Source organism: Lissotriton helveticus, chromosome 12 (genome assembly GCF_964261635.1).
Source record: "Lissotriton helveticus chromosome 12, aLisHel1.1, whole genome shotgun sequence".
Taxonomy (NCBI): domain Eukaryota; kingdom Metazoa; phylum Chordata; class Amphibia; order Caudata; family Salamandridae; genus Lissotriton; species Lissotriton helveticus.
In genome coordinates, this window is record NC_136073.1 from 204,182,285 (window position 1) to 204,326,463 (window position 144,179).

The following is a 144,179-nucleotide window of genomic DNA, read 5'->3' on the forward strand; positions in this document are numbered from 1 at the left end:
CCCTCTGCCAAAAAGTGAAAGTAACCAGATGATTACTCCTTGAGAAACTCACAATCTCATTCTGAAGGGCTGCTCCACGTAAGATTAGGAAGTGACTCTGGCATCAACAGAATGAGCTGAGCCTTGCAGAGGGGCGTGGCCTGGCCGCTGTTCCAACAGCCCGACCACACATTTTGCCATTGGCCAACCCCTTTCTGTTTGTGTGTCCACCACAGCGCATGTACCTAGGAAAAGGCAACAGCTGACGTTCCATCAACTGTCCTTTCAGAGCTGTCACAAATGTGGATAAGAAGTCATCCCAGCGCTGAAGTCTGGATGAAATCAAAACAGCAGCGGACCAAGCATGTTTTCTGACCTTAGTCGAGTTTGAAGCTGAAGCAAAAAGTATTTTTCCCATAAGCTCAGCCAGACACCCCAGATTAGAACTTGTCGTAACTGAAATACATGATGAGAGCCAGATCCATTTATTTTAGAGGAGTGATAGACAAATTTAATTCTCTAAGGGAACATTACTCTGATGAGATATATCTCAGACACCTCGGGTATTAAATGCATTCTATCCCCACGGATGTTGTTTGTGTGTAAATTGAGGTTATTCTCACAGGAAGAGGCATGGACAGGACCAAGCCCCAAAACGGATTGACAACAGTAGAGAATTTTGACTAATCCAACCTTGACAAATGAAGTACAATGCAAATATAGGCGTTCCTAATGTAATGAAAATTAAACAACATAAGTTTTGTGTTGGGGAAATTGGAACTTGTTGGACCCTCCTTTCAGTTAAATCCTAAGAAAGCTACCTAGAGTTCCTCCAAGGTTCAACAATTCAATATTCCAGATAGGCATTAGTAAGGCCACCTGTATGCTGCAGTGAGTTCATACATTCCTCTGTATCTTGGATGACCTGAACACAGTGAACCTTTTAGAATTTTACTTATCCCACATCACAAAAGAATTCCCATACTTCTCCAACCCTTGCGGCAAGGCTTTGGCAGCTGTACTCCGGTTTCCCCATGCAAAAGCTCGACCAACTCCACAGTGTCCGACATGTAGCTGAAAACACTCAACTTAGCTCATGATAAGAATTAGTGTTTTCTTTCTTACAAAGTCTACCCGAGCATTTTTTAAGGTCAGGATCATGTATATACTATTGGGTACAATAATCAGAAGATTGAAAGAAAACTGTGCTTGGTTCACGCAGCCAAATTGTAAGCTCAATCCACCAGAGATAGTCAGTTTTAAAGTTTTACGGCCTCTAAACCCCCAGCACCCTGCTGAGACTGGGTTTTCCAGTAAGGTGGTAGTCGAAGTAAGGATATGTGTTAAGAGTTGAGGATGCAACATGGAAAGTGATGGTGAATATGCTTGATTATTGATAAAAGGTTGGATTTCTGGTAGCCCTAGGAACTCATTTAGAGGCTTCATCAAACACCTAACTTTGTTGACACTCATTTGTGTACATATCCATTGCCAGAATATAGATAAAGTTGCTTGCAATGTGAGGCATATTAATATCATATGCTGTAGGTGTATCATACAGAAGGTATTGTCATTAGCAATTGGGGATCCATAATGCAGCATTGGGATCCTGAGGCTTGGGTAATGTGGTACAGGAGAAAGCGTTTCGGAGTAGTTTATCTGCACAATCCTCAGCAGTCTGAACCTTGTCATGTCAGAGAGTAGGCCATGACATGAGCTCTTGTCAAAATCAAGACTGATTGTGACAAAGACAACAATAATGGGAAAACTATGTGGCAGGGCTTCATAGGTGAAGATTCTATGCAAGTATTTTAAGTTATGTCCTGTCAAGCTTTGCATTGTCATATGATGTGATGCTATTCTAGTTGTTTGTAAAGTGCTTTGTTCGGCTGCAGGTCACCTTAATGAGTGGAGTGCTGGTGTCAGAATAGGGGGGAAATGAAGGACCAGGCAAAAGAAAGGCAGGTACAGTGAAGATGGAATGTGGGCACATTATGAATCTAATGATCTTCCCAAAAATGACCGTACCACAATAATTGATGGAGCGATGCTTCCTTATGTGTAGCCACCCTAATGTGTCTGATCAGCTGAACAAGAAATAGTGAACAGAAGAGGCAAGGCTGTGGAGGGAGGGGAAGAGAGGGAAGCAGAAAGCAAAGAAGGAGAAGAAGGGAAAGGACATAGAAATGAGAGTGTGTTGAGAGTAATGAGGACCAGAGAAAGAATAACAAATAGGTGAAGCTTGTACACCAAATAGAGAAATAATCTGGCTATTTCTTTAAATGCATGTATATGTGTATGAGTGGATGTTTGTGTGTTTTTCTTTTGTGAGATTCAATCAAATTAACCCTAACCTCCCCTCAAAGGGGATCTTGACTCAGAAATAAACTATTAAAATAAACAATGTTTAATTAAATTAAATGTATTTCAATTATATAAGGGATCTAAATATAACCTTAATGCTAATTCCAATCATAATCCTTCCTTACATAAAAAAAGTAACCTAAAGGCAGTGAAACTGACCCCGCCTTACACTGACTCTAACGTTAACGAACCATATATTAAGGGACTTTACAGTTAATTATATTCAACTAAACAAGTATCGGAATCAGAAAAACTTTATTTAATTTTTAAATAAAATCATAAAAGTATACTAGTCAGCCATTTTTATGCACAATAAAAATGCAACATACATTATAATGAAACCTGATACAGTGAATCAATCGATAAAAAAATTACAGGTAAATCAGATCGAATAAAAACGTAGCAGGAATACAGGATACGTACTACAAAGAACTGTTTCAGATAGTACAAATACATGTGCATAAAATAATGCCTCAAACTATCAAGGCCTTATTTGCTTGAGCTCAAGACTCCTGTTAAAAACCGTATCACATTGAAACCCATATTGGTTGATGGTTAAATCTGCAAATATAAAAATGCACGTCTGACCCGTCTAAAATTCATAGCAAGTACAAAGCGGCCTGAAAAATTTGTGATGGAGAGAATGAAATCTCGGACAAATGAGAACAATGTGCATAGTATCAAAACTGAGGAATTGTCACACACACATACTAGTAAATCTGAGCTTTTATACCATACTCCATGAGCAAAGATCAGCTGATGAAAAATGCCTAACCTAAAATAGGTCAGCAATCGATGATGGTGATTGGACATCCCCATTTGAAGATGAGGTTCAATACCAGATACCGACTGAACTATAATATACTGTGGCACTGACTGCTTGGTTAAGGCAGAGGCCTCACGCTCCGCTGCCACTCTGTGACCAGGGTCAGAAAACAGCCCAGGTCTCCCTAGGACCTTAAAATTAGACTTAATATAGGGCAACCATGGAATATAGAGCATTTTATCTAGATCCAAACAATCCCGCATGATGAGCTTGTTTAACTTTAGCTCCTCTTTCAACCAGACTGAGAGTCAAAGTATGATTGGACGGAGACGTAGGAAATCTGAAAGATAACCTATGCCCGTCTCTTTGTGTGTAATCTCTGAGGCGGTACTCTGCACAGCACTTAAAAGGCCTTTTATAAAGGTGTTTTCAGCAGTTTGAAATGGGGAAATTGCAGCATATCCCGAGATTTCGCATATAGCAATGGGAATGCACTTTGCTTTGAATAAATCTGAGAGAATCTTTATAGGCTTTTCTCTAAAGCGCCGTGAAAAATCCTATAGGTAAATATAGCGCTCTTAAAACTGACCTTATTTGTCTTTATCAGAGAGTGCCAGTTCAGGCCTGAATCTAGTAAGTTGCCCAAATAAGAAAAGTTGTCCACCTTAATTAAGCTATGACCACTGCCTGTAAATCCATATGATTAGGTATTCTTGAGGCTCACAACTGTAATATGGGACTTTTTAAAATAGGTTGCCAAATTCAAGCTGTCCATAAAATCAATAAAAAAAATCTAAAGGGCACTGGAGACTCTTAGCTGTGCATGCTATTAGGGGAGCGGTCTTGTTTCCCACCCTCGGGACATCACACACTGGATCACATAAAACCCATTGCATATGGTTAATTTACAAAATAAAAAAAAAGGGAGCCAGGATGCAACCATGGTGCATGCCTCTCTCAAATTCAAGTGCTCTGTGCATTCACTGGAGGTGTCATACCTTACCGATGACACCTCCAGTGAGAGACCGGTGTGAAGATCCCTCGAGGAACAAGGAGAGCTGGATCGACCCCCATGGATCCCAGTTCATCCCAAAGCTCGGATCTATTCACCTTAACAAAGGCCAAACTGAGATCCATGAAATCAAGATACAACATGCACCCCCGGCTCTTGTTTATTAGTAGATGTAAATTCAGATTCTGTACCAACGTCCCTCCGCCCGGCCTGAACCCATACTGCGTGTCAGATAAAATATCATGCTCATTAGCCTAGCAGTAAGTCTCTCCAGGATCACCCACCCTAAGATATCGAACTCCACGCCAACTAGGGAAATTGGCCTATAAATGGCAGGGTCAGCTGTATCCTCCTTCTTAAACACTGGCACTTCAATGAATGGAACCAGCCCACCAGCAGGGAGCCGCGCATAGCAGGATTTAGATGTTGGGTAAGGCTAGGTGACCACAGATAGAATAAGGATTTAAATAGGTCCCTGGGAAAACAATATGGGCTAGTTGCCTTGACCACTGGAAAGGATAGCATTCCTAACTTCTTCCCAGTGAATCTATGGCCTTTCGACCCCCTGAATGCTCGAAATTGGTCGCTACTCATGATCGCAATCATGTAGAGATGAAAAAGAATCAAACCAGGCCTGAGGTGAAACTGTGTGGGCCTGACCTGAAATCTGCTCTGAGCTAAAAAGAAGGGGTCCACCACCCTACAGAAGGTAGTGCTATCCTGCTGGATGCCAGCAAATTCCCCCACATCTTTTCGTTAGGTCACTCTTTAAAATATCCTTAAGAGCCTTCCAATATAACGCCATGATTATTTTTTTTTACCTCGTTTCTATTCCAGGTTTCTTCTTAAGGGTTACTAACAACTCTTTTCGTGCTCTTGAGCAATTCCTATTGAATCTTCTATAAAGAGAAGGCAGTGAAACTGACCCCGCCTTACACTGACAATCGATCATAGGTTGTCAAGATGCAGTCATTTGAGGTGTCCTCATCCAGACAGGTCTGGACATCCAACTGACAAATGGACAGCAATTCAGAGTTGAAGACCTGTGGTATAATCTTGGCCAACTTTAGTCTACGCCCCTGATATTTCTCCAAATAAAAGAGACATGAGTTTACTGTCTGCAGATCCCATCCGAAGGTAGCCAAGCTGGAGTTATGGTCAATGAGGATGTTCCAATCCACAATAAAATTTAACAGAGAGGGACAAAAGGCAGCGGACAAAAAGATATAATCAATAATGGAGAGAGCCTCTGAACTGTTTAAGGTGGGAACACCCTCTTCAGCATTAGCATATTGCTGTTAAATAGCCTGACTAGATTAAAGTCTAAGACTAAATTGTTTAGCAGGTGTCCCTGCACAGTATGCTTTAGATGTACTTGCCACTAAAAGCACCCTCATTATCAGGTGAGTCATACAAATAACAATCCAAGCAGGGGTCTAAGTTGAAATTTCCCATCACTATCAGAGTTAAATGTAGAGAGGGGCAGTCCAAGACGTAATAGTGTATACATGTACTGAGATCCCTAATCACCTCATCTGGCTCTTTTGCAGATGTTGCATTGTAGATGTTGATAAGCAAAATCAAAACTTATTTTTAGAGGACAACATGACACAGTGTAGGAAAGGTAAATTGTTTGCAATCATCTCCATATCACTCTTCATGTCCAGTTTCACTAGAATTGCAAGACCACCTCTTGCTCTACCCCTAGTATAGGGGATAGCCTTAGAACTGAAGGTGATAAACCCATCCAAATGTAAGATCGCATCAGTGTCCCATGCCTCCTGAAGACTAATAATATTATCAAAAACAACTTAGACAGACCCAAGCTAGATAGCTGTATAATGCTGTAGTGCCAGGCACCATTAAGGTTTGTAAAAAGAACCCTCCGACACCAACCTAGTTGGTGTCATGCTTCATGATCGGGTTAACTGTGCTATGACTAAGTATGGGCGAAATCAGCGAAATCGCGGTCCGTGAAATTGTGCGAAAGCGAATTCGCGATCCGCATAATTCGCGAATTCGTGCGAAATTGCGAATTTTTGTTTTTTAGCGTGTTCACGGGCATTTTTGCGTGTTCGCGGGGCTTTTTGCATGTTCGCCGGCCGCTTGCATGGTGAAGTTACCTATGCGGTTGTGTATGTGGGCACAGCACCCTCTGGTTTACACTGCCACCCTCTGGTTCACCACTGACACCCTCTGGTTCACCACTGCCACCCTCTGGTTCATCACTGCCACCCTCTGGTTCACCCCTGCCACCCTCAGGTTCAGCACTCACTACTGCCACCCTCTGGTTCATCACAGCACTCTCTGGTTCACCCCTGCTGCCACCCTCTGGTTCAGCACTCACCACTGCCACCCTCTGGTTCATCACAGCACCCTCTGGTTCAGCACTCACCACTGCCACCCTCTGGTTCATCACAGCACCCTCTGGTTCACCAGTGCCAACCTCTGGTTCATCCCTGCAACCCTCTGGTTCATCCCTGCCACCCTCTGGTTCATCACTACCACCCTCTGGTTCAGCACTGCCACCCTCTGGTTCATCACAGCACCCTCTGGTTCATCACAGCACCCTCTGGTTCATCACAGCACCTCTGGTTCACCCCTGCCACCCCCTGGTACAGCACTGTCACCCTCTGCTTCATCCCTGCCACCCTCTGGCTCATCCCTGCCACCCTCTGGTTCATCACTGCCACCCTCTGGTTCAGCACTGCCACCCTCTGGTTCATCACAGCACCCTCTGGTTCACCAGTGCCACCCTCTGGTTCATCCCTGCCACCCTCTGGTTCATCCCTGCCACCCTCTGGTTCATCACTACCACCCTCTGGTTAAGCACTGCCACCCTCTGGTTCATCCCTGCCACCCTCTGGTCCATCCCTGCCACCCTCTGGTTCATCACTACCACCCTCTGGTTCAGCACTGCCACCCTCTGGTTCATCACAGCACCCTCTGGTTCATCACAGCACCTCTGGTTCACCCCTGCCACCCTCTGGTACAGCACTGTCACCCTCTGCTTCATCCCTGCCACCCTCTGGTTCATCCCTGCCACCCTCTGGTTCATCACTGCCACCCTCTGGTTCAGCACTGCCACCCTCGGGTTGATCCCGGCCACCCTCTGGTTCATCCCTGCCACCCTCTGGTTCATCACTACCACCCTCTGGTTCAGCACTGCCACCCTCTGGTTCATCACTACCACACTCTGGTTCATCACAGCACCTCTGGTTCACCCCTGCCACCCTCTGGTACAGCACTGTCACCCTCTGCTTCATCCCTGTCACCCTCTGGTTCATCCCTGCCACCCTCTGGTTCATCCCTGCCACCCTCTGGTTCATCACTACCACCCTCTGGTTCAGCACTGCCGCCCTCTGGCTCATCACAGCACCCTCTGGTTCATCACAGCCCCTCTGGTTCACCCCTGCTACCCTCTGGTACAGCACTGTCGCCCTCTGCTTCATCCCTTCCACCCTCTGGTTCACCCCTACCACCCTCTGGTACAGCACTGTCACCCTCTGCTTCATCCCTGCCACCCTCTGGTTCATCCCTGCCACCCTCTGGTTCATCACTGCCACCCTCTGGTTCATCCCTGCCACCCTCTGGTACAGCACTGTCACCCTCTGCTTCATCCCTGCCACCCTCTGGTTCATCCCTGCCACCCTCTGGTTCATCCCTGCCACCCTCTGGTTCATCACTGCCACCCTCTGGTTCATCCCTGCCACCCTCTGGTTCATCACTGCCACCCTCTGGTTCATCACTACCACCCTCTGGTTTAGCGCTGCCACCCTCTGGTTCATCACAGGACCCTCTGGTTCATCACAGCACCTCTGGTTCACCCCTGCCACCCTCTGGTACAGCACAGTCACCCTCTGCTACATCCCTCCCTGCCACCCTCTGGTTCATCCCTGCCACCCTCTGGTTCACCCCTGCCACCCTCTGGTACAGCACTGTCACCCTCTGCTTCATCCCTGCCATCCTCTGGTTCATCCCTGCCACCCTCTGGTTCATCACTGCCACCCTCTGGTTCATCCCTGCCACCCTCTGGTACAGCACTGTCACCTTCTGCTTCATCCCTGCCACCATCTGGTTCATCCCTGCCACCCTCTGGTTCATCACTGCCATCCTCTGATTCAGCACTGCCACCCTCTGGTTCATCACAGCACCCTCTGGTTCACCAGTGCCACCCTCTGCTTCATCCCTGCCACCCTCTGGTACAGCACTGCCACCCTCTGCTACATCCCTGCCACCCTCTGGTTCATCCCTGCCACCCTCTGGTTCACCCCTGCCACCCTCTGGTACAGCACTGTCACCCTCTGCTTCATCCCTGCTATCCTCTGGTTCATCCCTGCCACCCTCTGGTTCATCACTGCCACCCTCTGGTTCATCCCTGCCACCCTCTGGTACAGCACCGTCACCCTCTGCTACATCCCTGCCACCCTCTGGTTCATCCCTGCCACCCTCTGGTTCACCCCTGCCACCCTCTGGTACAGCACTGTCACCCTCTGCTTCATCCCTGCCATCCTCTGGTTCATCCCTGCCACCCTCTGGTTCATCACTGCCACCCTCTGGTTCATCCCTGCCACCCTCTGGTACAGCACTGTCACCTTCTGCTTCATCCCTGCCACCCTCTGGTTCATCCCTGCCACCCTCTGGTTCATCCCTGCCACTCTCTGGTTCATCACTGCCATCCTCTGATTCAGCACTGCCACCCTCTGGTTCATCACAGCACCCTCTGGTTCACCAGTGCCACCCTCTGGTTCGTCCCTGCCACCCTCTGGTTCATCCCTGCCACCCTCTGGTTCATCACTACCACCATCTGGTTCAGCACTGCCACCCTCTGGTTCACCACAGCACCCTCTAGTTCATCACAGCACCTCTGGTTCAGCCCTGCCACCCTCTGGTACAGCACTGTCACCCTCTGCTTCATCCCTGCCACCCTCTGGTTCATCCCTGCCACCTGCTTCCTTAGCTGTAAGTGCTTCCTGTTGCAGTTATTTTTTTACAGGAGCATTGTGCATACTTGTAACTATTCTCTGACCCTGCTTTGAGGGTCAGAGCAGGGTCAGAGAATAGTTGCAAGCAGGCAACTGAACTCTGGAGGGGCCCCTCAGGAAGCACTACAGGGAATGGTTACAAATTAGCTTGAACTTTTGCACCTGCTAAGTGCTTTCAGTTTTCCAAAAGTCGTTTTTCTGCCATTTCGCACGATTCGCGGGGCGTGTATTCGTGCGAAATCGAACTTGCAATCCGCAAATTCGTGCGAATTTGCTGATTTCTTTCTTTTTGCGTGTTCGCGCGGTTTTCTGCTTATTCGCGGACCGCTTGCAGCGCACCGACCCCGAGGTTGCCCATGCGGCCGTGTATGGGCGCGGCCATCTTGTTTGCGTGACGTGTTTCCGTTTCCGGGCGCTTGTTGCATGCTCGCGACGTATGCGGCGCGCGATTAAGTGTTCATGGGCGTTTTTGCGTGCTCGCGGGGAAAATATCGCGCAAACTTACCCACGCGGTCCTCTACGGGCAGCACGGCCATCTTGTTTTTCATTCACTGCTATGGTTTTGGGCATGCTACCTTTCTATCCATCTCACATCTTCGTAATCCTATGTTTTTCTGAGCTTTTTTTGTCTTTTTTTGCTTATTATCTCTCTCTTCAATTTCCTACATCTATATTTTGTTTTTTTAAAACTTTTTGTTACTTTATTTCTTTTGCTCTCACTCTTATTTTTTTTCACACCTATTCTTCTTTCCTTCTTCTTGTGCCCAGGACCATGGCTAAGGGAGGCGACAAGGGTTAGGAGAAGGGCCCAGCACCCCGTACCCGGCTCCCTTGCGGGCGTTTGAGAGGCGAGGAAGTCCAGGCCAGGGAGATCTTCTCCGCGGTGGAGGTGGCCGCCTTGATAGTGTTTGTGCAAGTCCACCTCCCTAAAACCGTGGCAGCAGGTGGGCGGATTGCTTCCGGTTACGGCCTCCGGGAGCGTCGCCAGCTGTGGGAGAAGGTGTCCCGGCGCATATACAAGGAGTCTGGGGTCCGGCGCACCTACCAGCAAGTGACGCACCGGTGGAGTGACATCTTGGACCGGGAGCATGACATGGTCGACCTGCTCGTTGTGGAGATCCCTGGACTTGGTAAGTAGCTATTTAATAACTACTTTTTTTCCTTCTGCTCTGTTATATTGCTAATCTATTTTTTTCCTGAAGAGTACGAATGCTGCTGATTCGATTACATTGCAGGTAAATTAATGTTTAAATAGCTTCTGTCATTGCAGGTGCTCGCCTGGTTATTGGCGATGCTACTATGCTTACTTGTTTGCAACTTTTTAGTCATTTGAGAGCATTACTGCGTAATGCTAGAGGCAGTAGACTCAAGTCTAGTCCTTCTTTGTACTCCTGCTGCTGCCACTTTGATGAGATAGTGGTGGATTGATACGTTGAGTTTATTATTTTTTACTTGTTATAGGACATTTGTTAGTGGTCTGCAATCATGATGACGGACTGTGTCTGTCACGCGACGTCTCGTGCTGCTGAGTGATGGCAGTCGTAGTAAAACCTTTTTGTTGTTGATGTAGTTAGTGAATCACATAAGATGGTCTGCAAATCCTGCAATACTGTACTACTATCCTCCTAGTTGACCAGATCAGATGCAATTGATGTTAATTTGTTTCCCCGACATAATTTTAGATTGAGTCCAAAGAAATCAAATATTTCTCAAAAAACAATCATCCATGTTGTGTTTCATTATTTCATGATCACCAGGACCTCCCAGGGGCAAGGCGGTGGCGGCGACAGAGACTCCGGTGGCAGAAGGTGGAGAGGCTCAGTCCCTTGCAGGCTTTTCTGCTGGCCCCAGTAAGTTGTTCTATTGTTATATTAATACTTATACTTCCCTAACTTTTACAGCTCCTATTCATTACAAACTGGTTCCTAATAATTCTACGTTTTACAAAATAGTCTTTGATCTTCTTCTAATGTAGACTACTTTCTACATTCTTATCCTGCCTCTACCATCACTCTCTGTGCTACTACTATTTACAATTATGAGTCGGTCTGTGTAGGTAGCTAAGCTTGCCCATTCGGCAAACGGTGTGAAGCAAAACTCTGATACAGCAATAGCTCTAGGCACTGAGTGCAGTCCTCTGGGTTGCCCTTGCTGTCTATTCCAGTCTTCTTAATGTAAGTGCTTTGACAATTTCCAACAACAAAATGTCATTGTTTACACCAAGTAAAAGGTAGCAGTTGCCTTTTTGATTTGAGAGGAGCACATCCCATACCGCTAGTGTTTCAGGGACTATTCTGCACACAAAGAAGTATGGACAAGATAAATAGGACATTGTTGATGATAGGTGCAGTTCGACTTTCGACATACCTCAGTCCGACCAGAAGTTGAACCCCCATTCCCCTGACCGACTATCTAGAATGTCTGACCAATGATTTTACGACCCAGAAGAACAGAAGAAGACTACCTCCGAGTCCCGGCCTATCTGAGTCACTGAAACTGACTGCCAAGTGCAGTTGTTCAAACCTTTCCGCTCACTCACTCGTGAACAAAAACCACACAGTGTTTGTTAGTTTTAAAGTTTTATTTTCAATTGAGAAATGAAAACATTATTTCTTTATTTTTAATAGCGTAGTATTCTTATGAATGAAGATGACGTTAAAGTTTAAACAACATTCCCATGAATGAAATTAGTATGACTCAAACTTAATAATAGTAAACCCTAACAGACACAGGAAATTAGTAGAATAACTGTGCGTGAGCCCCCACCTTCTTTAAAGTACTTAAAGTACTGCTGGTGGTGACTCAGTAGTAGTTGGTGAATCATCTGGCAGAAGGGCAATGGAATCTTCTTTCTGTAATGAGAAAAATGGTGCACGTTAAGCAAGCATTCATCAGTTGTCATAAGAAGAAGTGTAGCATTTAATGGAATAAGCATCTAAAAGGTTAACACCCTCCCCAAAACCGTTACTTTTTTCAATCCCAGTAATAAAAAATGTGTTATGTAACATTTCCTTCCATTACGAGACAAAATAGGGGGTTGTGTATGGCATCTGAAAATATGACATGTTTTTCCTAGACGTCACAACATCTGATGCGGCACAGATGACCACCAGTGCCGGGGCCAGCAGTGCGGAGGGGTCCACTCTGGATGCGGCGGCGCCAACAGGAGGAACTGGGGGGAAGACTCAGCGGCGGCGGATGGTGGTAAGTTATTATACTCCTTACATATTGAATTTTTTTTGAGTAGGCTCGTAAAGGAGTGTATGATGTACTGTACAGTAGTACACAGTACACTAGTATAAGTACACTGTACTGTCAAGAACATTTACTAATTTATAACTACTTTTTGGGCTATCACGGAGAAGACAGTCAACCTTGACTTGTAATAGCATTAGCGGCGGTACTTCTCTGGTAACCAATGGCCCCCTCTATTTCACTTGAACTCAGCTGGCAAATTTTTATTGTGAAGCAAAGTCATATCAGATCAGATGTAGTTTAGGGATGTGGAGAACGAAAAGTTAAAGAAGGGTGGAACGAAGGAAGAGCGAGTCTTAATATTTATTTATGACTGTAAAGAATGGTTTTGTTGAATGCAATTCAACATAAGAAAGAAGACGGCGGTTTCCAAAATATAATGAAAAGGGTGTTAGTTGGTTGTTGACAAAAATAAATTTTGGTACATTTGAGACATTAAGAAGAATCATAGACGTACTTTGGAAGCCTGGATGTTATCTTCTTTATCCTCCTCGTCGATAGCAGAGGTGTATGATGTAGTAGAACAGACGCTGAGTGGATGAAGTATGGCCAGTGTCAGTGCCACCCCTATAGAAAAGTAAGACATTCCTATTCCCATCTGCATGATATGTTATGTTATGTTATTTTTATTTATACAGCGCACAGCTGCCCCAGCGAAGGGGCGTCCTGGCGCTTACTGTACTGTATGTAATGTACTGCTTAAAGTACTGTGAGTCTGCATCATCATGGCCTGTGTCTGTATTTCTTGGGTTAAAGCTGAGTGAGCTGCCATTATGGCGGCTACCACAAGTTCACGTACCAGTAATTTCTTTTGCAAAACAAGAGAAAAAAAGTAAAAAAAGGCATTTTTTAGTACTATCTGACTATGTATGTACTAGTAGTGAGTTCACCTATAGTGCTGCTAGTGGAATTCCTGAAACTCACAGTGTCACAGGCTTACAAAGACGGCAGAAAGATACAGGCCAAACTGTTATACTGTGTTTGCTACTTGCTGGTGTTACTGAGTGTCAACCTTCCGTTGAATTATTTTGACTGTATGTTAAGGACTATTGGCTACAGTATTTTTCTTTCTTTCTTCATAGATGCTACTCCCAAAAAGCTCACCCGTAAGGAGATGGCTGTCCAGGCCAGGGCCCGTAAGCTGGAGGCTATTTGTGTCGAGTATCGGCGGTTGTGGGCTCGGGAGCATGAGGAGACAACATCAACATCTACATCCTCCTAGACTGCCCCCGGGTCCACCAGCCAGAAGCCTCCAGCCAAACGGAGCCGTGGCCCGACAGCCTCCCGGCGCCGCCGCACAGCAGCAACAACATCAGCGGCCCCCCCCCAGATCCTGGATTGTTCGTGTGCGCCGACTACGCAAAAGAGTGGACTACCTGGAGCGGTTGGCCGAGAAACATCAGCGCCAGCTCCGGGACCTCCGCAAAGAGCAGCGGGACATGAAGCAACAGCTTGCAAAACTACGCCACCGGAGGAAGTGACTGTCCCTTGCCCCTTTTTAGGTCGAGGTAATATCCGGTCTGCCGAAGGCAGAATCGGAAGTACAGAGATTGAATGTTTCTTAGTGTGGACTATTTGTCCCGCCTCTGTTTTTGCCTCTCTCCCATTGGCTGGCTTCCTAAACGGAGGCCAGCCATTGGAGGAGCGAGCCGTCCCTTGGAATAGGCTCCGTCTTTTTCGGATTTGGGGGCGTAAGTTTTGCTGTTCTTTAGCTCGTGACGTCGTCCGTCACTCAGGACAGCAAAACACGCCCCGAATCCGAAAAATTTCTGAAGCTTGAGGCTGCCATTTTGTTTCCTTCGCAGTGAAGGTGAGCCGTTCCTCGCTGTATTCTTGCCTTTGATTTGTTGTATTACGCACATTTATTTCCATATATATGGGTGCGCACCACTCGCAGCTTTGTTTTTTCCTAAACACGATCGCTTTCTGTTTTGTGATCAGGCTTTTTCCACCCAGCGGGTACGGAGGCATACGAGTTAACCCGATCCCCAACACAGCCTGCCTGCAAGCACTGTGCATTAGGTTTGAAGCGCGAGGCGAGGCAGCTGTGTGTGCTTCCAGGGCACGGATGTGTGCGGACGGCACGAGCCAGGCAGGATCAGCCGGTAACGGGACCCCGAGCAGCGTCGGACACTGCGAGAAAGCAGTGTCCCGCAGGTGCCGCCGCTGGCTGCATCCTCTCCCGCTGCCACTTAAAAGGCAACAAAGTTCTGGTAATTCCTGCCCCAAGGCGATGCGAACTAAAAGACGAGCTCTTCAAAAAGTCAAGTAAGAGTTCACGCTGGGTATGAGGGCACACGCCCCTGCAGCACAAAGGCATGAAGTGACATCCGAGCAAGAGATGTAGCTTTAATAACATGGTCTCTTGTATCTTACAAAGCCGTATTTATTACTTTCCTTGAAACAGACAACAGCTCCCCCAACCCCCACACATTTAATGCAACCCAGCACATTTTGTCCCGACACCTCCTTCCTGCGAAAAGTGATTTTTATTTGCTTAGCGCAAGCCACATACTTTCCGCGCCCGGGCCTGATGGATGCAAATGTAAATCTGCACTTATTTAATTGGATCATGTCCCGAGATAAAAGAGATAAACGGCTTTCAGTTTGCCAACTTATTTCCAGAGGCGAGCGGAGTTGTGTGGAGGGAAAGTTAATGAACGAGAGAAGACACGGCAGTACTTTAAATACCTCCGGTCTGGAGTGCTGGAGAGGAGGCCGAGACTTCTCTCGCACTGGCCTGTCGTCATTTCCCTGCTCATTAGGACGATGGCATTTAAATCCAGGCGTTTCATTCTCTAATACTGAGAGAAAACGAGAACATTAAGAATTGTCCTTTGCTTTCAAGCTGGTAGCGTACTTCTTTTTGTTAGTTTACTTCCATGTTTACTTTCAGTGGCTTAGCAAGGGTGCCATCGGTCCAAACGCAAACAATGGAAAGCGCCCTCACCACCACCAACAAGAACAGCGGTTGGCTATTAAAATACAGCCTTATTTGGGATGTACAAAGCCCCATGCTCACCTGGGTCCTGGTGCCACTGCGCCTGTTGCACTACGCCTCTGTTGTTTACCCTTCCCTTCGCTCAGGCAGCCTGGGGATTTCCGCCAGCATGGGAGTGGGAAGGATTTGCTTCAGACGACAATTAATACACAGACGCGTCTTTTCACTACTCTCTTCGCTTGTTCTATTCTGTGTTTTACACCCTGGCTCATGAGGCGTTAACAGACGGTTATTGACGTGCTAGCATTTCTCGGTAGGAAACGGCACTATGGGGTTTTGTATGCACCTGCACCTTTAATTATATTTCCATTCCAGGGACTGGTTACCAGTAGATGCCAGGAGCGTGATTCTCGTGTGCTGTGCAGCAGCCAAGACTGAACAAGGGTGAATGCACTTTACAGTGACATTCGTTGTTCAGGTGATGTTGTATTCCACCTTCAGCTGTTCCTCTTAGGAGTGTGGAGTCCCTCTGCCACTGCCTGCTCTGCTCCTGTAGCTCCTTGCCTGCTCCGGCTTCCCTCTTCCTGCCTCTCAGCCTGCTCCCTCGCGCGTTATCTTTCTGCCTGCTCCGGCTCCTCCTGTCTCTCTTCTTACCTCTCTGCCTGCTCCGGCTCGTGCCTCTCTGCTTGTAAGGTCCCGTTTCTCTGCTTCTGCTTGTCCGCGGCGGGGCTCCAAAGATTGGGTCCAGATGTGCACCAACTGCAGGAGGGGTTCGTCTCCCGTCCACCCCCTCACAACCTAGCCAGCCCCCCCGCCACAATCTCTGTCCTCTGGCCCGACCCGCCTCTTCCGTCCCTCCCACCCCCCACTGCTGCTCTAGGGGCATTCCTCACGGGACAGTGCATCATATAGGGTGAACATAGGATAACATCAAGTGACGCAGGATACATCACAGTGCAGAAGCGAATAGAAGGGGTTAGAAGTAACACATCGACGCAGGACAGAGAGGCGCACAGTATTGTAACATTTAAATAGCGTGAGGCACCAAAGTGCTCGCTCCCATTAGTGCAGGCTGCCCTTGTAGGGCGTGTGGTTGGAAGTATGTTAATTTTGTTTTGAACCTATGTAGAAAGTGGTTCCATGTCGATCTTGATGACCACTGAGAGATTTGGTTATCATGTTATGGGACACACCAGGAAGTGTGAGATGTAGGTGTGCAGTGTATGGTTGGCAGTAAGGTGGGTGTGCAGTGTATGGTTGGCAGTAAGGTGGGTGTGCAGTATATGGTTGGCAGTAAGGTGAGTGTGCAGTGTATGGTTGGCAGTAAGGTGGGTGCGCAGTTTATGGTTGGCAGTAAGGTGGGTGTGCAGTGTATGATTGGCAGTAAGGTGAGTGTGCAGTGTATGGTTGGCGGTAAGGTGGGTGTGCTCAGAACGCACCAACTCATCCACCTGGGCCCTGGATATCCCCAAAGGAAAATAACCTTTTTATTTTATAATAAAATGGAAGAAAATTGTGGTGTCTTTGGAATGCCATTTTTTGCTTGCCCTTTGAAGCTCTCTGGTATTTTGGATCCGGTGTTGCCCCTCTCTGCTTTTGACAGCATGTTAAAAGTCGAGTCGAGTGGTTGTTTTGGTGAACTGTGATCCGGATTTCAGCACTTCAAATCCCAGTCCGGGCCTCTGTTTCCCCTTAAATCCCCATTAACTAGCTTGGGCCTTGCCTGTTCGCTGTGGTGCCCTGGTCCTTCCTCACCTCCTGTTTGGGGTGTTGGGAATGTGTTTGGAGGAGATCACTTTACAAAAGGCGCTGCAGCCTCTGAGGGATCCCTCTAACCCAAGGCCTGCTCCCAAGTGACAGCAGGCTCTCTCGATAGAGACAGGCCAAAGGGGGCCCTCCAACTCCCAGGGGTGCTCCCCTCCCGCTGTCCGTGTCTTTTTCCCGCCCCCTCCCGCTGATGAGGTCGCCGCTCTCGTTTCTCTTGTGCCTGGAGAGTTTGGCGGTGTATCAGGAAACTGTTGCCTTTTATGCCAGGTCCATGATGGGCAGTGGAACGAGCACTAATGAGCCTGGGATAGATTGTTCTTCTTTCTTCTGACAGCTTATGTGTGCTGATCAGCGGCATGAGAGGTAAGTGCCGGTCTTGGGGTGGGAGGTATTTGTAGCATGTTTGTTTGTTGCTTATTGTTAGCATGCATTCCACATCACTCTCAAACACACTACCTCACAACTTTACTCTCTCTCTATCTCACTAGCTCACTCTCTCTCTATCTCACTACCTCACTCTATCTATTTCGATCTCACTATCTCACTCTCACTACCTCACTATATCACGACTCACTCCCTCAAAAATTCACTACATCACTCTCTCACTAACTCACTCTCTATCTCACTACCTCACAACTTCACTCTCTCTCTAACTCACTACCTCACTCTCTCTCTATCTCACTACCTCACTCTCTCTCTTTCTATCTCACTAAGTCACTTTCACTCTCTCTTTCACTACCTCACTCTCTCTCTCTATCTTACTACCTCACAAATTCACTCACTGTTTCTATCTCACTACCTCAGAACATCCCTCTCCCTCACTACCTCACTCTTTCACTACCTCACTCTCTGCCTCTCACTACCTCACTCTCTATCTACCTCTCTCTCACTATATAACACTCTCTACCTCATTACTCCACTCTATCTATCTATCTCCCTACCTCACTATCTCACAACTTCTCTCTCTCAAAACATCACTACCTCACTCTCTCACTACCTCACTCTCTAGCTCACAACTTCACTCTCTCTCTCTCTAACTCACTACATCAATCACTCTCTATCTCACTACCTCACTCTTTCTATCTCACTAACTCACTTTCACTCTCTTTTACTACCTCTCTCTCTATCTCACTACATCTCAACATCACTCTATGCTTATATCTCACTACCTTACAACATCCCTCTCCCTCACTACCTCACTCTTTCACTACCTCACTCTCTATCTCACTATCTCACTCTCTATCTACCTCACTCTCTCTCACTACCTCACTCTCTCTATTTCAATACCTCACTCTCTCTATCTCACTACCTCACTTTCTCTCTGCTAATGCAATAGGTATCACATATGCAACAAAAAAAGCTAATGCCAAAAGAAATGACAATGCCATTTATTTAGGGGTACAAAAAAGATACAAAAATAATGAGCAATACCAATAGCTCTACCTATAATATTGCCGAGACCATTGCATTGTAAATGCTTGTTTAAAGACTGTTGGGGGGGGGTGGGAATTGGGTGTTTGGGAGAGGGGACTTTTGGACTTTTGGACATTGGTTGGGGTTAGGTAGGGGGGTGAGTTGGGTTAATTTATTTCATTTTGTGACTACCTCAATATATTTCTCAATAATTATTTTTCATACCAAAACATAGTATATGCGTTCATATTATTTTGTGTGGGGGTGGGCGGTGGTTACTGGACGTTTGGTTTCTTCCAACTTACCAGCATGAATGAAACATCTAGTCCTGAAATGTACCAAAGTGCCAGTAACCGAGTTAGTGAATTCAGTAGCCCTACTAGTACTTTACTAGTAGTACTGGCAATCTCTGCTCTCCTCCCAGTCCTAGTCCATTATTCTACCTCTCCAAAATGCTTATCTTACCTGTGATTCGTGTTTGAGAATCGAGGTAGCCCCAGGGCTGGCTGCATTGCAAATGGTGATTAAGGTTGGTTGTTGACTTGAATCCTCGACGGATGCAATATCATTGTTGTGCTGGTAGCAGTAGTGGTACACACTTGCAGTATCACCATATGAAAAAAAGAGGAAATTAAACATTGACTGGCCTGAGCGTAGCATTAGAAACAGTACAGTAGATAGTACGGTACAGAACAGTGCCCTAAATTGTAGCCTATGCAGTGCCAACGTAAGGTAAGCATTAAGCATTAGATTGTTCAAGTCGTGTAGGAGGAGGATGTTCTTATTATCAATCCACGATCGCGCACATGAACTTCTGGTTGCTTTGACCTTATCCTCCCCAGCAAGTGTGTGGAATTTATTGTTGTTGTCAGTCACACATCAATGAAATACCACACAGCCCGGGGGAAGAGGGTTAGGGTTGGAAAATTGGATGGGAATGGGGGTTTTTGGGAAGGTTTGGTAGAGAGGAAAAAAAACACAGCATGGACAATCAAACAACAAATGAAGAGAAACAAATCTTTGGATTTGAAGATATCGATAAACCTTTAAAGGGACATAAATGAAGTGCACTACTGCATGCCAGAAGTTGTTTAGTAAATGGATGGTTAGCTTACTGAAAAGTAGTACTACTATTTACTGCAACTTACTAGTAACTACGAAGGAACGAGTTGGCAGTACAGGGCTGCAGTCATTACGCAATTTCACTTGCCTCTCTGCCCTCAGACAATAAACACTTAGAACATTAAATTAGTGTTAAACATAGCAAAGATGTATCAAATAGCTGGAGGGATGAATTTGAAGCAGAGATCAAACAAACGCACAGAGTCACACTCGTAGAAGTAAGTTCAAGTTCACAAGAATATCATTTAAAAGATAAGGAGAATTTTGGATACTGTTACTGTTTTTTGTAGTTGTCCCGTTGAATTTGTGAAGTTGATGCATCCAGCCATTCCTCTTATTCGCGGTACTCCTTCATTCCATTGGATGCTCCGTCGATCAATCTTGGTGACCAGACACACTGACTGTCCACTGCCTGCCTGATGCGGATTTGCGGATCGCTAATTGTAAGCCTGAGTAGTACATCGATGGCACAGGGTAAAAGCCTGCCTGTAATTGATGTTGGAAAAACTCAACAGTAAGTGTTAAAGACACCTCGGAGAAAAAAAATATATAAGTCACGCTGTGTAGTGCAAAAATTATACTGGCACTTTCATAGATGACAATCCCCAAAATCTAGAACACCCCACATTACCCTCCCAAAAACGTGCAGAATACTGCTGCTACCTCGCAGAGGCCTAATTTCAAATCGTGCCAAAACGCACTCAGAAAGTATGCCCAAAACCCCCCTTTCCCACCATGGATTATCTTCAAACCACGTGCAATCAAAATTAGACATTCCAACAAGTGTTCCAAGACCCCACACAGTTGTAAAAATCTAGAACCCCCGCCCAAACACATGCAATACAATACCGCTAACCCTAATGAGCCCTAAGTTAAGAATAGTGGCAAACACTTTCTTTAACTAGGCCAAATCCCCCCTTTCCCACCATGGATTTTCTTCAAACCACTTGCAACCAAAATTACACATTCCCACTAGTGCTCTAAGACCCCAGAACCCAGTTGCAAAAATCTAGAACACTCTCAAACACATGCAATACTGCTGCCAGTGCTAACCCTAACGAGCCCTAAGTTAAAAAAGTGCCAAAACGCTTTTCAGCATGTATTTTCTCCAAAACACTTTTATCTGGTATTAGACCTTCCCAGCAATGGCCCCAGACCCGTCAACCCAGGCGGAAACAAGTAGAAGACCCCCAAACAGGCAAAAAGCAAAACCGGAAAAGCTCACACTCAGAAATATTTAGGCCTCATTCCAAAATCACTCCGCGCACGCTCTGCAGCTAGGCCCTAACTCCCCTTTGCCACCATGGATTTGATTCAAACCTCTTGCAATCAAATGTATCCATACCCAGCGTTGCTCCAAGACCCCAAAACCCACCCCAAACACCAGGAACCCCCCCAAGCAGGCCCCCGAAAACACGAATGTGAGAGAAAACGCTAAAAAGTGAAAAACTTTTTAACCATGTATTTTATCCAAAACACTTTTATCCGGTATTAGACCTTCCCAGCAATGGCCCTAGACCCGTCAACCCAGGCGGAAACAAGTAGAAGACCTCCAAACAGGCAAAAAGCAAAACCAGAAAAGCTTACACAGAAATATTTAGGCCTCATTCCAAAATCACTCCAGGCGCGCTGTGCAGCTAGGCCATAACTCCCCTTTTCCACCATCGATTTCCTGAAAAACAAATGCAATCAACATTAGACTGTGCCAGCAGTGCTCCCAGACCCCGATCCAGCACCGCAAATCTAGAACACCCCCAAATAAACCCCCAAAAACCTGCAATACTGGTATATTGAAAACATGGCAAATTGCGCTGTTCACAAAAAACAAACAGCAATTGGTTTCAACAGAGACAGACAGCCATTGCTGTCCACTGCATACCATCTTCTCATTATTCATTACCTGTTCTACTTTATGTCCGCATCTTCTTCGGAAAGTGAGGGCCCACAGGGCAGCCTCTCCTGTAAATTTCAGAAGTAGGTCTGTCAACAATCAGCAAGCATGTAGTCAGTCAGTTATTTCAGTCCCACTTGAGGGGACTCGTCTACGAAGACAAAGTTTGTTTTTTCTCCAAAATCCATCCATCTGCCTTGAGGAAAATGGATAGGGGGAGTCTGGAGGAGGAGGATAGAGGAGCATGATTGAGTTGTGAACTTGTGAACATCTGAATGCAGACTGCGGCACCTTCAAATCAATACGGAAAATAAGATGAAGACAGTGCTGATGATGGACTTATTGTGATTAGTTGATTAGAGTTTTGTTGTGGTAAAAGTAGCAAAACAAAGAAAGACACACAGGAATAAAAGTGAATAAGTACGGAAAAAAAGGAAGTAATTTTCAGTCCTCGTTTTCAGGGAAGCAAAGCTCGTCCTCCAAGTCTATGAATTGAGACGGGAGTAGGTCTGGTGACCGAGAAGAACTTCCGTCGTCATCATCACCTAAGTCGGTGCCCTCTTCTTCCTGCGTGCATTCACGTATTTTGTAATCGGGTGGTATGAAGTGCTGATTCATCTTGATTATTGTTAACCTCTCCACATTTTTGGGCAAAAGGCGGGTCCTTTTTGAAGTAACAATGGCACCAGCAGCACTGAAAACACGTTCAGAAGACACGCTTGCGAGTGGGCAAGACAAATAATTTAGAGCCAGGTTGGTGATCAGTGGCCATTTTGAGCTTTTCGTATACCAATATCCCAGTGGGTTGTCATCATAACAGACCTCAGCTGCTTCCGGGCCTTAAAATAATGCTTGAAATGTGCGCAGATTTTTCGGCAGATGGTCAGTACTTTGACGACTGGCTCTTCTGTTTTCAAGAAGGCTTGCACCACGATGTTAATACTGTGCGCCAAACACGGCACTCTGAAATAGTCAACTTCCTGCATGCCCTTAACTATATTACTGCCATTATCAGTGGAAACATAACCAACTGTGCAGTTTCTTGGATGCAGCCATTCATTGACCTTCCTGTTAAACTCCTCCAAAAGGTTAGGTGCAGTGTGAGATTTCTCCATGGCAAACATGCCTACTGTTGCATGTTTGCGAGTAGCTTGAAAAACTTCCTCCGTGTCAACATCTTTGTGTTTTAACTGTCTTTCGACCCCTGCAAAAGAGATCCAGTGTGCAGTGATGCACAGTAATCAAGGGCTTGGCAACTGGTCCACATGTCTGTTGTCATGTGGATAGTGTGAACAGCACTCTTCAAAATAGCTGCGCCAATCACCTCCAGCACATCTTGATGTAGTGCTGGAACGCAACCCTTGCAAAATAGTACCGGCTAGGAACCTTTCATTTAGGGCAGACTGTTGCCACCAATTCACGAAAACCCACCCCTTCCACGAAAGAGAAAGGGAGAAGGTCCAGCGCTAGCATTTTAATCAGCTTTGCGTTATAGAGACGCACCGTTGGGTGGTTGCGTTCAAATGGCGGATCCGACCAAAACATGCTGCTAATGGTGCGCTGGACTGTTTTACGTGATGATGATGATGATGATGATGCAGACTTCAAACCAGTTAGGCTCATTGTTTTACTTTTTTGCATTGGTGTGTGTCCCAGACTCTTAGTGTGCCTCATACATATTGCAGGGGTAGAGGGTGTGGGCGCTACCACTGCAGTGCTGCTGCCAGGGGTACTGTGTGTACCTTCTTCACTTCCCCCCTGCACAATCAGCCTCTCATCATCATCAGATGCAATATCAAGGGATACATTTTGATTTGTTTTGGTTTCATCGATGTCACTTAGGTGCTTATACCACTGGATAGCGTGGTGTTTTTTGAGATGACCTCTCTGGCCTCCGGTACCATAGTTGGTACCAAGCTTACCCCGACTAACTGATGCTTTACAAACTGAACAAACAACCATGTTTTCCGCCTTTTTGCTAACAGTAAAGAAGTCCCAAACTGGGGACTGGAGATGTCTGCTGGTGGTGCAGGTGCTACTTTGACTTCCAATGCCAGATGAAGTGTAGGTTGTGCGTGGCAGAATTTTTTCCTGTAGTTGACTTACAGCACCACTACTTGAGGTAATGGGGGTCGAGCTGGATGGAGGTCCCTGCCGGCCCTACTGACGAGAAAATATGGAAGCTGTAGGTCGTGTTGGTGTTGTAGTTAACTGCGTTGGTGGTGGTACCACCAGTGCCGCGCCGCCCACATCCTGCTCAGCAGCCATTCGGGCTAGGGTTAAAATGTTTGTCTGCTGCATGCTCGCTGTGGCTGGAGTGACATCTGTGATGACTGGGTCATCGTCAGACTCTTCATCAGCAGCAGAAGGCACCACTTCTTGTTCATCGTCAGCAACCATAAGTCGAAGCCTTGCGGGAACCTTCCTTTTCGGCTTAGCTACCTTTGTTGGCTCATGGCGTGCCTCACTGTCAGACTGCATTGGTGGGTTCCAATCAGGATCAAGGTCATCAGAATGAAGGGGGCTTGAAGAAGAACTTGTAGTAGTAGCAGCCCTCCTTAACCTTTTTCTTGCTGGGGATCTGGAAGACAATGGATCATCCTCAGGAGGAGTGGCTTCCTCGGATGATTCTTCCACTTGATTATCAATTTCCTGATGTGCCCCTACTTCTGGAGGAACAAGCGTTGTAGGCAGTTGTGCCGCTCCATGAACCTCTAGTGGCACCTCTCCATGCACCTCTACTTGCGCCTCTCCTTGTGCATGTACTTGCGCCTCTCCTTGTCCATGTACTTGCGCCTCTCCTTGCCCATGTACTTGCGCCTCTCCTTGCCCATGTACTTGCGCCTCTCCTTGCCCATGTACTTGCGCTTGTACTAGTTGCACTTGTGGTTGTCGTTGCGGCTGTGATTGTTGGACACTCGCCAGCTGAGTTACACCCGGCGTTGATTGGATGGTACTTTCTTGTGATGAGCCAATATCGTACAACCAAAGTAGCTGCCGCAGCAGCACTCATGGTCTTGGACCTAACTTGGCGTGGTGGCACTGACCCTAATGAGGCGGAGGTGCTGCTTCCAGCTTGGTCCCCGGCGGACACCGCTGCTGCTGCAGGCATAGTTTTTTTTCCCAAAAAAGGTGTCGGTGGGCACACCCGTCTCCTTGGTAGGTGGTGCCACTTGCTTCTTCTGCTCCTTCTTACTGGCAGTGGCACTGGCAACTTTCTTCGCTGAGGCGCTACGGCCACCTTCCTTTGGGCCCATCTTCTTCAGATGTCAGAACAGCAAGCCGCAGTTGCACGAGTTGCAGAGTTGTCTTGTCTGTGGCCACACGTGACGTCGCGTGACGTTGTGCTGCACACACCGCTGCAGGACTTCTTCCTGGCACTGGTGGTTCTGTTGTGCACCTAAAAGCAATGGAAGACAGAGGAACATCAGTTATACACCCCAAAAAATCGTAAAACACACAAAAATCACCACAATCCAATGCCATCCATGCCCTCCATGATGTTTACATTCAAGACACCCCACAGAAAGACTAGGCCCATGCACCACTGAGTACCCCTGGGCAAAAGGCCCCGACAACAGCCCAAAAATCGAAAAACACATAAAAATCACCACAATCCAATGACATCCATGCCCTCAATGATGTTTACATTAAAGAAACCCCACAGAAAGACTAGGCCCATGAACCACTGAGTACCCCTGGGCATAATGGATGAAAGCAAGGCACATTGGATGCAGGCCTATGGAACAAAGAACACTGCCTGGATTAAAAATGGCCCCTTGACCCCCACCACATGGCCAGGCCCTGCCTGTACCAGTCCTCAAAATGGCCCCCACCCACATGGCCATGCCCTATCAACACCCCAAAAAATCAAAAAACACACAGAAATCACCACAATCAAATGCCATCCATGCCCTCCATGATGTTTACATTCAAGACACCCCACAGAAAGACTAGGCCCATGCACCACTGAGTACCCCTCGGCAAAAGGCCCCAACAACAGCCCAAAAATCGAAAAACACATAAAAATCACCACAATCCAATGCCATCCATGCCCTCAATGATGTATACATTCAAGACACCCCACAGAAAGACTAGGCCCATGCACCACTGAGTACCCCTGGGCATAATGGATGAAAGCAAGGCACATTGGATGCAGGCCTATGGCACAAAGCACACTGCCTGGATTCAAAATGGCCCCTTGACCCCTGCCTGTACCAGTCCTCAAAACGGCCCCCACCCACATGGCCATGCCCCATCAACACCCCAAAAAATCGAAAAACACACAAAAATCACCACAATCAAATGCCATCCATGCCCTCCATGAGGTTTACATTCAAGACACCCCACAGAAAGACTAGGCCCATGCACCACTGAGTACCCCCCAAAAGGCCCCAACAACAGCCCAAAAATCGAAAAACAAACAAAAATCACCACAATCCAATGCCATCCATGCCATCAATGATGTTTACATTCAAGACACCCCACAGAAAGATTAGGCCCATGCACCACTGAGTACCCCTCGGCAAAAGGCCCCAACAACAGCCCAAAAATCGAAAAACACATAAAAATCACCACAATCCAATGCCATCCATGCCCTCAATGATGTATACATTCAAGACACCCCACAGAAAGACTAGGCCCATGCACCACTGAGTACCCCTGGGCATAATGGATGAAAGCAAGGCACATTGGATGCAGGCCTATGGCACAAAGCACACTGCCTGGATTCAAAATGGCCCCTTGACCCCTGCCTGTACCAGTCCTCAAAACGGCCCCCACCCACATGGCCATGCCCCATCAACACCCCAAAAAATCGAAAAACACACAAAAATCACCACAATCAAATGCCATCCATGCCCTCCATGAGGTTTACATTCAAGACACCCCACAGAAAGAATAGGCCCATGCACCACTGAGTACCCCCCAAAAGGCCCCAACAACAGCCCAAAAATCGAAAAACAAACAAAAATCACCACAATCCAATGCCATCCATGCCATCAATGATGTATACATTCAAGACACCCCACAGAAAGATTAGGCCCATGCACCACTGAGTACCCCTGGGCAAAAGGCCCCAACAACAGCCAAAAAATTGAAAAACCCATAAAAATCACCTCAATCCAATGCCATCCATGCCCTCAATTATGTTTACATTAAAGAAACCCCACAGAAAGACTAGGCCCATGCACCACTGAGTACCCCTCGGCAAAAGGCCCCAACAACAGCCCAAAAATCGAAAAACACATAAAAATCACCACAATCCAATGCCATCCATGCCCTCAATGATGTATACATTCAAGACACCCCACAGAAAGACTAGGCCCATGCACCACTGAGTACCCCTGGGCATAATGGATGAAAGCAAGGCACATTGGATGCAGGCCTATGGCACAAAGCACACTGCCTGGATTCAAAATGGCCCCTTGACCCCTGCCTGTACCAGTCCTCAAAACGGCCCCCACCCACATGGCCATGCCCCATCAACACCCCAAAAAATCGAAAAACACACAAAAATCACCACAATCAAATGCCATCCATGCCCTCCATGAGGTTTACATTCAAGACACCCCACAGAAAGACTAGGCCCATGCACCACTGAGTACCCCCCAAAAGGCCCCAACAACAGCCCAAAAATCGAAAAACAAACAAAAATCACCACAATCCAATGCCATCCATGCCATCAATGATGTATACATTCAAGACACCCCACAGAAAGATTAGGCCCATGCACCACTGAGTACCCCTGGGCAAAAGGCCCCAACAACAGCCCAAAAATTGAAAAACCCATAAAAATCACCTCAATCCAATGCCATCCATGCCCTCAATTATGTTTACATTAAAGAAACCCCACAGAAAGACTAGGCCCATTCACCACTGAGTACCCCTGGGCATAATGGATGAAAATTGGAAATTGTCTGTGGCCACACGTGACGTCGCGTGACGTTGTGCTGCACACACCGCTGCAGGACTTCTTCCTGGCACTGGTGGTTCTGTTGTGCACCTAAAAGCAATGGAAGACAGAGGAACATCAGTTATACACCCCAAAAAATCGTAAAACACACAAAAATCACCACAATCCAATGCCATTCATGCCCTCCATGATGTTTACATTCAAGACACCCCACAGAAAGACTAGGCCCATGCACCACTGAGTACCCCTGGGCAAAAGGCCCCGACAACAGCCCAAAAATCGAAAACACATAAAAATCACCACAATCCAATGACATCCATGCCCTCAATGATGTTTACATTAAAGAAACCCCACAGAAAGACTAGGCCCATGAACCACTGAGTACCCCTGGGCATAATGGATGAAAGCAAGGCACATTGGATGCAGGCCTATGGCACAAAGCACACTGCCTGGATTAAAAACGGCCCCTTGACCCCCACCACATGGCCAGGCCCTGCCTGTACCAGTCCTCAAAATGGCCCCCACCCACATGGCCATGCCCCATCAACACCCCAAAAAATAAAAAAACACACAAAAATTACCACAATCCAATGCCATCCATGCCCTCAATGATGTTTACATTAAAGAAACCCACAGAAAAACTAGGCCCATGCACCACTGAGTACCCCTGGGCATAATGGATGAAAGCAAGGCACATTGGATGCAGGCCTATGGCACAAAGCACACTGCCTGGATTCAAAATGGCCCCTTGACCCCTGCCTGTACCAGTCCTCAAAATGGCCCCCACCCACATGGCCATGCCCCATCAACACCCCAAAAAATCGAAAAACACACAAAAATCACCACAATCCAATGCCATCCATGCCCTCAATGATGTATACATTCAAGACACCCCACAGAAAGATTAGGCCCATGCACCACTGAGTACCCTGGGCAAAAGGCTCCAACAACAGCCCAGAAATCGAAAAACCCATACAAAATCACCACAATCCAATGCCATCCATGCCCTCAATGATGTTTACATTAAAGAAACCCCACAGAAAGACTAGGCCCATGCACCGCTGAGTACCCCTGGGCATAATGGATGAAAGCAAGGCACATTGGATGCAGGCCTATGGCACAAAGCACACTGCCTGGATTCAAAATGGCCCCTTGACCCCCACCACATGGCCAGGCCCTGCCTGTACCAGTCCTCAAAATGGCCCCCACCCACATGGCCATGCCCCATCAACACCCCAAAAAATCGAAAAACACACACAAATCTCCACAATCCCATGCCATCCATGCCCTCAATGATGTTTAAATTCAAGACACCCCACAGAAAGACTAGGCCCATGCACCACTCACTACCCCTGGGCCTACTGGCTAGTGAGGCTTTACAGGCACCCCAAAATAAACAAATAAAAAACATATAACAGTGAGCTAAAATTCCATGACATAAATGAGAATTAAGTTAAAAAAAAATCAGAGAAACAGTTGTATCATGCACCCATGACTAACCCTGGGCCTACTGGATACTGTGGCTAGCTACCACCACAATATATATTTTGTTAAAGTTGTGAAAAAAGTTTTAGAACTGAAGTTGCCTCAACTGCAATACCCCAAACAAACAACACCAACTTACTTGTAAAATCTCAAGTCCAAAAGTGATCCAAACTCCAAAGTCCAAAAAGTCATCGAATACAAAAATCCACCAGCAGCAAGAAAAAGTAATCCTTCCAGCTCAACAGCCAAATGAAAAGTGGCCAGTAAATGGACAAAGCACTGGGAGGAGCCTGCTGGACAGGAACAGGAAGTTGGAGACTCTGGGGCACTTCCTTCCTCCCACCCCACCCCAAAAAATGGACTCCTGCACCAAAAAGTGCAGCCAAATGTCAATCTGAGGAGTTATTCTAATAAAAATCATCATTTTCACAAGGTTTATGCTTCCTGAGGTGGATTTCTTGTGCAGAATTGCAATTTTTGCAATTTCGCAAACGCGAGCTGTTCAAAGCTCCCGCCGGAAGTCAGCTGCGCGCCGCGTTGTCAAACTCTCGCCATGCAAGATGGCAAGCCGCGATGACGTAATTGCATTAAAAAAACACTCGCGCAATCATGCAGCAAGATCGAAAATGGCGCAGCACACGCAAAAACGGGAGAAAAACAACTCGGCAGGCTCAGAGTCAACGCCGCGCGCGCGATATTGTATTTTTCAAGCGCCTCCAAGCAAAATAATTCGTAGCTTGCGAATTTGCGGATTATTGGGCAATTTCGCGTGATTCACGGATCGCGAAATCGTCAAAAATCCGCAAATTCGCCCGCGAAACGGAATTTACACCCCGGCGCTTAGCTGCGACACCTGGTTACAGTGGAGCGAGTTCTTTTCTATTTGTGAGTGTGATGAAGTGGTGTGAGTTAAAAATACCTCTGGGGATTCTTACTGATATTTATTTATTCCCAGCTGCCCAGGGTATATTAAAAACAGAAAACGGATAATGTATTAAGACTAGAGATTTGGTCTTAATTATCCTTTTAGTCTACATGTTTCAGCGTTATATAAAAAAAATTGTAAGGCTTTCTTCAGGACCCAAATAATGTGCAAGTGGTCAGTCCACAGCATGCACAGCACACCTTAGAGTGTGTGCTAAAATGCAAATACACGTGGTATAATTTTTACCACTCACATTTCCACCTTTTTATCACCACTTGCAGATTATTTGGGTCCTGAAGAAAGTCTTACATCCAAGCCCTGTGACAGTATTGATGTATCCTTATCCTGCATGGCCTGGGTGTCGAAACCGAGAAAATGACACTGCAGATGTCCTTTGGATTTATGTCCGAGTTATCGCTTCAGTAATTGACCGGTAGCTCTCTGTCTTAGTCATGGCGAGTTTGCGACAACAGCTCTTCTGCATTGGAAATGTCTTCAGTGAGCACACCCATCGCATTATTCAGAGATGATAACATTGTCTTACTGGTTCTAGGCTATTTGTCCACCACATTTAACGACTCCACAGAAAATAGAGGCTGCAAATTCAACAGCCCCTTAGAGAACAGATGCCGTCAAATGTCCCTCCAGGTCACTTTATATCAAGGTCAGAAGTCTTCTCCCACAGCCAATGAATGCTATTGAAAGCAAGAAATAAGGGGGTGGCCCAGTCTTTACAGGGCAATGACTGGCCCGGTCTTGGCCTCAGCGGGGTTATGTATTTTTCAGCCCCTCCTAGCAGTGATTCTGTTGGATAGTGTAGTCCCCACAGCCCGCAGAACCAGTCCTGCTCAGTTGTCCCATGTTGCAGTAGGGCTGGAGCAGTCTTAGCGTTTTGGTGGCAGGGGGCGGGTGGCAGGGGGCGGGGCAATGCACGTGTCGCCACCTCCTGGCACGTATCCTGCTGGACGATGTAGTCCTCGCAGTCGCAGCCCACTGAAACAGTCCTGCTTACTTTTCAGTAGCGTTAATAAAACCCTATGAACTACTACTAAAACAAATTGAATGCAATTCATGAAACCTAACCCTAAATTAACTTTAATGCAAATAAAGTAGGAGAAACAGTGACACTAATTTAACCCTAATGCTAACCCTAAACTTAAATTAGTTTAAATTGAATTAATAATAAATCAGGAACATTAGCATAACTCTATTTCTAACCATAACAATAACACTATATTAACTGTATTTAAATGAGAATAATTAAACACTTGGACCTAACCATTGTACTGACGCTTGAATTTACCATACTTGATGGTATGGCACCCTAACTTGTGGACTTCCTAGTACTGATAATGTTCATGTAGTTACTTCCATGTATAGGGACCTCGACTTGCTGGGTATAGGGTAGTGAGGCTGCAACCTAATACCTTCTCCTCTTCTGACATTTCTGCATTCTGGCTTGGCCTAGCACCAATTTCCCTATAAACTGGAGAGGTTATTGGCAGTAAGTATAGTTGGGTCAATGTACACAACTCCCTTGATCTCTTGTGCTGCTGAGGTTGCTAGGAGAGAGCGATGTCAGGGGTCTGAGGAGGATTGTTCCACAAGTTCATAAAGCCCAAGCCCAGGTGTACAACGCCCATTGGGCTCAAAGGGCTTCAGCCCCATCGAGACAGCTTCCCGGGCACACACACAGACGCACCCGAGTACTTCACAGGTCTTTAAAGACCATTCACTTGTTAATGAGGCTTTATTGTTTTTTTCACTCCTTCTAGAGCCCTTGCATCTCCACTCTGACTATTGCTGGGAGAATTATCCCCCCCGAAATTCTTTCTTAGCCCCCCTCCCCGAAATTTGGCTCTAGTTGCGCCTCTGACCAAGCCCTATCACTCATCTTGCCCGAAGCAGCCTTGACTAGGCCTCTAGAGTTTAGGACATCACCAGGCATTTCCTCGATCACTGCTTGGATGAGACCGCTCTCCTCTTGGACCAATGAGGGCCAGGGTTCATTCTTTGGAGTGCTTGTGTCATATGGAAAGACAAAGGGTATAGAAACCTGTTCGCTTGGCTCTAGAATTTCTACATCAAAAGACAATGGGATTGTTGAACAGTTATTGTTCGCTGGGGTTGTGCAAGAGCACTGCTTCTGTGAGTAGTTTTGCTGGCTTTTTAGAAAGGTGTAGGAATCTGTGATCTATGTGAAGGCAAAAGGGATCAGATTATATTGACAGCAAAGGGTTACAAGAGTGCTTATGGAAATGTTTCCGCACATTAGGGTTATCTGCATAAACCATCCCATGTTGGCTATTTCTTCAAAACACTGCAGCTGCTGTGCCTGGCTAAAGGACATTAGCGGGGTAAGGCAGACACAGACATGAGTCAGTTAACCTGGAGACCATTCATTACACTGTCCTGAACTCTTAGGGGAGTGTGAGTGAAGGTCTAAGTGAATGAATATCATGTGTCTGTAGAACAATCATTTGGGAGAGTTATAGTGTGGGGGAGGGACAGTGGGAGCCCTGGAAATATTTGCATTAGCCTACCTTATGCACCTGTGTGTCTCTCTGCCTCTTCGGAAGTCTGTGTTTCTCTCACTTTTGCTTTTCCTGCATTGCCCAAGTGTCTCTTTTTCCTGTCTCACAATATCTCTTTGAATGTGTCTTCCAATAACCTACTCTCTCACTTTCAGACTCTCTCTCTAATTGTCTTTCTCTCTTTTGCTGGTCTTTCTCTCTCTGACCCCTGCTTTTCTTTCAATGTCCTTCTCTGACCCCATCTCCATTCCCCTGAATGTGCAGGGGTGGCTCATTGCCCCCATGTGGTTTACTCTTTGAGACAGCCTCACTAAGTGCAAATTTATAACCTTCTCACAAAAGTTAGCATAGCATCACCATCCTATCGCGTTAAGCCATTCTCTGGCCCGCAGTGCCTCTCTAGGCCGGGATATACCTATTTCCCTGCAGCTCTGCCTCTGTGTACTCCCAGGTCCTCTTGGTCTCAGACTTAACACCTTTGAACAGGTCCTCCTGCTTGCACTGTGGGCAGTGTTGCAGAATGATGGAGTATTGAAGATGCGGCAGAGGATGTCACTTCCACTTTCCGTGGCTTTATAATCATGCTTTGATGTGAATGAACAGTGTAAACTGCTTCACTTCTGCTACTACTACCATCACTACTAATTCAATTACTAATAATATCAATAAGAATAACAACAACAACAACAACAATAACAATAATAATAATAATAATAATAATAATAATAATAATAATAATAATAATAATAATAATAATAATAATAATACTAATAAGTGCAGGGGCCCAATGTTTTACTCAGCAGCCTTCTGCTGGCAATTCTGCCAAATGCCAGGGTTGTCGGCTAGCAAGGCTGCCTAGTTTTGATTCTAACTCCTGCCTCTTTCTTTCATGTTTTTCTAACCCAGTTTTGCGGGCTCTTTTTGTTATCTCTGTGCGTCCCATTATGGCTGCTTTACATTTTCCATTTCTATGTCTATCTCCCTTTCCAGCCTGCCTTTCTCTTGCTCTCAGCCAAAGTATGGTGATGAAAAGTAAGATCCGGCCCCCAAAAGTGAGTGCCAGTGCCCAAGACTTGCAACCAGCAGCAGAGATTAAACACTCTTGTGAGACATTTGTCGAGGAGGGCTCCAACATTTCAAACAAGCGGAGGAGCCTGCTCCAACCACTGTGGGTCCCAGGTTTGGTGTATGTGCCCAGATTGAGGGGTGTGCAGATGGTGAGAAAGCGTGATTTTGGAGGGTTTGCATTGTCTGCTGCTCTGATCTGAGGGTTGTACCTGGAACAGGTGTACACTCACTAAGCGCCAAGCGCTATTTCCCCTAATTAATGAATTTCAGAAAACGCCAGCGTAGGCTCCTCCGTAAAAGCGGAGGAGCATCGCCCAACACCTAAATTGCCCCCAAAAGCCCCAAAGATGAAACATGAAATAGTAATAATGTTAATGTATTGCCATTATATTTTTCATCCCCCCGTCCTGAACCGAGCGACAGGACAGGGTGGGGCTTGCTGAGTCAACAGCAGGGAGGAGGGATGGCTGCTTGGTCACTTTTCAAAGTATGCATGTTAATTTGGCTAGTCGTCTTGAGATGGCTAGCCAGACATGCACACTTTAAAAGCTCCAAGACAGCTGGGCAGCGTTGGCTCCTTTGTGAGAGACGAGGAGCATCACCGTGCCACCTCGTCCCTCAGTCCCGAACCGAGGGTCAGGACGGACCAGGACTTGCTGAGTCAGCAGGAGGGAGGAGGGTGGGCTTCCTGGGCACTTTTCAAAGTGTACATGTCCCTTTGGACGACTGTCTTGCAACGGCCATCCAGATATGTGCACTTTAAAATCTCTAACCCAGTTGTTTTAAGACAGCTGGATTAGAGAAAGTGCAGGGCTATAGTGTCCTTGGGAGAGACGAGAGAGGCTGCTCCCTCCAATCCTGGTTCTTATCTCAAGCAGCGCCAGGATTGGTTAAGGCAGTTGGCTGGGGCCCACGTTGGACTTCAGCAGCAGGTGGAGGATGTGCAGAAAGTAGGAGGCTATGTTCAAGGTAAGTGAATTTTAGATTTCTCCTGCACAGTGTTTGAGCTGTGCTTATGAAATCTCTTGCATTAAATATATCTTAAAAGGGGGCTCATATCAGTTCCCATCGCCAAATTACTTAATTTGCTTTTGTGTGGAACTTTTCTTTTTTGTGAACTTCCCCTGGCTGCATGCATTTACTATACTACTATTAAAGCTGTTCACACTGTTTAAACCCCATCACTGTCAAAATAAGATCTCTTCCCACAGAAAAGGCAGACAGCTTCTAACAGCATGCTGGAATTCTTACTTTCTTTTACTAAGCTGAGTAAAATAGATGCTTTAGCCTTAGAGCATTTGTGGCATTTCCTATTCAAGCCTCAGTACCTTTCTTTGTACTTTGTAGGCATTCTCAAATTGACTTTATAAACGTAATCTATTTGGTCATTATGATCAAATTCAAAATTTTGTAATAAACATTGCACATTAAAAATAAAGTCAATATACAAGAGCTATGCTATATTTTACAACCAAATAGTCAGACACAAGTGCAGTTACCTTGCATGCAACAGGGTCATGATTTGAATGGTGCAGCAGGTGCAGTGGCACCAGGTCCAACATTTGTCAGAACTCCTCTAAACACCTAATATTGCTATATTTTACAACTAAACTGGCAGTCATGAGGCAGTTATGTAGCAAGCACTAGGGTCATGATTTCTATAGTGCAGCAGGTGCAGTGGAACCAGAACCAAAAGCTCCAGGCATCCCTCTAAACACCTAATATTGCTATATTTTATTTTTAAACAGGCAATCACAAGTGCAGTTACCTTGCAGACAACAGGGTCAAGATTTGAATGGTGCAGCAGGTGCAGTAGCATTTGGCCCACAAGTTGTTAGAACTCCTCTAAACACATAGGGGCCAATCACGATGTCAGTGGGACTGACACCAACGTGCCATTGGTGTGGGTCCCACCGACATCCATACCAGTGATCTGACCGTCGCATTATGATGTGGTCGGTCTGCCCGCATTTCCCCAGGGATCGACCAACAGCTTCCAACGAGCTCAGGGAGCCCATTGGGAGGTCGGTCGGATCGCATTCCCCACAATGGAGGGGGATTAGGATCCACCCTTCTGTCAGCCATTTAACGTTGGTTCTTCTGAGGTGAAAAGGCTGTCCGAAAGGCTTTTTTCGGGCCATTAGCATGGCACCTGTCCCCCGTGGGCCTCTGCTATGGGCCCTGGAAGGTACCTTTGGTGCCCCCTAAACATCCCTGCATCATGTGTGCCACACGGTGCAGGGATGTTTACAAACATGCCTATTGGCATTGAAACTTGTGCTGCAGCCTTCTTCCGGGTGGCAGCACAAGCCTCAATGCAAACAGGCATGTGTGGACCGCCACTACAGAGGTCGAATGGTAATTGGACGGGTGGGACAGCTGACTACATGTCCGCTGGTCCCATACCTGCAACAATGGTGGTCGAACGCTTGTCCAACCGCCATCGTAATCAGCCCCTTTATATTGATATATTTGTCTACTAAACAAGGCGGTCACAATTGCAGTTACCTTGCAGTTAAAGGGACTTGATTTGAATGGTGCAGCAGGTGCAGTGGCACTGGGGTCAAAAGCTCTAGGGACCCCACTAAACCCAGGTTATGGCAATATTTTACTACTTAACAAGACAGTCACAAGTGCATTTGTCTAGCAGGCAGTAGGCTCATAATTTGAATGATGCAGGAGGTGTTGTGGCACCAGGCGCAAAAGCTCTAGGCACCCCACTAAACACCTAATATTGCTATATTTTACTACTAAACAGGCAGTCGCAATGCAGTTACCTTGTAGACATCAGGGTCATGATGCGAATGATGCAGCAGGTGCAGTGGCACTGGGCCCAATAGTTGTCAGAACTCTTCTAAACAACTAATATTGCTATATTTTACTACTATGCAACCAGACACAATTTCAGTTATCTTGCATTAAAGTGTGCTTGATTTGAATGGTGTGCATGTTCTGCATTCTGTCCATCACCTGTTGTTCGTTGTGGGAGAGGTGTGGCGCCGCGGCCAGGGCGACTGACGCTGGAATCTGGGGACCACGGTTCGATCCCCGGCTCCGGCGGCAGGTTTGCCCAGCACCATGTGACTCTGGGCAATAGCTCGCTTAATCTTCCCGACGGCCCCCAGCGCCTAGAGACCCTTACGGGTGATTGTGCGCTTTACAAATGTGGACTTTTTTTTGCATTTGATTTGAATGGTGTAGCAGATGCAATGGCACCGGGGCCAAAAGCTCTAGGGACCCCACTTAATGCAGTATATTGCAAAATTGAACTACTAAGCAGGCAGTCACAAGTGCAGTTTTCTACCAGGCACCAGGGCCATGATTTCAATGGTGCTGCAGGTGCAGTGGCACCATGGCCAAAAGTTGTCAGAACTCCTGTAAACACCAAATATTGCTATGTTTAACTGCTAAATAAGCAATCACAAGTGAAGTTACCTTGCAGGCATTAGGGGCATGATTTCAATGGTGCAGCAGGTGCAGGTACACCAGGGCCCAAATCTCTAGTAAGCTCTCTAAACACCAAATATTGCACTATTTTACTAGTAACAGGCAAACAGTCACAAGTGTGGTTACCTTACAGGAAAAAGGGTCATGATTCGAATAGTGCAACAGGTGCAGTGGCACCGGGGCCAAAAGTTGTTATAACTCCTCTAAACATCAAATATTTTACTACTAAACAGGCAGTCACAAATGCAGTTATGTTGCAGGCACTAGGGGCATGATTTAAATGGTGCAGCAGGTGCAGTGGCACCGAATCCAAAAGTTGTCAGATCTCCTCCAAACATAATATTGTTATTTCATCAATTAATTCTAATATTTCCCTCTTTCATTTCATTTTTAGGTCGAGCGACCTATCTCAATGCGCAGGCTCATTGAGCGGGAGCGAGATATATAGGGGCTTATCGAGAGTTTACCTAACTGGCGATTCCACTGGCGATTTGATGCTGTGCCCGTGCGCTTTTAGGTCAATACGCAAGCGAATTGACCTAAAATGCGCGTGCACATCATCAAATCGCCAGTCAATCACCAGCAGCACTCCTCCCACACCTTTGAAGTGAAGCTTAGCTTCACTTCAAAGGCCCCTGCTGCTTCACACCCTCATGCCGCTCTCCCCACTCCGCCCCTCCCCTGCCCGCCGTGTCGCATTTCTCCTCCCCCCTCCCCACAGCAATGCCCTCTGCCGGCCGTACTTTCACTTTGATGGCTGCAGGCCGTCTCTCGTGTTTCTACTTGTTTTTTTTTTTTGCCGCGCAGCCCCTCTTCTCCGTAATGAATTATGTAGTCTATTGTTGGCTATAAAAGCGCTATATTAACAAAGCATGAGGCCGTCTTCCTCGCAGCCATTTTCCGATTGCACCATCACCTCCGTGATAACTATATATTACAGCTACACATATGCTGTATCAGTGTCAGGAATGGGTATTTCATTACCGCACCACGACTTCACGCATCCAGTATTGTTGCCCAGTAGATGAATCTAGGAGCAGGAGCATATTACTGATAATTCATTTACCAGCTCCCTTCTATTGCTCACCAGTATTACATGTCATGTTAACGTCACCCATACGATGCAATGCCAGCCGCGATGTAAAATTTAGCAGAGCATCATATGTTACATGAACACCCTGTTAATGTCTTAAACACACTGCTGGGCTAGCTATCATGGAAAGTTCAGTGCAGCATTCCTTTCTTCCGCTACTCTTGTGCAGGGAACTGAGGGCTGAACATACGCCATGCCGAAAAATCATTTCCGATCAACATCTGGGGATGCAGTGCCGCGCGTGCATTTAAACAAAGGTAACTTTAACTTGAATACCGTGTCTACAATACTTTTTCGACTGTATATGCATTAAACCATATTGTACAAAAAGCCTGGCCATATGATTTGTCAGTTTGAAAGTACCACGCGTACTGCATTATTTCAAACTTGATTGGTAAAGGTCCCTTTAAACAAACATCTAAACGATAGGTTTTAAAGGGCTGTAAGAATCATGCATTCCAATACAAATGCGGGTGGAGTCAGCATGCTCGGATTGGATAGCCAGAGCCCTCCATATAAACAGCATAATGGTCTTTTTAGGTCGAGCTTGCTCGACATTTTGTATAGGGGCTTTTCAAATTGCTACCCCTGTTTTCCCTGGCTGCAAGCTTGCGTGCATGTGCGCGTGGCCAGCTTGCTCCATTTCACCGTGTTGCGCCCCTTCCCCCACGCATTCCCAGCCCTTTGATGCTTCCGCCGCACTCCAATTGCTCCCTTCTCCCGTGGCGTTTGTAATCCTCACCCCTGCGTTGCCCCCTCACCCTCACACTGTGCTTGCGTCTTTGTTTGACTAATACACCCCAATGCTTGTTGTAGTCGCTGTGTAAATTGTACTGCCTCACACTGAGCATGCCACTGCAAAGCACTCGGCTGCTCAGCAAAAATGTGCCTGCCAAACTTAGCATTATCCTAAATATTTTACAGTGTACTACCTGCATGGTAAATTTTCGGATTCAAGACTGAAGTGTATTCCGGAATATCATTTGTTTGACCTAATTTCTCTGCCTACACCCAGTTACGTTGTATTCACAACTTCTACAGTGTAATGTTGCGTGGCGGAATCCCCTAAATTCACAGTTCCTGACCCCAATTAAAGTCTAGCCTGTAAGGTTTCCCGTTTCCATGATGAGTGCTTCCATTTAATCAATACATCTAAGTCACGTAAATACAAAACATTTTGCATTACAAATGCTATAGGTGTCACATTTGCGAAAGTTATAACTATTGGCATTGTAAATGACAAAGTTATTAATTTAGGTATTTTAAAAAACAACGCATAAATAAAAAAAATGTCATTTATAAGACCAATAGCTCAAACTTTCCTAATGCGAGATCTATTGCATTTCCAATGCTTGTTCTACATTTTGCTATTACTTACCCGCACTATCCCCCTAATAACAGCACAATATATTTCCTTTTTGTACATAAACAAGTCATAACACTTTAACATTTTCTATAACTTATATTGCACAACTACTCAGCAAGATACAACATACAACAAACAAGCATTGGAAATGCAATAGGTCTCGCATTAGAAAAGTTGCGAGCTATTGGTCTTGTAAATGACAAATATTTTATTTATTTGTTGGTTTCTAAAATAGCTAAATTGATAGCTTTGTCATTTACAATGCCAATAGTTATAATTTTTGCAAATGTGACACCTATAGCATTTGGAATGCAACATGCTTTGTATTTACGTGACTTAGATGGCAGCTCTGGTTGTTAGGCCACATCTCTAGAGAGCAGGAGAATGCAGCAGGGGAGAGAAGCACAGCAATGCAATAGGTCTCGCATTAGGAAAGTTTGAGCTATTGGTATTGTAAAGGACACATTTTTTATTTATGTGCTTGTTTTGAAAATAGCGAAATTAATAGCTTTGTTATTTACAATGCCAATAATTTTATCTTTTGCAAATGTGCCACCTATTGTAACACAATATGTGTTGTAGCACTGAGTGGTGTGAGGGTGAGGGGGTGTGAGGGTGAGTGGGTGTGAGGGTGAGTGGGTGTGTGAGGGTGTGAGGGTGAGGGTGAGTGAGGGGGTGTGAGGGTGTGTGAGGGTGTGTGAGGGTGAGGGTGTTGAGGGTGAGTGAGGGTGTGAGAGGGTGTGTGAGGGTGAGTGAGGTTGTGTGAGGGGGTGAGGGTTAGGGGCTGTGAGGGTAAGGGTGTGAGGGTGACTGAGGGTGTGTGAGGGTGAGGGGATGAGGGTAAGGGTGTGTGAGGGTGAGGGGGGGTGATGGTGAGCGGGTGCGAGGGTGAGGGGGGTGAGGGTGTGTGAGGGTGAGGGTGTGTGAGGGTGAGGGTGTGAGGCTGAGTGAGGGTGAGAGGGGTGTGAGGGGGTGTGAGGGTGAGTGAGGGTGTGTGAGGATGAGGGGGTGAGGATGAGTGAGGGTGTGTGAGGGTGGGTGAGGGTGTGTGAGGGTGAGGGGTATGAGGGTGAGGAGGTGTGAGGGTGAGGTGTGCGGGTGTGAGGGTGATGGGGTGAGGGTGTGAGAGGGTGTGAGGGTGAGTGAGGGTGTGAGGGTGAGTGAGGGTAGGATGGTGTGAGGGTGAGTGAGGGTGAGATGGTGTGAGGGTGAGGGGGTGTGTGAGGGTGAGGGGCTGAAGAAGCAAAAAAGGCAGCCATCTGGAACCTTCCAGATGATGTAAGAGCTGCGCCGATAAAAATAGGGGTATATATTTCCCCACTGACTCCTATTAAAACAGTTAATTTTAGGCGGGAGAGAGCATAAATAAAGCCATTGTTTGCTTTGAAACTCAGGAATAACCTGTCTGACTCGGGTCTGTTGAACGGTGCTGCTTTTGCAAGATAAGGGTGCATGGGTAGGAAGTGACTTGCCCAGAATCACAGTTTAGTGTAGAGGGAAGCCGATATTATAAGAGTTGTTATACTCCCATGTAATAAACTATGCCGTTTTAGGAGCGTGAAAGGGCACTCTATGAAAGGGAAACGAGAACGCGCCCCCTGTGCACCAAGTAGCATTTTGGTGCGCACGTGGTTGCGTGAATCAGGCGGACAGTGCTTCAGTAACACACTCGCAAGAAAGCAAAAAATAGGCGAAATTCTATTATTTTATGCGAGACATGGCGTCTAATATACATAAATTGTGTTTAATACATTGGTGGAGTCTGGCCACTCTTGTATAACCATGCTTTTATGGAGTGAAAGTTTAGAAAAGTGCAGCTTAAAAACAGCTTTTTTACGCAGCAAATGAACATTTTTCAGCAAGGGAGCAGCTAAACGCAAGCAAAACAAAGCGAAGTGAAGTGTCAAGCTGTTTTATTTGGGGTAGTACCAACGTTGCGGCCAGCAGTGGGTCCAAAACATAATTTTAAGACAAGTCTTACACAAAAGCAAACTTAAAACGGTATGAAACTAGCACTCACAAGACAATGCATAAACGATGCGATAGTAAGATGGATAAAAGGTGCACAACCTTTACTGAAAAGCAAATAGGCTTACACTTAATTATTTTTCGTAAATCAACAAGAAAATAAAGGAGACCAAACTACGAAGGCAGAGAAGGGGAGGGGGGAGGAGAAATGCGACATGGAGTACCGACGTTGCGGCCAGCAGTGGTTCCAAAACATAATTTTAAGACAAGTCTTACACAAAAGCAAACTTAAAACGGTATGAAACTAGCACTCACAAGACAATGCATAAACGATGCGATAGTAAGATGGATAAAAGGTGAACAACCTTTACTGAAAAGCAAATAGGCTTACACTTAATTATTTTTAGTAAATCAACAAGAAAATAAAGGAGACCAAACTACGACAGAAGGCAAAGAAGGGGAGGAAAAATGCGACACGGCGGGCAGGGGAGGGGGCGGAGTGGGGAGAGCGGCGATGAGGGTGTGAAGCAGCAGGGGCCTTTGAAGTGAAGCTAAGCTTCACTTCAAAGGTGTGGGAGGAGTGCGGCTGAGGGAACAGATGGCGATTTGATGATGTGCACGCGCATTTTAGGTCAATGCCCTTGCGCATTGACCTAAAAGCGCACGGGCACAGCACCAAATCGCCCAGTTGGGTAAAGTCTGTTTAAGTCGCTATAGTCTCGCTCTGCTCAATGCGCATGCGCATTGAGAGGCGAGACCTAAAAACAGCTTATCATTAATCACATAGGCGAAAACGAATCCATTTACCAATACTTGTTATTTTTATTTCTACCCACTACCCATTTGCCTGCCCCACCACTCCCCAAATATGCCCGCTGCAACTGGAGAACACAAGTCAGGCAATCCGTGCACACACTTCACAATTTGTGCTGAGAGCATTTCGGACATTAACCAGAGAAATTCTGAGTTATAGGCATACATTTTAGACACCTAAAACCCATAACACCGGCCTTTGACTGAGTCCCGAGGCAGCACAACTGTTCATGCTAGGACTCCAGATGTCTGTGGCTCAGGGCAGGCAAGGAACTGGAAGTTCATGTTTCTAAGTGCATTATAAGTGCCATAAGTCAAGACGACACAAGTTAGCTCATTGAAATGTGCGAAAAAGAATTATATTCTCATCAAATTAATAACATAAATAACAAAATAGTCACTTGAAGCAGTTTCGCTATAACTCATCAAAAGTTGAAAAGTTCACTCAGTGTAATACAGCTCTTAATGTGACTGCTTCCGGTAGCAAAGGATTCAAGCACCCCTGAGACAATAAAGTGAGACAGAGAAGGGGCCTTGGATCTTCCAGTGCACAAACAAACAAGAGCTTAACAGGGAAAACTTTGTGACAGGAACATGCTTTAAGAAATGTGATATTAACCAAGCCCTCAAATCCGCTCTTTGTGCGATCTGACATTTATGGGAATTCGCCATTTGCCTTAATCTTAAACAAGAGCTCTTAAAGCTCCTTGAAAGAAAATGTAGCATGGCCCACACCTGCACAAACAGCAACCTCATTTTCTTTATTTAACCGGAAAATACCACAATGTTTAGAGTCTCTGAAAAAAAGCAGACCCCATACGTTTCTGATACATTTGTCTATCTGTCTTAGAGGAGTGTTTGCTCACTCCGACAGTAAACTGGCAAGGTAGTAAGAAGCAGTACTATAGCAATAACAAGCATTGGCGATGCCAATAGGTATGGCTTCAATTAAATGTTGTATGGTAATGTAAAGCATTAGCGTAAGTAGTGTAGGTTAAAAGGTTAGGTGACAGTTTCACTGTCAAGCCAGACCTAAAACTCCATGTATGTTAATGACAGCCCTCTTTCCATCAGTGCTGCTGCCAGACAAAGACAAACATCATAAACTATCTAGTTATCTAAGACACTTTTACAGCATTACCATGTCATGTGTGTGCCCCTAAAATGTCAGTCTCAGGCAGCTGTATAAATTAACAAAATGGTCCCAGCTGTGTGGAGGGCAAGCACTTTTTTTTGTGGAAGCACACAACTTCTACCTAATCAAAATATGTACTGGCTCCCAACATGTGGGCGGAGCCAACGCCCCTCTAGTGATGTTCACATCATTGTCTAGCGTCAGCTGCGCTGTCAAGTCAAATCATAAAAAGGCTGACTTGGCGCTTGCCTAGAGCGGAGAAACTGGGAGTGCAGCTGCAGTAGTATGTTCTGCTTTGGAAGCAAATGGAGATCTGGACAGTATCATGATGCGCTGCTGTAGCTTCACGCAGACCCAAATGCTTGTTTTATGCCACCGCAGTGCATAAAGTGAATTTAACATGCTATTTCTCTGAATGAATGCACTTTTTTAAACAGCACAGCTCAGAAACAAAAAGTCATACCCTGCTCACTATTTTTGAGTTGCACTGTCTGAAAATAAAATCCTATCCCATGATATGGCCCCAGATATCTAGACTCTTCGAAGTTAGTAAGGAACAAGGCAGACAGGGCCGGACTGGCCATAGCGGGCACCGGGCGATCCCCCGGTGTGCCGCACGGGTGGGAGCCGGTTTTGGGCCCCTGGGGGCCGTTTTTGTTACAGGGCCGTTTTTGCAGCATAGTTGCAAAATCGGCCCTGTACCAAAATCGGCCGAAAACCGGCCCCGGTAAAGAGTTCGGCTGCACCCCCAACCCCCCCCCCCCCTGAGTGGGGGGGAGAGGGGGGCGGCCGGGCACTTTGCCAGGGCCTATTATGGTTCCCAGTCCGGCCCTGAAGGCATACTATCCGAAATTCCTGAAGGGTCTTGCTGGAGTTGGTGCTCTCTCTGTAGAAGTCTTCCATCTATCCATGCCTGACAGTCTCTGCTGCTCTCGAAAAACTGTGGTAACATGTTCAGCAACAGGCTGTTTTTAATCTTGTTGCTTGCAGAGAGAACGGCAATGCTTCCAAGCTTACACATTCAACAAATACTTGAGGAAAGGAGTCAGAACAGTAAATTATCATGTCCATGAACATTTGCAGGCATTTCTATGCTTGTTCTTTGAGACACTTTGGACTGCAAGAGCTTAGGAAATTTGAGTAAGTCTTTTATAAGGAAATGTCTGAGGGAGGAATGCCGCTGCATAGGGAGGACGTGAGTGGTGGAGAGGTGAGCATAGAGGAGGAGCTGCAATGGGATATGAGAGAATAAGGGATCTTATGTCATTACTACAAGAGTCCTGACATAGGGAGTACAATGACAATGCAAGACCATTACATCCTGTGTTTTAATAGCATATGAATATGTATATTTGTAGAGATAGAGTTTTGGGGTATATATTTGTATCGATACATGTTGGGATGGGAATTCTTCTGCATGTCTCAGGAGAGAGTGCTCTCCATGCCTTATGCTGATCTCCAGGCAAGTCACTTAAAAGTTACTGAACGGTTTCTAGATCCCTACCTCAGTGAGCATGCCAATTATACATGTCCACTGTGGGTCTCCCTGTTTATTTGGATTGAGGCCCTAGAGCTTGGCTCTGAAATTGAGGCGAGGCATGCATAGTGCACCCCTATTTTACAGAGAGTGGCTACTACTCTTTCTCTATACAGGCTGTGATAGACTGACAGTGGTGGCAGCAATAAATCTTTAGTCGGGGATACCTGTATCCCTGTATTCTAACACAGGTGGATGACTAGCCATCCTTCTGATCAAGCCTATGCAGTCTCTCATGATTGTGGTCCTGTTGCCTAAGTCTACCTGATGTGTGTCTGAGAGCCCATTGGTGTACTGGGGAAGGATGGTGAGTTGAGCCATTATGTGTAATGCAAGCTATTCTGCTGGACATTCGAGCTCCCCAGTGACCCTTTCTATTCCTTGGAGAGGCCCAATGGGCTGGGGATAGACTCTCACTCTTATCTGTGTTTAGCTGCCCTAACCCTGCAAGGAGGGATCCTTGCTGCTGGTAGATGGTTAGATCCCCGTTGTCTGGAGTAAATTAAACTTCCTCTATGAGTAAATTAAAATACCTCTCTGAGGAATAGTTCAAGCTCATACAAGGAAATACAGTAGATCATTAGACATGCAGTGGCCATGCAATAAATATGTGACACAAGGGATTGTACAGAGTTCCCCTAGTAAAGGTCTATAAAGGAGTCTCGCTCTCAGTGAAGGTGGTGGAGAGGAGGGAGCCAAAGGGTCCCTTTTCGGAACTAAGAAACCTCATACAACTGCAAGGCTGGATGACATATTTCATTCAGCCCTTTGTGATGTTGTTTGCATCATCGGCTTCCTGCTCCTGCGTCAAGCCGGCGCTGCAATGCCTGACGGGTAACACTATGTGTTACTCTCTGTCGGAGTTCTTTTGTTCCTTGCCGTGATGTTTTGGTTTGTGAGGTACAAAAAATAGGTGAAGTAGTGAGCGGAATGTGGGTTAAAATAAGTTAGGTAGTCCACTAAGAAAACTTTAATGGTGTGGCTAGCTACTTTGTTAAAAAGTGAAAAGAGGGGTATAGAGGACCAAGGTAACCATTAGTATGGCCTCATTTCAACCCTCCAACATGGTCAACATGTTTCATGCCCACAGGGGGCAATTCTTCAGGACCAAAAATTGTGCTCATATACTTAAAAAGTACCCTTGGGAGGACCTCAAGAGTACGGGTAATACAACCTTGTTAGGTCAATGCCCGGAGTTCAGCCAAAAAAGTACTGTCACACCGTCGGACCTAGGGATACAAACAGGAAACAACAGAATCGTCTTTCATTAATTGCTCAGAAACTAAGCTATTTTAATTGTCCCCGAATAAACATCAAACTAAAAAGGTAACACCCAAGCCATAGTGATTCAATCGATCGCAGGACCGTTGGGTTTGTGCAGGGCGTGTGCGAGAGAACGAGAGAGAGACTCTTTATAACCAAGTGGTCCCAGGAAGGAAATTTAATTGGGATCAAGGCGCCTTTGGTGTAATTATACAAAGACAACCAGTTAAAAAACAAACAAAATACAGGGAATGTTGATATTTACAAGAGGAATCATACAAAGAAGTAATAGCGCCTCTAGTGTCAACCGCGCATAGGTAGTTAACATTGAACAATGTAAAGAAACTCTCCAACAAGGGGGGGAAGGGGAGGGAGAGCACAATAGAGAGTTTCTATATGCTGAGTGCATCTAAATTGTGCTTAGCAGGTGGTTTATTTCGCACTGGTGCTCGCTGTAGATATGGGCTTACCAATCTCAAGGTTGTCTCTATCTGCGCGGCTGGTTCCAGTGGGGCGTGTGCTAGAGGGGTTGACCTGTAGAGGCAATCAGCATCAAAACAATATATAGGATTAACCTCTCTGACCCAACTAGATGATGAGTTGATTATAAGGGTGGACGGGGTCACTAGAGGACCGTTAAAGGTAACTTCCCGTCAGGCCATGCTGGTCGGAATGGCCGAGTCCCAGCCACAGTCCGCGGTACCGCTCGCTGCAGCCCGTCCGCGCCACCCAAGGGAGCCTCAGAACGGATGGGCGGAGAGCTGTCAGGCAGCCCCGTTTGTAGTAGGAAAGTGCCTGCGAGGTGGCGGGCCCGGGCCGCGAGGCAGGCGTGACCGCTAGACCCGGCGGGGGCTGTTACCACTGACCGCAGGCGGGCGGAGAAATCCGCCTCGAGCGGTCCCCTAGGGGGCCGTCAGAAGAGTACTGAAAAGACCCATGGGAAGGGGTCCTATAAGCTTACCTTAGCCACAGCGGGACAGTGCCGATAGAAACCTACCCCCACTCGCAGCGGCGTGTGGTGAAAACGCGAACCAGCCGGTACTGCGCAGGAGTCCACACGCCGGTTAAATGTCAGAGTGGAGAAAGTAGGGAGGGCGGGCGGCGGGGTGTGTCCCATGACGTGTGGGGCAGGGAACCATTCAGGGCCATCTCAGGGAGGAGATAGAGGTGTTGCTGCATGTAAGGGAACGTGAGCAAAGAGGTGTAGGGTTTAGGAAAAGGCACGTTTCTCATCAGTGCGAAGCCTCAGTCACCCGCTATCACCCGCCAGGTGAAACCCAGTGGGTGAGTTTGCACACGGCCCTGGGGGTGAAAAAAGGAACCAATGTTGGTGGAGGCGGTGATAGTGGGCGGCCCCTCGTTTTTTCAGGGGGGGAGAGAGAGAGCGGGGGTAGAGAGGGGACCCATAATAGCGCAGGGCGAGCGGTGCCCCACGTGGTAGCCTGGCCCCAATGGAGGTAAGGGGGTGACGGGCTGGGGAGAGTGTAATGAATGGAACATTGGATATAGGCACATGACCAAGCAAGTCAGTCCACGGGGCAGATACCAAGGAGGCCAAACAAGGCGGGCCCCAGAGGTTATTATTAGTTGGAAGAGTTATGGTTGTCGGTGATGCCATCGAGGGGTGCGTGGACCTAGCCCATCCATTCAAAGGGAGGTGCAAGGGTACACCAGACATGCTCATATGGGTACAGACAAGGTGTCTGCATACACTGTCTGGCAGTGACGTCAATCTTAGTCAAGGTGAGAGGGACAGGTCAGAGGGTTAGTTGGCTAGTTGATTCCAAGGGACGGAGTCATTCAATCCGCAAGAGTCTAACTGTAGACGGTGCACCCACCTCTGTTCCAGTCTATACAGAGATTGTTGACTGATGGATGGGTGGCATTCCAACACTACCCATTGCATGTTATCTGCTGAATGTCCGGCTTTCTTACAATGTTCATATAGCCTAGTGTGGGTCTTGGCACAGCGAATGTTGCTGTTGTGTTCAATTATCCTTGTTTTCACAGGGCGCATTGTCATGCCAATATATCGGAGGCCGCATGGGCAAGAGAGCATGTAAATACAACGACTGCTGTTGCAATTGGTGTGTTTGGTCATACGCCACGTGAAGGATTGGGACAAAGTCAACTCTTTGCTCTGTATGGACTGAGGGCAGACAATACAGCTGCCACATCTAAAGTGGCCCACAACAGGTGGGAGGCCCCAGAGTGTATTCAAGTGGTTGGCGCTAGATTTCTTAGGTCGAGTGTGGGTAAGAGCATCTTTAAGATTAGCAGTTCTTTTGAAGGCAAAGCGTGGACGTGGAATGTCCAAGCCTGCCAAATTCAGAGTACCCCAATGCGAGTTGATGGTCTTCTTGATGAAGTTAGAGTTCTTCGTGTAAGTTGTTACACAAGTGATGACGTCATCTACTGGCTTTGGATGTGTTTCCAACAAGGCTTCCCGATTGTTATTGAGAGCTCGTTTGGCTGATTGTTTTAGAAGTCTAGTCGGATACCCCCTCTCTTGGAGTTTGTGTTGTAAGATAGAGGCCTCGCGCTGGTAGTCTGTGACTGACGTACAGTTTCTGCGGATCCGCAGGAACTGCCCGAAGGGCAGATTGTCCCTTAGGGCCCTGGTATGGTGACTCTGGTATGGAAGGAGACTGTTCCTGTCGGTCTCTTTCTTGTAGAGGGTGGTAGTAATCTCCGTAGGGTCTAGTCTGATGGTTAAGTCCAGGAAGGGTAATGATACCTCAGAGATGGTTCCTGTGAATTTCAGGTGTGGGTTTTGGAGATTAATCCATGTGAGAAAGGCCTCACAGCTCGTCCGGTCCCCTTTCCAAAGGATCAGGATGTCGTCGATGTAGCGACGCCAGAGGGACAGATGTTCAAGGAATGGGTTTGTGTTGGCTTGGTAGATGTGGTGCTCCTCGAAGGAGGCCATATAAATACAGGCCAGGCTTGGCGCAAAGGTCGAGCCCATGGAAGTACCACGGATCTGATGGAACAGTTGTGACTCGTATCTGAAAAAGTTTTCAGTTAAGGCTATACTGGCCAAAGCCATGATAAAAGAGATTGGGGTAGGTGATGTCCATTCCTCCGCCCTCAGGGCCGATTCGACTGTTTCAAGGGTAGCTTGCTGAGGGATATTAGTGTAGAGGGCTTCTACATCCAATGTCATTATGAAGTCGACATTTTCCCTCCCATCCATGTCGTCAATGAGGCGCAGGACGTCTCTTGTATCCTGAAGGAAAGAGGGAATCTTCTTAACAATGGGTTGCAGAAAAGCGTCACAGAATTGGGATAGAGGTTCCAGGAGGGACCCAATCCCAGACACAATGGGCCTACCCGGTACAGGGGTGACCCCCTTGTGTATCTTTGGAAGGGTGTAAAAGTAGGGTGTGACTGGATCATTGGTGATTAAGAATTCTGCTTCCTTTTTGGATAGCCACTCATTGGTTTCTCCCTCTAAGACAAGACTCATAATGGTAGTCGAAAGACGTTTGGTTGGGTCTTCGTTAAGAGGTCTATAGTGGGTGCTGTTTGAAAGCTGTCTTCTGCATTCCAGGTCATATTCCACGTAGTTCTGGATGACTGTGGCGCCCCCTTTGTCTGCTTGTTTTATTACAATGGTGTTGTCATTTCCTAGGGCTTGTGAAGCCTGTCTCTCTGCCTTGGTTAGGTTGTTAAATTGATGACATAGTGGTTTGTTGCTAAGGCTGTTCAGGACAGCCCGCTCAAATGTCAGGATCTCAGGGGGGACCATCCCATCGGTGGGTGTAAATGTGGAGGGTTTCCGTAGTCCTGTATCTGTGGTGTCTTGTGCTGGTTGACCATCAAAGAAGGCTCTTAGCCGTATCTTCCTGAAGAGTTGTTTAATTTCGATCATTTCTTGAAAGCTGTCTGGGGTGGGGGTGGGGACAAATCCGAGTCCTTTCTCTAGAACTTTATTTTCCATTGGAGTCAGTTCCCTGTTTGAGAGGTTTACTGTCAGACTCTTCTTCCCCGGGTCGTGCTCCTGGTTTCCACCGTCGTCTGTGGTGTTGATTGGTCTTGCCACTGGACTCCTTTCTGTCCGCCTCGCTTTCGCCCTCTTCCTCTGCCCCAACCTCTGCCTTGAAAAGGTGGCGGGTTTGAGGGGAAGAACTGCGGTGGACCCTGTTGGTAGAAGGGGTATTGCCACGGGGGTACCATGTGTGGGGGTCCGTGGAAGACTGGTCCTTGTTGGTATCCAGGTTGCCAATTGGGATTCTGTGGGGCCCTGTTGTTCCTGGGGTTATATCCTCCACTGGAATCACTGCTGGACGAGCCACGTCGGCTAGTGGTGTCTGTATGTTCATCTGAGGAGTAACTTGTCTTTTTATTCTTGAAGCCCTCCTTTAAGTAGGGATAGACTTTTTCTTTCTCAAATTTAGAAATGTCTTTCTGCAGTTTCGCCGTTTTCTGCTTCAGGAGGTACTCATGGTGATCTGCCATTTCTTGGTTGATCTCAGCCAGTTTAGTAGTAAAGTTAGCCTTAGTGTTTTTATTAACTGTACTCCTCATTGTAGCTTCTATAGCTGTAATTTTCTCTAACAATGCCTCTGACAGCCGTTTAGAGGTTTGTACGATTAGGAAGAGGAGATCTTTGGTACACTTCCAGGATACCTGTACCCAGTCGACCTTAAACTGTTTGTCTTCCAAAAAGAGTCTAGGTATGATGTTAACAATGAGGCCCTGTGGGGCGATCTTACTCCTCAGGTATTCGGTCATCATTATGCCATGTATCGTGATCCTTATTAGTTCCTTCTTCATCTCAGTAAGTATGGCCATGTCATCGTTAGTAGCGCCTGAGGCAGCAGCCGCCGAGAAGGTGAGTAGGGTGGGTGCCGTCCTGAGAGCCTCATCGATGGCATCATCGTCAAAACTAAGACCAGGAACATCTTCCATTGTGTCCGGAGAGTGGCTTAATTCAATGTTAACTAGAAAATCAAACCGCAGGCAGCGGAGTGAAAGGTTGGGGGGGAGCGGGGGGTTGGTTTGGTAGGGAGATTGAGCAAACCAAGGGGGGGGGGGAAGAGAAAACCCAAATGAGGGGGGCCAAAGGAGTGAAAGGTGTCACTCTTGGTAACCTAAGGATCCCGTGGGGGCTACCCACGCTAAATGTTTCAACAAAAGGGGGAATGTTAAGAAGGACAGTGTTTAGAGGGGTCCAGTGTACCTGTCCAGAGAACATGTGACACAAGGGATTGTACAGAGTTCCCCTAGTAAAGGTCTATAAAGGAGTCTCGCTCTCAGTGAAGGTGGTGGAGAGGAGGGAGCCAAAGGGTCCCTTTTCGGAACTAAGAAACCTCATACAACTGCAAGGCTGGATGACATATTTCATTCAGCCCTTTGTGATGTTGTTTGCATCATCGGCTTCCTGCTCCTGCGTCAAGCCGGCGCTGCAATGCCTGACGGGTAACACTATGTGTTACTCTCTGTCGGAGTTCTTTTGTTCCTTGCCGTGATGTTTTGGTTTGTGAGGTACAAAAAATAGGTGAAGTAGTGAGCGGAATGTGGGTTAAAATAAGTTAGGTAGTCCACTAAGAAAACTTTAATGGTGTGGCTAGCTACTTTGTTAAAAAGTGAAAAGAGGGGTATAGAGGACCAAGGTAACCATTAGTATGGCCTCATTTCAACCCTCCAACATGGTCAACATGTTTCATGCCCACAGGGGGCAATTCTTCAGGACCAAAAATTGTGCTCATATACTTAAAAAGTACCCTTGGGAGGACCTCAAGAGTACGGGTAATACAACCTTGTTAGGTCAATGCCCGGAGTTCAGCCAAAAAAGTACTGTCACACCGTCGGACCTAGGGATACAAACAGGAAACAACAGAATCGTCTTTCATTAATTGCTCAGAAACTAAGCTATTTTAATTGTCCCCGAATAAACATCAAACTAAAAAGGTAACACCCAAGCCATAGTGATTCAATCGATCGCAGGACCGTTGGGTTTGTGCAGGGCGTGTGCGAGAGAACGAGAGAGAGACTCTTTATAACCAAGTGGTCCCAGGAAGGAAATTTAATTGGGATCAAGGCGCCTTTGGTGTAATTATACAAAGACAACCAGTTAAAAAACAAACAAAATACAGGGAATGTTGATATTTACAAGAGGAATCATACAAAGAAGTAATAGCGCCTCTAGTGTCAACCGCGCATAGGTAGTTAACATTGAACAATGTAAAGAAACTCTCCAACAAGGGGGGGAAGGGGAGGGAGAGCACAATAGAGAGTTTCTATATGCTGAGTGCATCTAAATTGTGCTTAGCAGGTGGTTTATTTCGCACTGGTGCTCGCTGTAGATATGGGCTTACCAATCTCAAGGTTGTCTCTATCTGCGCGGCTGGTTCCAGTGGGGCGTGTGCTAGAGGGGTTGACCTGTAGAGGCAATCAGCATCAAAACAATATATAGGATTAACCTCTCTGACCCAACTAGATGATGAGTTGATTATAAGGGTGGACGGGGTCACTAGAGGACCGTTAAAGGTAACTTCCCGTCAGGCCATGCTGGTCGGAATGGCCGAGTCCCAGCCACAGTCCGCGGTACCGCTCGCTGCAGCCCGTCCGCGCCACCCAAGGGAGCCTCAGAACGGATGGGCGGAGAGCTGTCAGGCAGCCCCGTTTGTAGTAGGAAAGTGCCTGCGAGGTGGCGGGCCCGGGCCGCGAGGCAGGCGTGACCGCTAGACCCGGCGGGGGCTGTTACCACTGACCGCAGGCGGGCGGAGAAATCCGCCTCGAGCGGTCCCCTTGTGATTGGAGGGGATCCAAGATATAAAAGTAGCAGACACTTTGGATCAGCCTATCAATCAGAGGTGATAAAAGTCACATCTTAGTGGTCAGTGGTTATTCAAGGCTAGTCAACGATTCTGAAGAGAAGGCTCACACCAGGCCTGTCCAAGAAAGCCAGCCATGAGCCGAGGTGTGAAGAAAAGATATGAAGCTTGCTCACCGCGTCTGGAACTAAAGGACGTTTTCTCTATGAATGATGGATTATACTGCGAAGGAATGTGCCAGTTTGATGAGGAGCAAGGGCATCAACAGCATCGGTCAGAGAACCAGCTGTTTCTGTGAGGCTTGCAGAGCTGGCACTTGGAACAAGGAAATTGTAGGCAGCTGCTCAAGATAAGGAAGCTTGCAGCACATCAATGGAGACAGAGGGAGACAGGGAAGCTTGATACCAGTCTATGAAGGTGGGATCGCTTTGTCTATACCCCTTCCATGTGCTGTGGGAGCCTGTGTGGTACTTCCAGTTACAAGCGGTAGCTAGGAATAGAGTACAGTGGAACAGGCCCCCCTTTTATTTGTGATTTAGGGGATATCAGGGTGTAATGGTGCTCTGACCAGCCACTACCCTCCTACAGCTAGCTAGTGGCTATGGGACTAGTGCAACTCCAGTAAACTGTGCCAAGACTCCAGGCACCTGTGATCAGATCACCGATGACACTAGAGCTGTGGCCTTGCTCAAGACAGGAGGGTACTTCTGTTTCTCTGGGTGACGGGTTATGGGGCTGATCAAGAAAATGCGACTTCCCATTAAATGCCGAAACTTTATCATTTCAATACAAGGATTGGTATCATGGCTCTAGCGAATGAGAGCAACCCTGTGCAACATGGTCTGTAAGATGCAGTGTTAATTGTGTGTCCACATGTTAACTGTGTTTTTAAGTGCATAGCGTCTAGATGCAATAACATTGTTTGGGGTCAGAACTCTGGCCCAGTGGGTTGTAGAGACACCTGGTTTTCACTATTTAGCCTAGTTTTATGTGTAGCATAATTCTCTTGTGTGTATTGAAGTTCTTTTCTTTTATAGACAGTAAAGCACTGACTGGACATTGATTTTATCAGCTGGTAGTATAGTGTGCACTGTATTCTGAATGTCTAACCCCACCTCACCTCCTTGAGTAAGCCTTTGACTGGTCTGTCTCGCAACTTTGAGAGTCATGTGCTGGAGAGGAGTACTAGGTTATAGAGTTTTGGGTCCACTAGTTCTGAGGCACCATGACACCCGCAGGGAACACTCTAGCTGATGCAACTGGAGCGCATTAATCCCTGAGTGCCCTGGTGCCCAGGAAACCAGGTCTAACAATACATAAGATACATATGCGTATATGTATACATATGTGTGTTATTCAGTTTCCTTTCTTATGTAATGCCTTTACTGCTCCTTTTTATATTTTTATATTACCTTTTCTAGCTGCTTTTAATTATGCAAGGTTGTCTTGTTTGGTATCTCACCAGTCCAAAGCTGTACTACTGTACCTAAAATGGTAAAATGTCTTTGTTATTTTTCAGCTCGGCATAAGTAGCACCAGCTAATCCTGTACTTAAAGACTTTGCTGGGAAGTGGCTAAGGTATTGTCACTTTTTAAGCTCAATGTGGATAGCACTACTGTAAAGATTAAAGATTCTGCTAATAAAACAGACATATGAGGAGGGAAGATTAAAAGTTTTACTAGTGCTATATATAATACATATAAAGCATTTATTGGTACTCTTTATAACCTTTGGTGCTGTTCGGCATATCTTCACAAAATGTTCTAATAAAAAAATTCATCCACTGTGAGATCGGCATGGCACATTTCTTGCAGATCCATCCAGCTGGTGCTAAAAAAAGAGGATCTTAAAAATGACATTTCCCTTTTAAAACAACTATAGGATTCTTCGCTCCTCAATGCAGAAATAATGGCTGACGGAATTATATCAAACTTGGAATGAAAGTAGAACTTTACTTAAGGAAGTGCCTTTGCTTGGTTTGATGTGTATCCATTCATTAGTTTTAAAGAAACAAGTATTTAAAATAGTTTTATTCTTGGTATGAAAACATTAAATTATAGAGATATCTGGACTAGTAATCCTTGAAGGTCCATGAACCAGGGTTCAAAAAAGTCACCCTAACCCAAAGTTTAAAAATATTCAAACCTGATTGGACAAAGTAGCTTTTTCTCCCGATGACCAATTCAGGTCTGCAAATCCATAGCCAAGTTCACGGACCCAAAGCTGTCTGATTGGCTGTGAGCAACAGAGAGCATCTGCTGGGATTGACCTTACAGGACTCAGAGACTTGGTTCTGTGTCCTGAAACTGAATTGAAAAGAGGCAAAATGGGACAAGAGTAAAATATACTGATGCTGTAGCTGTTGGTGGGAAGTTCAAAAGGTTTCCCCCAAAGAAGAAAATAAAAACCATAAATATTATCTCGGGGGGTTATGGATCCCACAGCAGTATACAATCCTCCATGCTCTTTAAAATGGTATGCAACGTTTACAACGAAATTTTTACAACGCACTACCATTACAACGCAGGTATTACCACTCATACCATTACAACGCATTGCGCCGGGGGGCGCTCTAGGATAGGGAATAAGTTTAATTTTCTATCCAACACCTTCCCTAGTGTCCACAGGGACTGGAGTTGGAATAGAAAATTATACTTACCACTATCCAGCACCTCTAAGCGCTATGCGTTGTAATGGTATGCGTGGTAAAAACCGCGTTGTAAAGGTATGCGTGGTAAAAGTATGCGTTGTAACGTCATACATCCCTTTAAAATCTAAAGGCAGGTCTGAAAACCTGTGGCAAGAGGTCCTTCACCCGTGTTGGATTCACAGTGTGGCTTGCACACCCTGAAATAGAGCAACACATTCTGCTTCCCAGAGGAGGTCCAACAAAAGACCAAGAAACTGCCAGGGTTTGCTAATCCTTGACTACGGTCCAGGCACCATAAAAAAGTAACACAAATGTTTTTAAAAAAAACAAGCGGCACAGCAATGTGCAGGTTGTTTGCCATCTCTAGAAGCTTGTATGCAGGTCATGCCGCAGGCCAAGCCATGTAGACCCACCTGGCCTAAGTCAGGCCATGCAGTCAACCACTGTTTCACTTTACAAATGGTGTTGGCACCTACAGAGTGATGTACTATGGAACAACTTATGCATTCATCAGGCATGCATTCACAACTTGTGCTCTACCACGCATGACCTACTACCACGCACCCCATTACGAAGCATGCCATTACATCACACATTCATCAGGACACACTGAAAGTGCCATTACATTGCATACAGTAACCATGCATACCACTTCCATGAAAACGTTTAAAACAAATTCACAAAAATTGTGGTATGTTTTGTACTCCTTATAACACTGAAAGCTGCACTCAGGAAACAATCAGGCGGCTCAGCGGCTCTGTTTCTGGTGCAGCTGCCCAAGCAGCAGTTCTTGCCCACATCCTCCGCGAGGGCCATAGTTCAGGGTAGACTCAGCTCCTCTGTGCCCCATCTCAAGGCAGCCTGCTTCCATAACCTTTCTTCTCTGAGGGCCGCAACGAGGGCAGGGATGCCGGCTGAAAGCCATCAACACCCTCATATATTGCTATATATGACCTTGGGTAGGGTAACAGGTACAGCCAGAGGAAGCCGTTTCCTGAGGAGTCAAACTAGCAGTGTAGATAGCAACCACTTCAACCATGTCTGTTGGAACGCCACCATTTTATTTTTCTCGCTGTCAGTCAGATGCAGCCCAATTTACCCGTTGCGCACTCCCTAGAGATGGTCAGTCAGGGGCTTCCCAGGGTGTAGGGCTCCATGTAGCCCACAGTCCAGTCTAATGTCTGAGAGCCCACCGATGGGGCTGGGAGCGTCTGTCTTCATTATAGGCTTGGCCACGCCCCACAACACTTAAGCCACCATCTCGAACACTAACCCCTAAAAACTAATTTAATTAATTATGTTTTTATTCATTATTGTCATGCTCGAAAAAACCTTAAGCCATTATCACGCATCTGCCTATATCATTCATGGCTTCAATGAAATTCATTGTAAAGGCATGCATACTCGTGGTAAAAGCATGCATGCTAAAGGCATGTGTGGTAAAGGCATATGCATAGTAATTGCTTTGTGGTAATGGTCACATGTGGTTATGATTGCATTGTAATGGCTGTTTCCCCCCACAGAGGGGTGGGCGCAAGACCTGACCCTGCTGCCAACCCGGCTGCACACAACCATAGGACTTAAGCAGTAGATGTTCACCTCCTGTTCACCTCTTGTTTAATGACGCAGTGCAGGGTTAAGCTATGGGTTAGGCTCTTTGGTCAACCCCCCTCCGCATGTGGCCATAGGCACCAGGCCACCTGCATGGTGTTGGTCATTTGTCTTAGTTGAAAATCAGGCAATGTGCACAGTCACTGCTGACTGTGCACAGTTGTGGTAATAAAAGGTTAGATGCATTATAAGTTAAAAAACACACAAAATTTCACTGAGAAAAAGTTAGTGTAAATTAAAGTTATAGTTAGTATTGGAAACAAGACCTTAACAGATGTTAAAAAAACTTTCGATATTCTCTGAAAGATAATTTTTTTATCAGTGCATTTGAGATTGTATCAGTCATGTTATCAGTCATGTCATTTAACAAATCATGAGTAATGACAATTTTGAGGTCATAAGCAGGCATTATGGGGGTACCGTTTCACTGAAAAAAACAAAGTTTGCACATTATACTTATGGTTATAAAACCTTCACTTATGTTTAAAAAAACCTTGATGTTATAGTAACGTGTTGAAATAAGATTAAAGCTAACGTTTAAAAACAAAATAAAACCAGAATCTACCAGTTACAGTTTACCAAGCTCACTGTAACTTGTGCCCCGCTATGTAAGGCATGTGACCTCAAACATTACATCATTGATGACATCTCAAATTATATCACTAATGACATCACTGATGGCATCTAGTCATTCTGATACTGTCTTATAGGGGTATTGAACTTGAAGTAATTCAACACTCTACATCTAATTTACTACCACCAATAATGTTATAATGAACATAACCTTTCCCTGATGGCTGTGCACAGCAGGATGTTGGTTGCCCATGCAATGTGACTGCAGGGCTTGGCTGTAGGCCATGCACAGTAGGGGGTTGGATGCCTGTGTAGGGTTGAGAGCAGGACCTGGCTGGAGGTCATGCACAGCACGAGGTTGGCTGCCTGTTCAGGGCTGGGTGCATAGTGCTTAAAGCCCTTTTGACGCCCAACAAACTAGAAGTACAGAAATATACATTTGTGACAATATGATTCATAGAGCACTGCACTGTAAATCAGCAGTCACAAACTCAGTCCTCCATGCAGAGAGCTTCCACCAAACCATTTTAAAGTGGTGCCCTTCCTAAAGATAGTTCTACGTATTAAAAGAAATTGTTCACACAAAAAGGAATTCAACAAACATAGCCTTGAAACAAGCAAGCACTTTAAGATGAGAAAACATTCAGCAAGGATCATTAATTCTGGTCTCCAAAAAACAAAATCCGTAGACAGAAATCAAATATCATAAACAAAAGAGAAACAACTGGAATCAAGTAAAATTAGAATGATCACCAATTTCTCGGCAGAAGCCAACAAGCTAAAACAAATACTTCAGAAACATTGGGGCTTGGTAAGAATGGGTCCAACAGTGGTGGAACGAATAGGCAACCATGCTTTTATAACGTTCAGAAAAACTTGTGATACGAAGGACAAACTTCTACATAGCCATTCCAGAATGGGAAAAGATAATTGGATGAATCCTCCTGGTTTTTGGAAATGTATATAATACAAAGCCTGTAAAATTGGCAAAAACACACAACAATTTATGACCTATACAGAACAAAGATACAGAATTAAATAGAACATGACATGTAAGAGTAAATGTGTGATCTAGTTATAAAATGCCTCTGGAATTTGAAATATATTGGGAGTACAACATGCCACGTGAAGAAACAAATCCTTGAACATATTAGGTCCATATCAAATAAAGATGGAAGCAGTGGCCAAGCACATGGAAAAAATACATCAAAACGACTGAAAGAAACTTAGCTTTTATAAAACTGATTATTTGCAGAGATTTAAAAGAGGTGGAAACAAAGAAAACATCTTGCATCAAAGAGAGTCATGATACACTATTTTGCGCCACACTATTTCTCCAAATGGTTCAAATCAGGATGACGAACTGTATGTGAAGCTGTGAGATTTCAATTATAGGACATCTGAATGGAGAGACAATTAAGGTGATGGTATGAGCATGGGCAGTAGATATCATGAGAGGAAAATGTTGAATAAAAAATAAACCCACTGGAGGGTATAATAGCAAGAACTCGAGAATCTAACAAGAAATCTTCAAAATAATGTACTCCTATAAAAAAGAAACATGACCATACTCCGAAGGGTTTGAAATCAAAATTAATCATACAAACCTGCCAACCAATAATATCAGAAACTTGATTGCATGACATATATGAACATGGACATTAGATATTATGAGAGGAAAATGTATTCCCCTCTAAATAATGAGCGTGATCAAGGTCCGGCAGGTGGAAAATCAAAAGCGGGTGCATAAGCCTTCCAAATGATAACATCAGAAACTGTGATGGCAGTACACATTGTAAAGTGGACTGCTGGCACCAGAAGGCATTGAGTTGCTTTCTAATAAATTGGAAGGGACGAGATTGAAATGCACTAACAATGATTATTTGATCCATGAAAAAAAACTATTTGAGAATGGGTTTAGAAAAGCAATAACAGGAATGGAGTTAAATTGGTAAATCCTGGGATAAGGAACTGTCAAGGATTGAGAGAAAGTCCCAAGTGCACTGATTATAAAATGCAGATTGAAGCATTGCACTTAAGGAGTGAAATGCAATTTACATAATGGATGATTAATATTGAAAACACATTTTGTTGGGAGAGTATGTAGGTCCCTCAAAATCATATGTATATATTTTTTTTGGTCCCAGCTTCTTTATTCTTTCTCGAAATGCCTAAGCCTGAGTGAAATTGGGACAAAGGACTTGAGGCAGGTAGGCTTCAGCAACAATACTTAAGGGAAGGAAATCAGCAAGGTTTTGGTGTACTCAGGGCTGGTAAAGGCAGCAATTGTAAAAGCAGAAAAGTAGATATTGAAAGAAGGGAGAGAAAAGGAGAGGAGGGCACCCAACCTAGATGTACCTTCCTGAAATGTCACGCTGATCTAGGGAAAAGACAGATAAAGTTGTTAGTTTGTGAGGGTGGTGAAAAAGAAAACATCAAAATAGAGGTGGAGGCTGCAGAGCCTCCTTACCTTACCTTGGGGCAATTGGAGTTTAGAAAACAGTTATTTGGGCCTATCCTAGTGGAATCAGAATGAGTCTGATTGTCTAAGCAGAATCGACTAGGAAATTGGGGTGTCGCATAGCTGTACAATTTTTTTTAACTTGTTTTTATTAGCATTTACGAGAATTCATAGGGAAGTTCTCAGTATTACAATCAACCATATTTCGCAAAGGTATACAACGTAGGTTCAATCTGGGATCATTATACAGGACCTAGTGTTGTCGTCTGAACAGTTCAACCAGAGTAACTTCAGACATGTTTCATGTGGCAGCAGATAATGATAATAGAGAAGGACAGTACCTCACAGTCAGATCTCTTGTGCGGGCATCTTAGAACCACAATGATCATGTGACAATAACCAGTTCACAAGGCCGGGTTTTACCTCATCAATGCTCAGTCCCAGCGACATGCATTCCGGATCTGTATGTGGGCTTTGCAAGTGGAACTGAGAACTGTATATCAATAATAAAAAAAAAAAAGTGGGAAAGGGAGAGGTAAAGAAAGAGTAGGGAGAGGGGAAAAGAGAGTGAGAAGTGTGGCGGGGGCCGAGTGGAGTGTGATGCTGCACTGGGGGCGATGCACGGGAGTGCAAGCTCTGCTGCGGCGAGGGCCATGTGTCGTCTCCAATGGCATGTGGGAGAGGATCAAATTCGAATGCGGCAGCCGGAATGTCAGGACGTGGTGGGTATCTAGGGGTGCAGTTTAAGTTGATCGATCAGTGGGTTTCCAGAGGCTATCTGGATCTGGAGGACAAACGGCATCTTCAAAAAGGTGTAAGGCCGAAACCTCTGTGGTTGCATTCTAGCATGCTCCAGTCGGCTTAGGTAATCCACCAGTGGTTTCCACAATTTAGTAAATTGTGTGTCCTGGAGCTGTAGGTGTGCTGTGAGCAGCTCCATTGTCACTGTGTGCCACAGACGGGTGCTCCATACATTAATCAAATGTGTTTCTGCTTTCTTCCAATAAAGAGCAATGGTCTGTTTAGCAGCACCGAGCATATGAAGACTGAGATGCCGATCATGGCAGGTCATGGCACGCAGGTACACCGGCAGGAGGCCCAGGACAATCGTGAGTGGGTTTTCAGGTAGTGGTTAGCCTAGTACCTGCTTGATATGGCTGAGAACTTCCAATAGATGGTCAAGAGTGGGTAATAAGGATTTTGAAAACAAAATATAATCAATACGTGACTTTGTATAATGAACATTTGATAAAAAAGTAAATTCATATTGATCAGGAATGCAGGTTTTCCATACATCGAAAAGTGAACGAGAGGCAATAGCAGATTGAATGACTTATGAGACTTATCAGGTTTAAATTTATATTTTGATTTTCTATCGCAAAAAGGATCAAGCCAATTGGTAAAGTCTCCAGCAACAATAATATTGGGATTGGAAATGGAAGATAATTTAAGTTTTATTGTGTTCCAAAAATCAGGGTCAGGTTTAACTGGTCCAAAAATATTGAAGAAAGTGATCACTTTATTATGGACCTTGGCCTGAAGTATTGCCCATCGTCCATTTGTATCATTTTCAGTAGACAAAATGTGAATTTGTAAAGATTTAAGGCATAGGATTGCAACCACACCCTTGCGGTTGACCGCAGGTGAAAAAACAACCTAGCCCACCCATTGGCGTTTAAGTTTAAGAGACTCGACATCATTACAGTGGGTTTCTTGTAAAAAAGCAATTTCACAGTTTAACTTTGATAAATGGGAGAGTACCTTCTGACGCTTGACAGGGTGACCCAGACCATGAACGTTCCACGATACAACATTAAGCATCTATCACTTTAAAGACAAGGGTACAGGAACAATGATGACACACTGCAGAGACAACAATGAAAGGAAAAAGACACTGTTTAGCAATAATGAGGTAATAAATAAGAAATATACAGAACATGAGTGGAGTAACAGTAAAGACAAAAAGACACCACTCATCAATAGGAAATGACACAAAAAATAGCAAAGAATAATAAATGATAAACAACCATGCAGAATGAAGATGACACAAAAGCACAAAAAAGAAGTATTCATATACATATAAGAAAAATTAAGAGAAGATAATCAAAAATAGGAAAAATGAGGGGACAAAACAAGGATGTAAAAAGAGTTAGAAGGAGAGAAAGAAAAAAATGACAGATCAAAGACAAAAATCCAGATCTGTAAGAAGCAGAGTGAGAAATAGAAACCGGGCATGTCTGCACTCAAGGGCAAGACAGACAACACAGAGACGTGGAGAGGAAGAGGATAAGAAAATCATTGAGATAATAATATCAAATATAGTATAAGTAGAATAATAGGAAAGCAATTATTTGTCTTGACCACTGAGGACCTCAATAAATGAGGAACATTTAGAGCTACACAAGAGGTAACAGTAACAATTGCAAAAGGTTAGCAATGAACAATTTAATAATATTGGAGCATAACAAGTTCAAGAACATTGAGCAGAGGTGTCCATAGGAAGTCGAACAATGGAATGTAAAAATTGGTACGGGAAACACCTTCATGTGTGATTTTGCAAAAACAAGGATGCAGGATGCCAGAACGGATATTCATAGATCTCATTTGAGGCCGGAGGGCCAGAAATTCTTTGCGCCTGGCGTTGGTAGCATTGGAGAGGTCTTGTGAAATGAAGATGTTATGGCCTGACCAAACAAGACAACGTTTCTCTCTAGCAGTTTTGAGAACATGCATCAAGTCAGTAAATTCAAGGAACATCATAATTATGCCGTGTGGTTTAGTAGAATGAGGTTGTGGATGACCAAGACAATGAGCTCGTTGGATGTTGAGGGGAGCTGAAGACTGAAGATCGAGGAGGTCAGCAAAGAATTTCTTCAAAAAGGAAAGGAGATCCGGACCTACGACATTCTCTGGTAAACCATACAGGCCAAGATTGTTCCTTCTATTGCGATTTTCTAAATCTTCGGTGTGGAGTGTGAGCTTATGAACTTGTTCCAACAAAGGAATTTTAGTAGTCGCGTCTTGAAGGTTACTTATTCGCTGTTCCATTTCGGACATTTTACCTTCTATGTTAATCCATCAATCTTCAATCGGATGTAATTTTTGGTTAGGGGCGGTCTGGATGGCCTTAAAGCGCAAATTTTTCTCCAAGATGGAATCTAAGACCGGATTGGAAGAGGATTGAATAGGCAAAGGAGGATCATTATTGACTGTTTTTGGTTTAGCGCCAGATGAAGAGGACCTTGCAGAAGAAGTGGATTTGTTGGCCATCTCAAAAAAGTGAACTTGACATCGGGAAGTAGGATGATTTTTTAAAGTAGGGATCCTTCCCATATATAAGAGACACCGAAATTTTGGAGAGCGACCAAGAGAGCAGCTATTTCATACACAATATGATGAACCAGCCACGACCCTCCAGAAGACAACTCACTGATGAGAGAAATATGAGGTCATGTAACAGCAATCAGAGGCAAGTAGTGGAAGTGAAGATAACCTGTAGAATGAAACCCGTCCTGAGCGGTTACCACATCACCAAATTCTTGTTACGTCAAATAGGGTATCGACAACCTAACCTTCGAACGGCATAGCAATAGGTAGGCATACCTATATATGAGAGCACGTACAATAAAGGTAGTCACAAGCATGACTAATAGAAATGTAGATAGAGGCAATTGGTAGTTGGCAGTAGAGAAAAGAGGCTCTGTGTATAAATGGATGCCAAAAAATAGTCAGTAATGTCCATTCAACATAGAACTCATCATTTCCTCCAAAAGCGTCAAAGGTATTCAAGAAGATGTAGGACTGGAACACAAACACCAAGGCGCATGCCCACAGCACCACCAGGGACAACTCGTGAAGATCTCTTCAGACGTGATGGCCGCTGAGCATACAAAATAGCGGCCATTTGTGTTCGTGAGGTAAAGAGGATTTTAGGCCAAAGAAATGCAAATACGGGTGTCCTGCTTTTAAAAAGCAGACCAAATGGTGCCTGCGATAAAGCTGGTGATGTCCGCTACCTTCAGGCACTTGAACAGGGCACCGCAGCGGTCGGAATCCTCTTCCTGACTCTGCATCGGAGCGGAGCTCCGATGGGAGCCACCATCTTGCGCGGCGCAATAGCCATGCCCCCCTATTTGGTCATTATGATCAAATTTTTAAATGTAATAAAAATTGCACATATACAAGAGTTATGCTATATTTTACCACTAAACAGGCCGCCCTAATTGCAGTTACCTTGCAGTTAAAAGGGACTTGATTTAAATGGTGCAGCAGATACAGGGGCAGCAGGGGCATCAGGGCCAAAAGGTCTAGGGACCCTACTAAACCCAGATTATTGCAAATTTTTAAAACTAAACAGGCAATCACATTTGCAGTTACCTGGCAGACAACAGGGTCATGATTTTCAATGGTGGAGCAACTGCAGGGATGCCAGGACCAATAGATCTAAGCACCCCACTAAACACCTAAAATTGCTGTATTTTACTACTTAACAGGCTGTTACCTTGCAGACAACATGGTCATGATTTGAATGGTGCAGCCGCACCAGGTCCAAAGGTTTTCAAAAATCCTCTAAACACCTCAAATTGCTGTATTTTACTACTATACAGGCAGTTACGATTGAAGTTACCTTGCAGTTGAAAGGAGCTTGATTTAAATGGTGCGGCAGGTGCGGTGACATCGGGCCAAAAGTTGTCATAACTCCACTGAACACCAAATATTTCTATGTTTTATTACTAAAAAGGGAGTCACAAGTGAAGTTATCTTGCAGGCAGCAGGTTCATTATTTGAATTGTGCAGCAGGTGCAGTGGCACTGGGCCCAAATCTTATCAGAACTCCTCTAAACACATAATATTGCTATTACATCAATGAACAATGAATTCTATTATTTCCCTTTTTTCTTTTTCAAAATGTCCTATTACTTACCCGCTCTATACCACTAGTAACAGCACAATATATTGCCTTATTGTACATAAACATGTCATAACACTTTAACAGACTTTCTGTAACTTATATTGTACAACCACTTAGCAAGCTACAACTTACAACAAAAAACAGCTTATTATATTCACAAAGGCGAAACCTAATGCATTTACCAATACTTGTTTTGCTCATATGGTTGTCATCCTCTTATCTGGTCAAGAGATGTTTCTCTGTCATCTGTACCTACTGTAGAGAGTATTCTGAATAACATAGGTCACATGCAACAAAAGGCCATTAAAAACCTTTGGGGACAAGAAGCAGACAATAAGACATTTGCAGATCCACACAGAAAGGCTGGTCCCCAGTAAGAATCAAATGATCACATTTCATTATCATCACAAACTCTATTTATCCCTGGTTCCCAACCTAAGTTCCTTCCCAAACTTGTGGATCTATTTAAGGTCACTGGTTTGGTCAGGAATTGTGCAATACTCCTAAAAATACCAACAAAATAGCACATAGTTCACATCTATAGGGTTAAAAAGCAACAAAAAAAGACAAGGTACCACCTTCTCCAATTGTAATAGATGGATCACCTGAGTATGAAGTGGGGGAAATTCTTGATTTTGGTACAGTCAGAGGTCAGGTACAGTTTTGAGTGTCCTGCCCGAGATGATTTCTCAGATAGATCTTCGGTACCTGAGTCATTCATTTGTGCACCCCACCTAATCCGGTCATTTCACCAACTTTTCCCTTATAAACCAAGTCCAGATTTGAAGGATTAGAGAGTGTGCAGCTCAGAGGGGAAGTGGTGTCAGGAATGCTGGAGTTCATGCTCAAGGGGGATCATGCCCAGGGACAGTCTTATGTCTTAGGCTCCACTCCACCCATGCTCTGGCTGGAGCCCAAACTCAAACTTGCCGTGAGATTTTCTTGGACACTTTGGCAGATGGCCCAGTGGTGGCTAGGGAGGCAATGAGGTTGGAGTCACAGCGCATAAGATCAGCACTTATGAACTAAAGTGAAAAGAACCACAATAGTACATAAGAGCTACAATATTACAGAAAATTCATAACATTCTGAAAGGAGCCTGAAGCTTCCAGACACTTCCAAGTCAGCAAGAGCTGGGAGGATGAAAGCACCAGTAACACCACTGTACTTTACCAGGCAACGGTGGTTGGTAAGTTCTCTACTGTGTTTGCCTAGTTCTCATTCTTTGAGTTCCCTGCACTTTTTTGTTTTGCTCCCCTTTGGTTCATTCCAGTGGCTAGGGCAGCTCAAGTTAAGCCTTTCTGCACAGATTCTGATCTTTGCTTGCTTCTAATCTTGAATTTCTACCCTAAAATTGTGGTGGGCAGAATTTTCTGTTCCACCCGCTGAATTGGAGGAATTTTGGCCTCTCCATGTTACTCTTTAATGCAGAGTACTGGCCAAATTCCGCAAATCGACGCATGACAGAATTTCCCTCTCATGAGGCTCCAGAACATGTGAACTGTTGAGCGAGATTTGCCGTCCCCTAGTGTGATTTTCTAAGTGGGTGTTCGTGAGGGGTTGCGGTCAGAGGGCTGCCGTGTGAGTAGATTTGCTGCTGCTCAAGTAGATTCTCTACTTGAGTGTACATTCTGTGCTTGAGGGACATCAAAATAACTTTAATAGCTGCATGCTCTTGCACAACGCATGGTGCAATTCTTGCTGATTTTCAGCGTTCCTTGTGCTACCTATGCTAAATTGAAGCACGAGCAACGTTTCCAGAATTAGCTGAATCTCGCTGAGTTTTCTGTAACTCTGCAGAATTCCATGGAGCAAAAATCCACAAGTTCTGCCCAACCCTACTGCAAAGTCCTGCTCTACAAGTCATGCTGGCTCTTGATGACTCTACCATTGGAGGTAGACCGTAGTTTTTGGCTCCTGGTCTGCATCCTGGTCAAATGGGGGCTAGTCATGCCTTCTCCACTTTCATCCTCTTGTAAGCTATTCTATTGTTACTCACAAGACATTGTAGCTGGTTAAACACCAGCAAATTTATATTAATGGTATCCTGTCTTCTAGGATTATGGGGGTTACCAGTCAGTCCATTGCAGACTGAGGGTCTTTGGCATATGCCTTCCACCAGTCGAGTTCAGGGAGTCGGATGCTTACAGAGTATTAATTTTCTCTCTACCTCCCTTCCCCTTTTTCATCCTGTGCAGTCACTTAAGATTCTGGAATGTATTACAGATCTTTTTGACTGAAAGGGAAGGAGTGTTAGCTTCTGATGCCCTGGCCTGACTTCCAGTGAAATCCTGCCACTATGGAAGCGTTTTGGATGCGTTGTAGTAGTCGTAGGTGTTTGCCTGGGATTCCTGCGTAGAGTGAGTTGCCGCAGTCCAGTCTGCTGCTGACGAGGGCCTGTGTCACCGTTCTTCTTGTTTCGGTAGGGATCCACTTGTAGATCCTGCGGAGCATGCGGAGGGTGTTGTACGAGGAGGAGGAGACGGTGTTGACCTGTTTAGACATGGAGAGGGAGGAGTCGAGGATGAATCCTAGGTTGCATGCATGGTCGGTGGGTGTCGGTGCTGTTCCCAGTGTGGTCAGCCACCAGGAGTCGTTCCAGGCTGAGGGGGTGGGTCCGAGGATGGGGACTTCCGTCTTTCCCAAGTTCAGCTTCAGACGGCTGCTCCTCATCCAGTCGACGACAGCCTTCATTACCTCGTGGAGGTTGGTTTTGGTGGTGTGTGGGTCCTTAGTGAGGGAGAGGATGAGCTGGGTTTCATAGGCGTAGGAGATGATGTTGAGGTCATGATGGCGGGCCACTTGTGCGAGGGGGGCCATGTAGATGTTGAACAGCGTCGGGCTGATGGATGAGCCCTGGGGGACGCTGCAAATGATGTCGGTGGCTTCGGATTGGAAGGATGGGAGGCGGACGCTCTGGGTTCTGCCGGAGAGGAAGGACGTGGTCCAGTCAGGACCTTCTCTTGGATTCCAGCTTCTAGGAGGCGTGTCTTTAAAGTGTGATGGCAGACCGTGTCGAAGGCGACTGACAGGTCCAGGAGGATGAGGGCTGATGTTTCGCCGTTGTCTAGTTGGCGCCTGATGTCGTCTGTGGCCGCGATGAGGGCTGTCTCGGTGCTGTGGTTTTGTCTGAATCCGGACTGGGACGGGTCCAAGATGTTGTTGTCTTCAAGGTGGTGGGCCAATTGCATGTTGACGATTTTCTCGATGACCTTCGCCGGGAACGGGAGCAGGGAGATGGGCCGGATGTTCTTGAGGTCCTTGGGGTCCGCCTTGGGCTTCTTGAGGCGAGCGTTGATTTCGGCATGCTTCCAGCTTTCCGGGAATGTTGCTGTTTCGAAGGAGATGTTGATGACCTTCCGTAGTTGGGGTGCGATGGCTGCGTCTGCTTTGTTGAATACGTGGTGTGGGCACGGGTCTGACTGAGATCCTGAGTGGATGGAGTTCATGACCTTGCGTGTCTCATCATCGTTGACGTTGGTCCAGGAGGTCAGGCAGTTGGCGCTGGTGGTGATCACAGGGGAGGTGGAGTCTGGCGTAGTTGGGGTGGTCATGGTGTTGAAGCTGTTGAGGATGTCAGCGATCTTGCGGTGGAAGAAGATGGCTAGTGAGTCGCACAGTTCTTGTGAGGGCAGGATGTCGTTGGTGTTGGCCCTGGGGTTGGAGAGTTCCTTTACGATTCTGAAGAGCTCTTTACTGTCATGTGCATTGTTATCCAGGCGGTCTTTAAAGAAGGATCTCATGGCTAATCTGATGAGGTGGTGATGTCTGTGGGTGGCATCCTTGTGGGCTGTGCGGTTATCCGGTGTGCTTTTGTGGAGCCATATCTTCTCCAGTTTCCGGCATGCGCGTTTGGAGGTCTGGAGTTCGTCGGTGAACCAGGTGGCTGTCTTGGTGGTGTGGCTTTTGGAGGGTCTCTTGAGCGGGGCGAGGGTGATGTCACAGTCGTCGATCCACTGTCTGAGGTTGCGGGCTGTGGCGTCTGGGTTGGTGGGTGGGTTCTGGGCGAGGGTGGTGATCAGCTGGTCTTCGGTGACTTTGCTCCAGCAGCGGCGAGCCAGCTGTTGGGAGCGGTGGTGCGTGGTTGGTTTCTTGAAGCTGAAATGGATGCAGCGGTGGTCGGTCCAGTGGAGTTCGGTGGTGTGGTCGAAGGCGACGTGGGTGCCTGTGGAGAAGACGGGGTCCAGCGTGTGGCCGGTGACGTGGGTGGGTGAGGTGACGAGTTGTCTGAGGCAGAGGTTGGCGAGGTTGTCGATCAGGATGGCGGAGTTGGCGTCATTGTTGTTCTAGAGGAGGAAGTTCAGGTTCCCGAGGAGGATGTAGTCCATGGAGGCGAGTGCGCGGGTGCTGGCGAGGTCGGCAATGGAGTCGCTGAACTGCGCCCGGGGTCCGGGGGGGTCTGAAGATGAGTGTTCCTCTGAGGGTGGTGTTGGGGTCGGTGTGGATCCGGAAGTGCAGGTGTTCAGTGGTGTCGTCTGCGTGGGTGGCGACCTTGAGGGTGGACATGTGGACGATGGCTATTTCTCCTCCGATTCCGTTGGCGCGATCCCTGGGGGTGATTTTGTAGCCGTCCGGGATGGCTATGGCGATGTCGGGCGCCGAGGAGTCGTTCCACCAGGTCTTGGTCAAGAAGGCAACGTGTGGGGTGGAGGTGTCGAGCAGATCCCAGAGCTCGAAGGCGTGTTTGTGTGCAGAGCGGGCGTTTAGGAGTATGCAGCGGAGGTGGTTGGGTCCGGTCCTTGGTGGTTTGGTGGCTCTGTCGCAGGTGAAGCTGCAGGTGCGGCAGGAGAAAGGTCCGTGGGTGCGTTTCGGGCGGCCTGGAAGCAGCTGTGGTCTCGACCGGCGCTGAGTGCGTGGAGGGTGTTGGCGTCGTATAGGAGTCTGGCATTGTGGCATTCGCGGGGGCCAGGGGTTCTGGCGCTGGGCGCGGTCAAGGCGCGGACGGGCGCAGACGGGCTTGCCTTAAGAGCGCCTTCGAGTCTTTAGCAGCGGCAGCAGGGGCAGGGGCAAACAGGAGGAGTTGCGTGGAGGGGGGGCGACCTACCAGGAGGGTCAGGGGTATCTCAAACATAAAATAGCCTCTTTACTGATCAGACTTGAAAATTAATAGTTATGCTAAAAATAAACCAGAAAGAGTCAACCAGACAAGGCCTTAATTGAAACAAATGGAAACCATCACACTACTCCCAGAGCACTACTCCCACCTATTTCAAGATTAATACCTTTCAAAGGCATTCGCATGCACACAGTGATCTGTAGGTTGAAATCAATCTCATTACAATCCCAACTCGGTGTATATAGCCAAAGGAGAAACCTCAGATAAAAAATGGCTCTGCACCTCATAATTCCTAATTTTCCTAAACCCTGCATAGGTGGAAGCTCAATCTCAGAACAGACAATCAAGCTTTGGAATATACTCCCAAAAAGGATAAGCGGCATCAATAGCCATCAAGAGTTAAGAAAATAAATAAAGACCTGGCCTTTCCAAAAGGCAGGCGGCAACTGACTCTCAAGTTGCAGTTCAGAGTGGTTTATGTAAGCAGCTTGTGAATCTGTCCTCATATGTATGTGAGCATCCCATTGCGCCACGTCTGGAGCACACTTGCAGGCCTCAGCAACGACACATAAAAATCAACACCAACAATCAAAACCCTTCTAACTTCCATGCATTAGGTAGTACCTATTCACCTGACCATCCTGCAAGCACCTTGGGGGCTCAACAAGAGAGAGGAAAGCAATATATGACCATACAATAAAATACATGAACTCACTGGCCCATTTATTAACACAGTACCATCTACAATCGCAGATACATGCGAACCATGATCAAATTCTAAATGGTAGATAAAAGCTGGCAAGACACTCCCATGAAACCACCCCTAGGAAACTATTCAATATCGTATTTAAGAATCGTATACTTTTCATCTCCTTCACCCTGCATGGTGCTATCAATAACCACAGCTGGGAGGAAATATGTAAGGCGTTATGCATGAAACCAACATTAATGTATCAAATTCTGTAACAGGAAAGGAACAGCTGATCCATTGGGTCTTGCCTCGTGCTGATCATTCTAGTCAGTATCCAGCTCTGGTTTTTGCTCTTTCATCATGCTTATTATCCCCTCCACTTGTTATGCATTTCCTGGTAAATATTTGGTCTTTAGAGAGTTGGCTAAAATGAATTTTATCAAACATCTAGATGTATTCAAGTAAATCCGAGTGGACAGCCACCCTGGAACTAGGATGAGCTGGCATGTAGCAAATACAAAAGGCACGTGGAGGACAGAAAATGCTCAAAAATGGCCCTGGAAAAGGCATGAAGATTCGCGACATATCTTAAGGCAGAAGAGATGGGATGTCAGGGGGATTCTGACAGCAGAAATGGCTCTCATGCTCTGACTATATAGCCCAACGATGCGGTACATGAGTCTGAGAAACCTGTCAGCTGCAGATTGCAGAGATCCTTCGTCTGGACCCTACACTCATATAACTGTTACAAAAACTAAACCCACCTCTTCTATTTTAAGTACCAAGGCTTAAAAATGAAAAGACTGGCATTACAATGTGCAGCAGGAATGCGAAATAGACGCAGCTCTCAGAGTAATGTTCACATTGTATTCTCTTTTAAGACAACTGCCTCCAGTTTCCAACTTGAATGTGTGCATCCTAGAACTGGAAAATAGAATTTGTGTTAACATTTTATTCAACATTTCACATAAATACAGAAGAAAAAGCTAATACTGTTGAGATAGGTGTGGGAATTAGCGTCTGTATCTCGGAAATAATAGAAAAGGCACAATTAGCATGAAATAGTGCAATGAAATTTAAAGAAAAGTGTTAACTTTTAGCTATATGTGCCTCTTGTTTTTTTAATACATGGTAGGGTGTTTTGCTTTCGCTTACATTTTTATTATTACGGGTTTTAGCCTGATCAATTCTACCCAGTTGGGGTATACATCAGGGCCCATTTACCTTTCTTATGTACCGCTATTATAGTGTAATCACGCGAGAACATTCAACAGCGACTGAAAGGAAAACCCAAGGCTCTGTTGGACAAACACAAGTGGATGAAGCGGGATGAGGGGTGATCAGGTTAGCATTTGGAGGGGTTTCACTGTCAAGGGCATGAAAGGAGACCCGGAAACCGTAGAAGCCAGGAGATAAAAAGCCTCTGAAGCATGAAAGTATGCCGGGGCTGTCTGTCTCCTTTTCACGCCACCGACATATGCTGAGCCCTCGGGATGGCGACTTATACTGCACACAGGTGCTCTCCGTTTACAAGTCGCCAACAAGAGGGCCCCGACTTCACGGTGACACGGGAGAGCTGCGAAGTATGAGACGGTGAGAAGTTCACAGCCCCTGACCCTCCCCCCCGCGGGGGCTTAGGGCCTGAGCCGCGCCAGTCTTCTCGCCCTCGGCGGTAAGACCCTAGCGTGTCTCTCAGACATTCCCACAGTTGGCCCCGCCGTCTGTTTTCACTGGAATTAGACGGGGCGCAAGTGGCAGCGCGGGCCTCGCGCCCTCCCCTGGCAGCAGCACCTGCCGCGCGCATTCTCCTGCCTGAGCCTCTGAGGGCCACCGCAGCCCTTGATCTTCCAACAGTTTGTTCAGTGGGCCCGGAGGACCCAGGACGGGGCGGTGGACATTTGTTTTTCTGGCAATGGCATTGGTTTTCTCGGGGTGTGTTGCTGCTTGGAAGCCCACTGCAAGTTACACAGATATTGTGCAGTGGAAATGCGGAAAGAGCATTTTTGTTGTTGCCTGAATCGGTTTCCTTAATTTGTTGGGTGTTGACCCGCTCAGCTAAGGTGTTGCATGACAGCTACGATTTCGCACGATCGTGATTGGGGTTTTACACCTGTGAATAAGTCAGTGTTTTCTTAAGGATTTTTGGAGCCCTATGCAAGGCTTATCTAGATTGTTCTGCTAATTCAAACCCACATAGCGTGCCACACATTATTAAACTGCACGTTAAAATTTCTGACCTGGGGGGGGCACTGAAAAACAGCTACAAAATGTCTTGTCCGAGGCCTTAAAATCTTTACAATGTAAGAGAGAGAGACAGTTTGTGTACATGTTTCTGCATTAAGTGATTGTGCTCTCTTCTTTAAACAAGCTAAAATTGACTTGCACCCAATTGCTACATTTGATATACTTGCAAGTCCTTAGTAAATGTGTACTACATGTACACAGGGCCTGTACATTAAATGCTATTGGTGGACCTGCAGACTTATTGTAAGTAGCCTTTTGTTAACATGTCTGAGGCCTGCCATTTCAGCCTGGGTGCAGGTTCAAGCAGTCTGTAGAATTCAAGATTGAATGCCAGGAAGCAGGATAAAGTTGTATTGAAAGGTTTATTCTTCAAAGAGGATCTCATTCACCAGCTGAGTTAACTGTCTCAACTGTCTGTAAACCACAGCTTGTTTCTAACCTCAACTATGACATGCATACATTCTAACATATGACTACAGAAGAGCATTAGAGAAAAGGGAAAGTCTGTTCCTTGGTCATATGACTAGGTGTAGTTGGCAGTTGGTCTTGTTTTATCCCTCCCAGACAGCCAGACACACTGTCACACTATAGCAGATCTGGATGTTGGCAGGATGGACCATCCAGACTTGATGACGGGGCGAAGCTGTCACCTATCAAACTTGCACTAAAGGGACACTGTCTCAGCTCACACACCAAGGACTTCAGTCTAGCCGATTGTGCCTGCAGACTGACTGGGACCAGGATAGGGAGGCAGGAAATTCCAGGAACTTCTATTGGGGGAAGATATCAGATGTTTCTTCCACTTCAAAGTGGGCCCCAGGTATAAAAAGGGGACTGTCATACCCACTTTTTAGTACACTCCTCCTGAACCTGTTAATACTACAGATGGAGGCCTGCCCTACTGCTTGAGGCCTGCCCTGCTGTTTGAGAAGAAAGACTGGACCTCCACCCGTCATCCCAGGCTGAAGTGACTTGAAGGGTAAGCTGACTTACCTATTCTGAAGTACAGGGACACAATAAGCTCCAGAGGCCTCCATGTAACTTCCCAGCTGACCTGTTGCACTGGACCTGCAATTGGACCAGCCTGAACTCTGATGACCTCTACTGCAGTGGGTTCCTGATCCACAAGAGGTGCCCTCAGGTCCTGGACCCTTAGTGTGGCATCAGTTCAGCTCCTCCTAAAAGGACGGGAGAAATCCTGAAGCTTTAGGCTCTTCGAGATCGCAAATGGGCCCATTCACTCAGAGATCCTGTAGTCCAAGCTGAATGCCAATAGGAAGCTGCAGTGAACCTGGCTCTTCATGGTAGAGAGACAGTCAGTGATGACCGGCAAATCAAGATTTGCACTTTGCGCTATAGCATCAGCAGCCCATGGTTACTGCTAATGCGAAGCTGCAGGAATGAACGTCCGCAACGCCCAACAGGATTGTCGTGCAACAGTGATGACTGGCCACAACGCCTGGCCTGCTCTTCACACTACAACAACGACCATCAACAATGCTCTCTCTCCTCCTTGCAGCATCCTCAACAGCGAATAGAACTCTTTGTGCTGGACTTTAGAAGGTAACTTTTTCAGCAGGGCTAACATGGTCTCTCTATCAGGCCCGTGCTCATCATGGTTGAGTGCTAGTGGTGCTTTGTGCTTTTATGTGCTATACTTACAATAAATCTTTCAAATTGCATATCTCATGTTCTACTGATTGGATTTTTGTCGTGCTGGTGTCAAATAATTTATTAAATTTTACTTTATTTTTCTAAATTGGTGTAGGGCTTTTCTTGTGTTGTATTTTTACTTTATTGCTGTTTGTATGCTGCATAAATACTTTACACATGGTCTCTAAGTTAAGTTTGACTGCTTGAGGCTTAAGCACAGGTTAATTTAGTGACTTTTGTGGTTCACCCTAACAAGGATTGTGGGAGTTCCCCCCCCAGACCGTACCCCAATTTATCAGAGACCCCAATCATGTATCTTACTAGGAATAAATATGTAAATAACCACAGTGAAGTATTATCCAGTGCAACAAGGATTCTCCTGTATCTAGCCCCAGGCAAATCTGGAACATTGCCAGAGAACTAAAGGAGGGACAAACTCTACAGCACCATGAGAGCTTCGGTGTACTGATATACAGAGAAAAGAAATCCAAGGCACAGGTCAGACACTGGTAATCTAAGAGGCACACAGGAGCACAGTCAGGGAATGGGATTTCAAGTGGGATTGAGGGAACCAACAAGAAAAATGAGGAAGCAAGAAAGGGTGCAAACTGGTAGGATAAGCAAGAAAGTTGTAACAACTTCTGTTGGCAGACACCCATCTGTAGGTCAAAGGAACCTTTATAGGGCACTGCCTCACTTGACCTGGAAGCTATATACCTGCCCTGTAATGGCTGCGACATCATGTTTCTGATCTAACCCTGGAATTGTCTGTCCTCCATGATAGTAATTTCTATTTCCCTGTCCTCACTTACTCTACGTGATGTTTCCTAATCCTCTTGTGAGTTGCTTTTCTCAGAAACCTCAAACATATGACTTCCACCTGCTCGCTTTGAGTCTGGATTTTCCCCCAAACCAATTCAAAACTACCACAGAAGGACTGATCTCAATGTAAACACCTTTTAGATAGTACTGAAAGAAACAGGGTGACCCGTTAATCCACAAGAAACCTGGGTAGTAATGCACTCCAAAAGAAATGTTCAGTTTATTATTAATCAAATTTTTCCAATCAATACAGTATCAATTAATCAGAAGGTACGTATAATCTCTGATAACTGAGATTATTCACAGGAAACACAATATATTATAAAACTGATAAAGATGCAGGAATGGTGGCAATAAATTGCATGTGGTGTAGTGCATTAAGTAATTTAGTGTAAACTGTAGATTAAATCATAGAATAATTTTTATATATGAAGGGAAAAGCAGACTGCCATTTATCATCCATACAGTTCCAAATGCTTCATTCACTGAGAAGGTGTCAATGGCTCCAATGGTTGTCGATGTTTCGACCCCAATAGTCTAAAATTGGAGGAGATCATCATGAAGATGGATTATCAGGTTAAGGCAATGTTACAAAATGCACTTCAGAGTATCTCGAGTAAAAATTGAATATAGAGGCATACCTCCAGGGGCGTAGCTTTGGAAAGGGTGGTTGGGGTGTGCCAACCCCAAATAGATGCATTCTTGGCTTCCTAGTGGGGTCTGGGAGCTCCAAGTTGCTATCTCTGTGTCAGTTTTTCTTTCCGTGAGCCGAGAATGAAGAACAAAAAAGTGAACTTTAATGTAAACGAGAGAGAGAGAGAGAAAGAGAGAGATACCCATCTGGTGGTTGAATTTCAAAATGTCGAAATAGATAACCTGGAATTGGTACTGGCTTTCCTACTTGTCTAAATTGGGTGATCTTATGCAAAATATTTTATTTCACAAATCCATCATTTTCTTTATTATCACATATGAGCACACTTTTAATTACTTGCTATATAGTTAGTAGACTGTAATTTTGTTCCATTGACTAAGAATCTAGGCCACATTTCAGGTTTACATGACTACTGACTTGCCTCTTAGCTGACAATAAAATTGTCCTTGGGAGAAAGTCATGAATGTTTCTAAAACTTTTAATAAATGGCAGTCTATGCAGTGATATAATCTGATATGCTAAAGTGAAATACACTTTTTTTAATTTTGAAGACATTGTATAATATTTTACATTTGCATGATATACAATAGACATGGCAAATATTTTCAAGGCTCGGCTCATGAATGGACACTTAAAGTGGCTCGGCTCTGGCTCGGCCCACCCTATTAATTGACTGCATGCCCTCTTCTATTTGCGACTCGGGCTTCCTACATGGGGTCCTCAGTCATTTGATAAAATGATTTGTAAATGACGAGGATTTGAAACATGAAGCCCCGTTCACATGCACCGATTTGACAACTCTATCATTAAGACTTCTTATAAACAAGACGAAGAAGGGTGTGTGCAGTGAGAATACATTTAAAATAATTGTAATTTTATTTATAATGTGCTTACTACCCCTGATGAGGCATCAAATAGCTTTTCAGCGAGTAGAACACTACTCCAGAACCTAAAAAGGATTAGTGGTGGGTTAGTATAGGTAAATATGTGTTCATTTGAGCAATGAACATGTGCTTTTTAAGTTGGTAAATTTGAGATTCACACTCCCTCAAATCTCACGGACTAAGTTACGCCCCTGCATACCTCATATTCAAACGTTACTAGGGCATACAGGCTAGAAGACAGGTTCATGGAGAAAACAATCTTTTGAAACATTTTCTGTTCTAACATGTCTCAAGCGAGAAGGTATCAGATAAAACCAGTTTTTTATGCAAAACAGTGTGCAAACTTTAATGCTACTGTAATTTCAGACATTTTGCAAAATTTGATTATTGCAAAATTGTGTGTAATAACTGAATTACGGAAGAGTGATGGAAAATTTGACATGGGCCTTATTTTCACCATTGCAAATCTTGCTCTCAGGTACAATGATGGCGAAACTGAAAAACACAGTATATATGCTTTGTAATTTGAAAATGTCTTTGTAACTCACATGAGGGGTATTCAGAAATACACGATTGTCTCATGTCTTCTAATTCTCACAAATTCTAAGAATAATTTGCATAGTATCCACAGTTTCTTGCATCTGTGTTTTGACATTAACATATAGACCCTTGCACCCATTTTAAGTTATTTTGAGATAAAAAGATTGGCAACATCCATCCAGTTTTAAATTTGCTAATACAAATGTCTTAAAAGTAACTCATGAGAAATTATCCCATTCATTATCAGTGAAAACAAACACGTGAAACAAAATATTGGCATTCGTAGTCAAATATTACCATGTAGCAGAGGAAACAATGTAAGTGTTGATGTAGGGAAGTGGGTGAACTCCATCAACTGAAGAGAGTCCAATAATCAAGATCTATACAGGGCTTTGATTGCTTGATAAAATGTGCAAAAATCACGTGTACCCAACCATACTCCCAATGTAAACATTGCAATTTCTTGAGCATCTCAAGGATAAAATGGAGGTAGATAGTTTCACCCCCTTTTCAGTGATTTTTAACAAATTGTATCAATGGTTTGCTCACATAAGTGTCGCTACAAAACATTGAAAGTCTACACAAAGCTCTTGTAAGTGGGAAAACATTCAAACATGGAAATTAAGTCCTCCATCAAGAACATCTCTGTAGGAAAGTGGAGTTTTGTGCAGTATGGGGTTAGTCCTCACCATGTAATACTATCATGACACCCCAAAGATAGTCCTTGGACTCACACTAATAAATCCTTAGCTCAGTCTTAGTGATATGGCAGAAAGCAGTCAGGCTTTACTAGAGGAACATGTGTTAAGCATTTCAGAGCACCAATATGGATGATAAGTAATTGACATGATGAGAGAAATCCAACACCAATTTAAAAAAAGAGAGAGTATTTTTATCTTAATTTAGATACTAAAACAAATGGAATGGCCTACATATAACCAGAATTATAGACTTTTGAGACTATAGGAAATGAGTGCAAAATAATAAAGTGAAAATGTAACATTACAGTCAATGGGAAAAACCACTAGGAACAATTGTTCACTTGCAGATCGAGTTGTGTTGTGTTGTACCATTGCAGGGTAAAGGCGATGCGGGTCCCAGGACCAAGCCAAGACAGTCAGTTCAAATTTACCTGGCGTGTGGAGCACGGGTGCAGAGTTGTCCTGTTGTTAACCCCTGCCATGCACAATCAAAGGCCATGCATGGCAGGAGGTTGGCGTTATGTATGACAGCAAAATATTTATACTTTTTTTTTTTAAAACTAGCAATTCACGGAAAAATACAAAGGTTAAAGTGATTCTATAGTTAGGAACTGTTATCATATTTTACTTACATAAAACAAACCTTAGCAATTGACTGAAACACCAAGGGTTGAAGTGCTGTTATAGTTAGGTGAATATGACAGTGATAACATTAACATTTTGAACCAAAACAAACCACAGAAATTCACCAGTTATAGTTAGCTAACTAAAACGTAAGCCCATGCCACACACTGCTTATGCCCTCACATATTATATGACTCAAGACATGCTCTAAGACATCATTTATGACATCACTGATGACAGCTCAAAAGACATTATTGATGACATCACTGATGACCATCCATGCTACTTTTATACATATTACTCTATTAAGTACCATCACACAAACAACCCCTTTAAGTGACACAAGCTTCTATTATGTGCAACATTGACCCTATACTATTCACTTCATGAGTAGCTGAGCCAATGTTAAAAATCAACAAAACACAGGCAGGTAACCCCTACTGCACACCCCTACTGGGTGGTCGCTCTTTTCGGGTGCTTGCCGCGGGACTATGGAACTCGCTTCCAGTGCACATCCGAGCTTTGAATGATTTGTCTATCTTCAGGCGTACTATTAAAACGTTCCTGTTTTCTGCTTCTGAATAGCTGTTCTTTTTTATTCTGCATGTTATGTTATAGTACCTGTCTGAGCGCCTGGACGCCCCTTTGCTGGGGCATCAGTGCGCTATAAAAATATAATTAACATAACATAACATAACATAACAAGGTTGTCAAGCTGTATACAATTGTTCAGATAAAACCAACGTTCTCCAGACACTCAAGCTCTGTTATGTAACTAAGGGCTAGATGTAGGTGGACTAATACCGGTCGGTAACGGCCGAAAATCTGTAAATTTCCCGTTACCGACCAGTATTTAGCCCTTTGAGATGTAGGAGGCTGGATTTAAGGATTCGGTAATTTACCGATTCCTTAATTTAAGGAATAAGTAAATTACCGAATCCTTAAATCCTATGTAGGGAGCACTCAAGTGAGTGCATTGTTGGTTTAAGGATTTGTTATTTACTACCAACTACAAGTTGGTGGTAAATACTGAATACCTTTTAAAAAGCAATTTTGTGCTTTTTTAAAAGTGCCATGTGGCAGACATGTATGTGCGCCACATCTGTACACGTGCACGATTCAGGGGTGCAACAGGGTGTCAATGTGACCCCCTGCCACCCTTGAATATGCTCCCCCTATTACCGATTTGGTATTTACCGAATCGGTAATAGTGAATGGCTTCCCATTCATTCCTATGGGCCTCCAGGCCCATAGGGATGAATGGGAAGGTATTCCTTATTACCGATTTGGGAAATACCAAATGGGTAATAACGAATATTACAGAATCAGTAAAATTTACAGATTGTTTACGTACATTCTATTTACCGGTTCTTAAATACCGAATCGGTAAAATTAGGTATGTAGGAATCAGTAAATAGAAATTACCTACATCTAGCCCTAAATCCTTATTACGGACAGCCTTTAGCCTGTATCAAACCCTTTACAGTTAGCGAACCGCTTGTGAGAAATGAAATTGACATCAGCATTAAAGTGTGTATTGTAAACAGTGTTTACCATATACAAAGACGGTACCCTACACCACACTATTTGGAGATAGTGAAACTTTCATGAGGAATACACCACAGACTATTAAAAGTATCTGCTGAAAAAGTATCCACTCTATGCAAAATTTCTCCAATGAAAGACATCTCCCTGTAAACACTCAAAACCTGAAGTGTGACAGGTCACCCTTCCTACACTTGTTATACTCTGCTGAAAACATTACAGTAGCTAATTAAAAACATGTACATGGGCACATATCTGGTGCACACAGTCTTCTGTCCTATGTGGAAATTGTCATGCTGAGACAATTCCCTCACAACACCTAAGGCACTGAAATATTCACCTAACTATAATGTCACATTAATCTTTGGAATTGTGTGGTAAATGACGCATAGTAAAGGCATTGCAAGGTAATGCCTTCATTGTAATGGCTGTTTTTTGTCTGGAATCCACTGCATGCCTCTTTAATCAGCTACCAGACACTCCCTGCCCCTTTATGTAACTCTTTCAGGTTCCTGCTTTCTCCCTTTGTGATGTTTTGCCATCTTTCTCTTCCCTCTTCTTTCCCCTTTGTGAGTTTTTCTGTCTCTTAATCCTGTGAAGTGTCAGATGAGGAAAAATAAGTGGTGGTCCCCAAAAATGAGTGCTGATGGCTCCAGCCAGCAATCATTGCTCACATTAAACCCTGGCCTCCTACTCTGCTAAGCTTGCAGTTCCCCTACTTCATGCAGAAGTGGTGTAGTAGACAGGAATCCCATGGTGAAACATCTGGGAGCTCTGATATTGGGAAAGCCCTGAATGGCAGTCCGCTCTTTACAAGACTTCAGAGCATCGAAATACCTACCCTGTTTAGAGCAGGCATTCCACCTACCTGTACAATGCAACATTTACGTGATCATTGAGACCTGACTGGCGAGATCTGGAACACCCAGGTACAAAAGCACCAGTAAAAATGAAATATAAAATATTTAATTTAATGGTGAATTTAAACAACAACATCCTTTCCGTTCTATGCATGTCATGCCTGTACCGGAGACACAAACCCAATGTGGCCGCTAGTTATGCCCTTGCTTATTCAGTTCTGATATTCTTCTATTTCATTCCATTATGATCTAAAACAACCATTGACAAAGCCAATTGGCCTCACCTTTAGACATTTACCAGCGCTGATCTACTGACTTTACCAATGCCATTCAGCATTGGGGAAAAAAACATATCTGTTGCTGATGCCAAACAGGATCTGCAATACAAAGCATAATGACACATAGGGGCATATGTATCGTGGCCCCAGGGTCACCACTTATGCGCGCATATTTTTCACCACAGATTTGTCACGATGTGGCAGCCATTTTTTTCCCACTGTTCAAAGATAATGAAGGCCCATCTAGGAAAGAGAATAAAATAAAATTAAAATTCATATGAGATGGTGAAATGGGTGGGTGATTGAAATGAAAAGGCGGTGGCAACAAGGTGGGGATTAAAAAGCCATGACTGGCTGAAGGTGCCAGACATAACTAAAGGCTATTTTAAGCTATCGAAATGAAGGCTTTTTTGTCTAATATTTCCAAAACATGAGAAATAGTAGATAAGCTAGTTGTAAAAGTCCTTATTCTTGAGTCTATTATTTCTAGTAGTAATATTTGCCACTGAACACTCTGATCTTGGGCAACGCGCTACAAAGTCTATACGTCACTCTGTGCCTCACAATCAAATGTGTCTCTTTTGAGGGCAGGGACCTCACTTTTTCTCCTGACGATGAGTAAAACAGAGCCTTGCTAATTTCTTTTATTTACAATTCTTGCCGTAGGTTTATAACAAGAAACAAATGTACAGCCAGAGCCAAAATCCAATATAAAAAGAAACAGCAATGGATCTTCTACTCACAGTTGGATGTTGCACTCTTTTTTTAGAGTGACATGAAAACTCATATCTGATTTTAGAGTGAAGACTAATGCCTGAATAAATAGTGTCAGGCATGCTCTGAAGCAGCATTCCCCCTCTACCCCCATTTGTTAACCTAAACATTAAAAGTGACAAAAAGGGAAGACATAGATAAAAAAAAATACACACACACTGCTATGCCTTTACATTGTCTGGTGGTTTGGAACTAGTGGTGGACAGGGGGTCTTGCTTCCATGGGTACAGTAGGTGTAGTGGTACCATGGCCCAGGGGCTTGAGGGCCCACCAAATCCTGATTATTGCTTTATTTTATAGTTCAGTCTGCAGCCAGAGAGCCCATTTCTTTCCTTGCACTAGGGCCCATGAAATACTGGCTAGAACACAGATTCATTTCTCTCAAATTAGCACGTTTCATTTTCATTATCCAGATGAGACACAACAAGGTAACACAAATGGGTAAAATCCGTCTGAAATGTGAACTTGTATTGAGATAATTATCTTTAATTTAAAAAAGTGATGTTTATACTTCAAACAAATCGGATTTTTTTCTTTGGAATCACTGACGATAAAGCCGAGGCTGTACCATAAGAAAGCTGCAAATCCTAAGCATTTATCGAAGAGTTGTTTTGGGGGTGACATCTCTCCTGTTAAGAGGCACAAGGGCTTCCCCTTCGAAGATCAGGTGGGCTTTTTCCCCCCCTGTGTATCGAGCTGTTCAGGACACGTTCTCCAGCTGCCATTATCAACAAGTCACTCTTCAGGCATCAACAGGAAGTGTTTAAGAAAGCCCCGCCCTTTCTCACACCTTTACCAGACCCGTTTGACACGTCAGCTGACAGGCTTCTGAAGTCCCCTTTGCTGCTCACTTTTAAAAGTGCTCATTGAAAGGCCCCCTTCTGAGGCCCAACACCGTTTTTATTGGTTCACAGATCCCCGCTGATGACCATTGACACCATCTCTCAAAGTCAACATTTGGTTTCCTTTTTGTGTTCCTCTCTGCATCTGTTAACTTCAAACCTTCACTCTCAGCTGCTTAGAGTTTTCAAAAAAACCTTTAACTTAAACCAATACAGTTTTGCAAGATTTATATATCAGTTTTATGTATGGTACCTGTATTTTTTGACGCCAGGGTGGAAAATACACCTTCGTGAGTTCATTTCACTGCGGTGCATTCTGGGTTTCTTGTGATTATATATTGATATATTGTCAGGACTACAGGTCCCAGAATGCAAATAAAAAAGTTTGAGCTCGAGGAGAAAACTTGGGGAAATGATGACCCTTGGGCTAACTGATGTGCAAGTTTAAAATGGCTAGTGTTAGAGGTAACTAATAAACAACAAATACAAAATGCTGAATTCCAGCCCCCACATGAACCCGAGACGGTGAGATGAAATGATGACACCAAGTCTCTGGTAAACACCTTTTTCCGGTCTTAGAATTTCACTTTTGTAAATGTTTTCAGAGGTATCACTCGAATAAACCTCAAGCAAAAATACAGATCCCAAAATACCCTCTAACTAAAGACAGGGTGTCAAGTGGCATCCAGATACATGGGCCTATTTTGCAGAGAAATGTTTCTTGTACACATCAGGATCTGGTGTTGTTGTTGGTTTCTCATGCTGAACGTGGTCTCTCTCATTTGTAGGTTCATAGTGGACCTTTCAACCAACAGCATTTCACAATGCTGGCTAAGCCTGAAATCAGTGTTAAGAGTAATCCTTCAAGACCCAGAATGCCACATACAGCTGGCTTAAAATCATGTACTAGTGAAGGTGCCACGCACGACATGGGGCTGTGCTAATTACATTTGGAGAACACAAAATAAGCACTTTTCCAAAATTGGATATCCAGACTTCGGTTTCACTTCCACTCTTGCATTTCCTAAGTCAATTTCCAGTCGACTAGTTGCAAACGGCTTCCGTTGAATCCAATTGTCAAATAAAAGCTTTTTTTTTTTTACATTAAAATGTAAACATCCAGGAGCAGCAAATTAATGAAAAAAATTAACTTACTTAATAAAAGTAAAACCAGCACGCACCGGGAGACACCAAAACTAAATGTGCGATGTACAAAGTGTGGGTATAAATGGGAATTTTGCTAAAGTTTGTCCAGAATTCATATGCTCAACAGAATAATTTTATATTTTCACATTGCGTGAACATTTTCGCTCGTAAAATGATGATTCATCTAACATTGCACTTTCGTGCAGGTATTTGCATTTTATGACAACTTCAAAACGAAAGGCTTTTTTCCTATAACTTGTCATCTGGATAATTACACACAGGTAAGAAATAGAGTTTCAGAAATTAAATAGCAAAAATCATGTGATCATTTTTATTACCCTCCTTAAGGTCACATCTATAAAATATTTATGTATAGAAAGGATTCTTCTTTCTGGGTGAATATTTAACCACCTAGTTGGTATCTGGCCAAAATTAAATAAAAGCTGTGCGTATTCCAACCCCTTTGTGACTCCGCCTGCCGGAACAGACAATACCTACAATATTTATGGTCAGAACCAATATTATCTGCCCATCACTACAAAATCGTCTGACCACCCAATTTACCACCTAGAATAGTGGATTACTTCTCTACCAGTGTAGTTCCACGGGGAGCCTTGCATTAGGGGCACACCTTTTGCTAGCCCTTTCTCCCTTGTTGGCTTCCAAACCCTCAGGTAAAAGTGATGGGAGAACCCAGTTTGGACCACGCTCCCCTCTGACCCAAACGAATCCATGGCAAGAAACTATTACTCGTAATGGATAAAAAGGTCATGTTTATTAGCAATTCCCCACAAACATGACGAGCATAAGCTCCAAACAAGAATTGTAAACAATTTTGAAAGTCATAAGAAATATTTATCAAGCTGACCAGAAAATGTGCAAAATATCACTCCAAGAAAATTGTGCGAACAATAGCAATGATTGACTCATGCATCTATTTACAAGTGAGCCATTCCCAGAGGTGTCAGAGCAGTAAGGAGAGACTATTCTAATCCTTCAGCGTGCTTGCTGGGACCACACAGGTGAAACCACCTATATCCCTGGGGAGTGGTCCCAACCCCTTGTGCTCTGTACTGCCTACCATGGTCCCAACCCCTGCACACCAAGCTCTCAAATGCGCAGAATGCGAGAACAGGGGCTAAAGCCCATTCTCTGCACTAGTGAACTGGAACTATGCCCACAAGCTGGTGTGGATGTCCCTTTGCAGAACTAAGGATTGCTGTCCATTCCGTCCGTGCTGTTTTAGGGGACACCCCCACTGAGATCTAGGTCCTCCAGAAAGGGATCAGCTTTGTACCTACTCCCAAACAAGACACGTTCCGTGAAATATTTGAACTTCACAATTTCTTCAGGAAAATATGACTAAAAACCTTTTTCCTTGACAAACTGGATTATACACAAGAGGACACTGGCCTACATAACCCTTTGAGATTTACACCTCAAGCCGGCCAGGTGCCGAATGAAGTTCTGACCTTCAAAAATGCTATCCTCAATGAAGTAGCTAAAGTAAATAATACCTCTACCTTCCATAACTTATCTACATCTGAAACTATGGCTATAAACCCATTAGCCAGTGATACTACCATCACCATAAAACAAGCAGATAAGGGGGGGGGTGCCACTGTGATCATGTCAGCCACTGACTATGACAATGAATATTTGACACAATTGAAATGAAAAAAATGGAGTTTTATAGAGCGCACTTCTACCGTGAGGCCTCGTAGCGCTTAGGACGGGTGGGTGGAGACAACAATCAAACTGTGCAGTTAGTGGAAGAGGAAGTTTTTCAGAAGTTTGCGAAACTTTAATAGGGCTGGTTCGCTACGCAAAGTAAAGGGCAGGGAGTTCCAACAGGAGGCAGCATTCCAGGAGAACGAACGACCCCCCCATCTAGCTCGTTTGATTTTCCGTGATACTGCCAGGAAGGTAGTACTGGAACGCAGATTTCTGGGGGGGTGGTAAGGAGTCACTAAGGAACAGATCATCACAGGGCCGGCGTGCCACGTATCTTTATGGGCTATGCACATCGCCTTGAATTGGATCCTGGCCTGTATTGGAAGCCAGCGAAGTTTTTCCAAAGCAGCTGACCCTGAATCTCTCCGGGGCAGCCTCAGCAATAAGCGAGCTGCAGAGTTCTGAGTCACCTGAAGTTTTTTGATGGTACTCACTGGAGCGCCTAGATATGGGCGTTCCTGTAGTCAAGGCGGGACAAGATAAGAGCCTGCACCATGATCCTACGGGCCTGAAAAGGGAGAAGGGGCAGAATTTTCCTCAGCATCCTCATCAGGCCGAAGCAATTGGCAGAGAGCTTGGTGGCTTGATGATTGAAGCATAGGGTGCAATCCAGCCATACTCCAAGACTCTTGATCTGATCTTTATGTTCCGGTAGAATGCTCATACAAGTCGGCCAGTATATGGCTGCTCTGGGTGACGGGGTCTTACCCAGGAACATCAGTTCTGTCTTGTCCCCGTTTAATTTTAGAGGGGAGAGTGCCATCCAGTCCGCTACTGCTTCAAGGCAGCTACCCAGGGTGCTAGATGAACCCTCAGGGTGGTTGAAGGCAGCCACCAGTTGGGTGTCATCTGCATAGGTGACAATTTCAATGCCGAAGGGACGCACTATCTCCACTAATGGCTCCATATAAATGTTAAAAAGGGTGGGATTCAGGGAAGGACACTGAGGGACCCCGCAATTGAGGGGCCATAGTTTGGATTGAGTAGCACCCTCCGAGACCTGAAACACCCGATCTTCCAAGAAAGATTGCAGCCAGGTGAGAGCCATCCCTGTGACTCCGAGATGTCCTAAACATGAGAGCAGGATGTTATGATCCACTTTATCGAAACCGGCACTAAGATCCAGTAAGGAAAGATGATTGCTGTCGTGCCGCCTTGGTCCAGATACCTCCGAGCGCATTCTGTCACTGCCAGGAGGGCAGCTTCCGTTCCGAGCTTCGGGCGGAAGCCTGCTTGAGAGTCATGGAGTAGATTATTAGACTTTAGATGGTGAACCAGAATGGAGTTGATATGCTTCTCAAGCAGCTTGCCCAACCAAGGAAGGAGGGATATCGGACGATAATTGGCCATGATGGAAGGATCGAGATTGGGTTTTTTCAGCAACGCTCTGACTTGGGCGCATTTCCATGCCAACGGCACCATTCCTGCTATGATGGAGGCATTTAGAACGTTCTGGATTACTGGTCTGATTATATCAGCGACTAGCATCAGATGGTGCGGTGGGGCTGAGTCAGTTGGAGAACCAGATGAAACTCTTAGCATTAGAGTGTTCAGTGAATCCTCGTCAAGCAAGGGGAACTCCATTAAAGGGCAATATGTGGTTGAAGGGCTGCTCTCAAGACCAGGGGAGATAGTTTTGCTCTGTGAAGAGGGAAAGGAGAGGGAAATAAGCTGAATTTTTTGGTAGAAATATTCAGCCTGCTTATCGCATCGATATTGGGCCTTTTTGGGGTCAAGGGGTTTTTGTGGGATGTTAGTAAGTGATTTAGCAATCTGAAAAATTCCCCTCGGGGAGTTGGCTGCTGTGCTTATCTTGCACTCATAGAATGTAGATTACGCAGTTTTTATTTCCGTCTTATACTTTCTGATCGCTTCTCTGTAAGTGATTCTGCTTTCAGCCCCTGACGCCTGCCTCCAGCCCCTCTCTAGCTTCCTACACTTTTGTTTCAGTTCCCTTAGTTTGGGAGTAAACAATGGGGCTCCTTTTGATTTAATTTTTTTGTATAAGATTGTCAGGGGGATTACAGAATCAAGCGAGGTCTGTATCCAGGCATCAAAGTTACTATTAGCCATACCCGGGTCTTGACCAGACCGCGGGGGAGTGGCGGACAGTGAAAGCGACCACTGGCTAACAGAGAGGTTCGACCAGTTCCTCCCCAGCAGTGGGGCTGGGGTCTGAGCTACGGGGGGAGTCATACTTTCCCATTTCAGTGGTGCAAGTAGGTGATCAGTCCAAGGGAGGGGGATTGAAAGGCCCGCATGGAGCTTTTGATCATTACTGAGCACAGCATCTAAAAGATGACCCTTGATGTGTGTAGGTGCGGAGCCCTTTTACACGATTTGAAGAGCTGCTTTGCTGGACAGAAGAGCCCTTGCTTGGTGATCCGAGGGATCATCTAGATGGATGTTCAGATCTCCAAGAACTGTGAAATTTGATGGGGATAGTGCTAACTCCGCAACGAAGGAGGGGAGGCTGTCCAGGAACTGGCCCATCGGTCCTGGAGGCCGATAAAGTAACAGGCCAGAAAATGTTATTGTAGGTGAGAATTCAAGTGCAAAACTCATGCTTTCGCAGTCGGGTACTTCAGCAGTAGATGAGCGACAGCAGAAACAATCCTTGAAGATTATCCCCAGTCCACCACCTCTCCCGGTTTTCCGGTCAGTTCTTGTAATAAATATCCTGGTTGTAGAATCTGTGTGATGGCTGGATCAGCCTCGTCTCGCAGCCACGTTTCAGAAAGAAAGATAGCATCGGGATTCAGAGTTTCCAGGAGAAGTGACATTTCTACAGAATGCTTTATAAGGGAGCAGCAGTTTAGAAGAAACATTTTTATAGGTGGCCGGGGTTCATGGCCTGTTATAGTGTAAGGTTTATATTTGAATTCACAGCGGGAGCAGTTTGAAACATTATTAGCTTGGCACATAGCATTGAGACACATATCATCAGGGGCAGCTTTTAAAATCCGCAGTGTCTGAGAGTCATAGCTATGCCGGATGGTCTTACTTTTATTAAAATGCCCAGGGGTCCTGGCCCTTGGTCCCGGCCGGGCTCGGACGGGCGCAGAAGGGCTTGCCTTTGGCGCGCCTTCAGCACGCCGCCGGCGCGACCGCTGAGCGCGCGTGTGAGGTGGTGTTTAAGTACTGTGGGAGCTCCAGAGCTAGAGCGCTGCCCCTACCGGAAGTGTAAATCTTCTCCCGGAGGCCCTCTGCACAAACGGCAATTGCCGCGACGGACCGGGGCCTGGGAGGGTAGGAGAGTGAGCAAATCAAGGTGAGCAACAATTTGGTTTTAAAAAGGCGATTAAAACATTACACAGATACCGCAACAGCAGTGACAGTTCCAAACATTCACGCAGCACAACTAGCAGTGTCTCTCAGCCGAGGATCACCGCGTCCTTTTAGCTAATCAACAATACTACACCCCCATCAACACAGATCTGACCGGTGCCCTGAAGACTAGGATCACTTCCATGGTCACTACGGCGTAACTAGAGGGTTGAACGCCAAAAAAGAAGCAGATTTTCTGGTGAAGAGGGAACCAAGAACACCATACTTTTACATCCTCCCTAGGATACATAAAGGGTCAAGTCCGCCTCCAGGACGACCAATCGTCTCCGGGATTGACTCCCTTTTAGAATCTTTTTACGAATCTGCGATCACTTCCTTCAACCAATTGTACAAAAGACTCTGTCCTATGTGAAAGATACTATGGATATCCTGCGCCTGATTGACAATCTAGACACCACAATTGAAATTAACCTACTGGTGACATTGGATGTCGAGGCCCTGTACACTAACATCACCAGATGGCAGCATTGGAGGTGATAGAGGCTGCCCTGCTTTCTGAGACATGGAAATCTCCAACACCTGTGCACTTTATCATGGGGTGCACCACCCTAGCCCTTACAGAAAATGTGTTCCTCTTTAAATCCCAGCTTTACCACCAAGCGCGGTACTTCCATGGGGAGTACCTTTGCTCACAGCTTAGCCTGCCTATATATGTCAGCATTTGAGGAAAGGGCTATCTTCAATGTATCCAACCCGTATGCCCACAACATCCTGCTATGGCGTCATTACATAGACGACATACTAATACTCTGGAAAGATGACAGGTCGTCATGTGAGGAATTCTGTGGATGTGTCAACACCCTCAACACATTCCTTCATTTCACCGATACGATATCAGATACAAGCTTACCCTTCCTTGACTTACTGATCTCCCTCAATGAGGGACAATTGAAAACAACAGTATACACTTAGCCTACTGACTGCAACAGTCTTTTGATGTATAGTAGCCAACACCCAAGGGCACTAAGAGAAAACCTCCCTTTTGGACAGTTTCTAAGACTGCAACGGAACTGCAGTACTGTCCAAGTCTATGACACAGAGGCAGATAAGCTTGCTACAAAACTGAAACAACAAGATTAGCCTATAGGCCACATTAACAGAACAAAAAAGTGAGCACAAAATATGACAGGGAGGCACTGTTAGATTATAACACCAAAAAGAAAAGACAGATGACAAACTCACAAGTGTCACTACATCCACTCCTAACTCAAACAGGATAAACAAGATTATATTGAGACACTGGGGTCTCCTGAAAACGGGTGAACTCACCATTCCTAAACCACGGTTTGTATTCAAACGGACAAGGAACCTTAAAGATCTCCTCTTCCATACCAGACCTCTACCGACCACCCCTATAGCTCAACGCCCTCTCTGGAACCTTTTCCCAGTCACAGGCCATTTCCCCTGTGGATCGTACACTGTATGTCATCTGACTGAGCATACAAAAGAACTAACACTAACATGCACATTTAGAGGGATACACAAAAACACACTTACTGTAATACTATCAATTGTATCTACATCTTGACATGCCAGTGCCAACTTCGATACATAGGTATGACCACCAGGATGGCCAAGACAAGAATAATGGAACATCGCAGCAATGTACGCTGCCACAAATGTCACACTAAACGTTATTTACATGTTGACGAATTGAGACACACACCAGACACCCTCAAATGGAGGATTCTGGAGGCACACCCACATTTATGCAAACAGGCCCTATTCAGGATGGAACAACACTGGATTTTTAGGCTGTCATCAGACACCAGAGGTCTGAATGAAAATATCCAGTGGACAGAAGTTAATAGGTAATGAGTAAGGAGAACAAATTCTACAGGCTTGAGCACCATTGAATTAACTTCAGTTCCGTAACTCATCTTGCATACCTCTACCTTCTCCACTCGTAATCTGTCCTTGCTAGGGAACACAGACCCCTAGGATCTGGACACTGCCTTCGCTGTCCAGGGGCTGCTGCTGCTGTGAGGGGTTTCTATACATATGGGAGTCGGTGTTGCTTGGTCCACCACAATGGAGACTAGGACAGACAGTGTGATTCTAAGCTCTGCCCACCAAAAAAGAGAGATTGCATTAATGTCCCAATGTTCTCAATGAGACACTGCATGAATGTCCAAATGTCCTCAATAAAGAGATCCATCCTCAAGTCCGAAAGGTGTGCTCCGTCATGGAGGAACATCTGATCACCTCTCATGAGTTTATGGGGAATGTTTCTGAGACAGACAGGCCCCAGACACAATTTGGCCATTTCTGTGCAATGTCGCCATGCAGCTATATTGTTGGCCCATGGCCTAGCACCCTCCTTCTATTCTGATAAGGTATCATGTAGGACCATGCAATGAATGTTTCAAGGAATTACCAACCCAACCAAGCAAACTCTCTCAGATTGGATTCCCCCACATCCTTCTGGCCCATCTTTATCAGGTCATTACCACCTAAATGTAAGACAATTAGGTCTAGGAACTGAAGTCATTCACTACCTTTTGTCTCATGTTTTCATGGTTGAGGGTTCTGGAGACCTTCTACTCTGCACCACCTGAAGAAGACAGTCCTAAGTGCTGGCAGCTTTGGCCTACGGAGCAGCTGGAATCAGTAAGTCATGCAACGCATGAAGGAGTGATCGAGGCCCCATGTGATCTTGAATGGCATAACTACTAAAACAAACAAAGAAAAAGACAAATTAGCAAAGGAAGAGTCAAGGTGCATTTCACATCAATTGAGGGTGGATGTTGCGTTTGAAGCATGCAGAGGACCATTGCTACTGTCCAATTTGCTTGACGTCCTGATGGGAAAAACCTCAAAGGTTGCTGCTCCCATCCTGAATGAATGGGATGACTACCTGGATGATTCAGTCCCGATCGTCCTGAGGGCAGAAATAAATAAGTTGAGAACTGAAAGTATGACAGGCAGTCACCGTTTGCATGGATAAATAAAGCTGGGCTCCTCAGGTCTGAATGTAAGGCCAGGTAAGTTTCCATATAAGTGACTGGGCAAATGGAGGAGCCCTCCACTGCCTGGCATACAATATAGGCCCCTTTTTCAACGTGGTAAGATTTGGACCTTCTGAGCCTGATGAAGAGTTTGTCCTTGGAAATGTAGGCCTCCACCCATTGAAAGCTGCCACCTTGATCCTGCTTGGAATTACCCACAAGCTCACTGACTCTAAAGGATCGTTAAAATGCTACAGCAGAAGCTGCAGAAAATAGCGCAACCTCATACAGCTAGCTACATACCTTGAGCAGTGCTTTAAAGATGGCTGCATGCGTGTAAATCTTGAATGACCTCCTACCGTCCCTGGGCACTCAACCTGGCTCAGCCAGACACTTCTTTCTTATCCAGGAAACTTTATCCTATGTCCCATACCCTCCTGAGCTACGTGAAGAAACCTATAGCTGATATGTGGGCCCTAGCGTAGGAGGTGGGCCTGCCCTTTCTATTAAATTTCTCCAAGAAGAGGCTTAAGGAGGAAACTGAGAACATGTGACCAATTTGATTATTGTGCAAGAAGACCCTGTAGATCAGGAAAGCTCACTGATAGGCCACCCGTTTGTGCCATGCCAAAGAAACTGCCACTAAACTAGGCAAGACAGGGCACCAATCATCCACAGATCCTTTGGAAACGCCATCATCTTCTCCGCTGCGTGCAGGTAGAAACTTCGGAACTCCTGCAACTTGGAGCGAGATAAAGCATCAGCTGCATTGCTATGGACACTAGGGGCATTCCTTGTTTTAATTAACACATTGAGTCTCAAGCATAGCAGAACCATGTGCTTCAAGAGCCTGCAGGAGGCCTTTAGCCTATTTATGGCTTCAACCTCTGACATAATCTGAAGAAAATGTAACACTTTTAACCCTGAACTCTTCTAAACAGACGGTGACTGCTACCACAGTGGGGAATAATTTCAAGAAAGCAAAATGTTTAGTGAAGCCCTCATCATACCAAGTGGAAAGCTAATTGCCCAGACACCACTTGGTACCCAGCAGTGACTCAATCCTAATGCCTCCTGCTGCATCAGTGCTTGGTTGGAGATGGACGGAACTGGCCAACCAACTGAGCCATTGTACTGATCTAATAAACTTAACATAGGCAGACAGCAAGTGGGACCCCCAAGTCCTATTGAAGTGAATTGAACATCCCAGTGCCCGCTTGCATTCCGAAGAACCCCCTTGGGCCCAAGAATAGGTAGTCATCCAGGCATTTGATGACATTCTGACACACGGTTTGCTCAGTGATTATCCACTCTAGGAGGGAACTAAACTGTACAAAATAGGTGCAGGCATACACGTCATAGTAGTATTCAACATTAAACTAAAAGCCCTGTAGGCCATAATCACCGGGGTGTCCCAGAAGGAAGCTGAATGCGGACTCAATATCTGTCTTGGCTAGGAGGGTGCCATGCCAGTATGAAACTGAACAGAAATCTGATTCCAGCAGGGAGGAATAGGGACAACCCCAGGAGTATATCCAGAATCCGGATGACAAACCAAAATATAATGTCTAAGCAGTCATTCTGTGTGGGCACCGGTTAAGCCAAAATAACAGCCTGTCTTCTCTAATGGGTGTTGGTATTGGGGCTTAAGTGGAGTTCTTGGGATCCTTGCCCTTCTAGTTTGACTTTTTAAGATATTTAAATTCTAGGTGTGAAGCAATTCCACAAAAAGATCAGACATGTTTGAATTTACACGTCCTGGCTAACTATGATAGTGATAGAGGCTCCAGAGGAGAAGCAAGATGGAGGCCGGCTGAAGTGGTCGTAGCAGCACTCTGAAACGTGAACAGGATATTAAAGGATCTCACCTATCTACGGTCGAGTATGACCTCTGACGTCCTGTGTGCGAGAAGGCTCATCTAGGTGTTGGCAGTTGTCCCACAGCAGCGCTGATCTGGAAGTGTGTGCTTGCCCTCGGGCGCATTGCTGCTGCGGTCTCGGCTCACTCTGGCTGCAATTGGTGCCGGGTTCACTCGACAGTAAGGAGAATGGGCCCCAAGATGGTAGGAGTCGCATGGCAAGGTGAAGCCTACACCCCTTGCCACACTCCGCAGACTCCTCTGGTGAGCCCTTGGGAGGCACAAGATCACGGCACGGTGCTAGACACACACTGCTGCCATCGAAGATGGAGGCTCCACCAGAGAAGAGAGGATAGGCGGGGGACCCATCAATCACTGCCCCGCAGGCTCAACGGTGTTGGAGCTGGCATCAGGCCCTATACGGTGGAACACTTACGCAATGCTTTCCCAGAACTTTCCCAGAACTTACCAGTTAGAACTGGGTACAGGAGGTTCAACGAGCCTATAGGGTTCCCATTGCTCTGCTCTGAGACTGCCTCTTAGAGAAGGCTCAAAACCACAGGCTATCTTAGTATTTATTGGGAACTTCCTCTTAAGACAGCCAATATTTGAAAATGCCAGACATGAAGCTAAGCGAAATTCCAGGATGTCTCGTTCTTCGCCAGACCTGACTTTTGCCACGTTACGGTTGAAAGGCTCTAGCGATGACATCAATTAATTAAACCCTTCCAGGACAAAGGGGCCCACCCTTTTTAGGTCTCGCCTGTCGATGCGCATGCGCATCGAGCTTGCGAGCCTATTGCGGCCTAAACAAGCTTTAACTAAGAAGCAAGGAATCGTGGCGATTCCTTGCAGTGCCCGTGACTTTTAAGCTCAATGCGCATGTGCATTGAGCTTAAAAGCGCGTGCACAGCCGCCCGCATTCCTCCGACACCTTTGAAGTGAAGCTTAGCTTCACTTCAAAGGCCCGGCTTCTTCACACCCACATGCCGCTCTGCCCCGCTCCGCCCCCTCCCCAGAGTCATCCTGCCTGCCCAGACTTCTCCTCCCCCCTAATTACATCCCGCTTTCACTTGTTTTTTGTTCCGACTCGACGTGCACAGCTACCCTCCCCCCGCCCCCTCCCGCCACGCAATGCCGAGAGCTTGTTTGGAGCTGCAAACAATCTTGTCATCTGTTTTGTTTTTATGGGTCCCCGTCTAGGCTGGCGTTTCTAAAAGGCTGACTTGGTTTGTTTTCCTTCGGTTAATAAACAAAATAAAAGTAGAACTACCTCCATGCTGCTTATGCTGCCTCTTAAATAAGGTCTAGCTGCTAGGGCTTCTGCTTTCAGCCTCTACCCTCTTCTAAATAGTGCCTCTTAGAGCGTGTCATACGGGCTCGCTCCCTCTGACAGCATTCCTTGCATCTCTTAAAGGGGCAGAGACAGCTAGCGTCTTGCAACCCGATTCGTTCCGCGGACGGGACTCCAGCGGAGCTAAATAACTCCCTAGTGCCAGTTCAATTCACAGTTGCGTCACATCATTCATCACATCATTCATAGAAAGACTTGTCTTGGAAAACAAATGCGTCATATCATTCACAGAAAGACATGTTTGGGAGAAAAAAATGAACCATTTCTAAAAGTTTACCAACTGCTTTGCTTGTGGCATGCCCAGTTAAGTTTCAACGGAAAAGAGAGCGAGTGCGTGTGAACTGAGCTTCCGAACGCGCGCTAGTGATCGTATTCTCGAGTCATTTATTTATTTATTTTTGCGGCTTTATGAAGCGTGAGCATTGCCAAAAGGCGTTAACATGCTTTACAAAGAAGAGAAATAAATTATAATGAGTGATAATAGATGAGCGATAAGGAGGTGTCGAAAATGAATCTAAGGCAATAATCAGTTTTACATTTAAAAGTAGTTAAATATATGGGTGCAGATTTCATTGAAACTTAAATGAACTGTTGGTTCTAATCGCAATTCACATATCAACAAAACAATAAATGGTAGATGGCGATAACAAGATGACAATTTGAGGGAAGTTAAGCATTTTAATGTAATCTCTTCAATCAAGCCACTTCGTCTAATTCATGACATTGCTGATTTAGGTCAATGACGACTTAACGTCATTTTTTTTTTCTCCCCCAAAAGATATTTCACAAATCAGCAGCGAGTTGTTAGGGGTACAAAGGAAATCTTCACACTCTTTTTATACACTTCACTTTTGTGCTAGAAATGCCTGGATTTGACAGACACCTTCCATGGTTTCGTGTAGTGTTTGCTGTAGTGTTATATTATGTTGTTATATATTTATACAGCGGGATCACCAATTCCTTGGCGTCTTGGCGCTCTGTTCAAACCCCAGTCTGCAGCTGTGATTCATCCATCACAGTTTCTGCATTGCAGATTTTGTTGCACGGCCACATTGCTGTGGATAGGTGATTTGGCATAATAAAATCATGTTTTAAAAATATTATTTTATTCTGTGCCAATTGATTGTAGTTTGCACTCGCCACAGGCAGCACAGTCACACACCCAATGCCACTCACACATGCAACGCCACTCACACACGCAACGCCACTCACACACGCAACGCCACTCACACACGCAACTCATCCACGCAACCCCACTCATCCACGCAACCCCACTCATCCACGCAACCCCACTCATCCACGCAACGCCACTCACACACGCAACGCCACTCACACACGCAACGCCACTCACACACGCAACGCCACTCACACACGCAACGCCACTCACACACGCAACGCCACTCACACACGCAACGCCACTCACACACGCAACGCCACTCACCCACGCAACGCCACTCACCCACGCAACGCCACTCACCCACGCAACGCCACTCACCCACGCAACGCCACTCATCCACGCAACGCCACTCATCCACGCAACGCCACTCATCCACGCAACACCACTCATCCACGCAACGCCACTCATCCACGCAACGCCACTCATCCACGCAACGCCACTCATCCACGCAACGCCACTCATCCACGCAACGCCACTCATCCACGCAACGCCACTCACACACGCAACGCCACTCATCGACGCAACGCCACTCACACATGCAACGCCACTCATCCACGCAACGCCACTCATCCACGCAACGCCACTCATCCACGCAATGCCACTCATCGACGCAACGCCACTCACACATGCAACGCCACTCACACATGCAACGCCACTCATCGACGCAACGCCACTCACACACGCAACGGCACTCACACACGCAACGGCACTCACACACGCAACGGCACTCACACACGCAACGCCACTCACACACGCAACGCCACTCACACACGCAACGCCACTCACACACGCAACGCCACTCACACACGCAACGCCACTCATCCACGCAACGCCACTCATCCACGCAACGCCACTCATCCACGCAACGCCACTCATCCACGCAACGCCACTCATCCACGCAACGCCACTCATCCACGTAACGCCACTCATCCACACAACGCCACTCATCCATTTGCAAAACGAAAAAAGTTAAACTCTTCTATTGCGAGACCTATTGCATTTTCAATGCTTGTTATACAAACCTGCATGTCTGAAAGTGATCTGGGGAGGCCAGACATGATTCTTCACTTCGGAAATTAAGGCTAATGAATTTTTGATGTAGTCAAGACCATAAAACACAATCTGCTTAAATTGGGACATTATGCACCTTTTCATTTATTTTCTCTGTGTTTTATCTCTCTCCCTCTTTCTTCTATATGGGGCTCAGTAAGAGACTGATAAAGTAGAATGGGTCTGAGGGACACTAGGGTTAGAATGAGGAATCTCCCTTCTCTTGTCTTTTTTGGGTAATCAGCTATAAAGTATGTTCACGGTATAGTTACATTTCCATGGTGCTGCTTTCCATCTCCACACAGTACGATGCGTGGTCTGGACACTTCTCATGGTTCGGGGGGAGGGAGGAAGGAATTGGTGGAGGATTCGTGGTAGGGGAGGTTGGGTTGGTGGATCAGGGTCTGGAGGCAGGGGTAGGGGTAGAAGGGGTGGGGAAGGGGGATTATAAGAGGGAAATATAAAGGAAAAAACAAAGAAGGAGCACAAAACTTGAGTGGAATTTGGTTATGAGATGGTAGGTGAGGCTATCACTAAGTGAGGATTGGGATGTGAGAAAAATTGTAATGGTCAGCCTCTTGTACTAAATGGATAGAATCACTATAAGTTCAGTTTAACGTAGGCAGATTAATCAATAAAAATAAGCGGCTAAGGGTCGCCGAGATTTTAAGAGCTATAGCAACTGATATAATATGCCTGCAGGAGAAGCACCTCACATGGGCCAGAAGGGGACTAATATCGATGAAAGGTTATGCATTATTGGCCTACTCTTCCCAGAGCTCCAACATCAGAGAGGTCGCCATTTTAGCCAGAAACAAGGTAGGATCAGTGAAACACGGATTTGCTGATACACTTGGTAGATGGGCATTGGTCGAGTTAGAGATCGGATTAACAGTATGCACCAACCATGGATCTAATCAGGACAATCCCAAAGTGTTGGAGGATTTGAAGGTAGAGTTAGCATCTTGGTCTACTCCTTTGGTTATTTGTGGGGATCTAAATATTCATCAGGCAGTGGGGAGGGCCTTGGCAAGTGGATACCAGGGAAGAAATCCTAGAGTTTATAGGTCTCTATCCTCACTTATGTCTAGTCGTGGCTTGATCAATGTTAGGGATTCTAAATATCCTTTGGATTCAGGGTATACATACTTTTCTTGCCCACACATAAGCTATGTCTGCCTGGATTACTTTTTAATTTCACTGGAAATTCTGGATATATCCAGGATGAAGAAACTGCCAAAATTAGTGTCTGATCATAATCCCATGGTTCTCGAGGTTAGAATCCAACAGAGCTCTAAGCAACAATATCAATGGACCTTTGATAAAAAACTATTGCTTGATTCAATTTTTATTGAGCATATGAAAAAGTAGATAAGCAATTACTTTGATACTAATAGCTATAGTGCAAGATTAAGGGGAGAGATTGTTAGTTTCATCTCCTGTACTAGGAAACAACAAGAACTAGGGAATAGGAGATTACTAGATAAACTGGCTGAAAATGAGAGGGAACAACTGGTAAGGATCATTCAAGTGGTAGATGTAGTATAAACTCAGCTCAAGATCACCCTGGTTAAGGCAGAGATAAACCACTATTATACCCAGAAATTTGCAGCAGAACATCAGACTCAATAGGATGAGAGCTATGAGCATGGAGAGGTAGCAGGGAAGCTCCTAGCTCTATGAATAAGACAAAAAATGTCTAGCAATCAGATAGTTACAATAAAAAAGGATGGGAAGATGTATAAGGATCCTGAAAACATAATACAGGGCTTTCAGGAGTTTTATCAGTATCTACACAATGGCGAAGGTCAGGATCTAGCTGGAATTCTTCAAGGGGGTATTTATATGGGGAGGAAAGGAAGTTAGATCTGGCCGATAGCAGGAAATTAGGAGCTGATATTTCACTCGAAGAGGTGCAAAACCTTCTACATCAACTTGCCTCGGAGAAAGCGGCAAGCCCAGATAAGATTCCATTGGGGCTTTATAAAGTCTTCCAAGCAGAATTAGTCCCTCTGCTATTAGATCTGTTTCTAGGAGTGCATCATAGCAGACGCCTGAGTCCTGGAGAGGTTTAACATTGTTATCTTCCATAAGAAGGATAAGCCTCTAGATAGGCCTACTTCTTATCACCCTATCTCCCTGATAGATAAATAAGGATACTAAAATATATTCTAAAATCTTGGCCATTCACCTAGGGAGTGTCATAGTCCGTCTGGTTATGCCATGGCAGCATGGTTTTATAGCTGGAAGGCGTACAACTGACCTAGCAGTCAGATAGCTATGATCCTCCTTGACACTGAAAAAGCATTTGATCGGGTTGCATGGAAATATCTATAGGGGACTCTGGTAGCCAAAGGATTCGGTCCCAGGATGATCACGGCTATTAAGGGAATTTATGTAGACCCGTTCGCTAGACTTCAGCTAATGGTCAAAGAATCAGGTATTATAACAGTGACTAGAGGAACAAGGCAGGGGTGCCCCTGCTCCCCTATTCTATTTGCTCTCTATATTTATCCCTTCATTGAGCAGATATTAAATAATCAGGAAATCACCCTGGTTACTGCTAACTGCTACGAGGCAAAAGTATTAACATACACAGACGATATTGCCATAATAACAACTAACCCAGAGAATGCAATAAAGAAACTGGAAAACATGGCCGAAGAATATGCCCGTGGTTCAAGATACTTATTGAACAAAGCAAAAACCCAGATAATATGCACAGATAACATCCTCCTTTAGGATATTCGGCGGGTGGCAACTGCTACATATTTGAGGGGTAGGATTAACTCAAAGGTAGAGACAATTACTCCGATTAATTTGAACCCTTTGTTCAGCAAGATGTCCCAGGTGTGGGGTTGGCCCGGTCGAGGTTGTTCTCATGTTTTATGGTTGTAATAAGTTGTTACCTTTAAAGAATGGCTTGGAGAATTTTTGAGCGAAGGTATTTGGTAGAAGAGTTTGTTTCACCCCTGTGACGATGTGTCAGAAAGAGTAAGGAAAATCACTTGGGCCCATGCCGACTGATCATTGTAGACAGAAGAGGCTTTATCCTCCTTTTATCAAGTTTTTTGATTCACGCAACACAGGAAAATATCTCTTCCTTTTCCCAACCTTAACTCTGACATCATATTTGATACCCAATGCCCTAAAGAAGCCCCAGGCCAGATGGCCAGTGTAAGGGGGCGAAACATGTGTTGACTACTATATGTTCCTTCTTTGTCTTAAAGCAGCGCGAAATAAATTGGAATTACTTCCAGAAAACAAGTGATTTTCCTTGCTTGTTCTGACACATCAACAAAGTTCTGTACCAGTAATGGGGAAAGGGTCTCCCATGGTCATGAACGAGTAGACAATACCAGATCAACTCTATTGTTACAGGTCTGCTAAGGCTCCGGACCCATTACCCCCAACCTTTACCTCACCCCTTCCCTGATGCTATTGGGACATGATAGCAGCAGTTTGCTAGACTCTACGCAGACTAGCTTTGCTTTTGTATCAGTTACAGTTGCTAGACTGCATATTGCATCAAGATGGAAAGATCCCTATCCCCCTATGTTCCAAGCGTGGCTGGCCCGATTAATTGCTATCTACAATTTAGAATGAACCTTATACGATTGTAAAGGGTGACAAGCCAGGAAGTGGGGAAAAATATCTGGTCCCCTATGTTGAACTGGTTAAATAGGGAACACAATTTGGGAGGTTGATCGTACTGATAGCATTATAGATATCTGTACTTATTTCTAGAAAGAATGGCTATCTGCAATTAATTGATGTATTAATCTATTTATTGATATCAATGGCACAAGTTTTTTATCCTAGTCTATGAAGTCTTAATCTTACTGTATGAATTTGGTATGACCTGTATGTTGTATTTATTTGAAATACTCCTCTCTGGTGAAATAAAAAATAAATAATGAATTTGCACGTCCCGGTTGGGCTCGTGCACGCTTGCCTATTGAAGGGCCAACAAGATACTTCTTTGTCTGCCCAGATGGGTTCCAATGTAAAGGCTGCATCAATGGAGTCTTATTGTTGACAGACTCTAGTCAGACATTCAACTCTGTCTGCGATCCCACCTGATGTCAGGGTTCTCAAACTTGGTCGACCTGTAATCGTGGTCATAATCATGTCATACAGTCCCCCCCATACATATGATAAGCCTTAAGGATCTTTTTAGCATAAACAAATCATAGATGTAGCCAAATTAGGTTTCTTCTCCAGTGTATCAGTTACATAAACATTAAAACCAAACACCCAGTTAGTTATGTTCACCTCAACCTTGGAACTCCTATCCTTCACTGACTCATTCCCCTCATGCTCACCAACATCGAGTTCCTTTCTTTTCACACACATTAGTAAGAAGACCTTAACAATATACCCTTTCCTGATCTTTTCCTTCACTGCAGGTGCTACATGTGAGGCCAATTTGGAAAGGATTGTTTATTGCCCACCAAGCCCTTCAAAGAATCACTTTTGTGCCCTTCTCCTTCACTTTTCTTTAGCAGTGTCCGCTGGCTTGGGCACCTCCAAGTTCACTGCAGCTGGCCTAGTGTTCCCTTCCCTTACTTTATTACCCTTACAAAAAAAACAACTCCCCGACCCCTCCACACTCTCCAATCTACGTCCGATTTCATTACTTCCATCGTTGTGTAAAATCACTGAGTCCACAGTGAATAAACAGCTGACACTTTTCCTGGAAGAGAATGAGGTATGGCACCCTAATCAAGCTGGTTTTAGGACTCAGCATTCCACCGAATCGGCTCTCCTGTTCACTACTGAAACCATCCGCTCAGCTCTAGACCAAGGCAAGAAGGCCGTCCTGATACTATTAGACCTGTCGGCGGCCTTCGACACGGTCTCACATGCCATCTTAATAGACCGGCTAATAACATCTGGCATTAAAGGCATTGCCTTAGAGTGGATAAAAAACTTTCTTAGTGACAGGAGACAAGTGGTGACCTTGGGGGAATTCCGTTCCAGTGAGAAGCCACTGTCTACGGGAGTACCTCAGGGCTCCAGCCTGAGTCCGACATTGTTTAATGTTTACACTGCACCCTTGATACAGCTGATATCGTCCTACGGCATAGAGGTAATAGCATATGCCGACGATACTCAACTGATACTGGTCATGGACAAAGACAATCAGTCCTGGGAGGAAAAACTAAAGTGCTGCTTAACGGCCACTTTTGAGTGGATGCGGAAAAACCACTTAAAATGTAACACAGGCAAGACCGAGATCATGCCCATAGGCCCAAATAATGATTTCATCCCCAGACTGTGGTGGCCCGAGAAGGCGGAAATACCACCCCACACTACCTCCTCGGCTCGTAACCTTGGGGTACAGTTTGACGCCGATCTATCCTTTAAACATCAGGCGTCAAAAGTGGCAGGCACTTGCTTCGGGGTAATAAAAATGCTCAGAAAGTTCTTCGACTTGCTGCCCCTCGAAGCAAGGAAAACTGTTACGATTGCATTAGTTACTTCTCGCATTGACTATTGCAATAGCCTGTATGCTGGTACCAATAAGATGGTTACCCATAAACTCCAGATGGTCCAGCACGCGGCTGCAAGGCTGGTTCTGAAATGGCCAAGAAAATCCTCAGCAACCAAAGCCCTCAATGCATTACACTGGCTGCCTATAACTAAAAGGGTCCTCCACAAAGTATTGACAATCACCTTTCGCGCTGTGCATAATTCAGGCCCCATTTACCTAAGGAAAAAAATTGTAAAATACTGTCCAAAACGCGCACTAAGGTCCTCAAATGCCAACCTTTTGACCATTCCTAGTTTCAGACTCAAAACCCGCGGGGGCAAATCCCTAGCGGTACTGGGTGCTAAAGCATGGAATGCTCTACCCCTTCCATTAAGAGCACTGGACAAGGAATCTGTTTTTCGCAAGCAATTGAAAACCTGGATTTACAATCTTCCAGACTCAATGGCCAGAGCGCTAGTGTGATCCCGGTTTCTGGTCTCCTTAAGCAGTAAGGCAACCTTTACATCTGGTTGTCTCTCTATTGGCGCCGAGATGCTCCTTGGAGCGATTGCTAGCGCGTTATAAATGGACTTTACATTACATTACATTACTGGCCTCCCCCTTTTCCCTACCTTGTGCTATGGAATGCACCTGGGCTTCAACACCGCGATGGCCAAAAGAAAGTCATTTGAAGGGGCCCAAGCCAATATTAATGAGGAGCCAGTGGAATGGTTCTGAGAGATCCCTGAAACCAGTAATGTAGCTGGGCAAAGGATGACAACTCTGCTACAGTGTGATCAGAGGAACCACTGGGTGGATTGGAACACTTCGAGATGGGACAGAGCCCACCGGACCTTGTCCGTCACCCAGAGCAGACAGCTGCCCAGTAGATGTAGCAGAAGGGGACTTTAAAGGTTTCGCTGGTGGCACTGTTGCTCACTGGGGAGGCTGGAATTGGTGGCTGGGAGGAGACTAATGGGGCTTGTTGAGGCGAGTGACTGCTATCATAAACTGGGACAGCCAGGGGAATGGGTGGAAGATCAGGGGCAGAGGTTGTGGGTTGTACACTGGTTCTCGGCTCTTATAGAGACCCTCCTTGTGTAGGACTCACTGGCCCAAAGCTAGGGATTCGAGAAGCCCCGGCCTTGGGCCGGTGAGTTCTGAAAGCAGGGAAGGGGCGCAGCTCCATGGGCATCACATCCACTATCGTTGTGCCCACCTATGGGTGGGCGCTCTGAGCACTCTTTTGCACTTAGTCTCGAGGAACATCTGAGTAAAATCAGCTGTTCAAAATATGTAGCTCAGTAGTGTGGCGAGGGCAAATGCCCCCTCACACATCTAATTAGGTAGTAAATGACAGCAATACTTAGGGTGCAGAACATCCTCACACTGCTGGGCTCTAGTGCCACTTCACCTGCTGCACTAAGGACAACTATGCCCCTACTGAATATTCTACTTTAATTCAATTTCACCCGATTTTTTAGTCTATTCAGAAGCTATTAACAGTGATTGGTTCTATGTATTTGTCTTACTCAGAACAAGAACAAATAACAAAATGATGGGAGAATGTTTTAATCCAGATTAAATATAGCTGATTTGGACAAATTGGTCTGATAAACTTGCATTGTACGTTTAATTAGCTTCTGTAATACTAAAAATCAACATGATTAAAAGATTGACAATGTATTTTTGCAACAATCAGATAAGCCATCACCACATTGAGGGAATTCATCTTTATCAACAAATTCATATCAGATGGACAAGACTTTATATTGCTTTAAAAACCACATATTTAATTACTTTGCTGTAAGTCTAAAAATAATATACAATCCAACACCACCTTTGAACTTTAACATTTATGATTGAAGAAAGTTTGAATTAGTCAGTTACTAACAATTGCTGAAGAGTATTTCAGTCCATCGTTCAGTTCTCACACAAGTAAACCCGGCTGTATCTCACCAACGAGCCCTAAGCAGGCCGAAACTGGTCTGGGTTCCTTGTGTGCTGATTGTGTTCACTTCTAGATGAGTCCTGGCTTGTCAGCTCAGACTGGACCCTTCCTATCAGACCAGGACCAAGAGTGACTTGCATATGACTGGTAACCTGTCTAGAATGGCTCAGTGGGCAAAAAAGAAGCAACATAAATTGAGCCAAATGATCACCGGTGTCTGAGACTAATTCTGTCTTTTCATCCATCACTTATCTTTTGTTTTGCACTAAGCGCCCTAATTGTGACAGGTGCACTCAAACATGCGTCCCATTCTCACTATGCCACACAGCTTAAGCTATACCACAATGATGAGGCCTCTGTATGTCGAAACTGGTCTAGAGTAGCACGTTTTCCTATCTGGAGAGTACCTGGTCGGGTAGTTTGGGACAGGCTGTTTCAATTGAAGCAGGACCAAAACTGATATGCCTACGGTTGGTTTATGTCTAGAGTGGCACAGAGGATGAAAAATGATCGATTAACCAGCACCCCATTTTAATTTTATGCATTTTTTTCCTGGTAGTAATGAAGGGGTATCAGGCTGATCTCTGTCATTGTTTTGTGCTGGTGGGCAAACTGTTGTTTTCACTACATTACAATGTTAAATTCTAAAGGGACCATCAGCAATTTTAGAACACCAAATTAAAGCAGGCTGCTGTGTGTCACAGCGCAAACACACATGGGTCATGAAGCACACATACACATTATCTGCCCTCTTGGAATGTCTTTTTTGGGTTGACAAACCATTAAAAGATTGCCAGCCGTGTGTGTGCCTAGGCAATGTGACTGGAAATAAAAAAAGCATTGGCCAAACCGATAGTGAAGCATTTTAGTGCCAAGACTTATCGACTTTGCCAAAGCTGATTTTTGGTAGCATCAATTTGTCCGATGCTTTTACCTGTGTTCATTCCCCAGTGCTCACAGGCAAACTCTTGTAAATGTGAGACCTATTTCAGTTCAAAGAAGTGGCCGCCATTGTCCTGGGATGATTGGAAAGTGAAAGCGCACATGGCACACTGAATGGTGCAGAAAGCATGTCGTGCCTACAGTAGGAGAAACTCATTAAAGAAAATAGTACTTACAGACTAAATAAGACATACCATGTAACAACAGAGGTGAAAGGACCAGTCCTCATGGGAGGTTACAAATGAAGACAAGACGGTAGTAAGGAGGGACTAACAAGCCTATTATCGAATCAGAAGCCAGTATTTACAAAGGAAAATGACACAAGCCAATGAAAAAGATGGGCGGAGAGTGGGCAGAGCTTCAAGTCCATGCTCAAATACAGCATGCCTCACAGAGCAGGTCATCATGCGCCTTGCCCTAAAAATGGTGACGCCAAAATCTTCTGTGGGCTGTTGCTAGATATGATGGACAATATCCGAGCCAATGGTTGAAGGTTCCAAGGCAATAGAAGCCAATGACTAAAGGAAACTGACCCAAAGCCTTTTAAATACAGTGCAAAATATGTTCAACATGATTTGGGTAAGGGTCATACATATCAACCCTAAAAAGGAACTCAACTTGGGGATACTAACATCACAAGAACCTTATCAGAAGCCCTAGGCTGAACCTAATTTGCACAAATCCATACACTAGAAGGCCTGTTATAATGATAGTTGTACGTTGTAAAGGATATCACCACAAATTAGGTAACCCTGCAATGACCAAAACACCATATTGCCTCATTTTCACACCCTGAAACGTTGGAATAGTTCAATGAAACCTCATAGTTGAGGGTCTAACATAGGAGAATATCATGTTCTACTAACTGCCATTTTAAATGGAATACATGCATGTAACACATCATTAAAAGGTGAATTACATTCTGTTTTTTTTATGGTAACTGTGTAAACAGGTTGAAAGTTCCCAGGACTGCTGAAGTGCTACAAGACCATACCATTGATAATGGAAAATAGTTTCGCTTTCCCTGTATTGCTGAGGTGAACCACAGCTTTTGTTATATGAAACTCTAAGCTACCCTTTGGCTATTAAGACATGCTTAAGATTTAGGGTTGGGGCAGTGTCCCTATTTCAATGGGAGGCCTTTTTGATGTAAACATTTGGGGTAGAGTTACAAATATGTCACGCAATACAGCATCCAAAGTTGCTGTGCTGTGCTACATGAGAGGGAGAGAGCAGGGCAGCAACATCTTTAAAAAGATATAGCACTGTTTCTCTCTTCCCCTGTCCTGGTGCTCTTTCAGCCTGCATTGCAGCCACGTAAACACCCTTGCACTATAGCACACAGGTGTGTTTGTTATGTCTAGCATAGGTTTTGTACTGAAACGGTATCCATCTACTGCAAATTTCTATGCTTAGACTAACTTTCAAACATTCACCCTCATTGTATGTGTGTTGTATAAGACAAAACACATGCAATGTTTGAAAAATTTGGAGAAATAAACACATTTCTCCTTTTTAACTCCTGCCTTGTCTACCTTTGTTAGTAGAAAGGGCTGTGCATCAAAACCCATGGGTGGTGTTTGGGAAGGCCTATGTGCCACCCATGGAACTCCCCTGGATACAAATTAACAAAAAAAAAAGGGGAAAGCGCTATTTGTGTTACTTTTTGCCATGTTTCTGGAGCACTGGAAAGTAAATAGTTGAAGACTTTCTGCTGGTTTGGATGACTTTTTGTGACTTTGCACCCGTGCAAAGCCTTGATAGATGTATACCTTTATCACTTCTGATGACTCAAAATCCAGTCTTTCTGATACATTTAATCAGAATGTCAATTCTATAGCAATCAGAGATGGAGGTTTGTCATTGTGTCTCAGCTTTAAAACGTCAAGTTCTGAGTTTTACAAGAAGAACTATGAATTGCAATGTGTGTGTAGTGTGATATCAGTTAATTCACTATTTTAATTACTTAGCTGAAAGTATTTGAGTGATGCATCCTTCATTTTAAAATATTTGTATTATTGTGTCAAGTAATCAGTGATTTTATGGTTGTTATCAACCAAGAATAAACAGTAAATGCATGATTGTAAGATATAATTTCCGATATACAAGCTATAATCACAAAGCTCCACAAAAAACATGCAATTATGTGTACATTTTAAGTTTTGCCAGGTATAACATTATAAAACCACAGGTACTTCCATTTAATATTCGGCAGTGGGAGGTAGGATAGACAGATGTTTTAGATCTCAGTTCTGTTGTGCAGATGCTTCAGTGCTACATAATCATTTATCTGCACTGAAAAATCAAATGGTAACACTGGTGTCATTTTGTTACACTACTGCCAATATCTCAGGCAGAAGCAGGCTGTCTCAAGGCTGGAAACATATTGGGCACTGATGGTTTGCAGGGCTGAGGTTATTTATGCACAGAAACTACAAAAGAAGAAAGAAATCAGTTCAGTTCCGACACTGACTGGGGATCTGATCTAGAGCAGAAGGGGGGGGGGGGGGGGGGTGACATCTGAATACAATCACAACAGGTCAGGTAACATTATACTAGCGAGACAGTACCTTCTTCTGTCACAGATGTTTTCCTTAGATTCAGGGGCTTCCCACTCACAATGTTAGTGCGGGAGGGCTGAATCCATGTCTTTATTTCATGATAGTCACCGACTGTGTAATCGAGTTCCATACAGAGGTGTTTTATCAAATGTAAGATATGGAGGGCTGGATCTAAACCAGTTCTATATGAAAGCCACTGATTATGTAAAAAAGCTTATTTTAGATTAAATGAATGCAAATGCATTTTATGCTAAAATCCTTAAGATATGGACTTTATTCATCCTCCCTGGATATATGTTTGTCTCCTGTGCCTGTCATCAAGAATTATTGTAAACAGTAGCGCTTTTTTAGTGAATTTCAAAGTGTTTTTTAATGTAAATTAAAATAATGCGACCTTCCTCTCATATAACTCAACTTTAACCTTTATTTATTTTCCAGTGATTATATATAGGGGATACATTGGAAATGATGCTGCTTTGTCACACGGGCAGCCTTTGAGAAAGGATGTAAAGGCTGAAACGCGTTAGGCATAATACTGCTTTTAAGTGTTACCTACCAGAGCTGCTTGGTGCCAAATAAATAAATGCAACTTTTTGAGAGTGCACTTTTGCTGAGGACATATATGTATATGTGATCAAGACTGCGTCCCTGTGGTCGAAACTCGCCATGACAGGCACGAGCCTGTCATTTACTCTTGTGCCATTATATGAAATAAAGCACTTGGTATATCTTTGACTTCACTGCGTTTTTGTGGTCCGTACCTGGTTTTTGACTTTATATATATTACTATATATTCAAACAACACTCTGAGATCAGGAAAATCTTCAACAAAAATTGGAACTTGGTGAGGGGGGATCCAGTAATTGGGGGTTTGGTGGCCAACAAACCCGAATTAACATTCAGAAGATCCCCTTCAATGGCCAATGCCTTGGTTAGCAACAGTCTTGACACTATAATGTTTGGTACTTGCATGGCCTTAAGCAAAGGCTTTAAGAAACGTATGTCGTGCAAGGCCTGCCGCTATGGCATTAACAAAATTCACTACTCGAGTCCCTTTAAGAGTAAACCAATACCAATCAGCAAAAGATTGACGTGTTAAATGGAATATGTGATCTATATGCTGCAGTGTCCATGTGGGCTCTGCTATGAGGGCAGCACCCGTTTGCCCGCCCACAAACGGATTCTGCAGCACATTAGAGCCATTTCAGGAAAAGACCAGGCATACCGTGTGGCCCGACATTTTGAGTCTAAACAGGAGAGTGACCCTAAAAATCTCCAATACTTTTTGGTTGACACCATCTTACCCTTGAAACGTGGAGGAGATAGGGAAGCCAAATTGCTTCTCTTAGAGACGCGTTATATATTGGAATTAGACAGCAAAAGCCCAGGAGGATTAAAGGCCAGCGAAGATTTATACACCTGTCTCTAAATTAAATTGGTCTTTAGTAAACTTGATCTGTATGAGGGGTTGTGGTGGAGCCATGTTAGCATGCCTGAGTAGTAGGTTAAGAGTGACCATGCATTGGACTAGGGCAACATCACAATGTGCTTATTTGCTTATGAAGATGCTTTAACATCTTAGTTTGGTCATTAACAGATTGAATCGCTTTTAACACTGTAGAGAAAAATATGATGGTTTTAAAGCACTTGCACTAATGAAATACACACACACATTCTACAGCACTCGGGGGCAGGGGGGTGGCATAAAGTTATAAGAAAATTCACTATATGCTGCTCATAGATTGATAATGCACACATGAGCTTAATTACATTTGGAGATTCGAAAAATTGTTTCTGTGAAATTCTATATAACTAGCTGGCAAATTGCATTTTATGTACTAGCAAATTGAACTGATTTGGACAAAAAACATTTGTGATATTAATATATTGATGTTTTTGTAAATAGGCCTGTATATATTGTATATATGTGTATTTAATTCAGAGATATATTTTTTATAAATATTTTTCTATGTATATTTATATAAGATGATCAAATGTTTTTTTCAGACACTATGGGGGTCATTAGGATACATTTACATATGCAAAGTGGCAGGCACCGGGCGGGGCCTGCCACTTTGCATATGTAAATGTGGGGGGTACCATAGGTACCCCCCATGTGCCCCCCCGACAGTGGCAGCAACCTGGGGTCTCTGCAGGAGGCCCCCGCAGCAATCTCCGCCTGCCTTTCCGTGGCGGCATTGCCGCCGCGGAAAGGCCCCTACATTTTGCCATTGTAATATGGCTGGTGGTGTCCATTGGACACCGCCACCATATTAATCTATTACCACCGCGGTCGCAAGGCGACCGCGGCTGTAAAGCGGCGGATGGTCTTTCCGTCTGCCGCTGTCCCCTCCGCCATCCTGATCTGGCGGAGGGGAAAACGAGAGTGGTTGTCAGGCGGATTGCCTCTGCCAGGGTGGCGGTGGCCACCTCCACCCTGGCAGAGGCAACAATCCGCCCGACATCCTAATGACCCCCTAGGTCTTTTAAATATTGTCCGAATGTCACAGATTTGAAGTAGGAATTCTTCAATGTCTATTTCTGTATAATGAGCAGCCTGTTCGCGCACTTTTTTTTTAACTATAAATGCTTTCCTCAATGTCTATGACACGTCATGTGATCACGCCTCTTGGTGGAGGCGAAACGCGTCATGGTGGACTGCTGGCTTATCATTTTGCACTAATAAAGCACTAAGGATCTGCACAAATACCTGGGTCTACTCCTCGTTGTTCTTTTCTGCAAAGGAAGGTATTGAATGGCGATTTTCGGCTATATATATATATATATATATATATATATAAAACAGCGCTCCTGTTGTACCATAAATCACGGGTCACTTGTGAGCGGGTGCTTCATACGCGACGGTACCCGTGTTTAAAATTGTAGCTCAGACTCCATTTCTTTTACCATGAAACAAAGTTCAGCACTCCCGGGGTACAGGCAAGTATTTCTTTATTTCGCCATTAGCCGTAGACAGATGCGTTTCAGACGTGAGTCCTTCATCAGTGTTTACTCAAAACGCCGCCCAGCGGCTACTTTAAATACGTCATTGTGACACGCCTCTTGTCATTAAAAGACGGTACCGAAATCGCAAGTGCGCCCATGCGAATGTGGCGGCCATCTTAGAAAGCATACAATCATGCAATTTCCAATGCAGTATATTGATGCTGCAGTTAATCATGCTGTGTAACGGCATATCTGCCGCTCAAGCTGGTGTAACCTTGCTATAAAGCCGTGGATCGGCGTATCACCAGCTACATTCAATTGTGCCTTGCGATTTCGGCTGAAATTCAAAGTTAGTTCTGTCATACATATTTCTGTTCCTAGGCATGTCCCAAATAGCATCATCAATATTAATCATAATTTCACAGCAGCAACATCAATTCATATAAGGTGCAGGAACAAATATCTCCATTAAATCTCTCATAGTGCTATACAGCATAGCATACAGAAGGGAAGAATCAAAATTGTAAATGGCAAAGCAAAGGATAATTAAAATCGATTTAACAGAGGTTCAGGGTAATTTATCCATGATTCATTCATTTTCCTAAGTGTTCCATCATTTCTTCTCCGCTATTCATCCCATATGGATGTTTCGTTTGCATGTCTATAATATAGCGGGATTCCAGTCTACGTAGCCTCAACAGTCTGTCCCCTCCCCTAGGATTAATCGGAACATGATCTATGCCAAAATATTGTAATAGATCCCTATTACTCTGATGTTCCTTGGCAAAGTGCCGTGCCACCGGGTAATTCACATCTTTGTTACTGATGGCACGCTGGTGTTCCAAAATTCTCATCTTTACGTTATTAATTGTGCTGCCAATATATTTAAGACCGCATGGACATGTCAGGCAGTACACAACATAGGGGGTTTGGCATGTGATGAACTTCGCTATTCTTCTAGGTGTTTGTAGACCAGGAATGTTATATGTTAAGACCCGTTTGCTGTTTTCACAGGCTTTACATTTGGCACAAGGAAAGAATCCTTTCATGTCTTTTAAGGTGTTGCTTCTCTTAGATTTTGGGGGCATAAGGTGACTCTGTACCAATTTGTCTTTTAAAGAACTTAGTTTGCGGAAAGTAATTAGAGGGCGAATGGGGACATCTCGCCCTATGGTGGGGTCCAGACGTAATATATGCCAATTTTTGGTCAGTATCTTTCTCAGATGATTAGCATCATTCGAGAAAGTTGATATCATCCTGAATTTGTTACTAATATCTGATTGGTCTGTTTTTTCTTTTGCATTTAATAGACTCCTTCTTGGTATTTTGCGAACTCTGTCAAAGGTTTTCTCAAGGAGGGTAGAGTCATAGCCTCTAGTTTTGAATCTGGTAATAGATTCCTTGGCTGCACTAATAAAATCAGCAGGTGCCCATCGATGTCGAGGGTTATGAGTACCAATGGGACAACACATATGTACTCATAACCCTCGACATTACAAGTTTATATACTTGTATTCAGCATGATCAGGGAGTCGAGGCAGTAAGATACTTCTTAGAAAAAAGAGCAATGAAGTATACTGAACATGGGGTGATGTTGATCGAACTACTGGAATTCTGCCTGACACACAACATTTTTCTTTTCCAAAACGATCTATATAAACAGATCTCAGGGACAGCGATGGGCACCTGCTTCGCCCCCAGCTACGCGAATTTATTCGTGGGCTGGTGGGAGGAGCAGGTGGCCCTGGGAGGTGATAATGCTAAATGAGCAGAATATATAGTTGTGTGGCGTCGTTACATAGACGACCTTTTTCTAGTATGGAGGGGCTCCTTCAGACAGGCAGAGGATTTCATTAGGGATCTAAACAGAAACAACTTGAATTTGAAATTCACTAGTGATCTAAGTAGGGAAGAGGTGCACTACTTAGATCTGAAGGTCTTTGTAAATGAGGGGAAACTTGAAACATCATTGTACAGGAAGCCCACTCGGGCAATAGCATATTACATGCCAAGAGTAGTCATCCTGGAAACCTGATTCGCAGTATACCCTATGGCGAGTTACTTAGACTCCAACGCAACTGTTCAAGGGACTCTGATTTTATTAGTGCAGCCAAGGAATCTATTACCAGATTCAAAACTAGAGGCTATGACTCTACCCTCCTTGAGAAAACCTTTGACAGAGTTCGCAAATACCAAGAAGGAGTCTATTAAATGCAAAAGAAATAACAGACCAATCAGAGATTAGTAACAAATTCAGGATGATAACAACTTTCTCGAATGATGCTAATCATCTGAGAAAGATACTGACCAAAAATTGGCATATATTACGTCTGGACCCCACCATAGGGCGAGATGCCCCCATTCGCCCTCTAATTACCTTCCGCAAACTAAGTTCTTTAAAAGACAAATTGGTACAGAGTCACCTTATGCCCCCAAAATCTAAGAGAAGCAACACCTTAAAAGACATGAAAGGATTCTTTCCTTGTGCCAAATGTAAAGCCTGTGAAAACAGCAAACGGGTCTTAACATATAACATTCCTGGTCTACAAACACCTAGAAAAATAGCGAAGTTCATCACATGCCAAACCCCCTATGTTGTGTACTGCCTGACATGTCCATGCGGTCTTAAATATATTGGCAGCACAATTAATGACGTAAAGATGAGAATTTTGGAACACCAGCGTGCCATCAGTAACAAAGATGTGAATTACCCGGTGGCACGGCACTTTGCCAAGAAACATCAGAGTAATAGGGATCTATTACAATATTTTGGCATAGATCATGTTCCGATTAATCCTAGGGGAGGGGACAGACTGTTGAGGCTACGTAGACTGGAATCCCGCTATATTATAGACATGCAAACGAAACATCCATATGGGATGAATAGCGGAGAAGAAATGATGGTACACTTAGGAAAATGAATGAATCATGGATAAATTACCCTTAACCTCTGTTAAATCGATTTTAATTATCCATTGCTTTGCCATTTACAATTTTGATTCTTCCCTTCTGTATGCTATGCTGTATAGCACTATGAGAGATTTAATGGAGATATTTGTTCCTGCACCTTATATGAATTGATGTTGCTGCTGTGAAATTAAGATTAATATTAATGATGCTATTTGGGACATGCCTAGGAACAGAAATATGTATAACAGAACTAACTTTGAATTTCGGGCCGAAATCGCAAGGCGCAATTGAATGTAGCTGGTGATACGCTGATCCACGGCTTTATAGCAAGGTTACACCAGCTTGAGCGGCAGATATGCCGTCACACAGCATGATTAACTGCAGCATCAATATACTGCCTTGGAAATTGCATGATTTTATGCTTTCTAAGATGGCCGCCACATTCGCATGGGCGCACTTGCGATTTCGATACCGTCTTTTAATGATAAGAGGCGTGTCACAATGAAGTATTTAAAGTAGCCGCTGGGCGGCATTTTGAGTAAACACTGATGAAGGACTCACGTCCGAAATGTGTCTGTCTACGGCTAATATCGAAATAAAGAAATACTTGCCTGTACCCCGGGAGTGCTGAACTTTGTTTCATGGTAAAAGAAATGGAGTCTAAGCTACAATATATATATATATATATATATATATATATATATATATATATATATTCACTCAAAAAACTATAAGTTTTAGTGGTGTTACAGTTAGCTGGACATTTTACTCATACAAAACCAATGAAATTGCTCCTATATAGTTAGTTGTACTAACTATATTTCGCGCACCCGCAATCCACTGCTGATGATGTCACATATTAGATCATTCATGACATGGTCAGTGACATCACTGATGACATCTCAAATGACATCACTGATGACATCACTGATGACATCATCCAGTGAATGTGGTTTGCATCGTTATTTAAATATGCATTATATATATAGCAATTTACATTGAAGAATGAGTGGATATATATAAATAAATATTTGGATGGAGGATTTAGTAGCAGTGTAATTGACTGTTTACTTGACCAATTTATAATGTCTCACTAAATATAGTGGATAGTGACTAAACTGTGTGAATATGTGTATCACTTTGTCAGTTGTTGTGTAAACTGATTCTACAGTTGGTTACTAGCTGTGTGAAAGTCTATATTAGTTATTGATTAGTTAACTGAGTATTTGTATGGGAGTGTGAAAGTGTGTGTGGTTCGGTGGGGGGTGTGTGACTGTCCAAAGATGTGTGAATAGTTGATCAGTAGATATATGAAGTTAAAACTACATGTTCTAACAGTTTGGGTGAGGGAATCTCTTTATGGGTGTGGTGATGAGCAAATATATTTCTCAGAGGCACAGGTCCAACAAACTAGAAAAATAAAAGGCAGTGTATGTGTCAGTTGTTGTATATAAATAAGTATACATAAGACACAATGATTGTGTGAGTGACTGTATGGATAACTGTATACTTGTAATAATGGTTTTATAATTCACTAAGTATGACTTACTATCTAAATGAATAGAAGAAGTGGTGTTTGTATAAGTGTTTTGCTAAGTAAATATGTAAGTATGATCCATTGTTTGCATAAGTGAGTAGGATGACTTCATATGTGAATAGGATGCGTGCTGTTGTTTAATGTCGATATAGATGTGTAAGTATTTTTTATAGTGTTCTATTGTTCATTGACAGCATGTATGAGTGAATCCATAGGTAAGTGATTAGATGTGTGTATACATCTATGAATCACTGAGTGGATCTTTAGATACTTGTATTGCTGTGACAATGGATTTAAATATGATACTCTGTATTTTACAAACAGTGATGAAAAATTGTAATAGTGTATGAAAAGGTGTATGTGATTGTCACGTGGATGATGTCATCAGTGATGTCATTTGAGATGTCATCAGTGATGTCACTGACCATGTCATGAATGATCTAATTTGTGACATCATCAGCAGTGGATTGCGGGTGCGCGAAATATAGTTAGTACAACTAACTATATAGGAGCAATTTCATTGGTTTTGTATGAGTAAAATGTCCAGCTAACTATAACACCACTAAAACTTATAGTTTTTTGAGTGAATTTCAAAGGTTTTTTAAAAACTAATTCCTAACTATATGACTCCTGAAACCTATGGTTTTTTCAGTGAATTTCAAAGGTTTTTTTAAATGCTAATTCCTAACTATATAAGGCCTGAAACCTATGGTTTTTTCAGTGAATTTCAAAGGTTTTTTAAATGCTGATTCCTAACTATATAAGGCCTGAAACCTATGGTTTTTTCAGTGAATTTCAAAGTTTTTTTAAATGCTAATTCCTAACAATATAAGGCCTGAAACCTATGGTTTTTTCAGTGAATTTCAAAGGTTTTTTAAATGCTAATTCCTAACTATATAAGGCCTGAAACCTATGGTTTTTTCAGTGTTTTTTTAAAAAAAATTGATTGGTTAACTGGCTTATTAAGTGCATCTTCGTGAATACATATATTAGCGAGTAATGTTTAAATATTTAAATATATGCATGAGTGATGTAATATGTGACGTCATCAGATGTGCATTGCAGACGTGCAAGTTATAGTGAGTCCAACTAACTATAACGTGGGAATTTCAATGGTTTTATGCGAGTAAAATTTCCAGCTAACTATAACTGGTGTGAAACCTATGGTTTTTTCAGTGAATTTCAAAGGTTTTTTAAATGCTAATTCCTAACTATAACTGGTGTGTAACCTATGGTTTTTTCAGTGAATATATATATATATAAAATTTCTATGGCAAAATGAAACCCCTCATTTTGTTCCTTTTCAAATTAAATGTATTAAGTGTTACCACTTTATTCCAATCAAGATGACTTCAGGTGTGCCATACTTTTGTCTTAAGTAAGACTGTTAGCGTTCTAGTTGTTCTTTAGAGCACTCTGGGACATTCTGTCATTGGGCTATAGTTGGGCTACATCTGGCTGATATTTGGGCTACATTTGGGCTCTTTTGTCTCTGGTGGCCATCTTGGGAGACTGCATATCAGATTTTTTTAATGAAATATTTGAGAAGTCACTCAAAATGTGCCCTAATTTTTCTTTCTTCAGCACTAATCATAATTTATATGGCAAAATGAACCACCTCATTTTGTTCCTTTGCAAACTAAATGTTTTAAGTGTTAACACTTTATTCCAATCAAGATGACTTCAGGTGTGCCATACTTTTGTCATAAGTAAGACTGTTAGCGCTCTAGTTGTTCTTTAGAACACTCTGGGACATTCTGTCATTGGGCTATAGTTGGGCTACATCTGGCTGATATTTGGGCTACATTTGTTTTTTTTTGTCTCTGGTGGCCATCTTTGGGCTACATTGGGCTACATTTGGGCTCTAACATATATATAGCCCAATGTAGCCCAATATATATTTTTTCAAAGTTAATTTTCGTAAAAACCACTGGAGCACATATCTTGAGACATAGCAAAGGCACATCGGGCTACCAGTCCCTAAAATTTTGCCAAGTTTGGTGTAACCCATTCAGCCTTTCGGGCTAAAAGTGAGTCCAACCGCCCTATGGAAATTAACATGGGGAAAACACGTTTTGGGACCCCCCTTTTATCTCGGCCCCCGCTTGACGAATCCCGCCCAAACTTTCAGGGAAGGAGCGGAGCGCTGCGAGGCAAAGTTAGGGAGAATTTCAGGAAGATTCCTCAACCGGCGCCAAAGTTATTCCCAATAGAATGTTGCGATTTCCCTATGGAAAACAATCCTAACTATATATACCTACTGGCTATTGCCACACATGGGTCCTCTGTGGGCGATATGGTCCACTTCTGCATGGTGGTGTGAACTTCATGCGGCTGGACCACACCTCTTTGAATATCTCCAACCTCTGTCACTGCTGTGACAAGAATTGTTTCACAATCCCGATTCCAATGCCAGGTATGTTATTGATTACCACGCATCTAAGAGTGATACTCCATATCCAGCAGTGATGCCACCATGCGTTTCGGTCCTTCTTGGCACTTGAACATGGGTATTTGCAAGTCCTACTTTGCTTCTGGTGACCAAATTTAAATGTTCTTTACACTATTTTCAATTTGGTGCATGCTGTTACAGCGGGTGCTTCCGTGCGACGGGTGAGGTTGTTTGTTGCACAACAACTACAGTAGGAAATCTGAGCACTCACAGGGTCTTCAAAATGATTTATTGAGCAGACGCGTTTCGATATAATACCTTCTTCAGTGCCATGCATCAAGTGCTCACCCCGTCAACTGATAGAGAGTATCTCCTATGGGGAAATGCTTCGAATACGAAGAATTTGTAGCAATGAGACAGAAGGTGAAAAGAAACAAAATGAAAGCAAAGCCAGAATTTTGGAAAGAGGATACAAGAAAAAAATACAACAATGACCCAAGCTACCCTGTGGCCAGACATTTTAAGGAGTGCCATGAAAGCTATCTTACTCATTTACGATATTAAGTGTTAGATGCCATCCCATTAGAAAAAAGAGGGGGAAACAGGGAGGCGAAATTAAGACGACTGGAAAAGAAATTTATATTAGAATTAATACCAAATATCCAGGGGGTCTTAATACGAGTGAGGACCTTTACATGTTTTTATGAAAGCCTTATCAACTAAGTACACTATTGCATAAATTCTGGCACTTTGTGACCTCAGTATCTTATGATTTCTATTGTGTATGTGTTTTCAATGAATGGTTATTTATGTATTTATATTGGTCTTACATAGAATATTTATTCAATGAATTTTGCTTCTTCGGACATTCAATCCGCAAAGCATAGAGAGATAATCAAGTAATTTTAGGGGATTTTAGAATAAGTTGATGATTTTAGCAATTGAGTTGTATCTTTATGTATTTATTTATTTATCTACATATATTTCTGTCTATGTTTACAACCATGGGAATCAATTGCATTAACAGTTAACTATTCTCACCATATCTACATGCTTGTTTGCACATGCCGTGATTTGCACTTAATGTCCTTTCTAGCCAAGGGTTGCCCAAAAATTATGATCAATGACATTATGTCAATACAAGCTGCGCTGGCTAGGATAGGACATGTAAGTTTAAAAAATATTTAGCACTAGCACTTTCTTCACTTCTTTTAATACAGCACTTAGTTAAGGTATCAATTTTTACATAGGGGCATAATCACATACTAGGTTTGATTAGTCACAAAATGAAAATATGGAATGGACTGAATATGGTACTGGTTTTGAAACAGCAAATATGCAAGAAATGTATGAATAGGAAAAATGAAAATAGCAAAGCTATTCATAAGATGTATTGTTTTAAAAAAAAAAGTCAAAAGTACTATTGCTATGAAATTATGAAAAGGCATTTAAGCATATATTTACAATACCAGTTATGTTTACAACAGTTTAAAATCCTTTGATATAAGTATTTTTCCATTTTCTTTAACTAACTTTTTTTTGCACTGTCACTTTAAAAATGGCAATCTAAATTCCTTACAATGTCATGTGATCAAGGCAGGCAACTGCCGAAATGCGTAATGGCGAGGTTGTTTGAGCGGTAAATAAACAAAATTGCACATACTTGGATTGGATCCACTCTCATTTGTTGGCGAAAGGAAGCAACAGAGCAAAACCGAGCAACTGCTATATATACATATATATATATATATATATATATATATATATATATATATATATATACATATATATATATATATACACACCCCTCACACAGGGGTCCTCTGTGGGCGATACGCCCCTCTTCTGCATGGTGGTGTGAATATCTCCAACCACTGTCACTGTTGTGACAAGTATTGATTCACAATCCCGATTCCAATGCCAGGTATTTTATTGCTTACCATGCATCTAAGAGTGATGCTCCATATCAAGCACTGATGCCCAAATGTGTTTCGGTCCTTCTTGGACCTTGAACATGGGTATTTGCAAGTCCTACTTTGCTTCTGGTGACAAGATTTAAATGTTCTTTACACGATTTTCAATTTGGTGCATGCTGTTACGGCGGGTGCTTCCGTGCGAGGGGTGAGGTTGTTTGTTGAAAAACACAAATGGAATCTGGTGGTCAAAAAATGGACTAGGAAAACAAAGATTAAGAGGAAATACAATTGCTGATCATACGGCTCTCTAAAAATGTATTACATCAACAGCATTTTTCAATTGAATGAACCCTTTGCAACATAGGAAAGTGGCTGTTGGATTTCCATCAACTGCCCTTCGTGGCCAGTGTCATCATCTGGAATTCCAGCTTCCCGGTCACAGCACCTCATAAACCCAAGAGGTGACTCTGTGAAATGAACATACTATACAGAGAATAGGAAATCATTAGGTCGATAGTATAGACATCATGCGCCTACGATCCTATATGCCAAGGTAGAACTATGGCAAAAAAATGCAGTGCAAATAAAGTGACGGTTTAAAAAGGATATGGAGGCCCACAACTGTTTTTATTAGAGTATTGCTTCCAAACCTATTAAAATAGTGCAGTAACAGCTTCCAACAAATATGCCGCTGATTTTGGTCTTCTAGTTTCAGCCAGATAGGGCTTTGTGCCCTGGCTTTCTTCAGGACCCTATCAAAATCTGAGCTACTGCAATTAGTGAAAATTAAATCATAAATGTCCTTCCCAGATTAGTAGCCACTTAATGTCCATTTTTCAGGCTGGGCATTTTTCCCTCATCTGCCGCTGGTCTAATTTCGCACAGATCCTGCTAGTGTTCCACAGACTTGGATAGTCCGCTTCACTCACGGTCGTCAGGCTCTGGTAGCAGCGGTTTAGGCATGTCAATTTTACCCCAACAACGTTCCACGTGGCAATTATATATATATTACCTACTGGCGATCGCTAGTGCCAGACTCACTGTGGCGGTGTTCCGTCTGCCGCATTATGACTTGCAAAGTCATTGTGATGGAGGACCACCGGCTCCCTGGCGGTGGTGGAGGTGCGCCATAATGTAGTATGCTCAGCTGGATTGGTGCCGTTCCACTGAGCATATTAGAAGTTCAGCTACCACCAGCCATTTCATGGCGGGAGGACCGACATGGGGATACATTCAATGGGGCATGTGCCCCTTTGTCTGTATACCCTCAAAGTTCCATCACAGACATTGGTGTCACTGTCCATGCCGTGCTGAAAAATCTTTGATGTTCTTATTACAGTGGGTTTGGCACACCTGTGCTGCTCGAGAGCTAACACAACTGCACCAAACACTTAATCAGGCCCCTAGTTTTCATAGGAAAAGCACTTTTATTTTGCTAATACATTTGGCACCATATACCGAATCTTCATGAAATGATCAAAACTAGTATGCCAGTCCATTCAGCTGCTGTCTTAAAAGTTTCACGGTGATTCGTCAAGCAGGGCTGAGAAAAAGGGGGAGGCCCCAAACACATTTTCCCAATGCAATTTTCCATATTGATTTTGAACATAACTACAGCCCAACCCGCTGAACGTAATTACACCAAATTTGACAGAAAGCTTGATCTTGGTCCAGAAAGAGGGCTTTTTGTAATTTGGTGCAAATCCATTCAGTAGTTTCTATGTAATAATAAAATAAAAAATGTAAATCTAGGGGTGCGGAGGGTCTAGATCTGACAGGTCTGAAGGTGAGATCTGCTTGCCTGCCATCACTTCAACCAGGAAGTGGTGGAAGCCATCTTAGGACTCAAGTTTCGGACTGAGTCCCAAGAAAAATGAAACAAACACTACAAGAGGGCAGGGTAGGAATACTTTGACCCCCTAGACCTGGTGGTGGGGGCCTTGGTTCAAGAATGTTTTTTTTTTTTTAAATCACACAAATTTATGTAGGATCCGCAGCAAAATGTAACAAAAAAAGCCAAGGTCATTTTCTCATACTTTTTTTTTTAGTTACACTGAGTGGACCAGGTACAGAGGGAAATTGTTTATTACATTTAGGGGAGTGGGTGCACGTGGACCTCCTCCCCAGGGCAATTTTGGCACTGGGGACCCCATCCTCTGGTCTTATAAATACATGGGAGACTGACACGTGGCCCCCAAACCGGTCCAATTTTGGCCCAGCCATAGGCGAAAAGGGGGACATTTTATGTGCCAATTTCAGCCCTGGGGACCGCATCCCCAGAAGGCTCAGCCTCAATTACAAAGGGGAGGGAGCCACACATAATGGCCCTGAGGACCCCATCCCCTAGATCCGGCTCCTGCTATGTTCTGGGGTGCCCACCTCCAGGACATAGCTGCTACCCTGCCCATATTGGCGTGGGCTAGGAAACCTGTGTTTACTCTTACTAAGTGGAAGCAATTTCAAAGCTCCTGTCAAGTGAGAGCAGACACGTAGTCTGCTGCCAGCTGGAGGGAGCTTTAAAAATGCCACCGCCAGCTGGGAGTGGAATTCTGATCTGTTTCTCTGCCTGCAGTGATGCGGGCAGGGAAATAGATCTGAATATTGTTCCCATCCGCAGGGAGAAGCATTTTTAGCTGCTTCCTGTGGGCAGGAGCAATGCCAGGAGCTGGCTTGGGCCATGGGGTCCTCTGGGCTCTCTCCGAACCGTCCAAGAAGGATATGGTTGGCGCCCTGGGTGGGCACCCATTCTTTGTTGCCAAGACCCCAGGGGATAGCAATAACGTCCCAGGGAAGGGGACCACATACCCCCTCCCCTAAACAATTAGCCAGACCCTGGGTGATGGGGCCCCCAGGGCCAAAATCGGCCGGGGGTGGGGGGCTGCATGCCCCCTCCCCCATTAGAATATTTAGAATATGGAAAGGGTGGCCCCATAAATATAATGGTGGGCCCCAGGAAATGGGGTCTCCTAGGCCAAAAGCAGGTTTTAGTTGCTTGGTCTGTATGGGCATTGGGTGGGAAGTTAATTAACAATGTATTCCCATTTCTTATTAGATTACTAATTATTTTAATTTTGGAATAGTTATCTTTTTCAAGTTATTTGATAGATGCAGGTTGCTGGGTTTGTAGGGGTATAGGGTGGAAAGTTGATTATTCATTAATAAATTAATTAATCAATAATTATGAATTGATTCGTTAATATGGAAATAAGTGTGTTTCTCAATGAAAATGAAATCTTGTCCTTATTAACAGAATCACCTATTGTGAACTCTTCATCAACCCCGACTCACACATATGTACTCAAGCAGGGCATGAGACCAAGGCCAGGATTGCTGATTGACAGGTCACTGGTGGGAGGGTGCATAGCTGGCAGGCTAACACTCAGGCAGGAAATTCTTGATTAATCCCACAGATAGGTGCAGCGACATTACAAAGGGTCAAGGGAGATTGCCCTAATAAAGCACACAAGGCTGTAGGGAGTAAGCACGCTCCTAAAAAGCACCATATAAGTCAGATACCACTTGAGTTAGGAACATATAGCCAATCAGGACCTAGCACATGTAGTGACCATGCGCTCCACATGCCGGACATTTGGACACGTTATCCATGGGGCACATCTTGTCCATGCAAAGTAGACACCCATCTGTGGTAATCATTAAACAATTAATTTATGACTCCAAAGTCAGCAACCAATATTCCCCACCATATATGTTATGCCAGAAACTTTTACATCCCATCGTGTTTTGTATACAAGAAGGATACCTACCGATTGTAAATTGAGACAGTCCTCAGATCTTGTGCCTGTAACTGATCTCCCAGCCGTAATGTTTCATCAAATTGTTTTACCAAAGGCCTCTTGTCTTCTGTTTTTTTATGGATTTTGAACAAAAGCATAATTTTAATTAATTAAAAATGAATAAATAATTGAATAATTAATTATGTATTATTAATTTTATAATACATATTTAATTAGTAATGTTAATTGTGCTACATTTAATTATTTTAGTCATATTTTAAATGTGGACTGCTAGGATTGTGGAGGTATAGTGTAGTAAGATCATTTAGCAATAAATAATGCCCAATGTTATAAAATTGATTATTAAAGTGGTTTATAATTATGTGAATTGCTTTATTATATATATATATTTATATATATATATAAATATAGATACAGATATAGATAGATATATAGATATTGATAGATATATAGATATATATGTGATTTTTTGGGGTTAATTAACAAAGTTTATATTAGGAGTTTTATATTTGTATTAACTTAATACGGTTATGTGTTATGTTTTTGAAGTGAAGTATTTTACCTACAGTCTAGTAAATGAAAATAGTAAATTTTACTCCTTGAAAGTTCAAGGCTTTCCCTAGTGCTGCATAGATTGGAGTGGAAATAGTAAATCTTACCCCTCCTAAATCCATCCCTAATGTTGCTTAGACTGGAGTGGGAATAGTAAATGTTACTCATTTTAAGTCCAACACTTTCCCTAATGTCGCACAGACTGAAGTTGGAATAGTAAATGCTACCCCTACAGAGTCCAACATTTCCCTACTGTTGCACACACTGGTGTGAAAATAGTAAATATTACCACTCTGGAGTCCAACGCTTTTCCTACTGTTGCACAGACTGAAGTTGGAGTAGTAAATGTTACCCCTACGGAGATCAAATCTTTCCCTACTGTTGCACAGATTGAAGTGGGAATAGTAAATTTAACCCATCTGAAGACCTGTGCTTTCCCTACTGTTGCAAAGATTGGAGCGGTACCAGCACAATTTTCACTTCTGATGTCAAATGCTTTTCCTACTGTTGCATAGACTGGGGTGGGAATAGTAAATATTACCCCTCTGGGTTCAAACACTCTCCCTTCTGTTGAACAGACTGGAATGGGAATAATAACTTCTATACCCCTGAAGTCCAACACTTTCCCAAGTCCTATGGCTAACTCCCTGCAATGTTTTGCATGGTGGTGGGTTTAGCCAACCTGAGAGGGTTGGGTGCAGGTTGCCCAAGGAGGTTGTGCATGTGCTCATCTTGAAATATGAATAAAAAGAACTCCATAATTCACTGAAAGTATTCAAAGGTTAAAGTGACATCATTTGGTATAATATATTCTTAATCAGCATGTGCTCAACTTAAATTATAATGAACAAAAAACATAGAAATTCACTGAAAAGAACAGAGGTTAAAGTGACGATATAGGTAGGTATATCAATAACATATTACATAACATACATACAATAACATATTAAGATACAAAATAAAAACCCAGAAATTCACTGAAAAGACAAAAGGTTTAGGTGACATTATAGTTAGGCGTGAACTGAGATAAGAACTAATGTTTCAAATGTGAAAAAAGAAGTATCAGATATATTTTACAACACTAACAATAACTTGCACACCAGTCATGCACTGCTTTTGACTTAATATTATCAGTATTGACATGTTAAATAATTTCATTGTTAACATCACATATGACACCTCAAATTACATAATTGTTGACATCACTGATAACAATCCCAATGGTATCATCCAATGATTGTGACAGTGTTTTTAGGCGTTTTGGGTTGGAAGTAATTCAACAAGATACATCTTTGCCTAATCTTGCCTCAACAATCAATTGATAATGGCAGCATGAGGGACACATAGCGTATCTGTCAACTCACCCATGTTTGGTGAATTTTACCCTCTTCCTAATGATATCCACCTGCCCCCAAACAAAATTTCTCTAAAGACTTTAATGGGGTCACCCACTTTTACAACTTTGAACACCCTCTGAACAACTATTTGTTCTTTATTCACTTTAATGGGGGAACCCACATGACCCACAATTTCGAGTTAAGAGGTTGACATGTATGCATTAGCCACTAATAAGACATCTTTAGCCATACCTAATGGAAAGCCCCCACATATTCCTGAAATTAGCGGAATGGTGTCCAACCTTAGAGCCAAGCTACAACCACACTATTAGTTAACCATCTTTAAGTTGGTCACCCCTAGGTTATTCAACAATGTGCAATGGTTCAAAATGTTTCTTTAAACAATCCCCACTTTACATAGAATTTGCCTGCAGCATTGTATGACAATTATTTCTAACCATGATAATATAGCTATATGTCCTATTGGCTGTATTTAAAGCATTTGTTATCGTATAAAGATCTTATACTGGTTATGAGATATGATTCTGAATCCTATATACAAAGGGTGTGCTACATTTACCTGGAAAAGATCAGTTTTTAGGGATGCACTTTTCAGCTTATAGGGGTTATGGGTGGCTAGGCGTAGGCAACTCTACTCAGGGGCAAGGGCAAAGGTCAGATTTGGAAAGAATGGGGACTGTACCAGGGTGTTCCACATTTCGAGAGGGGTGAGGCAAGGCTGTGTCCTTGCCCCGTTCCTGTTCACATTATTCATTAACGACCTAGAAAACATGCTAAGGGAGTGCAGGGATATGCCTATAGCAGCTGCATGATCTGTCCCTGCACTTCTATATGCAGACTAGGGGTGGGCGGACAATTCTGTCCCACCCACATAATGTGCGGAGATTTGCCCCTTCCTCCTTGCACGATGTAGGTGAAGAAACAAGGCAAATCTCCGCACAGTCGGGGCAGTTCCCAGAAGAAGGCGCGATGGAGATGGATGGATGCCCAGGGATTCCGCCGATAAGGTAAGGTTATTTTAAATGTTATTTATTGCTTTTTAAGGTTATTTATTACTGCAGGCGGGAGGCGGGCGGTGCGTAACGGAACTATGTGGAGAGTGCGGAGATTGGTCCCATCTCCGTGCCTCTCCGCATAAGTCCCTTACGCAAATTACGCCCAACACTAATGCAGACGATGCTGTCTTGATGGCCCGGACGCCCATTGCTATGCAAAGGGTGGTAACGTCCTTCTCACAATCTATGACAAATTTGGGCATCACAATTAATTGCTCTAAAACTTTCTCAATGAACTGTGGTCCTGGGGCAAATAAAAAGAAAAAAACAATTTGTATTAACCTGCAGGCCTTAGATATTACACCCACATTCCCCTATCTAGGGATATTGTTTGACCAGTCTGGTTCTTGGTGTAATGCAATTAAAACTAGAAGGCTCCTATTTTGTAAGTCCTTAATGGCATTAACTAATTTTAGCAGGAAAATGGGCAGGCAGCCGCCTGGGAAATTGCTGTGCATTTACAGGGCTACCTGCGTAGCAATTGCAACTTATGGCGCAGGCATTTGGGGGTACGCAAATGTTTAGTGAGTTGTGTGATGATATGATCACAAAGGGCGCGCTCCTTTAACATGAAACTCAAGTGGTTTCTATTCAACCTTCTTGTGGAGATTTAACAATCGTAATCAATCATTAGAAATTTGTGGTATTCCTTCTTTATTGAATCATTAGGTGTTCACCAATTCAAAAATTATTTGGAAATTCATTAAGTCATGAATTACGTTTCATTATTCCCAATGCATTTCGGGTTATCAAACTAACCCTTCATCAGGGGTCTGTAAGAGAAACATACAGGACCTTAGTATTCAGGATCTAACATAACAATATCAATATCATACATTCTGAAACAAAAACGATTTAGCTTGTGTTTATATACATTTAGTCATGTGTTACAATCAAACATTAACTGGTTGTCATGAATATGCATACACAGTGTTAATCTATTAGAAATGTCGTGTTGTTATCTCTGTTTGAAAATATATGAACATGAAACCGGTGTAACAGTGTGATATGGGGCAATGACAGTGAAGTGAAGTAAACAATATAAAATAACGCATATGCGAGGAGGTCTGGGAACCTGCTCAGTGGTAATGGCCGTCATCGCTACGGGATCATCCCATTAATAATCATATATATCGGGGGAAACTGACTACGTGGAGTCGAGGAGAACTGACTGCGTGGAGTCGAACTAGTTATGCTGGTATTATGTGAAAAGTTACTCGAAAGGAACCTTCTACGAGTCGGAGCAAACAAATAGACTTACTGCATGAAACGCGCTGCCGGGTTTCTGTGGTCGGAGTCAGTTGGTTCAGCGCGAAGCAAATAGCAATGCTTCTTCTAAGAATGTTATGTGTCACGTGCAGTGACGGCATATGTAAATGTAATGAAAAAGTTTCATGAATCCGAAAGGGTACATGGTCCAAGGTGTAAATCATGTTTCAAAATGCACGAATTATGATATGGACGTGTTGGGAAAATATAGCCACGCTCAATTAAAGTTAAAGCTTTGCTGCGTTATCTCGAGGACTGAAGAGACGCGTTGTGATTGGATCATCCTTTTCGAGCTACAATCACGTGATATCGCGTGTTCCCGATAGTGAGAATAATAAAGTTTAATGAAGGTTGCAACACTATCTGATTCAAACAATGACCCTTATGTGACGGGCTAATATGGCTCGGTGACGTGCAATGAGTGACAGGGAGTATGTTCTCTATAAAATATGACACAATGAATAAGCAAATAAAGCATAATAACAAGTTCAAAATTATGAAAGACAAATCACAGTTATACATAACGATGCATGCAATAATAATCAAGAAGACTGTTTGTGGTAGTAACACATCTTTAATAATAGTTCATTAATGATTTAAACATCCGACAGTGACTGTCATTGCCCCATATCACACTGTTACACCGGTTTCATATTCATATACTTTCAAACAGAGATAACAGTCTACCCTATCTCCCAGTGCTCCCAATAAACCACAATGCAACTTGACGACATAGCCCAAATCACTACAAATCAAGCTGAACTTTTAGCGTTTTCACCGGAATCAGCTGAAAAAATTTATGGACTCATACAGGAGACCAGAGTATTCAGCCCTAACATATCCACTACAGCACAACTCATCCGACAGTTCGAATTTTTGAGTAAAAAAGAAATCAACCAAAGGCTGCATGCCACAACATTAATACACTACCACAAAAACAAAAGAATTCCAAGAGGACTGAGAATCGCCCTGAAACCGATGCTGAGCAAGAACAACAAACAATTCATAGAGAAGTGGTACCAAATATTAAATAAATGTTCTCTCGACCTAATTTTATTAATTATCCAAGAGCTCTCAAAAGTCTTGAAAGAAATAGAGGCAGATCTAGAAAGCATGAGAAAGCAAATGGACAAACTTCTTGATTTGAAAACAATCTCAGAAGATATTAATGTTAAATTGGATAAATATGACAAAGAAGTTAATGATTGAAAGGTCAGAAAATATAAACGAGACACACTAGACTATAAATATGATGAGGTGTACACATGGGCAGATATTTATAATCATAAGAAATGGCAACAACCAAAACCTAAATCAACCACCACATCATATCAGGAAAGCATTGTCTCGGACACAGATGTTTCTCAAACCAGACAACCAATTGCCAAACAAAAACAACCACAACCAAGCACATCACAGAAAAAGGATTTTTTTGAGATAAGCCCGGCCGCCAATGCACCACCTATAGAAAAAATAGGAGGGTAAGAAGAAACAGAGAAAGAAATAGCAAGAAGGACAAGAAGTCAGAAATTGACAAAAGTGATCTAGTGATCAACATATCTTCGAAAAAACTCACAAAAGCACAAAAGGCAGTGCTCAACAAAGGAACTTCTTTTGTCCCAACATACCGCACGAACCTTCAAGAAACTGAAATAGCATTATTCAGATTCTTCAGAACACTGAAGCTTAGATATTTTTTTAAGGATACGCAAGACACTACGGCCATTGGCACAAAAGAATTCAAACCCAAGAGCAATTTTTGCGCACCATACTCGCACAAATCTATTGAAGCTTTTGAAAGATCTGTAATTACTGAAGTACAAAAGATCAACTTCTCAAAATCAACACAAATGAATTTACCCAAAAAAGAATGGAGTACATTGAAAAACCTCGCAAATGACCACGATCTAACTTTCCAAAGAGCCGATAAAGGAGGAGCTCTTATTATTATGGACACCACATTCTATGAAACCAGCGTAAACTACCATGTGAACAATAACGACATCTATTTACCTCTAGAATCTGATCCTACAATTGAGTATCAAAAAACACTATCTCAGATCCTAGAACATGCATTACAGATGAAATGGATCAATGACAAAACGTATAAAGAAATTTTGGAGACAAAATTTCCCCGAAGACCAAGACTATATATGTTACCAAAGATTCATAAAGACGCATCCAAACCGCCTTTTAGACCCATTGTGTCAGCCTGTGGGTCAATATCAGAAAGTATTGGTAAATATGTCGATTGGTACCTTCAGCCCATAGTACAGAAGTGTCAAACATACATCAAAGACACAACTGCATTCCTTAACCTTTTGAACACCATCAAACTAAATGAAGAGGCAGAGTATTGGCTCTGTACAGTGGACGTTGTAGCGTTATACACTTCGATTCCACATAATGAAGGGCTTGAAGCCCTAGAACGGAACTTATTACAAGAAGATGACTGTGAGGCAAACAAAATATTTTTAATAGAGTTAATGCCCTATTCACTCTATCATAGCTACTTCCAATGGAAAGATAAATAATACAATCAATGCAACGGAACCTCAATGGGTTTTGGGGGGGCACCCTCATACGCGAACCTATATATGTCCAAATTTGAGACTGAACATATTCTACACAACCCAGACTGGACCACCAACTTGATAACTTTCAAAAGATTTATTGATGATATCTTCCTGATCTGGAAAGGTAGGAAAGATCAACTTAATGCCAATATAATCACTTTGAATAATCTGAATCCAAGAATCAAATTCACCTATACCATTGAGAAAGAAACCATATCCTTTCTGGATGTACAAATCACCATTATGAACCACCAACTTCACACAAAAGTGTTTAAGAAATCCACAGATCGCAACTCCAGTCTGCTTTTTCAAAGATTTCATCCCGATTCCCTAAAAAAACACTTACCCACATCTCAATTCATTCGCTTAAAAAGAATCACTTCAGAGGCCAACATCTTAAAATCATCACTAATGGATCAACATCAACAATATTTACAAAGAGGATACCCCAGAGAAGTATTTAAACAATCCCTAAAAAAAGTGGAGAAACTGTCTAGAGAAACACTTCTGAAACCATCGACACAAAAGCCAGCACAGAAAACAGTATGTGTTTTGAAATATTCGACAATTACAAAAAGGGGGTGGTGATGGACAGAGTATCTGAGTTAATCAGAACACTCCTACCCAGTCGAAGAGATCAGAGCTTGATCCATCACCATTTTTTAGCTCACTGCATCATCCCAGTTCAGAACCTGGCTATATGCAAATTAGTCTGTCCCTGGCCCAGTGCATCATGGGAACAGGGCAGACCAAACTACCAAGCCAATTCTTCACTGGAAAGGAAACAAGCTTCCGGGGACCGGTTTCTGGCATTACAGCCATCTTCGGCCCGGCTTGCTTGAATCCTGATGGTGCAGTGAGCAAGGGACTCATGTCTGAGCATACCCTTCCACACTTAGGGTGGCCAAAATAATTACAAAAAGGGGGTGGTGATGGACAGAGTATCTGAGTTAATCAGAACACTCCTACCCAGTCAACAGATCAGGGATTGATCCATCACCGTTTTTTAGCTCACTGCACCATCCCAGTTCAGAACCTGGCTATATGCAAATTAGCCTGTCCCTGGCCCAGTGCATCATGGGAACAGGGCAGACCAAACTACCAAGCCAATTCTTCACTGGAAAGGAAACAAGCTTCCGGGGACCGGTTTCTGGCCTTACAGCCGTCTTCGGCCCGGCTTGCTTGAATCCTGATGGTGCAGTGAGCAAGGGACTCATGTCTGAGCATACCCTTCCACACTTAGGGTGGCCAAAATAATTACAAAAAGGGGGTGGTGATGGACAGAGTATCTGAGTTAATCAGAACACTCCTACCCAGTCAACAGATCAGGGCTTGATCCATCACCGTTTTTTAGCTCACTGCACCATCCCAGTTCAGAACCTGGCTATATGCAAATTAGTCTGTCCCTGTCCCAGTGCATCATGGGAACAGGGCAGACCAAACTACCAAGCCAATTCTTCACTGGAAAGGAAACAAGCTTCCGGGGACCGGTTTCTGGCATTACAGCCGTCTTCGGCCCGGCTTGCTTGAATCCTGATGGTGCAGTGAGCAAGGGACTCATGTCTGAGCATACCCTTCCACACTTAGGGTGGCCAAAATAATTACAAAAAGGGGGTGGTGATGGACAGAGTATCTGAGTTAATCAGAACACTCCTACCCAGTCAACAGATCAGGGCTTGATCCATCACCATTTTTTAGCTCACTGCACCATCCCAGTTCAGAACCTGGCTATATGCAAATAAGTCTGTCCCTGGCCCAGTGCATCATGGGAACAGGGCAGACCAAACTACCAAGCCAATTCTTCACTGGAAAGGAAACAAGCTTCCGCGGACCGGTTTCTGGCATTACAGCCGTCTTCGGCCCGGCTTGCTTGAATCCTGATGGTGCAGTGAGCAAGGGACTCATGTCTGAGCATACCCTTCCACACTTAGGGTGGCCAAAATAATTACAAAAAGGGGGTGGTGATGGACAGAGTATCTGAGTTAATCAGAACACTCCTACCCAGTCAACAGATCAGGGCTTGATCCATCACCGTTTTTTAGCTCACTGCACCATCCCAGTTCAGAACCTGGCTATATGCAAATTAGTCTGTCCCTGGCCCAGTGCATCATGGGAACAGGGCAGACCAAACTACCAAGCCAATTCTTCACTGGAAAGGAAACAAGCTTCCGGGGACCGGTTTCTAGCATTACAGCCGTCTTCGGCCCGGCTTGCTTGAATCCTGATGGTGCAGTGAGCAAGGGACTCATGTCTGAGCATACCCTTCCACACTTAGGGTGGCCAAAATAATTACAAAAAGGGGGTGGTGATGGACAGAGTATCTGAGTTAATCAGAACACTCCTACCCAGTCAACAGATCAGGGCTTGATCCATCACCGTTTTTTAGCTCACTGCACCATCCCAGTTCAGAACCTGGCTATATGCAAATTAGTCTGTCCCTGGCCCAGTGCATCATGGGAACAGGGCAGACCAAACTACCAAGCCAATTCTTCACTGGAAAGGAAACAAGCTTCCGGGGACCGGTTTCTGGCCTTACAGCCGTCTTCGGCCCGGCTTGCTTGAATCCTGATGGTGCAGTGAGCAAGGGACTCATGTCTGAGCATACCCTTCCACACTTAGGGTGGCCAAAATAATTACAAAAAGGGGGTGGTGATGGACAGAGTATCTGAGTTAATCAGAACACTCCTACCCAGTCAACAGATCAGGGCTTGATCCATCACTGTTTTTTAGCTCACTGCACCATCCCAGTTCAGAACCTGGCTATATGCAAATTAGTCTGTCCCTGGCCCAGTGCATCATGGGAACAGGGCAGACCAAACTACCAAGCCAATTCTTCACTGGAAAGGAAACAAGCTTCCGGGGACCGGTTTCTGGCATTACAGCCGTCTTTGGCCCGGCTTGCTTGAATCCTGGTGGTGTTGTTAAATATTTTGTCCACCCTAAGCGTGGAAGGGTATACTCAGATGTGAGTCCCTTGCCCATTGCACCATCAGGATTCAAGCAAGCCGGGCCGACGACGGCTGAAATGCCAGAAACCGGTCCCCGGAAGCTTGTTTCCTTCCCAGTGTAAGAATTGGCTTGGTAGTTTGGTTTGCCCTGTTCCCATCATGCACTGGGACAGGAACAGACTAATTTGGACACATTGATTCCGGTCATTACTTTGGTCTGTAATGCTATGTTTAACTCTGGGATTTTTCCCATCTCATTGAAACATACGCTGGTTAAACCCTTATTAAAAAAAGTCAACCTTAACAAAGACGACTTAAAAAACTACCGGCCTATAGCCAGTCTCCCGTTTTTGGCCAAAGTCGTAGAAAAAGCTATGAATCAGCAGCTTTCGGACTTTGTAGAGCAACATCAGCTACTCGATAACACACAGTTCGGATTCCGTAAATGCCACGGCACGGAAACCGCCCTCCTAAAAGCGGCTGATGATATCAGAGCCATACGGGATCAGGGGGGGACAGCAGTTCTGGTCATGCTGGACCTCTCTGCGGCCTTTGACACGGTCGACCATAAGATCTTGGCCGACCGTGTCAGACGGATGGGGGTCCAGAAAACTGCGCTGGACCTACTTGCATCGTTCCTGGCTGACAGAACGCAGGCGGTATCCCTAGGACCATACCAATCCTCTAAGGTGTCCCTGCCTTGTGGGGTTCCGCAAGGCTCATCCCTAAGTCCGACACTGTTTAATATCTATGTGTCGGACCTTGCTAGTGTCATCAAAGCATTTGGGATGAGCCTAACCTCCTATGCCGACGACACCCAATTGGTATTGGCCATTAAAGGGGATGGTGAGGAGGTGGCCACACGTTTCACAAGAGGGATGGTAGCCATAGGTGACTGGATGGCCACAAATTGTCTTAAGCTTAATTCAGAAAAGACTGAAGTGGTAATTTTCGGTCACCTTTCTCCTGGCTGGTCATCTGTCTGGTGGCCAACATCGTTTGGAACGCCTCCTAATCCAGCTCTTAAAGTCAGGAATCTTGGCGTCACTTTCGATGTGGGGCTTAATTTCATGGCACATGCTAACAAAATTGCTGCCACGGCCCACATGAAACTCAAAATGATAAGGAAAATTCTACCTTTTCTACCGGATTCAGCCAGGAAAACTCTGATCAGTGCATTGGTGTTGTCCGCCTTGGATTATTGTAACGCCCTCTTCCTACATGCCCAAACTCGAGTGACAAACAAGATGCAGTCAATTCAAAACGCAGCAGCCCGGCTGCTTTCGGGTCTTCCCAAGTTTGCACCTGTTTCCAACACCATCAGGAAACTTCATTGGCTCCCGATTTGCAGTCGAATTAAGTTCAAATCGCTGTGTATTGTTTACAAGGCACTCAACAATCAAGGCCCCCACTTTCTCAAACATAATCTTGCCCGCTACATGCCAACTCGTTCTCTCCGCTCCATCCATCTCAATCATTTAGTAGTACCACGCACCAGAACAGTCACATGGGGCGATAGGCGCTTTTTGGTTGCCGCCCCAAAACTCTGGAATTCCCTACCCTCTCATATCAGGACTAGTCCATCTCTGCTAATATTTCGTAAGCAGCTTAAGACCTGGTTGTTTGTTCAATAGTTAGGTATGTTCCGTTGGCCTCCCTGGATGTCGACCTATGCCCTTAGCTAGCGCCGAGACGCCTACGGGTATTCGCCGCGCTTTAAAAATGACAATAAATAAATAAAATAAATTTGCATATAGCCAGGTTCTGAACTGGGATGGTGCAGTGAGCTAAAAACGGTGTTGGATCAAGCCCTGATCTCTTGACTGGGTGAGAGTATTCTGCTTAATTCAGAAACTCTGTCCATCACCACCCCTTGTTGTTGAAATATTCGACAGCATCTCAAAAAATCAAAAAAGCTATCAATCGACACTGGGACTTAATGAAAACGGAACCAGACTTGCAAAATCTGTACAATGATCACATTACATTTGCATTTAAAAGATCTAAACATTTGAAAGAGATTCTATCCACCAAACAGCATATGAAACCAGAATGGCCAAATGCTTAAACTGCATCCATTGCAATAATGTAATAATCGGCAACATCTTCATGCACCCAACTAAAGGTCAAAAAATCGATTTGAAATATTCAGGAACATGCGACTCTACCAATGTTATTTATGCAATTAAATGCCCTTGTGGCAAGATTTATGTAGGGCAGACAGAACGCAAAATAAAAGGGAGGATGTCAGAACACAAAAGCAATATACCGACTTTGAACAACAAATCAATTGTAGCCATGCATTGGCTTCAAGCTAACCAACAAATTTCGCAGTTGAAATTTACAATACTCGAGATACTCCCACATCGCTACGACATGGATCCTGTTAAACAACGTCTTCAAGCTGAATTTTAATGGATAAAAAAACTGAACTCCCTGCAGCCGCCAGGGATGAACAATCGTGTCGAATTTTCATGTTTTTTATGAGATATTGTTCATCTATGACTCTACAGTAGCACCACAGCATAAATCTCAGGCGTTTCCCGACTCTGGACACTCACTGTCGGATGTTTAAATCATTAATGAACTATTATTAAGGATGTGTTACTACCACAAACAGTCTTCTTGATTACTTTTGCATGCATCATTATGTATAACTGTGATTTGTCTTTCATAATTTTGAACTTGTTATTATGTTTTATTTGCTTATTCATTGTGTCATATTTTATAGAGAACATACTCCCTGTCACTCATTGCACGTCACCGAGCCATATTAGCCCGTCACATAAGAGTCATCGTTTGAATCAGATAGTGTTGCAACCTTTATTAAACTTTATTATTCTCACTATCGGGAACACGCGATATCACGTGATCGTAGCTCGAAAAGGATGATCCAATCACAACGCGTCTCTTCAGTCCTCGAGATAACGCAGCAAAGCTTTAACTTTAATTGAGCGTGGCTATATTTTCCCAACACGTCCGTATCATAATTCGTGCATTTTGAAACATGATTTACACCTTGAACCATGTACCCTTTCGGATTCACGAAACTTTTTCATTACATTTACATACGCTGTCACTGCACGTGACACATAACGTTCTTAGAAGAAGCATTGCTATATGCTTTGCGCTGGACCAACTGACTCCGACCACAGAAACCCGGCAGCGCGTTTCATGCAGTAAGTCTATACGTTTGCTCCGACTCGTAGAAGGTTCCTTTCGAGTAACTTTTCACATAATACCAGCATAACTAGTTCAACTCCACGCAGTCAGTTCTCCTCGACTCCATGTAGTCAGTTTCCCCCGATATATATGATTATTAACGGGATGATCCCATAACGATGATGGCCATTACCCCTGAGCAAGTTCCCAGACCTCCTCGCATATGCGTTATATTTTATTGTTTACTTCACTTCACTGTCATTGCCCCATATCACACTGTTACACCGGTTTCATGTTCATATATTTTCAAACAGAGATAACAACACAACATTTCTAATAGATTAACACTGTGTATGCATATTCATGACAACCAGTTAATGTTTGATTGTAACACATGACTAAATGTATATAAACACAAGCTATATCGTTTTTGTATCAGAATGTATGATATTGATATTGTTATGTTAGATCCTGAATACTAAGGTCCTGTATGTTTCTCTTACAGACCCCTGATGAAGGGTTAGTTTGATAACCCGAAATGCATTCGGAATAATGAAACGCAATTCATGACTTAATGAATTTTCAAATAATTTTTGAATTGGTGAACACCTAATGATTCAATAAAGAAGGAATACCAAAATTTTCAAATGATTGATTACGATTGTTAAATCTCCACAAGAAAGTTGAATAGAAACCACTTGAGTTTCATGTTAAAGGAGCGCGCCCTTTGTGATCATATCATCACACAACTCACTATTACTTGAAGGCACTGAGAGACACAGTGCGACAAGGACAGCGCCAAAACGAACTGATCTTTAAATTGCTAGTTAAGCACGGTGTGCACGGAGATAATAAATCTCTACATTGGTACGCAAATGTGACCACATTACAGGTGGCAGAAAACACTTTCCTTAGGTACCTCCTGGCAGTTCCGGACAGTGTTTCTACACTTATTTGCCACACTGAACTCGGTCTGCCGTACCTTGAAGATGTAATTAAGATTCAACCTGTTCTTCTGTGGCACAGGATTTGGACCACCGATGAGTGCGCTTTTAATCGTTTTATTTTAAAGGATGCTATGAGTATTGATAAGGCTAATAAAATAAGATGGTTACATTATGTAAAGATGTTTTTATCACAAATAGGCCACCAGGAATATTTCAGCGATCCTTTATCAATGTGTCAGGTTCCTAGAAAGGTCCTTAAAAATCTTTGTATGACACATTTGAGTGATCGTAGAATAACTAATGAAATGACTAAAACTACTGTGGTGGCACACCATCTTACTCTGGTTAGTGTTAACATTCAGCCTTATATTTTGTTACCTATGAAGGATTTTGATAGGTTTTTATTAACCCGCCTTAAATTAGACATCTTGCATAGATCCTTAAGCTTTCACGAGGTGAATGATTGGACAAGATCACTTTGTAAATTCCCATGTGATGATCTGTCGAACCAGTCGCCCATACATGTCTTGTTTTTTTGCACTTTTTATACGATACCTAGGAAAAGATGGATTGTCCCAGTGCCAAAGAGTATGGAACTAAGACAATGCCGCCCGCATTTTTGGCAATTCAGAAACTGGATAGTATTTTTACTGTTTCTGCATTTTTAATAGCTGTTTTTAGATACCGGAAATCTATTGTAATATGAATTTTAATACGTACGTTTTTAATTGTGTGTAATTCTCTTGATATTTTTACATTTCTATTTTGACTGTGATTAATTAACTTCACTTTTATGGTTATTTATCTGTGTACAATAACCGAATAAAGTTCTTTGAAAGGGTGGCTAGTGTATTATTTTGGTGTAGCTTAGAGGTTGACAGTGCTAGGGAAGTTTAATTTATACAGGGTGTAGTACTAATTTATTTAAGGTCTTGGATGGTTTTTACGGATGGGTTGTTGGATTTGTAGAGGTTATGGGTGAATATTTTATTAGTTTTGGGGTCCTTTGTTAATTGGGATTCAGTGTAGTTGGCTAATTGAGTCTATTAGTGTGTGGCTTTATGTTTTAGGGTACAGGGAAAGGTTTTAGAGATGGTTATTTGTTTTTAGGGGTTAGGTTGGGTAGTGCATTAATTCTGTGTAAATATTTTTGTTGGCTAGTGTACTTATTTGAGATACTATTTCTGCTAGCTATTGGAGGCATTGTTTTTTAAAGGATTTAGTAGGTGTTAATCAGGAGTACTCTTCCATTTAAACACTTACTTCTCTTTATTTTTTTAGTTTCTCTGGAGCGTTTTTTGAGTTATTATGACACTTGACATTTTTGTTTTTTTTAAATGTCTTTGGAATTGGATGGTGGTGTATTATTTATTCTAAGCACTTTGATTTCGGGGGTAAGGGGTGTTGTATGTTTATCCTGGCTTAATTACCTGCCTTTATTTGTTTCTCTGTAGGTAATGGAGGCCTTTTGGGGGAAATATTCCATCTTTTGTGTAGTTTTAATGGTATCAATTGTGGATGGGACAAGGATGGCATCAAGGTGCTTTATTTCTTTCACCTGGAGTAAGGATTTTGGGAGTCAAGGTCGACAAACTTATTTTGTAACCTTGTTTTTTAAACTTCCTGGGGAGTTTTGTCCTTACTTCAGGTTTGTGTTTGGGTTTTAGATGCAATGGACTTTAGATTATGGATATCTGTAGCTCAAAGAAAATTGAATATCTATGAAATTGAGGTGAGGTATGATAATGCCCCCTATTTCCGAGGAAAGAAGACAGCTTTGGTAACTTATATATTCAAACAAATATATATATATTGGAAATTAGAAATATGTAATTTTATGTGGATTTCTTTTGGATGTGAGCTAGGTTCCTTTGATTGTTCTTGTCCAAATATTTTGAGAGATGCTCACGGTAAGTGAGTAGGGTTTTGAATGTAAGTATTATTTTACAAGTAGTCTACTCATGAAAACATGCCAATTGTTGCACTGTTGAAAGAAGTTGTGCATTCATTTCTTTGTTTGAAAAAAACAGGTTGCAGACTACTACAAAATGATTGCGCTTCTCTTATTTCTTGAAAACTTTGTTTTTTCTTTAAAATGTCCAAGAAATGACAGATTTTAGGATGATATTTGCTAAATAAAGAAGCCAAGAAGTTATGCCAATCGTTATGAGGACTTTGAGCTGCATTGTTCTTGCTGATGGATATTTCGCTGCTTGCACTGCAGTGACTAATTAAATAACGTTGCATTTGTAGGTGGGGAAATGCTAGTTTAAAAAAACAAAAAAGGTACAATCACCATGGGCCATGGGGCAAATGCCGGCATTGAGAGTGAGTCAGTGTTTGCCATGGGATGAAAGGTATGGAGCTCATGCTAATCTTCTATGCTATTGTTAGTCTCTGCATTCCCCTCTTAACAGGTTGCATAGCAGTTCCACAATTCATTATTAAAATGTGGAACACTTCTGTTACCTAAACTGCTTAAACAGTCAATCTATGTATCTTCAAAGTAATTTATTAGCATAGTATTGACTATAAACAATTGCAGTAAACTGCAACTTGATTGGAGGACAGAGGGTTAAGTAAATAGGTTCTTTTTATTTCAAACTGTAATTCACTGTTAATGTGCAATCCTCTGCCAGGGAGATTGTCTGGAAAAATGGGAGAAATTATTCTTGGATGTGTGTTTTGATAGACTTTTTAAAAACTGTAATTACAGCCAATTCAAAATCATTTATTATTTCTCCCAGGTCTTTTATTGTTGGCTTTTCATGTCTAACCAACAAAAGTTCAGTATAAGTGGAGGAATGCTTATCAGACAACATACCATTCGTCAGTGGGATGTTATTATCGTGATTCTTAATATGTATGGTGTATATTTGGGTTATTGGATGGGGGCAAGTCTTAAAAGCCTCATCCATCATCCAAAGATTGCTAATTTCAAGTAGTAGGTTATGTTAAGTGGAAAAGATTAGATTGTGTGTTTGAAAGTCCATGTTATCATTAAGTAGGAAGAGTTGGTAGTGAAGGGTACATTTTGTTGCTTTAGAATTTAATATCAGGGAAGTTGTTTGGCTGGGGTAGAAGGGCTCTACTCACCTATCTTTTACAATTAATAATTCTTTTGAGATTAGTGAAGATAGACATTTGTGCAGCACATGTTGGAAAATATTTAGAGCTACCTCACGTAAGACTGACCAGAGGTCTCACTAAAAGTGATGGCAACTGCCTTTATGTTTTTTAACTGTTCCTCTGATTGCTAAATTAAAGGCAGAAATATAGTGAATATGCTCTAAGGTCCTTTTGACAAAGTCCCCCAAAGTAACCATCCTGCCCATGTAATGACCAGGGAGATACTTCAAAATATCCAGTCAACCTGAGTTCACTGTCTCTTTCTCTAGAATACACATAACTCATATGACTTAGCACCGGCCTGTTACCCATCTTAAAGAGGACATAATGTCCAGGGTTTCAGTTTTCCGTTTGGGGATTGTTTTGTCTGATAAAACAGAAAAATACTGAAAAACAAGCTTAGAATTACAGAATGTAATTATAATTTGATTTGTAGATGTTGTATGTTGTATGCAAAATTACCTTACTGTATAAATATTTGTGCTTACAAATTGGTTTCTTCTTTGTTATCCCTTTCTGCAATTGAATGAATTTGAGGATGTTGATCCTAAATTTTCACTTTTATCTTCAAATCAGTAGTAACTCATCAACCAAAATCAAAATCAGGTATTTAATTGACTATACAATTTATAAATTATTTTTTAGGTGAAACACCAAGTAAATTGAATATTTTCTCATCAGATTCCTTATCAGTTTCACGGAAAATTCAGACATTGTCATCAGTGTTACCTGTTTTCCTCAAGGTATGATTTTTGAGGATTTTGTTTTAATTGGGAAAGCAAATAGAAAGGTAAATTCTACACTCTTGTTCTCAAATATAGTAAATGTGACTTTGATAAATGTCGATATGTGCTTACCAGGTTTTTGAAAATAGGCAGAACTGTTTTCGTCAAGTCACTCTAAACAGTTGGACATGTCTATCCTAGACAGAGGTAACCTCCTGAGTAGGCACAACATGATGGATGCTGCTTATATATGGTTTTTGTCAGTTATAAATGTTTTAATTCAGAATACTAAATAGTTCAAAAATCATACTACTACAAAATGATTGCGCTTCTCTTATTTCTTGAAAACTTTGTTTTTTCTTTAAAATGTCCAAGAAATGACAGATTTTAGGATGATATTTGCTAAATAAAGAAGCCAAGAAGTTATGCCAATCGTTATGAGGACTTTGAGCTGCATTGTTCTTGCTGATGGATATTTCGCTGCTTGCACTGCAGTGACTAATTAAATAACGTTGCATTTGTAGGTGGGGAAATGCTAGTTTAAAAAAACAAAAAAGGTACAATCACCATGGGCCATGGGGCAAATGCCGGCATTGAGAGTGAGTCAGTGTTTGCCATGGGATGAAATGTATGGAGCTCATGCTAATCTTCTATGCTATTGTTAGTCTCTGCATTCCCCTCTTAACAGGTTGCATAGCAGTTCCACAATTCATTATTAAAATGTGGAACACTTCTGTTACCTAAACTGCTTAAACAGTCAATCTATGTATCTTCAAAGTAATTTATTAGCATAGTATTGACTATAAACAATTGCAGTAAACTGCAACTTGATTGGAGGACAGAGGGTTAAGTAAATAGGTTCTTTTTATTTCAAACTGTAATTCACTGTTAATGTGCAATCCTCTGCCAGGGAGATTGTCTGGAAAAATGGGAGAAATTATTCTTGGATGTGTGTTTTGATAGACTTTTTAAAAACTGTAATCACAGCCAATTCAAAATCATTTATTATTTCTCCCAGGTCTTTTATTGTTGGCTTTTCATGTCTAACCAACAAAAGTTCAGTATAAGTGGAGGAATGCTTATCAGACAACATACCATTCGTCAGTGGGATGTTATTATCGTGATTCTTAATATGTATGGTGTATATTTGGGTTATTGGATGGGGGCAAGTCTTAAAAGCCTCATCCATCATCCAAAGATTGCTAATTTCAAGTAGTAGGTTATGTTAAGTGGAAAAGATTAGATTGTGTGTTTGAAAGTCCATGTTATCATTAAGTAGGAAGAGTTGGTAGTGAAGGGTACATTTTGTTGCTTTAGAATTTAATATCAGGGAAGTTGTTTGGCTGGGGTAGAAGGGCTCTACTCACCTATCTTTCACAATTAATAATTCTTTTGAGATTAGTGAAGATAGACATTTGTGCAGCACATGTTGGAAAATATTTAGAGCTACCTCACGTAAGACTGACCAGAGGTCTCACTAAAAGTGATGGCAACTGCCTTTATGTTTTTTAACTGTTCCTCTGATTGCTAAATTAAAGGCAGAAATATAGTGAATATGCTCTAAGGTCCTTTTGACAAAGTCCCCCAAAGTAACCATCCTGCCCATGTAATGACCAGGGAGATACTTCAAAATATCCAGTCAACCTGAGTTCACTGTCTCTTTCTCTAGAATACACATAACTCATATGACTTAGCACCGGCCTGTTACCCATCTTAAAGAGGACATAATGTCCAGGGTTTCAGTTTTCCGTTTGGGGATTGTTTTGTCTGATAAAACAGAAAAATACTTAAAAACAAGCTTAGAATTACAGAATGTAATTATAATTTGATTTGTAGATGTTGTATGTTGTATGCAAAATTACCTTACTGTATAAATATTTGTGCTTACAAATTGGTTTCTTCTTTGTTATCCCTTTCTGCAATTGAATGAATTTGAGGATGTTGATCCTAAATTTTCACTTTTATCTTCAAATCAGTAGTAACTCATCAACCAAAATCAAAATCAGGTATTTAATTGACTATACAATTTATAAATTATTTTTTAGGTGAAACACCAAGTAAATTGAATATTTTCTCATCAGATTCCTTATCAGTTTCACGGAAAATTCAGACATTGTCATCAGTGTTACCTGTTTTCCTCAAGGTATGATTTTTGAGGATTTTGTTTTAATTGGGAAAGCAAATAGAAAGGTAAATTCTACACTCTTGTTCTCAAATATAGTAAATGTGACTTTGATAAATGTCGATATGTGCT